General features: G+C 44.9%; 2 protein-coding genes across 2 annotated transcripts; one reads left to right on the top strand and one right to left on the bottom strand.

The window, feature by feature from the left end:
* The first annotated feature begins 50 nt into the window (after positions 1–50).
* Positions 51–19409, top strand: DAO (D-amino acid oxidase). The gene is made up of 11 exons (XM_044244100.1): positions 51–282; positions 4994–5196; positions 8830–8944; positions 10167–10243; positions 10682–10747; positions 12223–12277; positions 13536–13640; positions 14538–14620; positions 16089–16206; positions 16853–16951; positions 18153–19409. The coding sequence occupies exons 2-11, from the start codon at positions 5003–5005 to the stop codon at positions 18282–18284; spliced, it is 1044 nt and encodes a 347-aa protein (XP_044100035.1). The 5' UTR covers positions 51–282; positions 4994–5002; the 3' UTR covers positions 18285–19409.
* A 4078-nt stretch (positions 19410–23487) lies between these two features.
* Positions 23488–97305, bottom strand: LOC122903330 (SV2 related protein). Its single transcript, XM_044244099.1, has 16 exons — positions 97113–97305; positions 74835–74995; positions 71330–71415; positions 69719–69817; positions 65880–65951; positions 57015–57139; positions 44959–45022; positions 42952–43077; positions 42506–42634; positions 40758–40831; positions 37696–37772; positions 34347–34454; positions 31220–31331; positions 30251–30332; positions 26495–26584; positions 23488–25145 (listed from the first exon to the last, which is right to left on the bottom strand). Exons 1-16 carry the CDS (start codon positions 97145–97147, stop codon positions 24939–24941), a joined length of 1647 nt encoding a protein of 548 aa, XP_044100034.1. The 5' UTR covers positions 97148–97305; the 3' UTR covers positions 23488–24938.
* Positions 97306–101755: the final 4450 nt, after the last annotated feature.

Below are 101755 nucleotides of genomic sequence, written 5' to 3'. Positions count from 1 at the left end.
GGGCTGTCCCCAGAGGCTTAGGATCAGCCAGAAAAGTCAGGCAACTTTTCAGTGACCAGAAGGAGGGGAGCGGAGGGGAGGTCTCCCAGCCTGTGAGCAGCACAGTGCCAAGCCCCGCCCCTTGCTGTGCCCTGTCCGTAACTCCAGATTTTGACCCTGAGCTCCAGTCCCAGTTTGGGGGCAGAGGGCTGAGGACAGGACGCCCCAGAATCAGGAGGCTCCCCTCAGGAGATAAGATCCTGCGTCTACAGCAGCTGTCTCTTCAGAAGTCTGGAAATCCAGGTGAGTGGGGGTGGCGGTGCCCGGGACTCAAAGTCCTCCCAGCGCCAAGGAGAAGGCTCCATGTCAGAGCCCAAGGCAGGCGACAGCTCTGTGGCTAGGCAGGTGCCTTCACCTCTCCAGATCTCCTTCTCCTCTGGAAGACAGGGATCATAATCACCTCTTATAGGGCTAGTCTGAATATCAAAAGAGGTGATGAACAGAAAGAGCTTAGCACAGAACTGGGCATGTAGCAAGTACTCAGTAAATGGTCATTATTATTTGGGGACAGGGGGCTGGTAGCCTGTTTGTCAAGCATTTATTGAATCTGTTCCTTTTAAAGGTAAATTGTGAAAATATCAGCGGCAGAAGAAGTAGCCTTATCGGACAACCTGATTTAGTTCAGTCAAATACCTCGCCTGATTTTTTTGTAACAAGTCTCTCTTTCTCTCTCTCTCTCTCTTTTTTTTTCTTTTTTTTGCTACACGCAAATAGCAATCAAAGGCACAAGCTGCCCTAAATTCTTTTTGAGGTACAAGGGAGGTTATAAGCAAACAAACACGAGACTAAAATGCAAGCAGAAAGCGTCAGGTGCCCACTTACCGCCTTACCGCCTGTTGGTTAATAGTTACCTAGCACGGTGTGGAAAGCCCAGAGCAGGGTCCAGGTCCCAGTGCTGTCCCACACTGGCTGTGTGACTTTGGCAGTGACTTCCTCTCCCCGAATCTCAGCCCCACGTCTGTAAAACCTCCCAGAGCAGTTGAGAGGAGGAAGCAAGAGGACCATCTGTACTGAGCCTACATGTGCATGGCGAGGGGCAGACGCCCAAAATTCCCCTCCCGCCCCACGCTGACAGAGACATTATAATGACACACACACATGCAGAAAAATGTGAGAACCTCGGCATCTTCCTGAACGTACCCTCTCCCCATCCCGAGCCTGCTTGGTTGAAGTAAGGGCATAAGACACGGGAAAAGCCACACTAACAGGAACGCCAGCAACAGCGAGAAATGGCTGACCTAGCAGTCGAGACGTGTGCATGCCAGTCCCCAAGTTTATGATCCACATGCATGAATGATTTTAACTGGAGGCTGGGTCTGTCCGATCCTACAGCTCGGCTTCTGCTTCGTGGAAGAACGTCACGCGTTTACATTGTGCTTTAAAGCACACGCACAATTTGCTCTAATCAGCATCAGATTAGATTCACGCAGTTGAAGATGATTGGCTTTAGGAAACACATCCCTCCTTCTCGAGTCTGTGCCTATCAGCAACACGCTAAGAATTCACATGCACGTTGTATGGTATGGGTTCTTTCAATGCAGGACCCTGAAATACTGTCTCTTTATGTTCACCTGCTTAGCTCTCGAATGTTTTATCAAATAGTGTGATTTGTCAGCTTCTCTTGGTGTTGTTTATGGACACAGGCTCTGCTGCTCATGGGTGTCTGAGCCTCACTTGCTTCATCTGGAAAATGGGCATAATGATAATCCCGAGGGCTGTCAGAGGATGAAAGCAGATAAAAGCACATAAAGTTCTTAGTGCAGTGACTGGAACATACTAACTAGCAGGCTTATTGCCGTCTCTGTATGGCCCGTTCTTTTCCCAATTCAACCTACAGAGACTTTTTCATCCCAAGACCACACAAACCCTTTTATCACAAATACAACATTGGTTGAGTCCCTCCGCTTTTCCGGACCTCAGTTTCCCCGTCTGCATGACAATGTCTAACTCATCTTTAGAACTTTACACGCTGGAGAAACTGAGTCCCACACTGTGACTTGTCCCTGTTCGTATTGGCCATTTGGTTCCAGATGTTGTTCTGGGCGTCCCCCAAGCTCTTCTCTTCGGCATGTGCTCCTGCTCCTAACCAGAGGCTTTGACACACCTGACCAGCCTGGTTATTGAAAGACAGGCAGTGTGCCTGCTTTGCTTCCGTCCGAGGCCTCTTTCTCCCTGCCCAGAAACCTCTGGAGGGTTTTCATGCTTTCTTCATCCCTCACAACCTCCCCTATAGAAGCAGCTTCTTTTTCTCCATCCTTTGCTGGTTTTCTAGGTGGCATGAGAATGGAAAAAACAAGAACAACAAAAACTCGGGCCCTGGAAAAGGCAGAGTGGGGTTCACACCCCACTTTTCCTCCAACCCTTGTTATGACCTCAAATAACTTAGCTTCCTCTCTCTGCCCTTGACTCCCTCCCTGTGAACTGGGATGGTGAAAATCAACTGTGGTAATTTATGAACTTCCCAGCACTTAACCAGTATTTTCTCTTTTGAGCCTCATAAAAACTTGAATCATTCATTCATTCATTCATCCCTGCTATAGGCAGGGCACTATTCTGGGCCCTGGAGATAGGGCAGTAGATTAAAAAACCCTGCCCAGGGGCGCCTGGGTGGCTCAGTGGGTTAAGCCGCTGCCTTCGGCTCAGGTCATGATCTCAGGGTCCTGGGATCGAGTCCCGCATCGGACTCTCTGCTCAGCAGGGAGCCTGCTTCCCTCTCTCTCTCTCTGCCTGCCTCTCCATCTACTTGTGATTTCTCTCTGTCAAATAAATAAATAAAATCTTAAAAAAAAAAAAAAAACCAACAACAAAAAAAACCCCTGCCCAGGGTCCAGTTGGTTAAGTGTCTGACTCTTGGTTTCAGCTCAGGCCATGACCTCATGGGTTGTGAGATCGAGCCCCATGTCAGGCCCTGGGCTCAGCAGGGTGTCTGCTTGAGCTTCTCTCCCTCTGTACTCTCCCCGCCCCCACGAACTTGTGCACTCACTCTCTCTCTCTCAAATAAATAAATAAACCTTAAAAAAGGAATGCCCTGTCCTCCTGGAGCTGATACTCTGGTAGGGAGACAATGGACAGGAAGCTTTGTTAACCCTTAAAAGTCCTCAGTGAGGATGACCAACTCAGCCCTGTTTGCCCTAGGACTCCCCTGGTTTTCTCTCTCAGAGTTCACGTCCTGGGAACATCCTCAGTCCTGAGAAATGGAGGAAATTGGTCATCCTCGCTCAGTTGAGTTAAGTGACTTGCCCAGGGACACACAGCTGGTGTGGACAGATGCCAGGCTATGAATCTTCGTATGTCTGACCCCCATCCTGGGCTGTTACTACCGCCTCCGGGATTCATTCAGCGTATTTGGAAATTACAGGAAAGCCCTCTATTCTTGCCTTCTTATTGTTAATGCACAAAAGTGGTCAACTCTCCGGAGTTTCATAGAGAGAGTCAGAAGACCCAGAGAGGGGAAGTAACTTGGTCAAGGCCACACAGAGAGTCAGAAGTGAAGCCGCATTTGATTCTCCCTTCTTCCTCTTCTCCTTCCCTCGGTGTTCTTTCCCTTGTTATCTTCAAGATGCCGTGGGACCTAAGGAGTTCACTACATACTGAGGGCCTACTCTGTGCCAAGGGCCACACCAGAAACTTCCACCAGGCTAGTGGATTCATTTTTAGGGTGATCCTGTGAGGTCAAGGTCATTCTTAGTTTACAGAAGAGGATATTGAATCTCTTAAGTCAAAGTAGTGGGGAGGAGGGATGGGAAGAGCCTAGGGGTCCTTGAGAGGGTCTGCCCCTGCAACCAAGCCTCGCAGCAGGAAGGACAATGAGCAATGCCTTTCCGTTTCCTGGTTTTATCTCCAACTTGGCTGCTGAAACCCCAACGGAGTCCAGTTCTTGTGGGCTGGAGCCGTTTTCCCCTTTTATAAAACTAGGCCATATTGAGAATGTCCTGCCGTTCAGGGCCACCGGGTTGCCAGGAGGCTCGGTCTGTGGGAAGAGGGCTGTGAGTATAGAGGAGGGAAAGTTGAATTTGGCCCTTCCGGGCATAAAAAGTCCTCTTGTTCTGCCTCAGCAGGAGCCCACAGGGTATTTCCCTGCTGTGCAGGGCCCAAGCAGCTTCAAGGTCAAAAGCTGCTAGGCCTTTTCAACATCTGAGGACCAAACCAGCCCAGCCACCGAGGCATTCCCTGAGTGGGTGTGCTGGAAGATCTGAATTCTATAAGTCAGACCTGCATCCACTCGCTCCCAGCTTGGCACATAGTAGGTGTGCCCTATGTGGACATTGAGTTTTCTTGAATTGAAATGAAATCCCAGCAGCATCACTTACTGGCTGTGTGATCTCAAGTAACTTACCTCACCTCTCTGAGCCTCTTTTTTTTCATCTGAACAATGGGGCCACTAACACAAGCCCCAGCCTCCTAAGGACGTGGGAAGAAGCACTCAGCACTGGGGTTGCACGCAGTAGGTGCTCCACAAATGTCAGTAAACATCTTCTTTCGCACTTGACGCTATGTTGAGATTTTCACACTGGCCATCTAGTTAAAAGTCCCATCTCTTCTCCAAGGCACGAGTCCTTTTCCCCACCGTTTCCCGGAAGGTGAAGGCTCATGAGCATCCTGCCCAAAGTCAATGGCCAGTAGGTGGCAGAGTTGAGGCAGCGTTGAAGCTGAAGCTCAAGGTCCTCGCCGCTACCTCCCAGTTAGCGGCTGGCCAGAAAACTCTCCGGTCCCAGTTACGTTCCTGGCTTGGGGCAAGGTCTTTGGGCAAGGCTCCCCAACCACAGCTGCTTCACTTACCCACTGTGTGACCTTGGGCAAGTTGCTTTGCCTCTCTGTGATTCCATTTTTCTGTTTCTGAGGGTCAGTAGGAGGATCAGGTGTAGAAACGCTTGGCGGTGTCTGGCACTTTCTAAGCTTTCAGGGGACAGCGGCGACGGTGGTGATGGCACACTGCAACCTTTCCTCCCTGTAGGCTGGCACGATGCGCGTGGTGGTGATTGGAGCAGGTGTCGTTGGGCTCTCCACTGCCCTGTGCATCCACGAGCGTTACCATTCGGTCCTGCCATTGCTGGATGTGAAGGTCTATGCGGACCGCTTCACCCCGTTCACCAACAGCGACGTGGCTGCTGGCCTCTGTCAGGCCTACCTCTCGGACCCCAGCAACCCACAGGAAGTGTGAGTGAGGGTCCCAGAAAGCGGCCCGGGGAAGTGGAGGGGCTGAATTCGAAGAGGGGACGCTCCCTCTCAGGGTTCCCATCAGCAAGAACAAGCTCCTTGTTGGGAATGCAAATTGGTGCAGCCACTTTGGAAAACAGTGTGGACATTCCTTGAGAAATTAAAAATAGAGCTTCCCCGGCGCCTGGGTGGCTCAGTGGATTAAGCCGCTGCCTTCGGCTCAGGTCATGATCTCAGGGTCCTGGGATCGAGTCCCACATCGGGCTCTCTGCTCAGCAGGGGGCCTGCTTCCCTCTCTCTCTCTCTGCCTGCCTCTCTGTTACTGTGATCTCTCTCTGTCAAATAAATAAATAAAATCTTGGGGCGCCTGGGTGGCTCAGTGGGTTAAGCCGCTGCCTTCGGCTCAGGTCATGATCTCAGGGTCCTGGGATCGAGTCCCGCATCGGGCTCTCTGCTCAGCAGGGAGCCTGCTTCCTTCTCTCTCTCTGCCTGCCTCTCCATCTACTTGTGATTTCTCTCTGTCAAATAAATAAATAAAATCTTTAAAAAAAAATCTTTAAAAAAAAAATAGAGCTTCCCTATGACCCTGACATTGCACTACTGGGTATTTGCCCCAAAGATACAGATGTAGTGGAAAGAAGGGCCATCTGTACCCCAATGGCATAGCAGCAATAGCAGCCACAGTCGCCGAACTGTGGAAAGAACCAAGATGCCCTTCAACGGACGAATGAATAAGGAAGATGTGGTCCATATATACTATGGAGTATTATGCCTCCATCAGAAAGGATGAATACCCAACTTTTGTGTCAACATGGACCGGACTGGAGGAGATTCTGCTGTGTGAAATAAGTCAAGCAGAGAGAGTCAATTATCATATGATTTTGCTTATTTGCAGAGCATAAGTAATAACACAGAGGACATTGGGTGAAGGAGAAGAGAAGTGATTTGATACTTCGGAGGGGGTGATGAACCAAGAAAGACAGGGGACTCTGAGAAATAAACCGAGAGTTTTGGAAGGGAGGTGGGTGGGAGGTTGGGAGGGCCTGGTGGTGGGTATTAAGGAGGGCACGGGTTGCATGGAGCACTCGGTGTGGTGCATAAACAATGAATCTTGTAACACTGAAAAAATAACATAAAAAAAAAGAAAGAGTGCCTTGTCAAGGCTTAGAAGAAAATACTACTAAATAGTAAGCCCTGGGACGCCTGGGTGGCGCAGTTGGTTGGACCACTGCCTTCAGCTCAGGGCGTGATCCTGGAGTCCCGGGATCGAGTCCCACATCAGGCTCCCAGCTCCATGGGGAGTCTGCTTCGCTCTCTGACCTTCTCCTCGCTCGTGCTCTCTCTCACTGTCTCTCTCTCTCAAATAAATAAAATAAAATCTTTAAAAAAAAAATAGTAAGCCCTACTATGTGCTAGATGAATGGAGGCTTTCCTCCATGCCTCCCATAAACTGGGTGGCTGTGGATGCCATGTGCATGGATGGGTCAGGAATATTGGGATATTGTTTCCTAGTTTATTTATTTAAAGGTTATTTTCATCTGATTTCCCCAGGGGCTAATAGGAAACAGAGCCCTTTGGGGGCACATGGGTGGCTCAGTCATTTAGGCGGCTGTCTTCATCTCAGGGTCCTGGGATCGAGCCTGACATGGGGCTCTCTGCTCAGTGGGGAGTCTGCTTCTCCCCCTGCTACTGCCCCTCCTTGTTCTCTCTCTCTCTCGTTTCTCTCGCTCAAAAAAAAAAAATCTAAAAAAAAAAAAAAGAAAAAAAGGAGACAGAGCCCTTCGAATCCCAGCAATAATTACAAAGAAGGACAAAATGCACTAAAGTCCTTGATACTGGGTACAGTAGGGGGCAATTTTGCCCTTGGAGACGTATTTTTTTCCATATATGAATTCGTAAAAAGATCTTTCGGTTTATTTGAACTCATTCCAATTGCCATTTCTAACAGTCTCTCGGCTGTATTTAACAGCATAGAAATGTATCTCCCCTGAATTTGCCCATTGCGACAATCATTTTTTTTTTAAGATTTTTTTATTTCTTTATTTAACAGAGAGAGAGATCACAAATAGGCAGAGAGGCAGGCAAAGGGGGAGGGGGAAGCAGGCTCCCTGCTGAGCAGAGAGCCCGATGCAGGGCTAGATCCCAGGACCCTGAGATCATGACCTGAGCTGGAGGCAGAGGCTTAACCCACTAAGCCACCCAGACACCAGCGACAATCATTTTTATTTAACAATTTTTAAATGTGTTTATTTTAGCTCCAGTTAGGTAACATACAGTGTTACATTAGTTTCAGGTATGCACTACACGGATTGAATGCCTGGTGCTTGCCACAAGTGTTTTCCTTCATCCCTATCACCTATTTCCCTGCACCCCCCCCCACCTCCTCTCTGGGAACCATCACTTTGTTCTCTACAGTTGAGAGTCTCTCTTTTTCTCTTTTCCCCTTTGCTCAGTTGTTTTGTTTCTTTAATTCCACATAGGAGTGAGATCATAGGGCATTTGTCTTTCCCTTATTTCGCTTAGCATTGTCCTCTCTAGCTCTGTCCTTGTCGTTGCACATGGCAAGATTTCATTCTTTTTTTATGGCTGAGCAGTAGTCCATTGTATATATAGACCACATCTTTATCCATTCATCAATTGACGGATGCTTGGGCTGCTTCCGTATCTTGGCTATTGCCAATAATGCTGCTATGAACCGGATGCATGTACCCATTCGAATTAGTGTTTTTGTATTCTTTGGGTAAATACCCAGTAGTCTGATTGCCGGATCATAGGGTAATGCTAGTTTTAACTTTCTGAGGATCCTCCAGGTGGATGTTTGGGTAGGTGGATGACCAGGTGTAGCAAAGGTTATTTTGTCTGTTTAGAAACTGCAAACTGCTGGCTGCTTCAGGAAAGAATCCCCAAGTGTGTAAAGACTCAAACAGAAGTTACATTCTCCCATAAATTCTAGAACTGATGTTCCTGACCAGTGGGTGGCAATTCAGGGGCCCGTGTTCCTTGCATCTCACAGCTCTGCTTGTCCTCCTCTGTGGCTTCTCATGTGGCCACAGTACTGTGTCATCATGCCTTCTGATGTCACTAGGCTTTGGTTTTGGAAGGAGTACAGCATGAAGATGACGTGTGCAGTCTTAGGGTCCACTGGGCGGAGTGCAGTCATGTGACCACACCAGGCTGCATGGGAGCCGAGGAGACATAGCCAGGTTCTGTGCCCAGGAAGAGGAGGAGGAAAGTATTCGGGAGCAGCAAGCTAAGGTCTCCTGCTGGCATTTATATGGAGGGGGGAGTGCTTGGAGTGAGCCTGAATTATGGGACAGATCTCAAAGCGAGCCGAAGCCATCATTTAAACTTGCAGCTACATGATCTCAAGGCTGAAGTGAGCTCCAAATGGTTGTGCTGGATTATCCCTTGCTTCCTACCTTCTCTTTTCTATCAATGGGGAAAACTACTAGAAAGTCTGGGGATAGGGAAGACCCATAAGCATTTGAGATATTGCAGAAGGAAATGTGGTGGGTTTCTGAATTTTGACCTATCCCCACCAGCCTGGTCACAATCCCAATGCAAGCCAACCCTAAGAGATTTCTCATCCAGCTCGGGGTATTAGGTGACCGAGAATCTGCGGGATCCTTCCAGGCATTGGAACCGGCAGACCTTCGACTATCTCCTGAGCCACATCCATTCTCCCAACGCTGCAAACATGGGCCTGGCCCTAATCTCAGGCTACAACCTCTTCCGTGAAGCTTTTCCGGTGAGTGAGGCGTCCTTGATCACAGACCAGAGCTGGGAGCCCAACTCTAGGGAGTACTTTGAGCCTTGTAGATGACAACCTCTTACATTCAAATCAGGTTTCCTTTAAATTCTATTTCTGTTTTAAAATTATTTTTGGTTCTGATTTTGTCCTTAAATTGACAGAGACCAAAGAATTTTCTGATGAACCAGGGGAACTAGCCTTTGGTAGAGGCAAATCCAGACACGTTCTGTACTGGTGGTGATTTCATGCTGAAGTCACAAGGTTGCCTGGGCCCCTGGAGATGCCAGGACTTTCCACCAAGAGAGACTAAAACACTCATCATGACACAGGAGCCTTACTTTGTACCAGGCCCTATGCTAACTACTTTACAACTAGTGACTTGTTTAATTCTCATAATTAACCAAAAGTGCTATCATTAGCCTCTTTGTGCGATGAGGAGATAGAAGCTCAGAGAAATGGAGTAACTTCCTCAAGTCACAAATCTCTTACGTGATAGACCTGGGATTTGAACCCAGGTTGTCTGGGACCCCATGGTGCCCAATGCGCTAAGAAGGACACAGCCTTGGGGGATGTTCTCACGTTGCTTCAAGGAGATGGTTTTGGCTGGGCGTCCAGAAACCCAGGCCAGCTCTCTAAGGCTGAGTCAATGTTTAGCACTGGGCGACGGGCATCACCCATATTATCTGTTCTCTTCCATGGGACCAAGAGTGATTATTAACTCCATGATACAGACAAGAAAATGGAAGTCTAAGAGAATTCAAGGTGGTCTGTGGGGAGGCCCAAAACCCCACCAGGTTGTCTGATTCTATGCTCTGCTGCCTCCCACCCTCACCCTTGGTATAACCCTCACTGTCCGTGGTTTCTGTCCTGTTTCTGACTCTTACCCTATCACTTGCCCTCAGCCTTATTCTCACCTTACCCTTCCTTCATATAGCATCATGGTTAAGGCCATGGACTCTGAAGCCAGACTGTGTTGGTTCAGCTCCATTGTTTATTAGCAGTGTGACTTTAGACAAGTTGCTTAATCTCTTTAAGTCTCAGCTGGCCCATCTGTGAAAATGTAGATAAGAATAGTATGTATTTCAATGAATTGTTGGGGATATTAAATGGATAGGTATAAGTAACATACTTGGAAAGGCACCTTACACATGGTACACATTGGACTATTTTCAATTCACTTCCACTCATCACTGTTCCTCCCTCTCTCTTCTCTTGGCAGGATCCTTCCTGGAAGGACACAGTTCTGGGATTTCGGAAGCTGACTGGCAGAGAGTTAGACATGTTCCCTGATTATAGGTGAGGTTGTTGTCAGGGGCAAAGGGGCTGTGGTCCCATGATTCAGACAGATCTACAGAGAGGCTGACATCCCAAGGTCACACAACCAAGCAACCAAAATGGGATTCCAACCCAGTCTGTGTGACTCCAAACACCTCTGTTCTTTCTCTTGCAGCCTGATGTCTCTTTGGCCCTCCCCTCACCCCACCCCATACCTGAATCCCCTCTAAGAATGCACATCCAGTCTCCATGTGCACACCCCAATGTCAGAGATGGGTTTTCTGATAAAAAAATTTTTCTTTGCGCTGAAAACCAGTCCTCATTTGAACTTCACTCAGTGGTCCTGGCTCTACACTTGGGGGTCCCCCAAAGTGAGACTCCTCCCACCTCCATTTGAAAGTCTGAATATCATTCTGATTCTGATTCTTTATCGCCTCTCTTGCCTGGTTTTGACTTTAGCTATGGCTGGTTCAACACAAGCTTGATTGTGGAGGGGAGGAGGTATCTACCATGGCTGACTGAAAGGTGAGAATTTCAACTTTGGTTTAAGGAAAGCACCTCCCAAGGACCAGGGTGTCTACAGACAAATGTTCATGGGATTTGTTTTTGTTTTTGTATTTACAAACCCCAAATGTTAAAGGAGAGCTCAGTCTTGGTGGGAGCTATCATTGGCTATGATCACCTCTGTGTACTAAACCATGGTTTCCATATCTGATGGGGCATCAGAACCACCTGGGAAGCTCTTGACCTGTGATATTTATTATTGACCTCACCAAAATCCATAGTGTTTGTGCAATTGTTTTAAATGGACTCTCTTAAGTTTTCCAGACATATTTACATCATTTGCAAAACATAAGTTATCTTTTATTTTTATACCTCGTTTTTTTTTTCTTGTCTAACTGCTGTAGCCACTACCTCCAGAACAATGTTAACTAATACAGGGAATAGTCATTGTCTCTGTCTTGTTCATGATGTTAATAGAAATACTGCAGTGTTCTAAATTAGCAAACACTAGCTTGAGAGACATATTTATATTTATATTAGTATTAAGGAAGATTCTATATATTTCCTATGTTTTACTATTTTATTAAGATTTAAAAAAATCTAGAGTGGATTGCAGTTTTTGTCAAATGACCTGAGGAGAGTTTTAGAAATGCAGATTTCAGGACCCCATTTTATATCTACTGAATCAGATCCTCTGGGGTGGGACTTAGAAAATTGTGTTTTAAGAAGTTCCCTTAGTGATTCTAATTATCAGCCAGGTTTGGGAATCATTGCACTAAATCATAGTCATTTTTCCTAACATTAGGATACTTGTGACTCCTATCCAGCCTCTAACTAAACTAAAAACCCCACTTTTTCTATCTTTAGGAAATAGTCCTGGAGTTATGCTTCACCTTTCATAGGATTTATTTCCTGTTCTTTTCATGTTTCTTTACATCTCTAAAAATGACAGTTATTTTTCCTCTGGGACATTTTGATACTGATAAGAGTACTGATACTGATACTCAGTACTGATACTGATACTCAGGGATGGATGTCCCCAGCCCACCTTCCTCCTCATGCCTTGCTTCTGACAAAGGGGTTTTTAGCATTGGTCCAGCTCTGCCCCTCCGCCACCCTGCATCTCATTCTCTTTGATGGTACAAAGCAATGTGGTGGTAGTAAGAAGAGTTTTGAACTAAGAAGTCTGGGTCTAAGTCCCAATCCCATCATTAACTCACTGTATGACCTTCACCAAAGCTCTTCTCCCATCTCCACCTGCTTGACAAGGGGCTTGGACCATCTCAGGTTTCTCAAGGGACATTTCATGGACCACTAGTCTATCAAGGTGCTTATGAATTGATCTGATCTGACTACACAGCCACTTTCTCAAGGAGCATCCTGTGGGACTAACATCCACAAAAGGTTCTTTGAGGGAACACCCACCATGCCATCTTCTTGGAGAGATGGGACAAAGAACTGAATACTGGGCTTTTTGATGTGTCTGATCCCCCCAGGTTAACTGAGAGGGGAGTGAAATTCTTCCACCGGAAGGTAGAGTCTTTTGAGGAGGTGAGTTGAAGGGCTGGAAGGGGCTGGATGTGGGAGAAAGGTGAAGAGGGGAGGCCTCTGCTTCCTGTTGCTGGGTTGGGAGCCCGCCCCCTGATCAGACTCCCAGGGTCCCCTCGAGGCCTGTTCTTGTCTCTAGACCTTTCTTCAACCGCACAGGGACTCAAGCATTCTGTCTTGATGGTGGCTAGAACAAAAGGATGGTAAGATAGTGGTGGACATTAGGGGTTAATCTACCTCTGAGCCTCCATGGGTTTTAGTGCCAGAGAGCTAGCTGCCTCTTACCAGTATCAGCTGCACTCCACTCTTGAGTTCCAGATACTTGGTTGCCTCCTACATAAATCAGAGTTAATGTTTCTGCAAAGTCAAGGCTCTTAGCTGACTTGGTTCCAGAGTGACACCATCATCAATAACAATGATAGTAGCAGCTATCACCATCAGGCACTGGCTCAACACCAGGAGCTTTGTTGCAAGTCTTCACTCAATCCTAGCACCTAGAATGTGCTTGGAATGTGAAGGTGTTGGTAAATACAGTTACTAGCATTATGTATGAGTACCTACTCCAGGTTGAGTCCTAATGGGCACTTGGGATACATGGTTAACTCAGACACAGCCCCTTATTCCCAAGAAGCTCACGGTCCATTGTAGCAACTACTGTCTCTTGAACGACAACAGTGCCTTGCAATGTGTATGTCCCATGACTGCCCTGTGAGGGGAGTCCCTGGCACTGGTCCGGGGGGGTTAGGTGCTCATGATGCTATACCCTTGAACTGTCAAGTATCCCACACCTGCACAGAGCCTGGGGTTCCCACATGCCTTCTGAAAATGCCTCAGCAGAGAAGAAGGCAAGAGAATGAAATAAAAAGGAGTCAGAAGGAGGAAGAGAACTATCTCTGCATCTGACTTCTTCTGGGAAGTCCCAAGAAGCTTTCCCCCACTCCACAGTCCTCCTTGCTGAACACTTTCACATCCAGGGTCACACTGGATCCTCACACAACCTAAGAACAGATATTACCAGCCCTACTTAATAGGGAAGGCAGATAAGCCTTGAGGAAGTGATGGGACATTTCTGAGGTCACATAGCAGGTAAGTGGGTGGAGTGGAGATCTGGAGTCTGTTCCTTGTATTCCTCATTGAGTCTCCTCCCTGTTGTTCTATAGGGGGCAGAAAGCTGCAGGGTGAAGGGTGGAGGGAAGGAGGATGCTGGGGATTCAAGGGCCCTCCCCCCTCCCATGCCACCTGCTCTGTTCATTGCTGTCAGGTAGCAAGAGATGGTGCTGATGTGATTGTCAACTGTACCGGGGTGTGTGCTGGGGCATTGCAGCCAGACCCTCTACTGAAGCCAGGCCGGGGACAAATTATTAAGGTGAGTGTGAAGGTGAGGGATGGAACCTACTGATTTTCTTGACAGAGAGATTGTAGCTGCCTGTTTATTTCCTTTGTGAAAATAGAGGATGTGTTGGGGATATCTGTTAGAGGAGCCTCACAGATTTCGGGCAATTGACATATTAAAGAAATAAGAAGGACCAACATAACCCCGCCAAACATTCTCTTTTGGGTTTTTTTTTTCATAATATAGCAAAGCATGCATGTATGTGTTTGTATCTATGTAGGAGTTGCATATTCCTGTATTACAATAAAAAAGAGCAAACAATTTTGGAGTGTTTATTAAGTACCAGGTACAGGTATGAGCACTTTATTGTGTTATTAATTTCATCCTTACTGGAACCCTTTGAGATGAGATCTATCGTATAGCCATTGCTATTTTACCGATGGGAAAACTGAAGTACAGAGGAATTAAGTAACATGCACACGTTCTCATGGTAGTGGGTTGTGGAATTGTGATTGATACCCTGGCAACCTGGTTTAAGAGCTTGTGTCTTATAAACATCATCCCACATTTACCTTCACTGTGTATGTGTGCCTATGTGTGAAGGATTCCCATTTGTGGACATGTGTGTATATGTGTGCCTGTATGAGTGTTGGTGTGTTCCTGATGTGGGCTGATGTGTATGCATATTGTTCATCTGTGCTGGGCTTTTCTGTGGTCATGTAAGTGAGAATGTGTGATATTTCAGGGACCAGGGATGGCTCTTCCTGCAAGGGCAAGCAGTCAGTGCAGACTTGGAGCACAGGGGTCAGTGGAGTGCTGAGGAATGGGTTTTGCCACACTTGTCAGAACATCTAGGCAGACAGGGGAGCAGGGCAGGGAAGCCCAGTGATCCAACTCCTCTAATGAGGCTTGTCTGCCCTCAATCAATAGGTGGATGCCCCTTGGATGAAGCACTTTATTCTCACCCATGACCCAGAGAAAGGCATCTACCAGTCCCCATACATCATCCCAGGGTAAGAATTTGACATCTTAAGGCAGAAGAAGGGACACCTTCATGGCCTCTCCATGCTGCCCACCCCAGCCCCTTTGCTTAGTCCCTGCAGGTTTTTTCTTTCAATGTTTTCTAAGTGAGGATGAGCCATTAAATCCCTGGAAAGGCAGGACTCAGCCTTAACTGGACTCCATCTTGAAGATGCTTTTGGACAACAGGAGTGGTGATCCTGGAGACAAGGGTAGTGGGTGTGAGGGCAATGACATTGGAAGATGTGAACAGAAATAACAGGAATGTGGTGGAAATAGGGATCTGGGTGATTGGTGGTGATGGTATTAATGGGAGAGGTGATGATGTTAGTGAAGATGATGGCCATGTTGATGGGATGACAATGTCATTGAGATAGTGGTGATAGTGGAGATAGTACTGTCATTGTTGGGAAAGTTCACAGGGGATTGGGACAAGGATGGTAGAGTGCTAACATTAATGGGGTGGCGTGGTGTTGATGAGGATGTCAATGATGATGGCAGGATTGGGAGTGTAGACAGTATCTGGTGCTGACTGAGAAGATGCCATCAATGATGATGTATAGTGGAAATGACAAACACAAAGGCAATGTTAATTCATGTTGACTGGGACATTAATGTTAAGTGGGGCTGTGCTATCTTCATGAAAACGTTAGTGGTGTGGCAGAGATGACATTATCAATGGCAACATGAATGCTGATGGTGGAAATGGTGAATAGGGTTGATGGTGATGACATATTCATGGTAGCAAAGAAGGCAATTGTGAAGATGATGTTGTTGACATAGATGACATTTTTTCCAGTTTCATTGAGATATAATTGACAAATGGTGAACATTTACAACGTATGTGACAATTTGATATATGTATATATTGCAATATGATTATCATAATAAGATTAGCTAAGACATCTATCATGTCACATAATGATGATTTCCCTGTGTGTAGTGAGAAAATTTAACATCCACTCTCTTGGGGCACTTGGGTGGCTCAGTGGGTTAAAGCCTAACCTTCTGCTCAGGTCATGGTCCCAGGGTCCTGGAATCGAGCCCCGCATCAGGTTCTCTGCTCAGCGGGGATCCTGATTTCCTCCCAACCTCTGCCTGCCTCTCTGCCTACTTGTGATCTCTGTCAAGTAAATAATAAAATCTTAAAAAAAAAAAAGGTTAACTCTCTTAGCAATTTTCAAGTATGTAATACAGTATTGTTAACTATAGTCACAATGCTGTGCATTGGAAGAGATGATGAGGTTGACAGTGACATTAATGATGACAGTGGAGATGGTGGTGGGTGCTGATGACAGTGGCAATTACAATGGTGTTGATGGTGGTGTTAGCAAGGATGACAATGCAGATGATCATGGGGATTTAGGTAGAGATGGCTGGAAGGGTGAACTTAGCAATGACCCCCATTCACCTCAAAGGCTACATGTCCCTTCGTCATTGACCCTCGTCACTTTTACCTAGGATGCAGGCAGTGACCCTCGGAGGAATCTTCCAGCTGGGGAATTGGAGTGAGGTAAACAACATCCAGGACCACAAAACCATCTGGGAAGGTTGCTGCAGACTGGAGCCCACACTGAAGGTAAGGTGGGGAGGGGTATCAGTACCTTAGACCAGGGTCTTGACAGCTTGATCATGAGGCCCTTGGGGATGGGAAGACACTGCCCCCAGGATAACTGGGCAGATTTATTCCAGCAAGGGTCTGTGAAATTCACTAGAATTTGATAATGCACAAGGAAGTCCTACTGTGAGCTGGTGACCCCTATCGATTCTTGACTAAGAGTTGCTATCTTTCGAGGTGACATCCCTAAAAACACTTTTAGTCTGTCTGCACAAGGAGAAGATACATTTGTCCTAGAAATCTCAGTGTTTGCTGTTTGTGTGTTTTGAAATCTCAGTTTTTTCCTTTGCCTGTTGGTGATAATGACCCTGGTGGTGTTGATGGTGATGAATGTGCTCATTCATGCAGGACTGTTGACATCATGGTGGTGGCTAGTAGTGGTGGTTGATGGAGATGGGGTCATTGACAGAACCGGTAGTGGTGTGGTAAGAGTGACAATAATTATGTTGGTGGCTGATAAAGGTGGTAATGGTAGTGATGGTTAACGAAAGTGATGGTGTTCTTGTTGGTGATGATAATGAGACTCCAAAGCTAACTCTATCACCCAAAAATGGCAGCAGAAAAAAAAAAAACCCAGAGATGAATTCTTAACACCTTTTTTTTCCAGGATGCCAAAATTGTTGCTGAATTTACTGGCCTCCGGCCAGTACGCCCCCAAATTCGGCTAGAAAGAGAACGGCTTCACTTTGGGTCTTTTAACACAGAGGTATGTTCTCCTGACAAGGAAAGCAAAGTCCTTTCCTACCCCTGATAGGCTCTGGCATTTCCAGTCTTGCCTGACATCCAGCTTCACATAGCCTATTGGCAGACCAGGACAATGCTGGCTAACCTCCCCTCCTCTGTAAAGAAACTGAGGTTCAGTGATGGTAAGGGACTTATTCAAGGTTACAGAGAGGACAGTGCACCTCGGTTTGTCAAAGCCTGTGGTCCAACGACCTCACTGAATCTTTCCTCCAGCTCTTTGGGGCAGGGACTCTTCCCCATGCTTCAGGTGAGGATAATGGGGATCTAAGACCCGAAATCATTTGGCTAAATCAGACAACTGGTGAAGGGCATGGCTGGGAGGTGGTTTGAACTTGACTCCAGAGCCATTTTGCAGATGTCCATTTTGTGGCTGCTCTATCAGCTCTCTGGGGTTCTTCTTTCATGCTCCTTCTGGGATAAGAAGGGGGCTTATTGAGATGGCAGAGGATGCCCTGGCTTAAGGAACTGACCTGACCAGGTGGTAGCTGGGGTCGCCACAGGAATGCCATCCTCCTTGTGTAGGTCCTCCTTCCTCCGTTATGCCGGGGATGTGGAGAGTGTGTGTGTGTGTGTGTGTGTGTGTGTGTGTGTGTGTATGTGATATGTGTATATGGGATGTGTATGTGCTTGTATGCCTGTGTACACACATATAGAGCAAAGGGTTACATATGGAGTCAGACTCCCTGCTGATGGTTTTAGCTTTAAAAAAGGCCCCAGGGGTCTTGCCTCTGTCCCTGGGACAAATTAGCATGTTAGGCAGAGTACCCCCTGTAGGATGTCCTGGCTTTTCTTTCCTCCCGAGGTGGGTAGAAGAGTCTATCTATTAACACAAGAGGTTTGGCATTTCGGAGCAGGATGGAAACAAGAAAGGTGATTTAGAGAACTTCAAACAATTTGATTGGGGGAGGGAATCCCTGACCTCAAGTTCTAGATGACTGTACTTTTCCCATGCTGAGTGTATAAAGCAGGTCCATCTTCTAAGCAAAAGAGAGCCTAAGGTGTAGATCTCTAGCTCCCCAAACAGTCCCCTTACTGGAGTTCTTGGGGCCCCACCATCCTGCCAGGGAACTCAAAGTCCCTCTGGTGCCCTCTGGCTTTCCCCAGAACTCTTCAGAGAGCTCTTCCAGGGCCCTCCTGGCTACCTTCTCTCTTGCCTTTCCCAGGTCATCCACAACTATGGTCATGGAGGCTACGGGCTCACCATCCACTGGGGCTGTGCCATGGAGGCCACCAAGCTCTTTGGGAAGATCCTAGAAGAAAGGAAGTTGCTCAGGATGCCACCACCACACCTCTGAAAACACTGCCGCCCCAAGGACTCCCCATGCCCCTCAGCCAACCAATCAATGTTGCCCCCCTCCCCAGCTGTCACTTACCCTCCAATTCTACCCTTGTTCCTTTCTGCAAGAAACAGAAGATGAGATGGAGGCAAGTTGGGCCCTACTTGGGACTTACTCTGATCACTGGGGTCTCTACCCACTCTGGGATGCATAGAATAAAGAACAGCTGGGGGCTGTTACATTCTAAGTCCTCAGAAGAAAGGAAAGCTCAGAAAATCAAAGGGGCCAGCAGAAAATTGAGGACAGTTGAGATTAGGTAACTTGAGGACAAATTACATTAACATATTAAAAAGGTTCTGAAAAGTCCTGCAACAAAGACATCTAACTGATGTTCTTTCATCCGGACCTAAACTTATTTAGCTATGGAACCCTTTTTGCCCAGAGCACTGATGCCACAGAGTGCACTTGAGGGAAGCCTTTGATAGATCTCATTGTAGGAAGTCATATGCAGAGCTGGAGTGCAGGGAGGCAGAAGAGGGAAGGCATTGAACTAACAACATGATACCCGTTCAACATCCGGGATTCCCAACAGCATCAGCGGCCTGCTGAATGGTCCTATGGTAACCCCTAAGGAGGGGCCGCCAGAGGTTTCATCACACAAGGAACTGAACTCACCAAGCATAATCCTTGTTTGGGGGCAGATTTAATGTCTCTCTTCTGTTCTGACTGGTACCCTCTGAGATGATAAACAGACTTCCGAATGTTTCTGAAAGCCTTAAGTGAACCTAGAGGGCACCTTAGCTACTTTATCTCTAATTATCTGTATCAGGCTCTGGGGTGGAATTTGCATCTGTCTGGGTTTTTGAGAAAGACCAGAACCTGGAGGAAGCCTTCATGCACTTGGGACCTGTGGCACCCTATGTGCTGTGACGAGGTCTTGATTGGCCCTCATCATGCCGTCTACAACCATGCCATCACTATCTACTCCTTCCCACGTTGTGCCATCTGGTGGGGTCTCCATAAAGCATCTGCCATGATTTTGACTGACGCTGAGCTAAGTAGAGTGAGGGAACCAAGATCTGTTAGAGTTCCCATCCTAATCATGAATAATCATTAAGAATAAATTATTAATTATTATCATTATTATATCTAAAATATATTGCCTTCTCACTGGGCATTGGTACTCAACTCTTGCACACATTACTCGTGTAATGTGCAGTCACACACACACCCGCCCACAAAGTAGCTCCCATTTCCATTTCACTGGTGAACAAGGTACAGAGAGGCAGTTCTGGCCAATGACTAGGAAGGAGTAGGAAGGAGATCGAGAGCCAGGCGTTGGGTGGTTCAAGTGCCCCACTTCCAACCAGTGCACAACACCGAATCCCAGGCTGGGACGTGAAGATCCAGCTATGGAGGAAGCTGCTGAGTATTCCCTTGACTCCTTTAGAAGGAACTAGCTCCCTCCCCCTCAGAGCGTCATTGGGTCAAGTCTAGGGTTTTGCCCAAGATTTGTTGGGGGCATCTCCCAGTACCCGGAGTGGAACACAGCATTCAGTATTGGGCCAAAGTGATGACTTTTTAGATGACAATCTAAAATTCCCAAGGGAGAAAAACCCCTACTGGTCAAGGCTAGGTGGTCAAGCAGGAACCCCATGGAACTTAGAAGACAGTGAACTGACAAAAAAAATACAGGGGCCCGGAAGTCCACCCTACACCCTTCCTGTTTTCTTTGTAAATGGTAAGAACCTCTTTGCAATGTGGTTTCCACTCCATTCTGCCTGAAATTCAGAGCAGAAGGAGCATGGGGAACATTCCCCAACCCACGTGACGCTGGAGGAGGTTTAGCAAGGCTTGATTTCTCCACCTTCCCTTCACCTGCCATTCCTGCTCTCTTCCTGAAGGTGATCTATGACCATATTTTTCGATAAATTCTTGGCAGCTTGATGAATTTACGGAATATTATCATTCCTTGTGGGATCGCCTCAAGCGCTTTTGTCAAGAATCAATTGACCATAACTATATGGGTGTATTTTTTGGAATTTCAATTCTATTCCATTGATCTAAGTCTATCCTTGCGCTAGTACCACACTATCTTGATTACTGTAGCTTTGTAAAAAGTCTTACAATTAGGAAGTGTGAGTCTTCCATGTTTATTCCTCTTTCTCAAATGGGCTTTTTTTTTTTTTTAACTCTTCTGCATCCTTTGTAGTTCCATATGAATTCTAGATCAATTTGGGGGGGTGCGTATTGATGAAAACCTCAACAATAGTAAGTCTTCTGATCCATGAACATGGACTATTTCTCCATTTATTCAAATCTTCAATTCCTTTAAGTGATGTTCCACAGTTTGTAAAAGGTTTGCCATCCTTTTGTTAAACTTATCCTTAAGAATTTTACTCTTTCGGACAGTATTGTGAGTGGAATTTCTTTCTGGTGAATTTAGAAAGTGTTCTGTTCTCTGGCATGGTGGGGGGAGGGGGATTTGAAATGGTTCATCATTGAGTATCTTGATTAATCCTGAGTATGTGACATATCTTTATGTTTAAATGTCACGGAAGCAGAATACGGCATTGTACCACCAATGACTAAAGTCTGATCGAAACCACTGAATCTTTGAAGAGTGAGAAAGGGCTTTCAGATTGGTGCTCTGTACGCCTCCCACAACTCTCTGTATACTTCCGTTAGGGCTCACATTGTCCTGTATCACAGTGATCGGTTTATGCCTGTTCTCCCCACTGCACCATGAGTGCATGAAGATAAGGACACGTCTTCTTCTTTTCCTGGATCCTCAGGATTGAGTAGCATGCCTGATACACATGTGGTAGATGCTCCATGCACACTGACCACATGCCATGACCACATGCCCTGATCCATGATGAAGTTATAATAAACAGACACAAGAGTTGACATACATGTTGCTGTGGATTCCAGAAAGGGCTGGCCAAAGCCACTTCTTGAATCCACCCCTTCCCTGACTCAACTTCGTTGGATCAAGACTGGAACCAACATTCATCTGGTCCCATCAGCTGCCTCTCTTGCGAATTTGGAAGTGGTGCCCTGAACAACTGAGTCAGATATGTTTGCAGATCTGAGTCAGGGTGACGGGAAACATACACATGATTAAGCATGTACAGCAGCCATGAGGAGGCAGAAAGAAGCCAGTCTGTAGAGGAGGGTGGAACCAGGCCACAGCTCCAGAAAGGGGGCTGCCTTGGGCTCTGGTGGTTCCCTTATTCTGGTTTCATTTGTGAAGCTAGGCTGCACTTTATTTCTGAGATTTTTCTAACCTCTCAGAGGTGCAAACTGGCAACCTATCAGTGAAACCTAGCAGGTGAATTGTATGGGCTCACACATCACATAACTGTTTTTGATCCAACATACTAAAATTGAGAGAGTTCATATAAAAAGCCAGGTTCCAGTCTTGGAAATTGGGTGATCCCACCATGCAACAAAATCAGGTAGAGGTGAGCAATAGATGTCCCCTTTGGAGGGGATCTGTGCTTCTCACTCTGCCACAATACTTCCCTCTCCCTGTTGTTCCTTACACCTGTTCCACTCACTTATGTTCCCTGGCTGTCCCCTGGAGGAAATTCACTATTGATCCCAGCCTTATAATAAAGCTGTACTTCTTCATTTGAATGAACATGAGTCCAATTTTGATTCCTTGCAATTAAAGCAGCCTTGATGAGAGCTCTGTAGCAAGGCTCCTCTCGACCATGCCCCATCACCATCCTTCTATCTTCATGCTAACAGAATCCCAATTTCGTGGTCAAGAAGTTGTGGATATCCCTTGATCCTGTGGGAAGGAGGTCCTTCCTTCTCCAGCTCTGGGGGAAGACTCATGCTTTTAGACTCAGATCTTTTAGCAAGAAAACTTTTTGTGACTGTTCTTTTCCCTTTCTGCCTCCTTTGAAAAAATCAGATACCTGGTACCCTGGCAGCCATCTGGGAGTCATGAGGTTTCATGCATAGGGTCAAATGGCCAACAGGCAGAGGAGGGCGGAGAAGAAAAACAAAAAGAAGCTGGGTTCTTGATGACTTTCTTGAGCTGCTGAACCTTCCTTAGAACGGCCTGACCCAGTGCATGTTGTTAAATGAGAAATTAATATTCAAATGGGTAAACTATTATTATTGACTGCTTTTATTGTCATTTGCATCTCCCTGTTATCCCAAACTAATTTACTAGTAGCAACCAAGGGAGACTCTTGATCTCACCCTTCAAGGCTCTCTGTTACTTAACATTTGCCCCACATAATGAATATCCATATTCATTTCAAAGTCTGTACCCAAGGTACTCTAATATCATTGCCAACACATCTCACTTCTGTGTTGTAAGAATACTTGCAATAAGGGAAAGAAATAAACCACATAGTCTTAGCTACATGACCATCTTTTATGTTTTCTGAAATCTTTCCTAACACAGAGAGAAACCGCTGATATTTCCATTAATGGAAACAGAAGCTTTTGGAAAGTTCGAAATTAGATACGAATGTCTTCAGCTAAAGACCTTGTGTAATTCAGAGCTTGGACAGTTTTGGTGGCAGCTCTTGTATCATTCAATAATACTAATTTTTTTCTAAGGGTAGGCAATCTAGAGGGCAAAGAGATTTAAACTTTCATTTTCTCAAGAAGAGAAAGCCCTCAACTGCAAGCCTCTTTACCCTGGGGCCCGGAAAACATTCCTTCCCACCAAGCATTTCTGTTCCACTCCAGCCCCCAGCTCTGCCAGGTTATTTGAGGGGGATGGGAGTGGACATACTCATCCGGTGTTGTCTGACTAGCTAGAAGGGGAAAGAAGGAAGGAAGGAAGGCAAGCTAAGTTTCTATTACCCAGAAGAGCTCAACAGGCCAGAAAGAATTAGAGCCATAGCAACCATGGCTCAAGGAAATGGGGGTGTTGGGGAGAGGTAGATCTGCTAAGCTGCTTCCTCTCTGGCTGCCTGGGCTGAGGGGGCTATAGTCTATATTTTGGGAATGTGGGATTGTTTGCTACTGACCCAGGACCTGAACCTGCAAGAGTTATCCACCCATGCCATTGGAAGAAAGTATCTCTAACAGGCTCAAGGTCACAACATTGACAGCCAATGGTGCGTCTTGTCCACCTTATTGGAAAGAGTATCATATTAAGGCATTGAGATTACCTTGAACAGATAAAGTTGGCAAGTTGAACCATCACTAAGACATTGTGACACACAGACAAACTTCAAACTTTACAATGTCCATCACCAACATGTTTTAATAAGAGATGAACGTACACATTTGACTTCCTCAAAATGTTGACTTCAAGCAGGCGTCTCCACTCAGAAGGTCAGTCTTCTCTGGCCATTGATGGGATCCAGCAGCTTCCACCCTCCTGTTCTAGGTTCCCTGCCTTCAGGATGGGGAAAGGGCTCATGGAAACCAGATCCTGGAGGTGCATATTGTCTACTGAGACAATGGCATTAGCCCTTCCTCCTGAGGCCAACTCAAAACCCAACTAACTGCCCTCTCTTCCTTTGCAAATGTACACATGTCACATATGTGGGCCCTCCCGGTCCTCCCCACTGATGGCAGAGAACTATTACTAGACCCCTGGGAGCTGCCTCTATGCAAAGACCAAGCCGGTCCTTGACAGCAGGGGGAATCAAGAAACCAAGGGGTGGGCAAGGATTCCTGGTTCCCTGACCTTGCTGGGAGGGGTGGTTGGTGTAGAATCTTATCCATTTCTCTGCCCGAGTAGCCAGTTACCCACCCCCAAAATCCACAGCACTGAAACCTGAGTTAACTATTTTCTTCCTCCAAGAGTCACCGACCAGCCTGACCAATGAGGGGGTCAGAAAAGAAGCCCCTGGCATTGGCCTTCGTTGTTTCCAAACGGGAGGCCCCGGCTTTGGCTTTGGACTTTATCCTCACCTCCTCTGGCCTCAGTCCCCAATTCCTGGGGGAGGCGGAGGACGACAGCTCTCTGAGGTGGTCATCTGGTAGAAGCCCAGCCGTCCCCACAGACCTGTAGATCCGCTGGATCCAGAGAGAGCAACTCCAGAGGGGACCAGGAGGGGACACGTGGCTCAAGTTCAAACACATGTCCATATGTCAGAGTCTCCGCTAATCAGGCCCTGGGGAGGCAGACCAAGGGACCCCTTCAGAGACAGCATCTCTCAGACCCAGGAAGAAGCTGTTCAGGCCACAGCCAGGTCACCTGCAATTTCAAAGAAGAAGACTCCGGGGCTGGGGATGAAGAAGAAACCTCCTGAACAGATCCCGTTGGCAGGTGTTGAGTCCCTCGAGGCGGGTCTCTACCGGGCCCTGGGCCTGGACTGTATCTACAGAGATGTGTGGGGGGTTGTTCACCAAGGGTGTGACTGGCTGACTCTGGGCGGCATCTGGTTGGCGACCGGTGAAACCGGCCACTCCTAATGTGGCAGTTTTCCCCATGCAGGTCCACAGGTTATTAACAAACCTCCCCCCACACCTCCAGAGAACCCCCCGGAGCAAATGCCTCCCCAGCCCCAGGGGGATCTCGGTGAATATGAGCAAACGGAGTCAAGACACAAAACCCTGTAGGTCCAGGTTGTCCTTTGGGGTGAGTTCTTGACGTGGGCTGTGAGGGTCAGTGCCCCAGCTGGGCTCCACCAGCTCAGCTCCCTGCGTTCTATGGCCTCAAAGACCAACTCAGCCCCGCATCGGTCACTACTCCTGAGAGCCAGAGTTCGACCTGGTGACGCCTGTGCCAAGCGTCCCTCGGCCGACCATCTCCTGGCCCCACTCCCGGTGGCTGGACTCCTGCAGTCCGCGGCCTTTGGTCTCGATGGGCAAGAAGCAGGAGGCCAGGGCGGCCAGGAGGCAGCAGCCGCTGTACACCGCCAGGGTCAGGTACACGGAAGATTCCAGCATGACCTGGGGGAGGGAGACATGGGCCCATGAGAGGGGATATTCAGGAAGTATGGATAATGCCAGGACGTCTTATAAGCCCTCTGTGGGATTACCCCATTCAGTTCAGTCCCCACTAAGAGACTAAGAGCAAGGGAATTGTCCCCATTTTTCAGACAGAAAAACTGAGCCTCAGAGAGGGCCAAGCAGAATACTCCACTCACACAGACGTGAAGGATGGGCCTGGGGTTTGAGCTCACACCCCATCAGGTCTATATTCCTTCAACTACACTCTCTCAGAGCAGTACCTCTGTTTACTTTCTAGCTTAACAGCAGAGCCAAACCCTGTTTTCTCACCTGCCAAATGGGTAGGGCAGTATCTACCTCCTGAGGATAGGATACCCGAGAGGACTTGGCACCATGCAGGCATGTAGCCGGCCCTCCGCAGCGGGTAATACTGTCTCACAACGGCCACACATAGCGGCCCAAAACAGAGACACTTGGCTAAAGCTTCTGGTGGAATTCTGTTTATGTGAAATATCCAGAACAGGTAAATTCATGCAAACGGAATGCACAGGGGGCACCCACCTGGCTTGGTCAGTATGGCACGGGACTCTGGATCTCAGGATTGTGAGTTCGAGCCCCACGTTGGGTGTAGAGCTTATTTTTTTTTTTTTTTAAACTCACATTGGTGGGCTGGGGGAGAGGAGACACGGGGAGTGGCTGCCTCACAGACATGGAGTTTTATTTGATGGGAATGTTTGTAAACTAGACTATGAAATGTGCTAAATGCCACTGGATTGTTCACTTTAACATGGTTAATTTTACATTCTGTGACTTTTACTTTGGTAAAAAAAAAATAAAAATGATAAAGACAGGAAAAAAAATGAATTGGCTATCAAAAAAGAAAAATGACTTCAAAATAAGATCCCTGGAAGTAGAGAGAAATGTTCCAAGACCAACCAGGGGCTACAGAATTCTGCAAATACACCCAATCATGCAACTCAGAAACCAGGGCCTGAGACATGTTTCCCACCAAATCATGTTGTTTTCAACAGTTTGTTTTCATCTTACTTGTTCTTATCCAATTAGTTTTTGGCCAAATCATATGGCTCCCCCAGGATTTTCTGGGGACTCGGTTCTAAGTCCCAGCTTCTCTGCTTCCCAGCGGTGTGACCTTGGACGAGTCTCTTTACCTTTTTGAGCCTATTTTTTCATTTGCAAGCGATATGACTCCTTTCATAGGATGGTTGTTAGGTAAGAGAAGGTGGTGCACACCACCATGGGCTCCGCAGAAGGCTCCGCGTAGAGGAGCTGCTTGCCATGCTTTGACTTTTGTCATGCCCCCCACCCCGGTATTTGAGGGTGACACCCACCTGAGCAATGAATGGAGTAATAAGAGCACCCACTCTTGCCATGCCGCTGCAGGTGCCCAGGCCCAGCGCTCGAGTCGCGGTGGGATAGACCTGAAACACAGGCATCCGTGTGCGGTTGAGAAAATGTAGGATCCTCCCTCCTCTCTAGCTCAGGAGTGATGGGACTGCCCCCCGTGGGCAGGCCTGAAGTTAGCGTGAACCACAAAGGTGTTGGTAACCACTTCAAGGGGTGGGAGATCAGGGGAGTCTCATCTCAAGAGGGATAGGAAGTTCAACTGAGGAAGAAGGCAAGAGACCAAGCTGTGGATGGGAACCAGTGAGGGGGTCCTCCTTGCCCTGGGAGGTTCCCCCAAAGCTCCACCAGGAATTGGTGCACATTCAGAATCCAGACCCTACCCCACCTGCCTCTTTTCATTCATTCACCCTGAAGGGTTATGAGCTGCATTTCATAAAGACAGAGGTAGAAATGTTTACACAGTGTCTCAGTTTGTCACCAAGGGGCCCCCGTGCCTAGCTCTCCCTTGGGCAAAGTGAGATGTCACTGCACATCTTCCAGGCCAAGGGAACTAAAAAGTAGGCACGTCTTCTCCACTTCCTTTCCCCGTCTGCTGGCTTGAAGGAGGACTCAAGACCTCCAAGGCCCTGTGGCAAGATTTCTCAACCTTAGCACTATGGACATTTGGGGATGGGTCCTTTTTCATGGTGGGGGCTATCCTGTGCATTGTAGGATATTTGGCAACACCCCTGACCTCTACCCACTAGATGCCTGTAGCACCTTCTGCACTCTCTCCGGAGTTGTGACAACCCAAAATACCCGCAGGCATTGTAAATGTCCCTTGGGGGAGGGGCAAAATCGCCCTTGATTAACAATTACTGGATGAGGAATTGGCAAGATGCAAAGAGCTTGGATCCCTGAATCACACTGTGGAAGTGAAAGCACACCCATATCGGCCTGTTTCATTAGTGAGAAACTTCTGCTGTGTCAGTACATTGCACTTGGGGAATCTTTTGTTACAGCAGCTAGCACACCTCTAACCGTGCTCAGTGTGGAAGCTCAGGAAGAATGAATATACAGGGAAAAGCAAAGCTCGTGCAGGATCCCAACACTCAGAACTAACCATTGTCACATTTCTCTGTATATCCTTCTAGATTTTTCTATGACATTGATATTCATTCATTTATTTATTCATTTATTCATTTATTCTTCATTTATTCATTCATTTATTTATTCACTCAACAAATACTTTTGAGTGCATACCATATGATATTTTAATTCACCCAATGATATAGCAATATAGAAATATATTCTCCTTATCAGAAATTAAGACACCTGAACTCCCTTTGACCCAGAACCTGCCCAGGTTTTCCTATATTCTTCAGAGGTCCCAACTATTATGAAGTTTGGATGGTATCCATCCAGATGCATTAAACATATCTGTATACAAAATATAGCATTATTTTCAAAATATGAATGGTGTCATAGCATACTCACAGTCCAACTTGCTTTATCCTTTCAGCATTATGTCTTAAAATCCTATGGATAGCAGTATATAGACATTTACCTCATTTTCTTTCACTGCTGCAATTGTATTCCATGATGGATATTCCAAAGTTTACAATTTAATACAGATTGATAGATGTTGGATTAAATGAGGGACACAGGCACTGACCAGCAAAAGCAAGTCAGGGGAGGGGGAGATCTGAGAGGCCTCCTTGGAGGAGGCAGGGTTGGTGATAGGCCTGAGGTGGGGTGGCGGGAGCAGGGTTTAGGATGATGACTCAGAGTGAGGGCTCTGGAGTGTTGTGGGAATGAGGGATAATCTAGACACCCTCCTTCCCCTGGCACAGCATCTGTTACATAATATTCTCCTCCTTCTTTTGCTCCTCTCTAAAATAAATAGGTATAAAAAAATTAACCCATAATCCCTGACTGTGGAAAATTAGAACTGCTCAGGCTCTGCTGTGTGGAGTGTAAATTTGTGCCACATTTTAGGGGGTTAGCTTTCAATTCCACTCAATGTTTATAGGCTTTAAACTCAGTAACTCCACCTTGACATTTATTCTAAGGGAAGCACACACATGCACATGACTATATAAAGCTGTTCACCTTGGTATTGTTTGTGATAGTGAAAAGTTGTAAAAAATCCAAATACCTGTTAGTATGAGAATTGTTATAAAATTATGATTTGCCCACACTATACTATATAGTATAGTAAAATGTATAATATATATGCATATATGTACCATATAGTATAATATAGTATACAATATAAAGTATATATACTGTTTAGTGAAGTATGTATACATAATATATATACCCATAGTATATACCATGGGTATATACTATGTGTAACATATATACATATATACATATATATAGTGAAGTATATAAACATAGTATATATAAAATATAGCATAATAAAATAGAGTATATAATATACACTTATATACTATATAGGAGTAAAGGGATAGCATATAATATATATAATAATATATATAGTATATAGCATATAATAATATACTATATAGTATATAGTGTACTATATAGTATGTAGTATACATTAGTATATTATATGTAGGATATACAATATATAGTATATACTGTTTACTTCATAGCATAGTAGAGCAAGGGTTGGAAACAACAAAGTAGATCCACGTGTCTTGTGCTCACTGTCTTCAATCTTCTCCAAAATTCCCTACCTCATTCCCTGCCCTGGGCCTGGCCTATGTGGACCATTAAGGGCTCCTGGCCCTCTGGCTTCTGGTTGGGAAGATGGGTGACAGCTGTGTCCCCAGCCACCTCCACCCCCATTGCAAGCTCTGGGGCACTGCTTTATTGTTTTTTTGTTTCCCTAAGTCTTGTCCCACACCATTGTAATTAGTTTCTTTATTAAGAAATAGTTGTTAGCAGCAATGGCCACAGTCGCCAAACTATGGAAAGAACCAAGATGCCCTTCAACGCATGAATGGATAAGGAAGATGTGGTCCATATACACTATGGAGTATTATGCCTCCATCAGAAAGGATGAATACCCAACTTTTGTAGCAACATGGACGGGACTGGAAGAGATTATGCTGAGTGAAATAAGTCAAGCAGAGAGAGTCAATTATCATAGGGTTTTACTTATTTGTGGAGCATAACAAATAGCATGGAGGACAAGGGACGTTAGAGAGGAGTAGGGAATTTGGGTAAATTGGAAGGGGAGGTGAACCATGAGAGACTATGGACTCTGAAAAACAGTCTGAGGGGTTTGAAGTGGCGGGGTACCAGGTGGTGGGTATTATAGAGGGCACGGCTTGCATGGAGCACTGGGTGTGGTGAAAAAATAATGAATAATGTTTTTCTGAAAATAAATAAATTGGAAAAAAAAAAAAGAAATAGTTGTTCACTTCCCCAGTTCGGTACCTGCACTAACATAAATCAGTGTGTGCCTAGAAAACACTGAACTATTCAGAAAGGTGGTGTCTAGGAAGGGGGACCATGGGGCCCTTTAATTTTTAGTTTTATGCAGTTCAATACCATTTGGAACTTTTACATTGGACATCAGCTTTTATAAGAAGCAAAAAAATGAAAAAAACCAAACCAAAACAAAACAAAACAAAACACAATTGGAAGATAGCCTGCAGGAATGAAGAGCTTCACAGTCACTACTCAGGCTCCTGGACAAATCCCATTCTGAGGAGCCCAGGCTGGGTGTTTCTGGAGGCAGAGCTCACTCCTTCCCCTTCCCAGCTGTTCCCAGGCACCCCTCTTACCTCAGGTGTGTAAACATAGGCTGCCTGGAAGCCTCCAGAAATAAACGCTCTTGCAATGAAGAGTAACAGAGTGAGCATGTTTCTAGGGAGAGAAATAAAAAAAGAAGATGAGCACTTTTTTTTTTTTTTTCCCAGTCAGCTTGTTTCAGCAAAGTCCTATTTGCCCAGGCAGAATTTAGAACCTAGAAATTGGCACAGCCCACCCCCACCCAACACATCCACACAGACACACAATCCTGGTGCCTTCTTGAAAGTCCTGCCTTTATAAGTTTATTGTTCTCCAAAGTTCCGGGCTAAGAGCTGCAAACATCTGTGGTGCCCAGGTTGGTTGCAAGGTCAGAGAGAAGTGATACAAATCATTGAAAACCCAGACGGGACCTGATAGAGTCAGGAGCCAGCTGAGCCAGGGACAGTAAACTTCTATGCAGTATTTTTAGGATAATCCTGGTCCCCGACCTCCTGTTCCATGGTTCCCCAAAATGCCTAAGAACACCAACACGTCAGGGTCTAAGCTTCCTCTCCAGACCTTCCACACAGTCCTCATCAGCTTTGGTCTGGAACCTCTCTGAGGTCAAGAGAGACACAAGCCCCTTCCATATTTTGAGGTCCTTGATAGATGGGAAAATAGAGAAATGCCAGAAAAGGGATTATACAACAGGACCTTGAAGTATTTCCCTTGAACAAAGGAATGCTTTTAAACCATACAAAAACAGTTGTACCCATGATCTCACTGGAAGACAATATCAAAAGTCTAAACGTGACGGTGTTGGAGCAAAACCTCCCAGCCCTACCCCCTTCAGAGGCCCCAAATTGAGTCTGATCTTGTGGTCAAGTGAGGGGCTGGGGCAGGGGGTGATCTCTCAGATCACCGACAGGAGTGCAGCTCCACAGCTTACAGGCCCAAGGAGCCACTGACCGTGACCTGAGACGTGAGCCTGCTGGTCGGAGAGAGCCGGTCTCTTGACCCACCTTCCAACACAGATGAACAGCAGGAGGCTGCAGAGGGAGAAGATGACGAAGCACAGGGCCATGGTCTTCTTGCGGCCCAGGCGATCGATGATCCACAGAGTCACAAGGACACCTGGGAGAGAGCAGGGACACTATAGCAGGCAGCTTCCAATATGGTGCCCAGCACCTCCCACCTCCTGGTATTCACACCCCATAGAATTCCCTGCCCCTGGGGCACCTGGCTGGTTCAGTGTTGGTGAAGCCTCTGCCTTCGGCTCAGGTCATGATCTCAGGGTCCTGGGATCAAGCCCTGCATCAGGCTGCTCAGCAGGGAGCCTGCTTCCCCCCTTCTCTCTGCCTACTTGTGATCTCTCTCTGTAAAATAAATAAATAAAATCCTAAAAAAAAAAAAAAAAGAATTCCCTGCCCCTGAGAGCAGGCTGGACCTAGGGAGTCTCTTCTAAAGACTAGAATACAGAAAAACACTAGAGGTCACTTCTGAGATGAAGTTATAAAAGAATGTGGCTTCTGTTTTCCTAGCATTCTCTCTCCCCCTGACTCTTCTTAAGCAGTGGCCTATAAGTGGCTTCTGGCCAACAGCCAGTGAGGAACTGAGGTCCTCAGGCCAACAGCCCTTGGAGGCATTGAATCTTGCCAGCAAGCACGTGAGCGAGCATGGAAACAGACCCTGCTCCCGCTGAACTTCCAGATGTGACTACAAATGTTGGGTCAACACCGCCATTATCATCTTGTTGGTTATGCCAAAGCAAAGGACCCAGGTAGGCCATGCCCAGCTTCCTGACCCACAGAAACTGTGAGTAATAAATATGTTATTTGAAGCCACTAAAATATGGGATAATTTGTTGCATAGCAACAGATAACGAAACAGGTGTCAAGGGATGTAGGGTTCATTGGATCCAGGCACCGGACACCAGGGATGGGAATCAGACCTGTCTCTGACTTGTCCTGTGGTCTTGGGTTTGTCCCTTGCCTTTTCAGAGCCTTAGTTACTTCACTGGTAAAATGGGGCTCAACAAAATAAGACTCCCTACTTCAGTAGAGACAGTATAGTATGGTGGTTTTTATTAATAATAATTAACTCTGGGCTCAACACTTTTGCATCTATTATCTTGCTTAATCATCAAAAGCAACCCCCTAAAATAAATGCTGTTAATTTCCCACACTTCTTCAGTCAAAAAATTAAGTGGAACTAATTTTTAAATTAAATTAAACTTTTTAATAAATTAAAAAGGAACTATTCTAGGAGCCTCGGGATGTGTCAGGGAACAGACACAACAAACCATAAATGTAATAAATAAGAATATCTGAGTTTCAGAAAGACAACATCATGGAAATTGTTGGAAAATCATGGTGAGTGCCCAAAGTCATGGAAATGGTTATTGGCAATGTGGTGTCTAATTCCATGTCCCTAGTCTTACCCACTGAGCCATATAGGGGAAGGGTTTTAAGAAAAAGATAGACAGGATCATACAGGAATGCAGACTCTGGGCTCTGGGGTGGGACCCCAACTCTTAGCTCTGCCAGGTGAAGGACACTGAGTGTTTTAGCTGAGCTCTCCCAGAAGCAGACCCTGGGACAAGGGTCCAAGTACAAGTGTTTACTTGAGAGGTAACCCAAAGAAGCACCAGTGGGAAGGTGGGAGAGCAAGATAGGGAAGGGAAGGCAAGAGAGCCTGTCAAGACAGTTACCACTGTGGGCAGTTACTCTCAGATTCCACTGGGGAGTTCTGGGACCCAGTGTGGAAAATGCATCTTAGCATTCTCCTGCCTAAGGAGTGAGGAAGCTGGGGTATTTGTACACCACTAACTCCTGCATTTATTGTTCAAAGGCAGCTCCCAGGTTTTAACTCCTTGGCACTCTCAACTCCCTGGGGTGCTTTTAGATTCCGAGGTTTTCCATTCCTCTTGAGTTAGCCCTCAGGCACAAAGATACAGAGACTGGCACCTGAAAGTTTAGGAACAGTTTTTGCTACCCCTTTCTATGCCTTAGTTTTTTTTAGTTGTAAAATGGGGGATAATCATGTACTTCACAGGATGAAATGAGATATATCTATAAAACACTGAGCATAGAATCAAACATACACTCATTGTATAGAGAATAGAACCAAATATACACTCATTTGTTGAGTAAGCACTCAATAAATTCTAAATACTACCATTGTTGTAATAATTACTCGGTTTCTTAAAGGAAAAAGATATATCACCTTCACTCTATGTGCAACTTTGGATTTTTTTATGCCCCACTGATCCTTCCAGTGTGAGTGCTGATGGGGGACAATTCTCCATGGGTCTCTTGTATTTCTTGCATGCAGAAGCAATTTGTTCCAGGAAGCCTTTGTTCCAGGCTGTCCTTTCATTTGGATAGTCAATAACCTTGGAAGAGAGAGATACTGTCTCCTTCCAGAGCAAAGGGTAGGTCTGTTTACTGCTCAATATAATAAAGATGATGTCTCTCTCTGGACAAAAACTGGGCAGATTTCTGGGAACCCACTACAGAAGATTTGATTTCCCCAAGCCTGGGATTCCTCAGGGAAGCAAAGTGAAAAAGGGATTGAAAAATATGTTGGGAAGGCAAGGAAAACTGGAATACAGGGTCAAAAATATAGGGAGTAGTAGATCAATCAGATACCTGGAAGGGAACACTCAGGTAATTCCTCAGGGAGCGACCATCATCCATTATTAGCATTTGCATGCATTTGGGTGAGCTAGTTCTTGTCATAGGACAAGAGTTAGAGCCCAACAGCTGTCCCCACTACTTCATTGCATGTGCAGCATCCACCTGGACCCTTTGTCATCATCCCTGTGAGATTTGGGAGCAAGGGGAGCTGACACTAATATACTATTCCTGTTGCTTGCTGTGCCATGCATAGTAGTCTTTGTTTCTGACCCAGGAGTCTTGTGTCTTCTGCCAATGAATGTGACAATGGATGGCTTAATTTGCTAGCCTTCAAGTAGAGGAGGCTTCACAGTTCTTGTCAACTTGTAGCTAAGGGTTGAAAAAAAAAGAATCTCCAGCTCCCCTGGAAAGGGGATTTGCTTCCAGACAGCACCAGCTGGAACCACCACAGGACCAGCTGCCACATTCATAGGCTTGGCTGCCCCGGCCCCACCTTGCACAGGTTCCTCACCTGGGAACTCAGAGAGGGTCGTCCACAGCAGGTCCATGTAATCCTCCTCACTCAGGTACTCACAGGCCAGGCTGCATTTTGCTTCCACTGCCTTCTTCTGGCTGGAGACTGGGAGGTGGGAGATGGGAGAAAGAAGAGCCATGTATAGAACCTTGAATCATACCCTCCTTCCCTGGGTATGTTTCAGCAGGGATACTGTGGAAAGATCTCAGGCTCTGGAGTCAGACAGATTCAGGTCCGAACCCCAACCAGCAGAGCTCAGCTTTAATCTCTCTGAGTCTCAGTTTCTTCATAAACCTGGAGCTAATAAAACCACTGGGTAAAGTAGTTGGGAGCCTGAACTCAGCCTGCGCATATGAATGTACTTAGCCCAGAGCTGGCACATACCAGGTGTTTTTGTGGCAGACAGACTCTAGGTGGCAGACAAACTCCAGGGAGGCCTCTATGATCCCCACCTATATTATCTGGCCATTCCTTGATCCCACCTTCCATCTCTCTCCTTTGCTCTGCTCTCTCCATCTCTCTCCCTTGACCAACTACACTGGTCTTCTTGCTGTTCCTTCAGCACCCCTGCCTCAGGACCTTTGCACTGGCTGCTGCCTCTTCCTGGATTGCTCGTTATATATCCCTATGATTAATCTCACATTGTTCATGTCTTTCCTTTAAATCTCACTTCATGGAAGCCATTCTGACCACTCCATTTAAAAATTCAACTTAATCACTGCCCCTTATTCTGCCTCACATGCCTGACCTCCCTTATCCTGCTTCACTATCTTTTTTCCCCATACATATGTTAAGAAATAGCATGAAAGACTTTGAAATGGGCAAAATGCTTTGTCTGGTGCACCCTTACAAGTTGTATCAACTTTCATTATCTGTGAGCTATGCACATTATAGAATATTGACATTAATGCAAATGATTCTTATCCATCAAAATGAAAATTGCATTCTAACCAGTTTTGCCTCTCATTGTAAAGGCTTTTCAGGATTTCTGATTGCCTACATACATGTATTCTTTTGTATTCTCCTTTGAACTAGTTGAAACCTCTTCCAGGCATTAGGAGACAATTCTCCATGAGTTGCTCACATTTCTGCATGTTTTATAAGCAAAGACACTAAAGGTCTTTGTTCTGAACTATCTTTTCAAGGATCTTAGTTCAAACAACAACTTTGACAGGAAGTGTCTACCTTTGGAGCAAGGGGCAGGTCTGCTTATAGCCTTCGATGACATAGTGTCTCCCCACAGGGCAAGAACAGGCTTGACCTGCTTTAAAACTTTACCATCCAGTAGAAGAGAGCGAGGTGCCCTAAGGTCTGAGATGCTCTCTTATAATATAATTCAGCTTCTGCAGCTGTGGTCTCCCCTCTTCATATCACCCTCTGGGAACAGGAGCTCCTTGCTGGTGTAAGGAAGTACTGATACTTCAGCCACTGCTATTATTATGAGTAACAAAGTCCTTTGTCTCTGACCCAGGAGTGTTGTGTCTTTTGCAGGCATCTGTGGAAGCTATGGAAGACTAAATCGATAGCTTATAAAGAGATAAATCCTTGGACTTTTCACAGTCCTTAACTGGTTCATTCAGTAATTGAGGAGTTAAATAAAATAAAATCTTTGACATCTGTTCATTGCATATTTGAAGGAGAGGCAGGAGTTTACCTTTTCTTAATTTTTTTCTTTGATGTACCTATCACCTTCCAACACACTATGTTATTTACTTACTTATTATGTTACTTTCCCTCTTTTTCTGTCTCCCCACCAAAACATGAGCTTACACAGTAGGGACTGTGTCCTCTGTGTTCACTGATATAGCCCAACACCTAGACCAGTACTTGGCATATAGAAAATATCAAATGAATGACTTGTCCAAGGTCTCATAACTACTTGGTGCTAGAACCGAGGCTCTGATTTTCAACTATGAGCTCATTCATTTTCTCACTCAGGTATAAGAGAGAGCTTTAAACATGAGTTGGTAAACTATCACCTGCAGATTTGACATCTGGTCTCCTGCCCGTTTCTTCCTGGCCTGCATGCTAAGAGTGGGTTTTACATTTTAAAATGATTTTTCAAAATCAAGGAGGAGGAGAGCCTGGGTGGCTGCCTTCAGCTCAGGTCAAGATCCCAGGGTCCTGGGATCGAGCCCCGCTTTGGGCTCCCTGCTCAGCAGATAGCCTGCTTCTCCATCTCCCGCTCTCCCTGCTTGTCTGCTTGTGTTCCCTCTCTCGCTGTGTCTTTCTGTCAAATAAATTTAAAAAACTAAAAAAAAAAAACCACAAAGGAATAGCGCTTCATGACACAGAAATGATATGCAGTCCAGATTTATATTCACAAAAAAGGTTTTGTCAGAACACCAGCAATGTTTGTTCACTAACCTGTTATCCACGGCTACTTTCTTGCTCCAACGGCAGAGGGGTATAGCTCCCAAAGCCTAAAATATTAACTATCTGGCCCTTTATAGAAAAAGTTTGCCAATCCCTGTTTTGTAACATTCCCCTGGATCCTCTGCTTTGCTTCAGTGGGTCCCCTGATAGGGGAATGCAATTTATACTCTCTCAATACCAAACCCCAAATCTGCAGCTGAGTCACTAGCTCATTAAATCTTTATACCAATAAACCGAACTATTAACTAAGATTACAGAGGCTTATGAAAAAGATAACTGGGAAAATCCCGAACACAAGCAGGAACTTGATCCCTTTATCCTCCACCCCAGGTTCAATGCTAAGAACCTGTTCTTGTAGATAGAATGGTTTGAAAGCCCAGACATCTGCACAGAGACTTTGCTTTCTGTTTTGTTCCTTTTGTCCAGTGGTTCCCAACTCTGGCTGTACAAGATTCAGGTCATGATTCTGGATTCCTGGGATCCAGCCCCGCATGGGGTTTCCTGCTCAGCAGGGAGTCTGCTTCTTCCTCTCTTTCTGCCCCCCTCCTCCCTTGCTCATGTGCTCCCTCACATGCATGCTTATGCTCTCAAATAAATAAAATCTTTAAAAAATAAAAAAGTAAAACTCCTCCAGGTTATCTTGTTGTGTGGCTAGGGTTGAGATCCAACATGGTTCTCAGACTTCATATGCATGTGAGAACAGTTGCTTAGGGTCATGACCATCAAACACAGTGTTGTACTTCACCATGTCCTTTAGGTGACATAAGATATGACTCTGCTGCAATGTCACTTCAGGATTATTTGGTTTTCCACAGAGTTTCTTGGGGACCACAGTCCAGGTCTTCTATGCTCAGATTTGGCAGGGTAAAGTCATGGGCATCTGTGCATGGCCAAGCTCAGGAGCGGTGGAATCTGGGGTGGGCATGCGTATCTGACTGTGTAGAGGGGAGGAGGGTGGTCTGATACTCACTGCTGCAGACATCTCCTGCCTGAAAGAGCTCAGTGGTGAGCAGAACTAATCCATAGTAAGAAAATGCATTGGAAAACCTGCCAGGAAGGAAGCAAGAAGATATCAAGAAATGATGGGAGACATGCAAGTCCCCTCTCCCCAACCCCTCAGGAGGGACTTGCTTCTATAGCAGTGAGGACCAGTCTTTGGGCATGGGCGACAGTGGACCTTTGGGGGCTTTCTTAGGGCCCTTGAGAAGGAAAATGGCAGGTACAAAGCATAGCAATGTGATGAAGGGACATGATCTTGTGTCCTTTGAAAGACTAAGAACTGTATTCTGTCACAGAAAACACCCAAGGCTGTTTATTCAACTGGCAATAGGGAAAACACAACTTTGGGGTACCAATATTTGGAAGAACACAGTCATGAATGACATCGATCAGGACTTCTGGGCCAATTTGGTCAACATGAAGAGAGAAGAAGAGGGGAAAGCTTTGATAATATCAAGAAGTGGGCTCCAGCTCTCCCCTTGAACTCCTGAGAGCTGAATCAACTCACCAAGCATTTACTAAACACCTGCTGTGTGGCCCGTATAAGTGCAGATTCTGCAGACTTCCCTAATATTTCAGATCAGAATGAAACAGTTGATTAATTCCCGATTGTCCCAGGAACTAGAACACTCAACTGTGTAGGACCAGAACATTCTTACCCTGTAGTACAGTTATGTGGGAACTGTCATAACCAGATAGCAGTGATTAATTTCCTTGCATTGCAATATGGGCTAGCAAGTTTAGCAATTTCTATAGTGTGCAAAAATTAGTCTCCAATTAACCACTTCAGTATTTGGGTAGTGTTGGCCCAACTGAATCACCTGCCTGCAAAGACAGACACCCTCAACTCTCATCCCCACTCCCTTTTAAAAAAACCCTACAGACTCTACGCTTGTGTTGGGCACACAGTAGGTGTTTAATAAATGCCTGGTTCAGTTCGTAGGAATGCAGGGACAGAGCTAAAGCCCAGTTCTATATATTATCAAAGCTTTCCCTTCCACTTCCCTGCAACTGACCACTTTTCAGGACAATCCCCTGCTATTTAGCCCCTCTACTCAAAGGTGCATGGGAAAAAGTGAGCACTGGTTAAACCAGAATGCAGAGTGTTAGCCAGGCCCCTTCTGCACACTGTTCATGCTGTGTACATGATTTGGCAGAGAAAGGTTCAAAGAATAGCTGAGATTTAACTAGTTGTGGATTTTCAGGGGATTACTCAGTACAAATCCCTCCCTTCCATCGTGCCCACATCCACACATCGCCAATGGCTGTTATTTAAGGAAGACGGACCAGGATCAGGACTGAAAGTTCTAAGGATGCCTGTGTTGACCAAATCAATGGTTCCCCAAATATGGCAGGCTCCATGCCGCTGCTGGTACCCAAGGCAATATGGCAATATTAAATCTCAGTTGTGACAAAAATCCCATTTTACGTTTCCTTTCAATCACAGTCAACCCTGGGACAGCATGGGTTTGAACCACACAGGCCACTTATAAAGGGATTTTTTCCAACAAATACAGTACACCACTGCAAGTGCATTTTCTCTTCCAGGTGATTTTAATAAAAATATTTTCTTTTTCTCTAGCCTCCTTTAAGATATAATATATAATACCTACAGCATACAAAATATGTGTTCGTTGACTGTTTATATTGCCAGCAAGGCTTCTGGTCAATAGGAGGCTATTAGTTCAGTTTTGGGGGAGTCAAAAGATTTTTGACTACTCAGGGGTCTGTGCCTTTAACCCCCTTTCTGCACTGTTCAAGGTCAACTGTATTTTGACGGTTTCCTCTCACTTACTTGCTAATGAATGTGTCCTTGACACCTACGTTCTCTCTGCGTCTCTCTATTAAATACAGCAGCTCAGTGCCTTGGCAGATCATCAATCTATAATTCTAATCTCAGGCTGATTTCATGGGTGATCAGAGTTCTTTGGGAGGTAATCAGCTCACTTTAGGGGACAGGTTGAAACAGTGCCCCCTACTTCTCTGCCATCTTGTCTCCTCCCTCGGCAGATCATCAATCTAGCTACGTTTTACTGTATAGCTCTTAAAAATATATGGCCTGCAGTTAAGGTTTTTTCCCTTTAAAGCAGACATACAAAATTGCCTCTTGATAGACATTTATCTGAACCCTTGTGCACTAATGGTGGGAATGCAGAGTGGTACAGCCGCTCTGGAAAACAGTATGGAGGGTCCTCAAAAACTTAAAAATACAACTACCCTATGATCCAGTAAGTGCATTACTGGATATTTACCCAAAGGGTACAAAAATACTAATTCAAAAGGACATATGTGCCCCTATGTTTATTACAGCATTATTTATAATAGCCAAATTATGGAAGCAGCCCATGTCCATTGACAGATGAATGGAAAAGAAGATGTGATACACACACACACATTTATATACACACATAGATATACAACGGAATATTATTCTTCCATAAAAAGAATGAAATCTTGCCATTTGTAATGACATGGATGGAGCTAAGTGAAATAAGTCAGTCAGAGAAAGACAAATACCGTATGATTTCACTCATACGTGGAATTTAAGGAACAAAACAAAGGAAAAGAAAAAGGGACAAACCAAAAAACAGGCCGTTAACTATTAGAGCAAATTGATGGTTGCCAGAGGAGAGCTGGGTGGGGGGGATGGATTAAACAGGTGATGGGGATTAAGGATACACTGATCATGATGAGCACCGAGTACTGGATAAACTTGCTGAATCACTGTATTGTATACCTGAAACTAACGTAACATTGTATGTGATCTATATTGGGAATAAAATTAATAACACTAAAAAATAAGACATTTATCTGAGTCGGAAGTGAGTACAATTAAAGAAAAAGACTAAGAAAATAGTAGTACCGGTTATACCTGGGTAAGGCAGAGATCAGGAAAGTGATGTTCAAACCACTGAATTTTGTAAATGTTGCCTAAGTTCAAAGAGTTCTCTGTGCATTGCATAAAAACAGAACCCAAAACAGGGCCCGGGTGAAGGGGATCAAAGTGTCAAGAGGTCAAGAAGCAGCTCTTACCATATAAACCACAGCAACAAGGTTGTCCATCTGAAATGGGGCGTGAAAAGGTCCCTCATTCTGCCTCGGTCTTCCTGTTTCAAGACAAGGACATGCTGTTTGCTCTCGTCTCCTCCAGCAGCGCTGACCATGGCCTGGGACTGGCGAACACCCACGGCTGGGAGGGAGGCTGCTGGTGGGCTGCACGCTCAGGATCCGAGAACCCAGCACTCAATCCCATAGCACAAAGTCCCCCAGCCCGGTGAGGCCCTCTAGCCAGGACCCAGCAACGTCTGCAGGCCTGATTCCCCAAGGATGGAGACATCCTGCAACCCCCAACCCCAGCCTGAAATCCTGGAGCCAGGAAGCAGACTCCCTGCCCTGAGAACTCTCAGGTAGTCCCGTGGACCTGGGGAGCAGACACAGTCTGTCCAAGCTGTGTCTAACCATTTCATGCCCTGCCTAAGCCAGCTCTAGGTTAAGATCGCAAACACGCATGTGCTGAAAATCAATTCACCAGAAGCCAATGTGCCGAAAGATTGATTAGTTGAATGACCCACTTGCCAATTTCATATAATTTGCTAATTTATCAAATTTTTGCTCTATAATTTTTTTTAAGATTTTATTTATTTATTTGAGAGACAGAGAGAGAGCCTGAACGGGGGGGGGGAGGCAATGGGAGAGAGGAAGAGTGTGAGGTAGGCTCCCCACTGAGTTGAGCTGAAGGCAGACACTTAACAGACTGAGCTATGCTACAATATTCTTTTTAAGAGTATGTTCTGGGGGATGCCTCATAGAGCCTGGGTGGCTTATTGGTTAAGCATCTGCCTTTGACTCCAGTCATAATCCCAGGGTTCCGGGATTGAGTCCCACTTCGGGTTTCCTGCTCAGCGGGGAACCTTCTTCTCCCTCTGCCTGCTGCTCCCCCTGCTCTCTCTCTCTCTGACAAATAAATAAATAAAATCTTTTAAAAAAGTATATTCTTTTTTTTAAGTGTATTCTATGACTGTGATTATATTCTCCTTAGATATATTTAACAAATATATTTTTCTTAGTTTGAGAAATGCTTGCTTATTTAAACATATAAAAACATGGGACGCCTGGGTGGCTCAGTTGGTTAAGCAGCTGCCTTCGGCTCAGGTCATGATCCCAGCGTCCTGGGATCGAGTCCCACATCGGGCTCCTTGCTCCGCAGGGAGCCTGCTTCTCCCTCTGACTCTGCCTGCCACTCTGTCTGCCTGTGCTTGCTCTCGCTCGCTCCCTCTCTGACAAATAAATAAATAAAATATTTAAAAAAAAATAAACATATAAAAACAGATTATGGACTATAGGTGGTTTAGTCTACCTGTGAATATTGCTTTCATGAATAAAAATGTATTTTTTAGTATATTCTTGAATGAAAAGATAACACTCTTCAAATAGTAATTGAATATATTTGAGAATGTTTGTTTTTGTTGAATATATTTTAAAATAGGCTCATTAATATATTTATAAAGAGAACATATTGAGGAAATAAATATATTGATATATATTAGGAAAAATATATTCCTATTTACTACATATATTCAAAAAGAAGGATCCCTGAAACATGTTTTTGGTAAAAAGATATATTGCCAAGTAAATTCAGGAAAATTGGCTTTTGGAGAATTGGTCTGCTTTCTGCTTCTGCTCTTTTTGTGTGTCTCAAGATTTACCCCACTCCACCCACATACACACTCCCATGCAGGTGCACGAACACACACGCTACAGACAGTGGGCCAGGCACGGACCTGTCTGGAGATGATCAGTTTCCCCAGGGGCATGGGGGCTCCATTTTCAGTTGCTATCCTCTTTAAGGTGGCGATGGCCTTTTCCTGATTCCCGGACAACACATCGTACCTTGCACTCTCTGGCAGCCACTGTGGGGACAGGAGTGACAGGTTAGGGTGGCACAGAACACTGGGTCCCAGCCACATACTCTCATCTAGGTGTGGAGTCTTTAAGGGTGGGGTCTCTGGACCCAGAGGAATGGAACGGGATAGGTTCTTGTAGTTATGATTGCTGCTGTTGCTATAATTATTATTAACTGGTGTTGCTGTCAAAGTCCCCCCCCCCAAGAAAAATCTTAAAAATACTCCTTACGGGATGGTGTGTCCTCCACCCCCTCCCCACTGAAATATAGTGAACAGCAGGAGGCTGAGAGGGCAAAGGTTGAGATGTCTTAAAGGATACCTACAAAACACAAGACAGCAAAGAGGAGCAGCGGGACAGCCGAGAGGATGAGTAGCCAGCGCCAGCCCAGGCTGGGCATCACAAACACAGCCAGGATGACCTCGAACACTGTTCCGATGGCCCAGAAGACCTGGGATGGGAAAATGGGATCAGTGATGGGAGCAGCATGGTCAACACATGAGCAATGTCAGCGACATGATAGACGACACTCTCAATATGGGTAAGAGGTCCTTGGGGTCTGCAAAGTTGGAATGACCACCACTTTTCCTGTGGTCCATATGATTGGCCAGGGCCACTATGTTGTCCATCTCCTGAGGGTGCCATGCATACGGTCTAATATTGGCGTGGTACCCACTGGAGTGTACAGTGTGGCAGCTCCGGTTAAGGAGACCAATACCACCTTGTGTGAGGTTGATATGGTGATAGACACATTGGTTTTTATCTACTGACATCCACCTCTCTTGCCCACTAGGGCCCTAGTATCCTTGTCACAATTGCTTCTTCCCTGCAGAGCTGAGTATCTTCTGTGCCTCTCCCAGTCACTCCCCATCTTTCCCTACCTTGCTCTTTGTGTGCACTGCTGCCATAGGTTCTCTGTCTTCTGGCTTCCCATTGGGCACAGCCAATGGGGAGCCCTACAGGAGAGGGGGGGGAGAAAGGTATGAGAGGTGGGACTCTGGCTCCCTCTCTGCAGGATGCTCATGGGCTTGCTGCATCTCTCAGCAGAAGGGCACAGCTCCTGTCCAACAGCCCTTGATATATAACTCTCTCTCTGGACTGCTAACTACTTCCTGCCTTTGCCTGGCAACCGGAACTTCCAGCCTGGGGCTACTTAGAAGTAGTCCCTTTACCAAACCCTCTTCAGATTACTCTAATTTGAGTATGCTGGTTCCTGCTGGGACCCTACAACCATTGACCATTGACAAACCTGGTCCTTCAACTTTCCCATCAGTTCTGGGAGTCTGTAAGAACCTTCCTAAATCCCCTTTTGCTTAAATTAACCACGGTCTATTTCTGTTGCTTACAACCAGGGATGATGGCTAAGATGTCTAACAAACTGATACAGTACCAACCAACCAGAATGGATACCAGACACTGGTCATACACACCCTGCTCCCAAACACACACACACACACACACACACACACACACACCATGACTGTGCCAGGAGTTAACTCTTTAGTTGCTAGATCATGGGAAGTTCTAGGGGGTCCTCTGAGAGGACAGGGTGTGTCAGGTGATGAGGGGTAATCAGTGACCAGGCTCTGCTGGCGCAGATAAAATCTCAATATTTAAACAGTTGGTTCATCCATACCAGTGTGGACCAGCTGACTACCATCCTTACTGGTCAAGGATAGATGCAATCAGAGTGGTAAATTGGGCTGTGGGGTTAATGTAATGAATATTGTCAGTGTGGTCGTGGTGACTAGAGAGTGGCATCATAGTCATCACTGTGGACATTGGTGTCCGGAAAGGACAAGTAAACACTACTGCTACTGCTACTGCATGGTGTCATGGGGGCAGTTACATACTCGCCCCGAGAGATTCCAAGATCATGATTAGAAAATGGGTCATAAGACCCTGGCAGAAAGAGGGCTTGAGAGGGACTAGGTAGACCAAGGGTCTTTTAAGGCAGCTACAGAGGTGACCACTCACATAAGACGCAGGTGAGTCCAGATACACATAGGGGTGGAGGGGGATGCTATGGACAAGAAGCAGGAGTTTTGGTCCTCTAGTCTCTGTTGTTTGGCTGCAACTCTCAGATAAAAGCCATGTCCTGTCCAAGAATGACATACCACCTGCCTGTCACCAGTTTAAGAGACTGGATTGTTTTGGTCAGTTGAAGAATTTATCCATATAGCAAATAAACGCCGCAAACCCAAAACAACAACAAAGTTTAAATTAACAAACCCGACAAAATCCCATTTCCTTATCCTGAGGCTCAGGATGTCTGAGGATCTCTTGCTCAGAGACTGAGCTCTCTTGGGGGAACCCAGACCACCTTCCTTACCTCAATCAGCAAAATGCACTTAGCTCTGGCCTTCATGGGAAGGAACTCAGCATACAGTGTCACCCTGGGAAAGCAGAGAGATAGGAAAGGAGTTAAGGTCAGGACTGAGACCTGACCTGCCACAGCTTTCTGACTTCCTTTTCTTTTTTTAAAGATTTCATTTATTTATTTATTTGAGAGAGAGTGAGAATATGTGAGTGCGTAGGGGGAGAGAGACAAGCAGACTCCACACTGAGCATGAAGCCTGGACATGGGGCTCAATTTTACAACTTTGAGATCATGACTGGAACTGAAATCAGGAGTCTAACACTTAACCAACTGAGACACACAGGCACCCCACTTTCTGAATTTATAGGTCAGGATTCTTCTGAGGATGGTCTGTAGACCACCTAACTTCAGAATTTCCTGGGACAATGGCTGAGTGCTTAGATCCCCAGACCCTATCCCAGACCTCTGTCTGTCTCTCTTTCAATCTATCTATCTACCTATTCATTCATTTAATCATTATGGACCTGTGGATTCCTGTTTCATTCAGTGGGTTGTAAGCCACTACTGCCATTATTCTTTCAATGCTCAGACTGTCCCAGTCTGGCCATTGGAAGATCTTTCAATCCTGTCCCTGTTTCTTTTTTATATGCCTCCATCGTTCTTTACATTCTGGCACACCAATATGTCCAGGCTCATGGTGTACTTTTCTTGCCCCAACAATGAAGTCAGCCATTTGTCTAAGAGGTCCTGGTTCCTTGCGGTATTTGGTATTTAGAAACCAAGATCTGAGCACTCAGTGTGTTCATTACTACTGGTCTGCCATTGCTTCTAGGCCTTCTCCGAGGACACAGCTAAGAGATCTAGCTATCTATCAGTCTTGTTCTGTCCCTTTCTTTCTTTCTCTCCACATGCACACCATACATCTATGTCTGTTTCTATTTCTATCTGGGTATATGCATTTAAAAAAACATTGAGTTCACACTGATACTTTCAATTCTAGTACAACCAGAAAGTTAGGGCCCTTTCTTTCTAACTAATCTCTATACTCAATGTGGGCTTAAACATACAACCCTAAGATCAAGAGTTGCATGCTCCACTGATTGAGCCAGTCAGGCACTCCAAGTTTAGGGTTCTTTCTGCCTGCCCCAGTTTCCATGATCGTAATTCCCTTCTCCAACATTGAGACACCCAGGCTTCATTATTCTCTGTATATTTCTTATTTGTCTAATCCATTTATTAGCTTGCTGAATGTAACCAATGCCCTAACTACCTAACTATACTGGCTGCCTCTTCCATCTACTACATTCATGCCCCCTCCCCTATCTTTCACTTCCTCAGCCACTGGCCATGCCAGAAAGTGAAGGAAACCTCTAAACTTCTTCTCCATGCTGCCTCCCATTTTGCTAGGAAGAGGGTTTCTTTTTTCCCACATCTCCCACCTACGTCAAGCATCTGAGCAACTAGATGGCTTCATGTTACTCTCCTGGCTCCTCAAAAGGGAGACGGGGTAGAGAGAGGTTCATTTCCATTGACCATTTTGAGGCAGATGTTGCTGATGACCTATCTAGATCTCCTGGGATCATTCTACTAGTTCAGTCTGCCTGACTCCCAGCTGCTGCTACTAATGGCTCATACCCACAACCTTCTCCTAGCATTGCTTTTGAACAATTGGAGCTACCTCACCAGAAAGATGTCTTTCCCTCCATAATATCTGACATTTGAAAAGTTGGTCTTAGTAATACCACTGAGATTTAGGAAGCATTCTATCTCCATTAGAAGTCCTTCTCAGGGTTATGATAAAAGATATCTCTGCCCAAAGAAGGAAGACTTCTTAGGAGCCCCAGTGAAAAGCCCAGGACTTTAGTAGTTTAGATATATTCTATTTAGAGAAAAACATGAACAGAAAGTCGATATCACCTAGTTTAATTCATGGGATAAGTATTTTAACATATTCTCTCTTCCTATCTGGATGTTTTGTCTTTATCTTTCCCCCTTTCTTTTTCTCAATCTCTCTCTGTAGCTGAGCTCATACTCAAGAATTTTGAACCCTACTTTTTGATTTATAAATAGCATTTCCATGCCATTTAAAATCCTCTTACACACATATTTTTTTTCACACATATATTCTATCCTATGAATGAACCATACTTTTCTTAATAATAGCTACTTTTTATTGAGGGCCTACTATATGCCAAGCATTCTTTGAGATGTTTTACATGAATTATCTCACTCAAACATTTCTTTTTTTTAAAAAATATTTGATTTATTTATTTGACAGACAGAGATCACAAGTAGTCAGAGAGGTAAACAGGCAGAGAGGGGGAAGCAGGCGTCCCACTGAGGAGAGAGCCCTATGCGGGGCTCGATCCCAGGACCCTGAGATCAAGAACTAGAGCCGAAGGCAGAGGCTTAACCCACTGAGCCACCCAGGTTCCCCTCACTCAAACATTTCAAATCAAGGGGAGTAGATACTTATTTATAATCCTCTGTGTGTGTGTACATGTGTGTGTGTGTTTGATTCTCATTTTCTTCTCTAGATCTATCTATGTCAGATAAATTGTTAGTTGACCAGGAACCTTCAGCTAGTAAGTTAGTATTAGAAGAGCCAAAATTCTAACCCATATGGGTCTATATTTTGTAGACCACCAACCACTTCCCTATTTGGATGGTTTCACAATTATAAATAGATATTTTAATCTATTATATTATAAATAGATATTTATTTATAAATAAACAAACATCTTTAGGCTAAAGACGTTTTTGCTTCATGTGGTTTCCTGTTAAGCAGAATTTATATCAAAGAACATGCCCAGTTTTAAGGCTTTTGATATATAATACCATAGTTGTTCCCAAAAAAACTTGTTCTAGTTCATATGCCTACAAGTAGCTCTCACAACAAAAACCATTAGGAATGTCACTAACTCGGCTCTGAGAAGAGGCATCAAGATTATAGTGGTTACAGAGATTACAGCAATTACCATGGAGGACTTCTTTGACATTGTTATGCTATTCTCCAAATGGTGTGCTTATAGTATTTAAAAAATCAATAATAATAATAATAAAATGAGAAGCATGTTTACCTTTCCTCCACCAAATTAAACTACTAGCCATGCAAAAACATGCAGCAGCATATTCTAAGGACAAAGTTATGCCTGTCCTTAGACAGCAAGGATTTCTTTTTATAATGAAGCTATAACATGCAGTCTTCTTTTCTTTTTTCTTTTTTAGTTACAGAAGTAGTACCTGAATACATTTGCACTGTAAAACAATTAAGCAGTATACAAGTATACAGAGTATCTGATAATTCTTCCTCTCTTCCATTGCCCCTACTTCCATTCCACTCCCCCAAAGCCATAACAACCAGGAGTTTGCTTTGCAAACTTCCAGGCCTTTCTCTATATAAATAAATAAATTTAAGCAGCATATCTTTCCTTTTTATTCCCTTCCCTTTCCTTTTCTCTTCTTCCTTTCATCTTTCCCTCCTGTCCTCCCTCTCTCCCTCCCTCCCACCTTTCCCTCCTGCCTCCCTCCCCTCTTTCCTTCCTCCTTCCTTCCCTCTTCCTTCCTTCCTCCCTAGTCCCTCCCTCCCTCCCTCCCTCCCTTCCTTCCTTTCCTCCTTCCTAACACATGCAGCACACTGTTCATTTTCTATCCATACAAGTGCTCCAATTCTTGCCACTTCCACGCATGCCTGTCCAGTTTCCAATTGTCAGTACCTGCAACTCTTCCCTGAATGCATTCTCTGGTTATTAAAGGTCACTCTGCCATCCTCTGTGGCAGACCAGGGAATGCCAAGGAATTTAAACTTCCCAGGAGCAGCTCTCAACAAATGACATTTCCAGGACAATCTGGAGATGCGAACTACAGGGTCTCCCAGATTAAACTACTTGCACTGGTATCTCTGTGTCAGGATCTGCTTTCAGTAAGGCGTTGGGAGATCTTTCCATATTAATATATGCAGACCAGCGGTATTATTTTAAAACTCCCGCCACCCGGTTGACTAATACTTAGATTGTTTTCAATTTCTTATTTTTGCCACCTCTGCCACAAGAAACCTTTCCTTGTTGTTGTTGTTGTGCCCCCTACTTGGCCATTATTTATAGCAGTTCGTTATGAAAACGAGCTGTTTGATCTTCATCCAAAGTATGGTGATGATGACAACCACACTGAAGAATAAAAGAATGAGCACTGAAAGTAACAATGCCAGGAAGCCGTTGATACTGGCGTCAATAAATTCCCTCTGAAGATAATCACATTTACAGCACTTGGCAATTAGAGATTTGCCATCTGGATCACATGCTTGGAAAGAAGTGACCTGCGATCTCCATTTGGCATTTCTGCTTGGTCTGGAGGGGAAAGAGCAGTGCCAAGGGCGGGTCTGTGAGCAAGATCTACCTAGACGTCAATCAGGAGAATCTTCGGAGAAGGTTTCTAGGTGGAACAGGTGGGCAGCTACCTGGAGTCTTAGTCTTGAAGCGTGGCTAGCACACAGGCAGGGTGCCAGTTAAGGTGGGGTTCCAGCTCATCACTTAGCCAGGGGGCATTTTTGCTGAAATACTCAGTACCCTCTATCAGGAACAATAAACAAAATGCCTTGGTGCCACCGTGTCTCTTTACACGTATTTTGTGTATATTTTGCAACTAGAGGCAATGATCATTTTTTGATGCTTATCTGCATTTTCTACATTTTCTTTCTTTTTTATAAAAGTATTTTATTTATTTATCTGACACATGGAGAGAGAGAGATCACAAGTAGGCAGAGAGACAGGGAGACAGACAGACAGAGAGAGAGGAGGAAGCAGGCTCCCTGCTGAGCAGAGAGCCCAATGAGGGGCTCGATCCCAGGACCCAGATCATGACCTGAGCTGAAGGCAGAGTTTCACCCACTGAGCCACCCAGGCACCCCTCTATATTTTCTAAAACAAAAATGTATTACTTATAATGATAAAAATTAAGTTACTTCTAATTTTTTTGCTCGAGTTAAAGTCTCTTCCCTCTTGACGCTCCTTCATAGACAGAAAAAGTAATTACTTGGCATCCTAAACACACTCCTCTTTCCTATCTTAATTAAAGGGAATGGAAACCACTCAGAACCTCCAGTTTTACATCCCCAAAATCATCTTCCAATCAGTACCAGGGACCCAGTGGACATTACCGATTTACCAGGACTTTCTGACTACATAAGCTCAGAGTCTTTTCATGACATCTGTTCAAATGTAAGAGCTTTGGCATTAGATGGGTGTGGATTTGAATCTGGTTTCTCCACGTGGTAGGTGGTTTGCACCAGATGCCCCACTATTTTCCCTCCCTGTGTCTTGCTTCCTTGCAGGTCACTCCATACAAAGTCTATGTCTGTATCCCTTGAATCTGGGCCTTGCAACTTGCCCTTGTTCAACAGAATGTTGCAGACATGATATCGTGCCCATTCCAAGCTTGGGTCTCAATATGTTCTTGGCTTTTACTTGCTCACTTGGACCCTCTGCCCAGGTGACCAGGTTCCCGGGCTAGCCAGCTGGAGTTTGAAAGGCTTATGGAGCATAGATGAGTCAGCTGTGGCCATGCTAGCCCAGCTAGCCCCCATCCAATTTGCCAGTTGACTGGAGACACACAAGCAAGCCCTGCTGAGCCCAGAATAACCAAACTGCCCAACTGCAGAACCAGGAGTTCAATAAATTGTTGTTAAGCCATAAATGTCGGGATGGTTTATTACAAAGCAAGAGGTAATTCCATGCTCCATTTTATAACCATCTGGCCTTAAGCAAGCCATTTAATGATCGTTGAGCCTCAGTTTTCTCTGCTGTAAACTGGGGATGATAGGGTTGTCAGTGAACAAGATGAGGTAGTAGGAAGAGAGCACTTAGCATAGTGCCTGCCACTTGGTAAGCACTCAATGGACATGATCATCATCACTATTAATGTTACAGTGGTTATCACCAAGGACCAATATTCCCACTTCAGGGAAAGAAATAAAGGAAAGAAGAAAAAGAGGAATGGGACATCTGACTGGCTCAGTCAGTAGAGTACATGACTCCTGATCTCGGGGTTGTGAGTTCAAGCCCCATATTGGGTGTAGAGATGACTTAAAGGAAAATCTTTTAAAAAATTACAAAAAGAGGGATAGAAGGAAGCACATAGAAAAGCACAGATCAGGGCTGAGGGATGGGCTCTTTATTAATAATATAGTTTATAGGCAAGATGATGTGCATTAACTAAACTTATTGAGCTGATCATTTTGCAAGATAGGTAAGTCATTATGTTCTATACCTTGAATTCTGGATGTCAGTTACACATGGATAAAACTGAAATAAAGACAGTTTTTAATTTAATTTTAACAATTTTCAATTTTAAGTAATATAATTTGTATTTATACTAAAAATTCATTATAAGAACTTCTTGCTTGTTTCACTTTCAAAAATTACACAGCAAAGTCTTACTCATTTGGTTTTTTGAGGTGGTGCAAAGCCTAAATGAATGGATACTCTTGGTTGCATTTAATTACATAAAAATATCTTCAACTAAAAAAAAATCTTCAATTCAATGTTTCCAAATAATGAACTTAAGGGAGCCATTTTTATAACTAGTTAAGAACATTGCATAATTAAACCATGATTATTTTTACATAAATGGCTGGAGTGGAAGTTCTGGGAAGCCAATGGCTCTCTTGGGTGGCTAAATATTTCTTCTGTAATTTTGTTTGTTTTTACTTGCTCTCTTCAGGGACAAAAGAGCTATAGAGTGGAGTATTCAAGAGAAAATGTTTGTAGGGTCAAATGATGTTTGAAACTCAGCTCTGCCCTTTGTTAGCTGTGCAGACTTGGGCACATGACATAATCTTCAAAACCCCAGTTTTCTTATCTGTAAAATGGGGGTGATAAAACCTGTGCTTTGAGGTTTGGAGAGTTTTAAAATGGTCATGTGGACAATAGTTATATAAATAAGAAGAAGGGCTGGGCCAGGGTTAAGTAAAGGAACAGCTAAGTGGGGAGGCATGGTGTTTGGGAGGTGGGGGTAGGGAGCAGGCAGGCAAGCTGAGGACCCTCATGACAGATGAGTAAGGGGCAAAGGCCCTCCCAGCTGCTCTGTGTTCTTAATTTTATTCCCCTGGTGTCCTGTCCTTTCTCCCCGATGATCTCTCCCGTTTGCAGGTTTAGAAGGTGGGTATTCTCTCTTCTGGTTACTCTGCCTTTGGAATCCTATCTGCCTACAATCTTCCAGAGGCTCCTCAAAATTTCTGGTTGGCCGATGGTGCCATTTTCTTGTTTCCCATCACTGTCATAGATCTATTCTAATTCTTAGACCTTTGATGACATTTTCAGACAATGTGGAGAAGAAGAAGTGGAAAGTAGCTCTTCTCATTCCCCCCATTTCAGACAAGAATCGCTGGACATTCTGGATTTGTAGTTCCTTTCTCTTCCCTCTTGTGGGAGGAAAATCCAGGTAGCTCTTTGGAGGCTGGTTCTGCTGTCATTTCCCTGGGAAAGGAATTTAATGGGTACTTCTGTGAGTGCCTTCCTTCCAGCCCCTAGAGGAAAACTGTTCTCTAGTCAATGAGTGGCTCATGAATGGGACTCATTCCTGTGTCCGCAGGAATTCCTGGAGTTGGTCCAGACGTGGAGAACATTGGCCCCAAGCTCCTGCCAGCCCAGATTTATGGGCTTGGCTTAATGGCTTCTGTCTCAAGCCCCAGTGGTTTTTAAGCCCATCCTAGGTCCAGGAGTGTATGTCAGATGTCTACTCCATAGAGCCCTGGAGGGATCGATAATGAATAGGGAAGGAAGGACTGGGGAGAACTGAGAGCTACTCAGTGCCCTTCCAGCCTCTAAATGGCAGAAAGAGTCTGGGGATTTGTTGTGTTCACTCCATGTGGTTACATCTCCCATTCCCATTTACTCTTTCCATAATTACCCACGGAGTCCAACATCCATCACACTGACACCTGAGTTTCATGGCCTTTGGCAGACCCGACACTTGCTAACGTTCCCTGAGCACTCTGCCAGGCACTGTCGCGGACACTTCACATATGTTGCCATGTAATATCCTAAGTGACCCCATGACGTAGGTATGCTATTATCTCCATTTTAGAGATGAAGAAACTGAGGCACAGAAAGGTTTAGGGACTCGCCGAAGGGCATACAGCTGTTACGTGACAGAGTCAGGATTTGAATCTGGTAGTCATGACCAAGTCATATTACTTCAGTGTTAGCCTTACCCTTCTGGATGCCCTTTCCTGGTCTTCCCCATGACACTCAACATGACACTCAACAGGCTCAAGAAGCCAGCCAGTGAACTCTTAACCCTCGAGAGGCAATTGGGCCAGATTCTCATGCACCAAAGCCCATCTTCCACCAGCAGAGGCCAACGCAGACCCCCCAGGATGGAGCCATCCCATGTCACGTGGTGGCGAATTATTTATACTGAACATCCTTCCATTGTGGAAGGAACAGTGACTCATCGTGAAGGAACTGGCACATATCCTGGGTATCGGTTTGCCTTTCCTGCCCCTGGGGCTTCACCCAGCACCACTATCTGAGGGCTTTTCGGTGTTTGACTCACTGACACAGAATTCCACATTTCAGTGCTTAGGACCAAGGGAGCTGATACATAACAAAGGAGATGCAGCAGTGGGTACAGGACCATGGAATCCACTGGTCCTATCATATCTTATGGTACCTTGCAGCTGCTGGCCAGACAGGGCAATGGAACAGACTCTTGGAGGTGGCACTGAGGCATCAGCTTGGAGATGATGCTCTGTGAAGATGGGATACTGTCTTCCAGGACATAACACACCCTTAAATCAATGCCTATCATGTTGTGCAATGTAGAAGGAATACATCATTCAGAAGTCAAAGGGTTGAAGGAGGAATTTGTACTTCTACCACCTGTGAGCTTAGAGGTCCTGGTTCCCAGAGAGGGCATGCTTCCCTCAGGGCATGCTTCCCTTGCAAGAATCCTATTAGATGGGGCGCTTGGGTGGCTCAGTGGGTTAAAGCCTCTGCCTTCAGCTGAAGTCATGATCCCAGGTTCCTGGGATTGAGTCCCACATCAGGCTCTCTGCTCAGCAGGGAGTCTGCTTCCTCCTCTCTCTCTCTGCCCGTCTCTCTGCCTACTTGTGATCTCTGTCAGTCAAATAAATAAATAAAATCTAAAAAAAAAAAAAAAGAATCCCATTAGACTTTAGGCAGTTTCCCACTTAGTAACTTTGGGTTCCTCTCAAGAAAGAGAGTCAGCATTCGGTCTGAAGAGTTGACCTTGAGAATCAGGAAGCGGTGGGGCTGCTATCATCTAATGGGACACCCAGGTGATGCAATGGACATCTCTCGGCAACCCCCTGCCCAATTCTGGTGTTAAAATGGACAAGCAGCAGCTACAGCCTGGGAAGGACACAGTGACTCAGGCATGGGGTCTGGATCATCCCACCAGGTAAACCATGTCGACTGCAGAAGTGCTGGCCAGAGGTGATGGGAACATAGAATGAGTAGCAAGGGTGGGAGATACTGGGCCTCAGGGGTAGCCTGGAGGCCAGCAGCAATAACAGGGACTTGAGTTTATTCCACTAGCCACCCTCTTTTAAATCTTTTTAGGGAAAAGATCAAGGGGAATCTTGGAGAAACTGTTCCCAGATGGGATGGGTTTATTATATGAAGAAAGGGGATCCAAGAGGTGCAGAGGGTAGACTGTGGAGGGTCCTGTGATATACCACCTGGACTCACCCTTCAGGACTGAAGCACACAGTCCCTCCAGAATGACCAGGAATGTTACCTGCTAAGAGCTCAGAATTGGGTTCCTGGCGTTGACCCAAAGCAGCTGCCTTACCCAAGGTCATGCTCGCTCCTTAAGGGCAGCCCATGTCCAATGGGGTTGATTTGAAGGTACAAAAGTCCATCCCCCATGGCTCATTTTGGAACAACTCTAAAAAGCCATCCTAGCTCTGGAACTCCTACAGAATCAGCTGTGCTCAATACCTTCCTCTGCCCATTCCAGCTTTACTCACTCCCTTGCCAGTGCTGATCTCCACACTCATCTCCAACCCACATTCTGTTTTGCAAGGTCCCCACCTATAACAGGGACCATGTCTGTCTTGCTCACTGCTTGCTATATCCTCAGCATCTAGTACTAGGCCAGTGCCATAGTAGGCACTCAAGAAATATTGGCTGAATAAGTGAACAAACTAGTCCTTATGGGAAATTTCTCTAAATTATTGCAAAAGGAAGTATTATTCCTTACCTTCAACCCATCCTATCCACCATTGCCGGATGACTACTTCTAAAGTACTTCCCTTGCTCAAGAACTCTCAGTGGCTCCCCAGTGCCTGTGGGCAATCCCTTGGGCCTGATATTCAAGACTTCTAGGAAGCTTGCCCTGGTCTACCTATCCAACCTCAGCTTTCAGTTCTCACATATCTCACCCCAACAAACTAACCAGAATGGACCCTTAGTCTTCCTTGGACTCAGCTATGGATACCTCTTTTCATTCAGATCACTTCCTATGAAATATCCTACATCATTCCCAATCTGCCTTTGACTCTTTCCCAGTCCTTAATAGAAAGGCAGTACAATGCAATGGTTAGAGCCTAGGCTCTGGAGTTAGAGGGTCTGAGTTCAGATTCTGACTCTGCCTCTTCCTGGCTGTGTCACCTGGGCCAAGTCACTTTACCTTTCTGTGCTTCAGTTTCTGTATCTGTGAAATGGGATGAACAATAGAATTTACCTAGGAAATTTGGGGGGATTAAAGGAAATAGTCTGGTAAACTGTTTAGAAAAGTACCAACTTCAACTAAATGTTGGCCATCATCCTCTGGGTTGGGGTCAATGCACCTTTTCTACAAGGGGCTGGATAGTAAATATTGTCTCTGTTGAGACTATTCAACTCTGTTTCTGTACATGATAATGAGCATAGTTCACATGATAATGAAGGACGTGGTTATGTTTCAAGGGCGCCTGGGTGGCTCAGCGGGTTGAGCCGCTGCCTTCGGCTCAGGTCATGATCTCAGGGTCCTGGGATCGAGTCCCGCTTCGGGCTCTCTGCTCAGCAGGGAGCCTGCTTCCTCCTCTCTCTCTCTGCCTGCCTCTCTGCCTGCTTGTGATCTCTCTCTGTCAAATAAATAAATAAAATCTTTAAAAAAAAAAAACTTTATAAAATGACTCAGCAGGTTGGATACAGCCCACATGACAATGTCTGCCAGTCTCCCAGGACAGGGTAACATCTTCCTGCAACAGTGACTTCTCTCAGTACCTTAAGAACAGCACCAACAAACTAACACTCAGTTTGCATATGGTTTGGCCCACCCCACCTTGAGCTTAGGTTAAAGGGGGGGAAGGCGCCTTGTGCCCCTCATGATGGTTAAGAGCGTGGATGCTGTAGGCAGACAGACTCGGGTTCTTAGTTCCACTACGCACCCCACTGCGTCTTGCCTTCAACTGTAAAATGGAGATGGCAATCACTTGATAAACACGTACCTCCCAGAGCTGCTGCGATGCGTCCCAGAGAAATGCCTAGTCAATGCTAAATCTATCATTTTTATGATTATTTCACATTTATGACCTTCCAGCTATTACGATGCATTTTTTTTTAAGATTTTGTGTGTGTGTGTTTTTTTAAAGATTTATGTAGTTATTTGAGGGGGGATGGAGAGAGAGAGCAGGAGCAGAAGGAACAGAATGAGAAAGAATCCCAAACAGAATCTATACCAAACGTGGAGCCCAATACAGGGCTTGATTCCAGGCCCCTGAGATCACAACCCTAGCCAAAACCAAGAGTCAGATGCCTAACAGACTGAGCCACCCAGGTGCCTCTTAGGATCTTATGTTTAAGTAATCTCTACACCCAACATGGGGCTCAAACTTACAACGCGGAGATGGAGAGTCCCATGTTCCACTGACTGAGCCAGCCACACGCCCCTACTGTGTGGCTTTTGCATCGTCAATCATTACAATACTGATAATGGTACTCCTCTCTGGCTACCTCCTTGACCCCAGAAGCCCTAGTGCACCATCTCTGCATCTGGCCCAAGGTCATGAACATAGCTGACTGGCTGTCTTGCTGGATGGCCAGAGCTGGGTGTTTACTTACGACTGGGGGACCCCGCCGATCCCGAAGCCCACCAGGCCTCGGAGCACCAGGATCCAGCTGTACACAGGCGCAAAAGCACTGAGGATGCCGTAGTACAGAGTCCAGAGCACACTGATCTTCAGCCCCTGCAGAGGAGGAAGACACCGAGTCACAGGGCTTCTCAGCACCTCCAGACCACATGGCCCTAAACCTGTTGAAAGCCATCAATGGGGTCATGCTCAACAGCGGTCCACACTGCCAAGGGAATACCAGGGATTCTCTATGTGATGGTATCAACCCCTGGGGCTGGTGGTGTGGGAGAATTATGGGACAATCTTGGTCATCCCCAATGACCAGCATTTAGTACCTAGGGCCCTGAGATGTTAGTTGCCCGACAGGGCACGAGACTCAACAAAGACATGTCTTGCAGCCTGTACCATCTCAAATGGAATGCTCTACTTGACTCTCATGCAGGTGAAAACCAGGATTATCTGCACCTTGACCTTCACTCTGTTTTATATAGAAATAAGATTTGGGGGGAAGGACATAGTTTGAATATACACTTAATTTTGCAGGGGTACAACTTGTAGGTAAATCAAAGGAAGTCTGTTGTGGTTTTATCTGGAACGTCACAAAATTTTTCATGATTCCAGAAATCCATACTGTGAAATTCAACACTACATGTGGTATTTGAGTCACGGAGTATCTGTACACAGTCACTGGGTTTCCATGTGTTATCTACGAACAGACTGAACTAATCCTATTTCAAAATGTCAAATATAAAGAAAAAAAATCAATAAAATTCAATTAAATACAAGCTTATTTATAATCAGGGACAAACATTAACCTCTTCCTTTGATTATCTAGGCAATTGTGCATGCATATTTGCATATTGAAAATAACCCTTATTTAATTAATTGACTCCTTCAAAAAAATCATCCATCATATCATACTTGGGGCATGCTACCTGATTTATTTTATTATTATTATTTTTTTATACCTGGATTCTTTTGGAGATTATGTGAGTGGCTACTTCAGTTTAGTTTTGAAATTACTCCTGGATAATTAAGGGGCATTATTAAGAGTTTTCATTACAATATCTAAGTAAAAGGAACATTGCATTTGATGGGTTGAGAACCACTGGGGACACAATGCTGTAAGACAAAACACACATATTCCTGCAGTGTTCGTTTAGAGACTGAGAAAAAATTAAGGATGAATGCAATTTAAAATGTAAATTTTGTATCAAAGCCAAGACCAAACATATTATGGAGTAGAGACAAACTTTCATGGATTTTAGACCAGCAACATGGTGTCTGGGCAGATCTCCTTCTGCAGTAATTCTCCCAGATCCAACCTTGAGTTCACTCTCTTGTCCCCCTGGGGACAATTCAGAAGGAAAGTGTGAAGCACCCTGATTTTAGCTTTAAAATTAAAATGAACTGGGGCACCTGGCTGGCTCAGTTGGAAGAGCATGCAACTCTTCATCTCAGGGTTATGAGTTCAAGCCCCATGCTGGGTGTAGAGATTACTTAAGAAAGCTTTTAAAAAAATTAAAATGAATTAAAAGGGACTAGAGAGGAAATATGGAGGTCCCCAGTCTTCTGGAAAGTGTTTTTTAAGTGGGAGAGGGAATATTTTAAATAACTTGCATTAGCTTGCAAGAAAGTGATTTCTTTTTTATTTCAATCATTATTCTAATTATCTCCAAGAAAGTATCCATGTGGAGCTAGTCTGTCTTTAACACCTTTTTAAACACCCACTGATCTCTCTTTTTAACAAACAGGGCAGGGGAGCAACCGTGACCAACTAGAATTAGTAACATTGTCTTATTTTCATTGTATTTATTTTTACAGATATTTTCTAATTAGGGCAATTGCTACTGATTTCCTATTTAAGGCTCTATAAAGTTTCCTTTTTCAAAAACAAGAATTTAAGGTCTCTCTCTCTCTTTTTTTTTTTAAAGATTCAATTTATTTATTTCAGAGAGAGAGCTGGGGGAGTGGGGGAAGGGGCAGAGGGAGAGGAAGAGAGAGGATCTCAAGCAGACTCCACTTGTCAGTCGTGGGGCTTGATCTCAGGACTCTGAGATCATGACCTGAGCTGAAATCAAGAGTTGGCCACTCAACCAACTGAGCCCCCACAGGTGCTCTGTTGTTGTTGTTGTTGTTGTTGTTTTTTTAATGAAATGGGTATAAAGATAGATATTAATTATATAACAAAACAGGTAGGATAGGAATTATTAAAGGCTAGGGAGCTCTGGATCTATTGCAACAATAATAAAGCAACATTTCTGCAACCCTAAAACACATAACTATGAAATTAGTAACTTGCCACACATATACTTACTTCTCTTCTTTTGGCTTAAGCTAACTTAGAGGGGTTTGCTTCCTTGGAACCCAAGGAGCCTTGAACCAGAAATCGGATATAATCGGGGTGGCACCTGGGGGGCTCGGTCAGTTAAGCGTCTGCCTTTGGCTCCCATCATGATCCTGGCGTCCCAGTATGGAGTCCCAGGTCAGGCTCTCTGCTCAGTGAGGAGTCTCCTTCTCCCCTGCTCCTTCTCTCTCTCACTCATTCTTTCTCTCAAAGAAATAAACACAGTCTTAAAAAAAAAGACATCATTAGCAGTAGAGAAAATGAAGAGAGGAAAAACAGAGCAGGAGAGGAGAGGCTAGAGAAGAGGGCCCCAGACCGGTGCCTGAGAGCTAAGCCTCCCTCCAGGGACTGCCTGGGAGCTGCAATATCCCATTGGGGTTCTCACACCAGGCAGCAAAGACCTGCTTGTCGCCTGTTCTATAGGGTCACTGCAGGCTGCAGCTGGCTCGGCATTTGTCTGCTGATGCTGGGGCTTTCCAGTTGGCCAGGAAATGTGGACTCAGCAACCATTGGTGAGTATCATCATGGCTACTGCAAAGGCATGGGTACTACAGCAAGCCCCATCCAAGCACTGCTTGGGACTCTGCAGGAATGTCTCCTGGGCTTTTGAGCTTTTCATTAACCACACTTGTCATTCTGCCTAACATCAGTCCTACCTTTCAGACTGTTGGTCCCTTCTCCCTCCTACGTTCTCTTCCTTTCTCCTTTTTCTTCCTTCCATATTCATTTACTGAGCATTCCCTGTATGCCAGGCTCTAGACATTGTACACTCATTAAAAATTGCTCACTCCATTATTCACTTAATAGTAAACATATATCAAGTCCCTGCTGTATGTCAGACACTGGAAATAATATTATGTATTATTCATTCAATATGCATGTATCAGACACCTGCTTAAACAAATGATATGCATCACTCATTCAATCATTTGTTCAATATGCATGTGTTGAGCACCTGTCATATGCCTGGCAGTCAAGATGCTATTATTCATTCATTCATCCCTTGGCCATGCATACATTGAGTGCCTGCTGTTTGCTAAACACTGCACTTTGTCTTGGACTATAGCAGGGAAGATGACAGCCATCATCTCTGACTTCAGGGACCTTTCATTCCTGTTTTATAAATCACTGCCCCATCATTATACTGGGTCCTCACAGCCTCCTGTGGAAAGAAGCTTCTATTTCCACTCCTACTTCACAAATCAGCACAGTGAGGGTCAAAATAGTTGAGTGATTTGTCCAGGATCAGCAGAGTCAAACTGGAAGTCAGAACTTCCAACCCTGCACGCCGTACTCTGAATGAGCCACTCCCTTCCTCCTGGGGCTTTGATGGCTCCAGTTGCCTCTGACAGAGAACATACATGACCGTGTCGTGCAGCAAGGACAGGTGGGTACAGGTGACTTCAAGAGAACTCGGCCTGCCTTGTCAGTCTCTACTTAGCTCTAGCCAAAAGTTGCCATCACAGAATGTGGACCCCGGGTTGCCAGGTAGCCGAATTAAAAAAAAAAAAAAAGCCACAAATGTTTATTTTTAAGCAAAATACATTTTTTTTTTTTTGCAAAATACATTTCTGAAGCAGAGGCAGCTGATTCAAAATCCTGTACAACATAGCATGGGTTAAATAAAACACATCTGTAGACCATGTTCAGTTCATGGCTCACTGGTTCACAACCTGTAGCCTGGAAGGACTTCAAGCTTCTGCTCCAAGAAGCTGAGGGTCTTGCCACCACTTGGGCGCCAGGTATGCAGCCTCCAAAAGGAGCTGATGATGTCATCATCATAAGCACTGCTCAGTTCTGGAAGGCTGAAGACTCATGCCTGGTGTCCTCCAGGCATGCCCAGGGCAAGGAAAACAGTCATGAGACAAGGAGGTCTGGGGATCTTCAAAATATTGAGAGGAAAGGCTGTTGCCTGCCAGCCACCTCCTTTTCCCTCGCAAAAGATAACAGGGACCTATAGACTTTGGATTAGCTAGTGACCTGATCATATTCTGAAATGTTTCTTCTTTGAGTCGCAGCCAATAATAGTTACCATTGATCACGGACTAACCACGCATCAGTAAATACTGTTCTAAGCACATTACCTCCATTTTTCATATAACCCTCCCTGCAACACTCTGAACTATTATTGCTCTCATCAACCCAATTTTACAGGTGGAGAAACTGAGGCTCAGAGCAGTGAAACAACTTGCTTAAGTTTCCCTCACTCGACAGAGGGGATGGAGAATTTTCATCCCAGCAAGGCCACACACCCACAGCTGCCCTTCCTTTGTGAGGTTGCCATAAGCCTTCAGGGTGCAGAAACTTCTGTAGGAATCAAAGTGGCCCACAGCGTTCTAACCTCTTAGGTGAATCCCTTGCAAAGTCATGCAGCGGACACCCTCCCAGAAGCCTCCCAGCTGGGCGGAGGCAGATCAAGGAGCTAAGAGGAGATTCTTGGCACTTGCTAAAGCTCGCCAGCTGCCCAGCTCACCCCCTGTTTCTGGAGGAGTTCTATAGAAGCCGTATAATTAGAACCTGATCCATCCTCCCTGCGGTTGGGCCAGAATTCCATGCAAGGAGGAGGGGGCCCTGCAGTCTGGGGGCGCTTTCTCCTCTCTCCCGTCGGGAGAGATCCCTCTAGAGGCATCCTCTCAGCCTTCCTCTGTTGGGAATGGATGAATGTCGGAACTGCTCAGCTGAGTTCGGGGGGGACATTCAGTTACGTCTCTCAACAGCCATGGGTGCACACCTGCATTTCAACGTTGGCATTTCCAATTATTGTCATGAGCTTGGTAAATGATAGAAACAATAATGGGCATTTATGAATCACTTCCTCTGGGCCAAGAGCTTTCTGTGCCAAGGCCCATTGACTCCAGAACACCCCTGTGGAAGGGAGAATATTATTATCCTGCTAACAGATGAGGGAACTGAGGGACAGGGAGGTCGAGTAATTTGTTCAGGGTCATGCAGCCTGTCTGTGGAGGAACCTTAACAGTCTGACCCCAGAGCTCCTGCTTTCACAGGGATGGCATGTTAATATTTGTCCAGATGAGCACCAGGAGGTAAATAGGAAATCAGGGTGGAGTGGTCCCAGGTGACACAATCAGATGCTACAGAATGAACTCTCCACTATAGTGCAAATTGGCATCACCTGTGCCTTCACTCTGCAGCCTGGTTTCTCAACCCTGGTGCCCTTCACAGTTTGGACAGTCCTGTGGACTTTCTGGAAATTGAGCAGAATCTGACTCACTAGATGCCAGGAGCACGCCTCCCCTCCATTGTGACAACCAAAAAAACATCTCCAGACATTGCTGAGTGTCCCCTTGGAGGAATGGGGAGACAAAAATCTGCCCACTCCCTCCTCCGGGGAGAACTACAGTTCTGGAAGTTGCCAAAATGTGTTCAGAACTCAGAAGATTCAGTAAATGGCGTTACTGAAAACTCGTCTAGGAATCTTTTTAAAATCTGAGCTATAGTTTTCTCCTCTTCATCATAAAACGAAGACATCTACATTCTATAGGGCTCCCTCCTGGGAACAGGGTCGGCATGACTGACCTTAGTGGCAGAATGAGCACACTCTTCTGAGGGATGTCAGAATCATAAGCTAGCGACCTTTTGGGGCTTCTCAGCAAACAGAAAACACTCAGCAGTAAAGTCCCTTGCTGGTCTGGAGAGGATGAGAGAGCAGCAGAAAGTGGCAACAAGGAGGTCTGATTTTCATCTATTGAGCTCAGCCACTCGAGAGGTATTTATGGAGTGTCTGCTATAAGGCACGTCCTCTGCCAGGAGCCCAGGGCCACTTCAGGGAGCAAAACAGGCACAGCCACCTTCCCTGTGGGGTTTACAGCACTCACCTGGCCACCCTCCTGCCCCTGGCAGACATCACTGATCGATCACGGCACCATCCCACTGAGCCTTCCCACTCCTTCAATCCATGTGTCTGGCATCCCCTATGGAATGATTAGAACAGACACAACGGAGGACAAACCCATTTGCCCTTTAGTTTCAGGAACTCGATAAATGGTAGCTGTTACTATCACTATTACTAATCCAATCTCCCCCGACATAACTGAGGCCCCAAGAGGGGAGAGTGACTTGCTTTACTCACCCAGTGGCAGACCCAGGCTCCAAAGGCAGGTGTTTTCACTGAATCCCCCCTGTATTCCTCACGGCTTCATGATTCGGCAATGGGGTAAGAGGATTTGGGGCACAGTAAAGTTCCTTGTTACGGACTCCTGCATATTTTGTGTGTGCAGATGGATGTTTGCCTCAAGAACAAGTAAATAAAAATTGTTTTTAGCTAGAGACGGAGGGACAAGTCGTCCACCCCGTGCCCAGTCTGAACAGGAAGAGACCACGTGAAGACTTCAGAAGAGCTTTCTCCTTCGATTATTTTAAAACTGCGAAGGCTAATGTTAGTTCCAGCCTCAGCCACATATTTATAGTTTTCAATGCTCAAGCCACCCAAGAATTGCTCTGCTTCATTTTAAGAGGTGTTTCCCCTCTCTCCCTCCCTTCCTTCCTTCCTTCCTCCCTTCTTTCCTTCTTTCCTTCCTTTCTGTCTTCTTCCTTTCCTGCTATCCTCCCTCCCTCTATCCTTCCCTCCCTCCCTCCCCCCAGCCTTTGCTCTGCTCTATCTTCCAACCAGAAAGTGGCTGAAGCAATGACTTACACCCTCCAGAAAAAGGAAGGGGGTGGGAAGAGGTGTATGGGCAGAGTTTAGAGAACTACGGCCTGAAAACCAGAGTCATCCAGGTTCTAGTCTCCTTGGGAGGCCTGGAGAGGTCTTCCCAACGGACCTCCCCAGCCTCTAAAACCAACCGAGAGCCCCTGTGCTACAATGGCTGTAGCTGGTTTCCCAGCCTGGTCACCTCTGATCCTTGCCCCAGGTACTTCTTGGTGGTTTTATAAGACAATGCCGCCCAGGTGCCTGCTGGCCATGTGTTTCCTGTCCAGCCACAGTGGGAGGGGCTGCAGCAGGACTGCACTGTTCAACTATCCATCCATCCATCCATCCATCCATCCATTGAACCAACATACATTGGCTGAGCATCTATGGATTCAAGCCAGTAGCATCATGGTTAAGGCAAGAGTTTGGACTTAGAAGGAGTGAGACCTGGCTCTGTGACATAAAAACCGTGTGACTTGGGCAAGGTGCCCACACCCCGTGCCTCAGTTTCCCCTTCTGTAGAACCAGATTGACAACAGTACCGTGGTTTGGGTGAGCTAATGCATGTATCATGCTTGGTACAGGGCCTGCCATACAAGGCACTGTGTTATTATCAGTCCATGGCATGCTGGTTACAGTGGGTCCCACCTGTTACCCCTCAGCATCCATACCTCCTTTCTTCCTTCCTAACAAAATTCCAAGTTTGTTTAGATCTCTACACTAGACTAAGTCAGTTCTCAAAGTATGGCCCCAGACCAACAGCATCAGCATTCCCTGGGAACCTGTCAGAAATGCTATCATCACAATGCCAGCTCACATGTGTCCTGTGTCTACGCTGTGCCTCGCATTGTGCAAAGCTGTTCACACCTAGGCTCTCAATGAACCCTCCACTGTAGACTCTCTTGTTTTTTTCTTTATACAGAAGAGGAAACTGACGCTCAGAGAGGTCCATTCACTTGTCCGAGGTCACACAGCCAGAGGTGGCAGGGTCACAACTGTACCCAGACCCACCTGATTCCAGAGCCCCAGCATGTAAACAGCTACACCATCCTGCCTCAGAGAAACTGCAGACAGAGGAGGGGAGTCCAGAAAAGAGAACGATAAAGCAGTCAGGGCATGTGATCACTCAGTATTGCACAATTAGTCCTGAGCAGGGTACTTAAACAAGTGGAGCTTGCCTAGATCTCCAGAGATCTTTTCTCCCATAAGGCCCAAGTTTATAGTTTGGAGGACTGTAGCTTCACCTGCTGAAGCATTCAAAGAACCCAGGGGCAGCCTAGCAAAGCAAGAGCAGCATAAAATACAAAGGGGACCACAAAGTGACAAAGAACACAGTAAGAGCTCAATGTGATGCCAGACCTGTAAGTTCCCTCCTTCTTCCTTCTTTACGAATCCATTTCATGTCATCTCTGAAGCTGGGCTTCCCCCAAAGCAGACCCTCACACAAGAATTCTAGTACAAACAGTTTATTTAGGTGGTGATCCCAGGAGGGCTGGGGAAGGCAGACAGGTTCCCACAGTGGGCCCTGAAGCTCAATGCTGCTGGGATTGAGAAATGATTCATTTAGGGCAAGAAAGTTGACATCTTTACCTACCAGCTCCTGACTGCCCCCAGTCTCGTGTAAGGGAATGGTGAGTGCCAAGGGGACCAGGAAGGGCCGATAGAATCTTCTGCATTCTGAAACATACATGCTTGGGCCTCACTAGGCACGTGTGATTTCAAGAGTCCACAGCCTCAGAGCAATGTCTTCTCATTGCATTTCGACAGAGCTAATCGGGGCTCCCAAATGCTAAGCAGCACCATTTTGCTGCATGAAGAGAACCCAGAGGACATGTACTTAGGTGAGGTCACCTTACCGTTTTCCTGCCGTACTGGTCTGAGATGTTTCCCCAGAGCGTGGAGCTGGACATCATGCCGACAAAGACTACCTGCGGATGGAAAGACAGGGTGTGTTAGACAGTGACACGGAGCATCTCAGAAAAAAGGAACAATGATGTGAAACTGTGCTATCACAGCCCAGGAACACCACAGAGCTGACACTGGCTGGGATCCCGTGAAGGTCAAATGCTATTCTGTGTGCTTCCTGTTACTGGTTAAGCCTCAGGATGATCCTGTAGGGGTGGGTGATATCATTTTGCCCATTTTGACAAGGAAATGGCGACTCACAGAGGGGACGTCCCCTGGCCAGGGTCACGCAGGTGTAAACAGTAAAACCTGGGCTGGAATCAGGCAGGATAACCATAGAACTAGACTCTTACCAATTTCTCACCATACCAAAGAAAGGTCTTGCCCTGTTGCTAAGACAAGATCAAAGTCAGAGTTTGGAGGGTGCGAGAAACATAAGACAGAAAGGTTGGGATGAGAACCGTAAGTCATTTCTAAGAGGAAATACTCACGGTGTGCCCGGCAATTCACTGTTACCTTCTTAATTATAGAACAGAGTCAATGAGGTTTGAATTGTCATACCCATTTTATAGATGGGGAGCCTGAGGCTCAAAGGGTTAAGAAATCTGCTCAGTACCCCAGGGGGGCGGGGAAAGAGCCAGGTCTGAAACCCAGGAAGGCTGAGTGGAGCTTTCATCCCTGTGTCCTCTTCTTGTCCTCTCCAAGTGCAGGACAGTGCGCTAAATGCTTTGTACTCACATCCTACCTAATGTTCACGGTGGCCCTATGGGTAAGTGCCATTATCATCCCCATTTTGCAGATAAGGCAACTGAGGCCCAAAGAGGTGAAGGCACTGCCTGGTGCTGTCTCCCCAAACCACAGGCATGTCGTGGGGCAGCTGGATGCAAATGGGGGTGACGCAGAGGCAGGTGCTCCAACCCGACATGGCTAATTTTAAAGGAATTAATTTCCAAGTCCTCAACTTCCATATAAACTCTTTCCTGAGGACAAGCTAAAGGTCTTGCCTATTTCCTGCCCTCTTCCTTTCTCAATCACCCCCTCCTGCTTCTCAGTGCCTCCACCTCCCAGGGCAATGCTTCGAGGTTAAACCTTCTAGGACACCTCCAAAGGGACACCAATGACAAGTTACAAATCATTGTGCGAGTCATCATGCTTCCAATTCCTCTTTAGTATTTTTAACTGAATTGAAAGAGAGCTTAATCAAGCTGTCAGCAAATTAGATCCCTAAAAATAATCTTTCATAAGCAGTTGCTGTGTGCTCTTCAGCATATAACTTGGAAGTTAGTGAAAAAAATAATAAGTGGCACTAGTTTTTTGAGCTATTACAAAACTCCTTCAGTTCCTCCTCATTTTTTACATGAAACGAAATAAAAATGAAAAATAGGAAGGAATTGATGCTAAGCCCCATCTCACTTTAATAGAAAGTCCTCATCCAAGAATATGGGATGGAATTGGATGCTGCACGCCACTCATTACAAGGTAGATTCCTGATAAAAATTCACTTGTGTTTAACTGTTATCTATCAAAAGTAATTCTTTCTCATTTTGATCTATTGCATATTACTAAAAACTATCATGATAACTCAGTGCAAGAGAAAAATGTCAACACTGGAGAGCCTTATGAGCTCAGAAAATTAAAAGCAATAATTTAAAATTTATGTATTCTGTCCCGGAAAATTCTGACAGGTGATAAAGGGCGTGTTTTCGAATAGAGTAAAACATTGCTATGATGAAACAAAGAGATATGTAATGGAAATGCCAGTCCAAGAAGAAAACAAGACAAGGCAAAATTTCCAAATACTTCTGAAGACCTTATTCATGTTATTTTAAAATGGGACAGTTGGTATCAGATAAAGATTTCAATTCCATTTGGTACATTTAAAAAAGTGACATGAAAGTTTACTCAATTTTTAAAATATGTCAATATGCCAGAAATCTTTGAATCTGCAATGTACAATTTAAAAGCATTTAACATTGGGGCACCCAGGTGGCTCAGTCAGAGGAGTGTGTGACTCTTGATCTCGGGATTGTGAGTTTGAGCCCCACTTTGGGTGTTGAGAGGACTTAAATAAATAAAAGTTAAAGAAAATAAAAAAATAAGAAGAAGTAATGTCAAAAAAGTTATAAAAATAAAATAAAGACCGTTAATGTCAATTTGAATTCTATGAGAGTCCTGGCACATGCATAGTTTTCATAAAATTCTTTTCTAGATAACCTAGAACAAAAATGTTTGAAGGCTGGTGTCTTTGGGTGCAGTTTTGTCTTAATCATGTACTAAGGGATATCCCTGCATTCCCCGTAAGCACGCAGTCCCATTTTCCCTCCCTGGAGGGAGAGATCTAAGCATAGCAGAACACTAGTTTATTCCACAGTCATTACGGTAATTGTGCACCGTATTTCCTATGACAATAGTGTTGGTCTCTCTTATCCTCTGTATGTACCTTATACAGGTAAAGCAACTCCTGCCGTGCTCTAACTTTTCCATAGAAGCTTGGCCATGAAACTTCATAACTTTACCCAGCCCGTGAGTCTAAATTTTATGCCATAAGGAAGTAGTCCAGGGCAGTGGCTGGGAATGGGGACTCTGAGTCTTACAGACCTGGATTTCAATTCTGCCTCTGCCTCTTATGGGCTGTGTGAGCTTGGGCAAGGGTTGAGAAGGCTAAAAAGATTTATATGCCAAACCCTTAGCACAGAGTCTGGAACATAGTAAGTGCTCAGTAAATGGTTTGTTTGTTACAAACAAAATGGTTCTCAGAGCCAAGAAAGGTTCCACATTGCAAAAACACAGCCCTGTGGGTATGCTTTGGGGGTATCAGTGAGAATCAGGAACACAGAGAGAAGTATCAAGCACACAACCCTACCACATGCTAGGCACTGTATACTTTCATTGCTCATTTGCAGAGAAACAGGCGTCATCACACCCATTTTGCAGGAGAGGAAATAGTGCCATAAAGCACCTTGCTCAAGGTCACACACACATCCAGGTGACTAAACCACAAAAGGCAGCAGTATGTGCTTATAAAACTCCTCCCATGGGGCTGCACAGTTTTACTGATAATAGCAGGCCTGGTTGCTGAAGGCCATTTTAGAACAGTTACAGCATTCTGGGAGGAGCTCCTGACTAGCAATTACTGTACTCTGCCAGCAGCTAGGCTGTGTGACCTTCGTGAGTGACTTAACCTCTCTGTGCCTCATTTTCCTCATTTAATAATAGTACCTACTTCCTAGGGTTGTAAGGATTAAAGAGCACAAGATATATTATGCAGATTGCATGCAATATATGTAAAGCCCTTTGCACAGAAAGAGCTCAAGAAATATTAGCTTTTGTACCATTATTATTACCCTCTTCTCCAGTCTGGCCATTCCTCACCCTTTTAGAGGGTTGCCGCTGGACTCCCCTAACAAATATTGAGGGTTCTCCGTCACTCTCCATCGAGTCTTCATTCAGGGAGCAGCGCTCCCCACCACTTATTCAACATCTACTATGGGTCAGGAATGGAGTGGTTTCAATCCTCAGATCATGCTCGTGCTGGTGTCTCCATTTTGCTGTCAGGTGAGGTTATGAGATTTATGAGCAGGTGCATTCCAACTTCCCAGCAACTGTGCAGAAGGTCTGGGACCCCAGGTTGTGGGGCCCCATGGGGGGGTTGCATGATTTCCAACCAGGGCTTCATTCTTTCCTGCTGAGCCCTTGGCAGCAGAAAAAGAGGGAGACACCCCCACAGAACGCCCCGGGGGGAGGTCCTGACTGTGTGCGCACGCCAGAAGAGAGCTGCAGGGCTGCCTACCGAGGTCAGCAACGCCACCTGCCAACTGGGGAGTCTCCACTCACAGTGCAGCTGTGGGGCAAGGATGCTGAGGATCATCATTTCCATGGCATCGGCCATCTGCAGGGAGAAAGCAAACGTTGTAAGGCCAGAGTCTGCCCAGGGCTGGGGCAGGCTGTGACCAAGTCCACAATCTCTGAGAGGGCATACAGAAACCCCTCTTCTACTGGCTGCTGAGTGCCCTGCTGCACATCGAAACACTGAAAGTTTCGAACAGTATGAGTACCATGCGGGAACAGACAAATAGGCAATTAATGTTCTGTGTGTGTTTCTGCATTTCAAACCATAGGGGCAGGGATGCCTGGGTGGCTCAGTGAGTTAAGCATCTGCCTTCAGCTCAGGTCATGATCCCAAGGGTCCTGGGATGGAACCCTGAGTTGGGCTCCTTGCTCAGCAAGGAGACTTCCCCCAGTTCAGGATCACACACACACACACACACACACACACACACACACACACACACTCTCTCTCTCTCTCTCTCTCAAATAAATAAATAAAATAAATAATCTTAAAAATATATATATAGCAATAGGGGCATTCCCCAAATGAAGTGGGGGAGACATTCTATTTCTAAAATCTGAGAAAAACTTTTTGTAGAGGTAGAGAGAAAATGATCTTTTCTCTTTAACTCAATGGAAGACAGGTTTATCTTTGGTTTATAAACCTCAGGCAGAACTGTCAGTGTATTTAATAAGTACAACCTTTTACTATACTAACACATACCAGGAAGTCCCAGTAATTATATATCATGGTATCTTTATGAGATGAGACAGAAATGAGAGACCAAAAGCAGACCCGCACGGCTGTGGGAATGTGATGGATAATGCTGGTGGCTTTTTAAATTAAGGGGGTGCTTGGGACGCCTGGGTGGCTCAGTCGGTTGGACGACTGCTTTCGGCTCAGGTCATGATCCTGGAGTCCTGGGATCGAGTCCCGCATTGGGCTCCCAGCTCCATGGGGAGTCTTCTTCCCCCTCTGACCTTCTCCTCTCTCATGTTCTCTCTCACTTCCTCTCTCTCAAATAAATAAATAAAATCTTTAAAAAATTAAAAAAATTAGGGGGTTGTTCAGTGACGTGGGGAAACTGGAGATCCATTTGAAAAAAAGTGGGTCAGCTGGTCACTATCTTACAGCTTTCATAAAAGTCAGTTTCAGTTGTATTAAAGGTCTAGCTGTGTTCCTTGCTAGAGGTAGATTAGGGGGTTTTAACAAGACATCATGAACCTCTTGAGGCAGGAGGCACATTTTTATTGGTGCATGTTTATCAAGGGGGAGCTCCAAAGATGACATCATCATCCTATGGCAGCCCTGAGTCCCAAATGGTTGAGAACCCCTTAATTTAGCCAGAAGCTTCAAATCCACCTTGAGGGCAATCGCCAATTACCCACAAACTCCCACCAAGGGCAGATCTTCATGGTCGCCAAGGATCATTCAACATAAACTTTTGTTGATTCAAGCAAAGCCTCCATGTGGAGGGAACTATGTCCTTCCTTGTGGCCCCCAGAAGCCAGTCAAGCAGCACGAGGTTTCCCGGGGACCGAATATGAGGTCACCGTTCCTGGGAATACTTGCCCAAGCCAAGCCGGTGAGAACAGACAGCTTCCATTGAAATTTTCCAAACCCAATGGCTTCCACCGCATCTTCCACCATGAAAGTATCTGGAAAAGAGAGAGGGAGAGCAGAGGAAGGAATGAGGGCATCCCGCAGCTATCTGCATGTGAAGGGGCCTGGGGCGGGGCAGTCTACAGCCAAGCTCAGTAAAGGCAGCACACGCTACTTCTAGAAATGTCATCCTAAAGAAACATTCCCGCAAATGCGAAGAGATGCCTTGCTTACAAAGTCCACGGCAACATTGTTTATAAAAGGGAAAACAGGAAAACCCAGACTGTCTGTCAACAGGGGTTGGTTAGATAAATTATTATATGTCTCATCATCATATATACACATGTATATATGCACATTACGAAATATGAACTGCCTGTTAAAAGGAATGTGCAGATATAGGAAGATGTACCCAACATATTGTTAATTATTTTTTAAAAACGAAGCAATCTGTGCAGCCTGTATGGTATGACTCTCTTCTCAGAAATGTACACGCCTACATGTACATGTATGCATATGGATGTATGTATGTGCTGATGCATGGAATGTATACCAAACTTCACCTTACGGTTTCATTTTTGTTGTCTTTGGAGAGAGGAAGGGAGAGCTCCTGTGAGATTTCAACTCTCTTCAACAATGTATTGCTTCCTTAGTTGGGAAAGAAAGAGACTTTTAAAAAGCTAAATGCCCCTGCACTCAGATGGAAAGCTATCCACGTTATATTGTGAAGTCGAAAGGTAACTGGGGAGAGGTAGGCGTCATTTGTGAGGTAACTGGGGAGAGGTAGGCGTCCTTCGTGAGGTCTTCGTGAGGGGCACCTGGGTGGCTCAGTGGGTTAAAGCCTCTGCCTTCGGCTCAGGTCATGATCCCAGGGTCCTGGGATCGAGCTCCGCATCAGGCTCTCTGCTCAGCAAGGAGCCTGTTTCCTCCTCTCTCTCTCTCTCTCTCTCTGCCTGCTTCTCTGCCTACTGGTGATCTCTGTCTGTCAAATAAATGGGTAAAATCTTAAAAAAAAAAAACCTTGAATCTAAACATTAAAAAAAAAAAAGAACGGTCTTCGTGATAAAATGAGATGTGTGTGCATGTGCGCCATGCAGGGGAAGTAAGATTGAATGTCCACAAACTGTTAACAGAGTCATCTTTGAGGCTGGCACTCACTTTCCCACTGGGTAACTTTCTCTCATGTTGCAATGCTTTCCAAAGGAACATTTGTTATTTGTGTGTTCAGAAAAAGTAGGATATAATTAATACACGAAGTGTTTTGGGAAAATATGGAAAGACCGAACACAATCTAGTAGGCGGGATGGTGTCCGGCAACAGCGCTGCTGGAAAAAAACTGGTGAAGTCTAAATGAATTCTGGGGGTTAGTCAACAGCATGGTACCAGTATTCTTTCCCCCATTTCGACAAACGCTTGGTGGCCGGGTGAGGGGTACCAGCAGGGAAAGCTGCATGGAGGGTGTGCGGGAGCTATGTCTGAACCTTTCTGAGATCTACAAGGGTTTCCAAAAAAACTTAATTACAAAATAAAAATACTAAAAGGGCACGCTGGATGGCCCTTCTGTGAGCTGCTTCTGAGGCTCTCATCAGCCCCTGCTGGGAACTGTCATCTTTGCAGAATTTCAATCATGGGCCTCTCACATCAATCATCATTTTCTCCCGAAGTGTGAGTTGGTGTTTATCATATCAGCAGGGGCTGGTTTCCTCCAGCAAAAAAATGCTGAGGAGAAAGCAGAGTGAGTCCTGGAGAATCATCAGTAATAAGAAGGGGAATACGTAAACTAATGGTGTGTGTCTGATTGCTGACCGTGGGCCAGGCACTGCACAAAGACCTTGATGTACCCTGTCCCATTTAGTCCCTGTCTCAGCTATTACTTCAGGACCAGTCCCAGCTCTGGGTTGCAGAGGAGGACATGGACTTGCCCAGCATCACCCAGAGGCCACACTGTGGCTCTAGGACCTAAGTCCAGATAAGCCTGAGAGTAAAGCTGCTGTACCCACCCACTGTCTGCCCTCTCCCTGGCCACTGCCTCCTTAGAACTCCCTCCCACCCCAACCAGGCTTTGGGTTGAAGACATTAATCCTTTCTCATGGTGGGAATCTGGAACCTTTTGGAAAGGCATGGAAAGTTTCTATCCACCAGCAGCATGTGTGAGGGCAGACCAGGTCCGACGGCCCCACCTCCGGTCTCTTGTTTGACTAGTTCTACTCGGAGTAACCCAAGGTCATGGGTTAGCATACGCGCTCGGAGGCCAGATGGCCTAGATAGAGACTCAGCTTCACTCATTTTTAGCTGTGTATCCCTGGGCAAGATGCTGAGTCTTTCTGTGCTTTAGTTTGCTTTTCTGCAAAATGGGGAAGATGAGCGTACTAATTCCAACTGGAACTGGTGTGAAGATTAAATGGGTCCTATGTGTAAAGTGATTCACACAGTGCCTGGCCCAGAGTAAATCCTCAGCCAATGTCAGCTGTTTCTGTCACCATGGTCATCATCACCATTATCATTACACTATCATCACCACCACCAGAGTCATCATCAGCCTTGCTGTCATCAGCATCATCACCACTACCATCATCATCCTCACTATCATCCTCCTCCTCCTCCTCATCATCACCACCACCACCACCACCACCATCAGTGGCATCATCAACATTATCATCGTCATCACCATCATCACCACCACCACCACCATCACCACCATCCTCATCATCATCACTGTCATCACACCACCACTACAACCATCAGCACCATCAGCACCACCATCACCATCACCACCACCATCATCACCATCACCACCATCCTCATCATCATCACCATCATCACCACCACCACTACCACCACCATCAGCACCATCACCATCAACATTATCATCATCATCACTGTCATCACCACCACCACTACCACCAGCACCACCATCAGCACCATCACCACCAACATTATCATCATCACTGTCATCACACCACCACTACCACCATCATCGCCATCACCATCACCATCACCACCACCATCATCACCATCACCACCATCCTCATCATCACCATCATCACCACCACCACTACCACCACCATCAGCACCATCACCGTCAACATTATCATCATCATCACTGTCAACGCACCACCACTACCACCATCATTACCATCATCATCACCGCCATCACCATCACCACCATCATCACCATCACCAACATTATCAACATTATCACCATCATCACCATCACCACCATCACCATCATTGTTGCTGTGATCCTCAGCTGTGTGTTATGCAATGAAGCTGACTGGTGGGGATTGTGATGTAAACTTATCTGCTGGAGGAAGCTATGTAGGGTCAGCCCATACTTCCAGCATCAGCCCTCTGGGCCCTCCTACCTGTCCCTTCCCTAGATGCCTCTGAGAGCACGATCTGGGGTGGTGACCCTGGCACCTCAGAGCCCCTGACAGTGGTCCAGGTTGATGTCCCAATTGCAGAGCCCTCTCACCGTCGGTGGGATTGGCAAACTCCTTGGGCACAGCTGCCCCATCGTCCAGCTCGACAGCCTCTAGGCCCACACGGACCCCTTCAATCTGGACCTCATGCTCTCCTGAAGCCGCGTCATCCTCTGACCTTGCACTCTCGCCTGTGCGACGGAATTTCACCACCCTAGAGGACAGAGAAAATCTGGTCATGATAACTAGAACTTCCCTTTGATGGCCCTGCTGCACAGCTCTTGGGCCCAAGACAGGTGAAAGGCTTTTCTCATGGTCCAGAGAATAGAGTGGACATGGGGCAAGAGGTGTTGGCATTTCTATTGAGTTGGACTGGTGGGGGGTGTCACAGCTTCAAGAGTTACATATCAGGGCTGCCATATACGTTTGCATAGGTTGGGTACTGCACAACTCCAGGGGGACCCTACTTACATGTTAGGCAATATGAAAGAGGACACAATTGTTCTAGATGTAAACACTGTTAGGAATCACATTTTCAGAATTTAGATTTATCTCTCTGTATGGAACAAAGGTAAAAATTCGGTCACCTAGGGGTTACATTATACCCACAAAAAATTGTCCACACAATTGTTGTTTTTTTTTTTAACTTAAAGTGGATACTCATATTTTTAAATTGGGAAAACTAATGTAAAAAGCCAGATTCCTCATGTCTCTTTAAAAAGTAGAGTATCTGGAACACCAGGCTGGCTCAGTTGGTAGAGCATGTGACTCTTGATCTGAAGGTTGTGAGTTCAAGCCCCACATTGTGTGGAGATTACTTTAAAAAAAAAAAAAAAGAGTAGAGTATCTTGTCATCTGGGGCCTACATTCCTATAAGGGAGCCATGTGGCTAGATCTGTCCTCCCTATAGACAGGATGTACCATGGTTGATCAGTCTCTTCCTATCCAAATTATCTCTAGCCCTGAGGGTCTCTTGCCACTTAGCCTGATGTGTGCTCCTTGTTCCTCTTACTTGGCACTTAGCCATTTGTCTGACCTTGTAGGCTTTTGAGTTTGAGACCCACAGACTCCACTTTGCAACACATTACTTCAAATTATGCTGTTTCTTGTTACTCTGGACAAACCTTGCTTTCTCTGAGCAGCAATCTCTTCATCTAGGGCTCAACAGTGAAAGTACCTGTGTCCTTCCAACTCCCTCACTCCCAAACACAGAACCCCTGCTGCCTGCCAGCTCTGTGCTGGGTTTTGGGGCTAAAGCAGAGACAAGATAGACCTGTTCCTCCCATCACAGGAGAGAGTGATATTTTTTAAAAATACATTTTATTTATTTACTTGAGAGAGAGTAAGTGCTAGAGACAGAGAAAGAGAGCACACACAGAAGGAGAGGGAGAAGCAGGCTCCCCACTGAGCCAGGAGCCCCATGCCGGGCTTGATCCCAGGACCCTGAGATCACGACCTGAGCCAAAGGCAGACACTTAACTGACTGAGCCACTAAGCACCTCCAGAGAGTGATATCAAATGAGTAATGCCCATTCCTATCAAGGCTTTGACAAAAGAAATCTGGGAGGTCACAGGCATGAATGGCTAGGAGGCAAATTTGGGCAATGTTTTAACAAGGTGAGAGGATGGGAGGGGCAAGATGGCTGAGGAGTAGGTGACCTGGGTATTGTTGGGTCCCAGGAGTTCAGCTAGAGAGTTATCGAAACATTCTGAGCACCTATAAACTCAACAGGAGCTGGAAGAGAAGAAGAGCAGCAATTCTAGGAGCAGAAAAGCAACTGCTTTCTGGAAGGTAGGACGTGTGGAGAAGTGAGGTGATACACGGGAAGATAGACAGCGGCGGGAGGGGCCAGCTCCCGGCAAGCAGCGGAGCAGCTGACCACAAAACTGGAACTTCTAGAAGTCTTCTCCCCTGAGGAACGTCATTCCAGAGGCTAAGGGTAGTGGGGGGGATGGAGGGGTGGGAGTTGGGGGAGTGGAGCCTTTGCGGGTACAATGTGGTATCAGGATTTGTGGGGTCACAGAAAGACCAGGGGTGCCTGAGTGTGGCAGAGCCCCCAGGTATCGGAGCAGGGTAGCTGGCTGTAGAGACGGAGCTGAAGAGGAACTCTCAGATCGGGGTTAACTTAAACCATGACCCAAGGCACAGTCGGGCGGCTTCTCTTTGAGCAGTGACCCCGCAAAAGGCAGATCTGGGGAGACTCACCTTCCTTCTCTGGGAGGAGTGGTGTGGGAGCGCATGGGAGGAATCTGCTGGGTTTGGAGACTCTAAACAGGACCGTGGGCAATAGAAAAGCTCAGTCACAGGCCAGGTGAGCTCAGAGTGTGGCCAGAAACCAGGGAGATGGGAAGCATTGATGGCTTTTCTTTGAGAGTGCACTGAGAAGTGGCACCCTGAGCTCTCCGCTACTCCAGGCCTGATATTGGGAGGCCACCATCTTCATTCCCGTCCTCCAAAGCCAAATGAAAAGCATTCAGGGAACAAAAGCTCCCAAGGGAGTGAACTCGAGCACATTGCTTAGCCTGGACCCTAGCAAGGGTGGTACAATTCCGACGGCGGACAAAGACATTTGAGAATTCCTGCAACAGACCCTTCCCCCAGAAGATCAGCAAGAACATCCAGCCAAGACCAAGTTCACGGATCAAGGAGAACCGCAGAACTCCAGAGTTAGGGGAAAGCAACATACAGAATTCATGGCTTTTCCTCCCATGATCATTTAGTCTTTCAAAGTTAAGTTTTTTAAATTTATTTTTTTTCTTGGGGCACCTGGGTGGGCTCAGTGGGTTAAAACCTCTGCCTTCAGCTCAGGTCATGATCCCAGGGTTTTAAGATGGAGCCCCTCATTGGGCTCTCTGCTCAGCAGGGAGCTTGCATTCCGCGCCCCACCCCCGCCTGCCTCTGTGCCTACTTGTGATTTCTGTCTGTCAAATAAACAAAAAAACTTTAAAAAATTAAAAAAAATTTTTTCTTATTCTATTTTAAAATTTTTTCCTCTTTCCTATTTTAACCTTTTTAAAAATAAAGTATTTTATCTTATTGATACCTTAAAAAATTTTTTTAAATTTTCATTGTTATAGTTATATTCTATCTCTTCATTATATTTAACCTTGTTTTTTGTATACATGTAGGTTTTTCTTTCTTTAAAATTTTGGGATACAGTTTCTTCTAACATTTCAAAATATACCCTAACTCTAGTGCATGGCTGTGTTCTAGTCTCCAGCCTGATCACAATTTTTCCTCTTCTTTTTTTCTTTTTTCAACCAACTTCTTATCTAATCAATTTTTTTAGAATCTTTTAAAATCTTCATCTTTACAGTCATATTCCATCCCTTCATCATGTTTACTCTTATCTACCTATCTATCTATATGTAGAAGTTTTTCTTTTTTTAAAATTTTGGGAGGCAGTTTCTTCTAACAGACCAGAATACACCCAGAATCAAGTGTGTAGCTAGGTTCTATTCACCAGTCTAATATATATACATATGTATATATGTGTATATTTCTTTCTTTCCTTCCTTCCTTCCTTCCTGCCTTCCTTCCTTCTCTTTTCTTCTCTCCCTGGTTTCAGAGCTCTTCCAATTTGTTTAGTGTATATTTTTCTGGGGTCATTGCTACCCTTTTAGTATTTTGTTCTCTCATTCATCTATTCTTAGCTGGATAAAATGACACAGTGGAAAAACTCACCTCAAAAAAAGAAAAAAGAAAAAAGAACAAGAGGCAGTACCAATGGCTAGGGACCTAATCAATACGGACATTGGTAATATGTCAGAACCATATTTCAGAATGACGATTATCAAGGTGCTAGCTGGGCTCAAAAAAAGCATGGAAGATACTAGAGAATCCTTTTCTGGAGAAATAAAATCCCTTTCTGGAGAAATAAAAGAACTAAAATCTAACCAAGTTGAAATTAAAAAACCTATTAATAAGGTGCAATAAAAAATGGAGGCTCCTACTGCTAGGATAAATGAGGCAGAAGAAAGAATTAGTGATATAGAAGACCAAATGATGGAAAATAAAGAAGCTGAGAATAAGACAGACAACTACTGGACCATGAGGGGAGAATTTGAGAGATAAGTGATACCATAAGATGAAACAATATTAGAATAATTGGGATCCCAGAAGAAGAAAGAGAGAGAGGAGCAGAAGACAGCAAAAAAAGGCAAAAATGAACTATTGGGACTTAATCAAGATCAAAAACTTTTGCACAGCAAAGCAAACAGTCAACAAAACCAAAGACAACCAACAGAATGGGAGAAGATATTTGCAGATGACATAGTATCCAAAATCTATAAAGAACTTATCAAACTCAACACCCAAAGAACAAATAATCCAATCAAGAAATGGGCAGAAGACATGAACACACATTTCTGCAAAGAAGACATCCAAATGGCCAATAGACACGTGAAAAAGTGCTCCACATCACTCAGCATCAGGGATATACAGACCAAAACCACAGTGAGATACCACCTCACACCAGTCAGAATGGCCAAAATTAACAAGTCAGGCAATGACAGATGTTGGTGAGGGTGCAGGAAAAGGGGAACCCTCCTGCACTGTTGGTGGAAATGCAAGCTGATGCAGTCATTCTCAAAAACAGTATGGAGGGTCCTCAAAAACTTGAAAATAGAGCTACCCTATGACCCAGCAATCACACTACTGGATATTTACCCTAAAGATACAAATGTACTGACCCGAAGGGACACATGGACCCAAATGTTTATAGTGGCAATGTCCACAATAGCCAAACTATGGTGGAAAGAACCTAGATGTCCATCAACAGATGAATGGGTAAAGAAGATGTTATATATATATATATATATATATATATATGAATACTATGCAGCCATCAAAAAAACTGAAATATTGCCATTTGCAATGATGTGGGTGGAACTAAAGGGTATTATACCAAGCGAAAAAAGTTGGTCAGAGAAAGCCAACTATCATATGATATCTCCAATAATGAGGGATTTGAGAGGCAGGGCGGGCAATAATTGGGGGAAGGGAGGGAAAAAAATGAAACAGGATGGGACTGGGGAGGGAGACAAACCATAAGAGACTTTTAATCTGAGGAAACAAACTGAGGGCTGCTGGGAGGAGGAGGTGAGGGATAGAGTGGTTGGATGATGGACACTGGGGAGGGCATGTGCTATGGTGAGTGCTGTGAAATTGTGTAAGACTGATGATTCACAGACCTGTATTCCTGAAGCAAATAATACATTATATGTTAATAAAAAAACAATGTAAAAGAGGAGAAATGTCTAAGTAAAACATAGTGCTATTATTATTTTTTTATTTTTTAAATTAATTTATTTTTTTAGTTGTGTTATGTTAGTCACCATACAATACGTCATTAGTTTTTGATGTAGTGTTCCAAGATTCATAGTTTACATATAACACCCAGTGCTCCATGCAATACGTGTCCTTAATACCCATCACCAGGCTCACCCAGCCCCCCACCCCCATCCCCTCTAAAATCCTCAGTTTGTTTCTTGGAGTCCGAGAAACAAGCCTCCCATGGTTTGTCTCCCCGTCCGACGTCCCCCCACTTCACTTTTCCTTTCCTTCTCCTAATATCCTTCATGTTATTCCTTAATTCCACAAGTAAGTGAAACCATATGGTAATTGACTTTCTCTGCTTGACTTATTTCACTCAGCATAATCTCCTTCAGTCCCACCCATGTTGATGCAAAAGTTGGGTATTCATCCTTTCTGATGGCTGAGTAATATTCCACTATATATATGGACCACATTTTCTTTATCCATTTATCTGTTGAAGTATTATTATTATTATTATTATTACTATTATTATTATTAGTTAACTTGCATTCTTCCATGTATTTCACCAAAGAATAACTGGGGTTCTGACATAGAAAGAGTAAACCAAATCGCAGAAGCATAGGAAACATAGCCTGCTGGTGCACTTGGAGAGGAGAAAAACAGAAGAAATCACAGCAATTTTGTAAATACCTGTACCCCCACTCACTAACAAGCCTGGGTCTGGAAAACTAGAGCCATCAAGCTCACCTTGGGCTAGAACCATAGCACGGAGCACAGAGCCCAGAGTTTGTAGGTGGTGGGGTCCCACTGAAGCCTAGAGCTAACACTCCATCCCCTCGAGCATCAGCAACACGGTCCAGCAGCATCGAGCTCATGTTCCAGCTCTGTGCTAGCTGCTGTTTTCCATGCACTTGATCTGCTGAGGTTGGGATTATGACCACCCCTTTCCAGACAAGAAAACCGAGGCCCTAGACGTCTCATGACTCACCCCCCAGTCACGCAGCTCAAGGGACATGGAATCAGGGTTCCACCTGATGCCTGTCAGATCAAACCCTTATATTCCCAGCCAACGTCAGGATACTCCTCCTCCAAACCCTTCTGTCACTCCCTACCTACTCTAATTTTTATTCCATAAAAATATCTTATTTTGTCAATCAGAGAAATACAATTATCATATGATCTCACCAATTTGAGGAATTCGAGAAACAAGACAGAAGATCATAGGGGAAGGGAGGGAAAAATGAAACAAGATGAAAACAGAGAGGGAGACAAACCATAAGAGACTCTTTTTAAAAAAAAAAATTTATTTATTTATTTATTTATTTTCAGCATAACAGTATTTATTGTTTTTGCACCACAATCATAAGAAACTCTTAATCTCAGGAAGCAAACTGAGGGTTTCTGGAGGGGAGGGAGGTGGGAAGGATGGGGTGGCTGGGTTATGGACATTGGGGAGGGTATGTGCTATGGTGAGTGTTGTGTATTGTGTAAGACAGATGATTCACAAACTGGTACCCCTGAAACAAATACTGCATTATGCGTTAATTTTTGAAAAATGGCAAAAAATGGGGAAAAAAGAGAAAGAAATATTTTATTTTGAGATATTTAAGGCATTGTCCCTAACTGAAACCCTACCCACCCAGCACTAACTCCCCATTCCCCTCTCCCTCCAGGCCCTGCTAATCACCATTCGACTTTCTGTTTATGAATTTACCTATTCTAGGTTCCTCAATGTAAGTGGAATCATACAGTACTGGTGCTTTTGTGACTGGTTTCTTTCACTTAGAATAATGTCCTCAAGGCTCATTCATGTTGTAGCAAGCGTCAGAATGCCCTTCCCTTTTTAAGATTAAATAATATTCCATTGTATGGATATGCCATAATTTTTAAACCATTTATGCACTGGTGGACACCTGGAATGCTTCTGCCTTTTGGCTGTTGTGAATAATGTTATGAGTGTGGGTGTGCGGGTATCTATTGAGTCCCTGCTTCCACTTCTTCTGATTCTATACCCAGAGTTGGAATTGCTAGATAATTCTGTGTTTAATTTTTTGAGGAGCCTGCATATTCTTTTCCTAGGCAGCTGCACCAGTTTACATTTCCATCACCAGTGAAGGAAGGTCCCAATGCTTCTACATCCTTGCCGATATTACTTTGTTTCATTTTTTGGATAAAATCCACTCTAATGAGGGGGGTGGGGTTATGGACATTGGGGAGGGTATGTGCTATGGTGAGTGCTGTGAAGTGTGTAAACCTGGTGATTCACAGACCTGTACCCCTGGGGATAAAAAATATATGTTTATTTAAAAAACTTTAAAAATTATTTTAAAAAAAGGATCTCATTGTGGTATTGGTTTGAATGTCCCTAAAACTGAGCATCTTTTCATGTTTATTGGCCATTTGTATATCTTCTTTGAACAAAATGTCTGTTCAAGTCTTATATCCATTTTTAAATCAGGATGTTTGGGGATTTCCGTTGTTGGTTTATTCTGGATATTAATCCCTTATCTGAGAATTGACTTGCAAATATTTTCTCCCATTCTGCCGGTGGCCTTTCAACCCTGTTGACTGTGTCCTTTGATGCACACAAGTTTTTTATTGTGATGTAGTCCAGACAACTCCAATACCATGAGTCTTTTTCCTTGTATTTTCTTCTAAGAGCTTTTCATAGGGTTAGGTCTTTCTATTTTGAGTTGACTTTTGTATATGGTATAAGATGAGGGTCCAACTTCATTATTTTGCAGGTGGATATTCCAGATTTCCCAGCACCAGTTGTTGAAAAGACTGTCCTTCACCCCCATCGAATGGTCTTGGCATGCTTGTCAAAAATCACTTGGCAGCATATGTGAGCATTTATTTCTGAGCTCTTCATTCTCTCCTTTGGTCTCTGTCTTTCTTGTGGCCACTGTAGTCAGTTGTAGACAGGTTTGAAGTCACAAAGTGTGAGGCCTCTAGTTTTCTTCTTTTTTCTCAAGACTTCTTTGGCTATTCTGGGTCCCTTGAGATTCCAAATGAATTTTAGGATAAAGTCTTCCCTTTTGGCAAAAATGGGTTGGGGATTCTTGTGCAATGATTCGTTAAGGAAGTACTTCCCTTGGGAAGTGAGGGTGGCTGGGCCAGGCGGGGACAAGGTCAGGGGCAAACTAAATAGGGAGATGGTTTCTGGGGGAATCTGATCCGATGTGGAGCTCTGGAATGTGAGTTATGTCACTGAGAAGGCCCTACCCAGAGGTCTGGGGTCTGGGCTCCCATGGGTCAGGCCTTGGTATGTCTGCCTGGGGGTGGAGGGCATAACCTCCCAGGTTGTCCCCAGGTAAGGCAGCTCCTCTGGGCTAAGGACAATTTTCTAAAGCCAATGGCAGTTGTGAGCTATCAGCAGCCAACCCTGGAGGCCCCTGGGAGATGCACCAGCCCAGTAAAGGGGATCTGGGACAGACACCAATGGCATCTGCTACAAACCAGCCCCTCCAGAGTGATTATGCAGACAAATCTTAAGCAGCATACAAACATTGATTTCCCCTTCCTCAAAGTCCTAAGTTAATAGCTCTCAAGCCATACATCAATTTTAATTGAGCACTTGTTATATGCACAGAGCTATGCTATAAGACTTTCATGTTCTCTCCTGTTACCCAGACAAGTCACCTATGAACTAGATATTGTTATTTGTCCTCATTTTATAGATGAGGAAACAAGTGCTTAGAGAGGTTAAGGCACTCATCCAAGGTCACACAGCTTGAAGGGACTGGGGACCAACCTGGTTGGCTTTCCTATTAGAGCCCTGGTCCTAATCACTGGGCATCACTTTCTCTCCCCAGAATTCACCTGTGTCTGGGGAATGAATGTGAGGCCTGAACTGAGCTGGCCGGGGTAGGAGACTTTGCCAGACAGTGGGAAATGGTGTGTTCTGGAGCAGGAATCAAAAGGCACAGCTTCATCCCAGCCTGGCTGACAGCTCTGCAGGTCATCACATTGGTGCGGGGGTTTTGATCTGAATGCAGCCTTAGAACCCCCACAAGGCTGGTCACAGCACCGGTGTCTGGGCCCCACTCCCAGAAGGTCTGATTCTGAAGGTCCTAGCCAGGAACTGAGATTTTGCATTTCTGACACATTCCCAGGTGGTGCCACTCTTGCTCATCTGGGGACTGATTTAGGGCATCAGACGAACCATTCTGCTGTCGTCCTGCCCCATGTTGATCATGAAGCTGTTGGCAGAGGTGGGTGCCAGCAGCTCATCTACCTCATTTGACAGACCCAGAACCCCTGTGATAGAGACCCAGACAAATGTCCCGGCCATCTGGAGCTGGGTCTCCCTGAGACCCTGGCGGCAGGTGTCACCTCGGAGCAAAGGCCAGGAGACAGATGAAATCTGCTTAGAAGCTGGGGTCTCGGGCTTCGCTTAAGCAGCACTTGCCAACGAGAACACGGTTTTATTCTGAGTATGTATTTATCTGAGGCAGCTTTAGGGGGCCTGCTGATGGAGATCATGGGCGTGTTCTCAAGCCAGTGGTATGCCTATAAATGGAATCTCAGTGAAAACCCCCCAAACCATGAAGATGTGTAACATAGGACAATATCCAGTGTGTATATGTGACCAATTTCAACCTGCCAATGGTTAAATAATGGGCTCCAAAAATTCCAAACATTTAACAATCAATCAATATGCTCTTAGAGCTGGTATGAATGGTCTGGAGCACACCACTGTATGGGAGTCCTCTAGCCACTGACACCTGCTACAGCACAGAGGGGCCTTGATATTGAGTGAAAGAAGCCAGACACAAAAGGTTGCATGTTGTAGGATTCCATTTAGGTGAAGTTTCCAGAACAGGCAAATGCACAGAGACAAGACAGGAAGCAGAGTTGTGGTTGCCAGGGCCTGGGGCGGGGGGGATGGTAAGGCTAGCTGGGGGTGGGAGGGTTTCCTTTAGGAGTGATGAAAATTCTCTGGAACCAGAGAGAGGTGATGGTCACACACCCTTGTGAATGTACGCCCCTGTTCACTGCAGCGTTACTCATGATAGCCCCAAAGATGGGAGCAATCCAGGGGGTTACCAGTAGCTGAATGGAAAGATAATCAAAATGTGGTCCATCCACACGAGGGGACACTCTTCAGTCTTAGACAGGAAGGAAGTACCGGTGTGAGCTACAACAGGGACGAACCTTGAAAACGTCATGCTAAGTGAAATACGCCAGTCACAGAATGACAAATACTGTATGATTCCACGTTTGACATGCTCGGAGTTGTCAGTTTCATAGGCACAAAATAGAACAGCGGTGGCCAGGGGCTGGGGAAGGAGGAACAGGGGATTAGGGTTTAATGGGGCCAGGGCTTCAGTGTGAGAAGATGAAACGGTCCTGGAGAAGGATAGTGTTGCTGGTTCACAACTGTGAACGTATTTCATGCAACAGAATTGCATGCTTGCAAATGATTAGGATGATAAATTTATTTTAGGTGTATTTCACCATCCAAAAAAAAAAAGAAACTCCACCTTTAATACTGCCACCGATGTTACTGGAACCCTCTGTTTCATTTATTCAACAAATACATATTGAGCTCCTGCCTCACACAGCAAGTCCAAGGTACTGCTGGGATTTCTAAGGTGAGCCAAGCAGACTTAGGCTCCTTCCTGTGGTGCTCATAGTCTGCTGGAAAGTGGAAGGGGGGGTGTCAGACATTTATTTATTTATTTATTTATTTGACAGAGAGAGAGACAGAGAGAGAGATTCCAAGTAGGCAGAGAGGCAGGCGGGGGGGGGGGGGAAGCAGGCTCCCTGCTGAGCAGAGAGCCCGATGCGGGGCTCAATCCCAGGACCCTGAGATCATGACCTGAGCCGAAGGCAGAGGCTTAACCCACTGAGATACCCAGGTGACCCAGAGGGGCAGACATTTTAAAAGGCGTGCATGCACGCACACGCACACGCACACACACACACACACACACACACGTGTGTGTGTGTAACATAGCTATCTTGCACATTATGAGAAATGCTACAAATAACAAATGTCATGAAAGGCTAGCTGGGGGTGGGAGGGTGACATGTCCACTCCGCTGCCCACTGAATAAAGGGTGGTATTCAATGAGAAGGAATTGCAAATAAGTGGGACTCTCCAACCTCAAGAACCAACCCCCCAATCAGAAACATGAACAGCCCCCAAGGTATTCATGGGAGATGGGAATACAGGGGAGTATCAGAGGACGGAGGGAAAGGGACATTTATGTGCATTATCCTCTCACTTTCAGGGATGAAGGGAAGGTCGATGGATCACCCTCGACTCTGAGGGGAACCTCACGGAAGGAAATGACTCTGCAGCCTGATAATTTTCCCTAAATTCTGTTTGCATCACATCCTCTCCTCAAGGACTGTCTGGAGCTCCACACCTCTTCCCCGTGACAGAACAGTGACCACTGCGACTCTGCAGAAGGTACTCTGTGAGAGCTTTCAAAATGTTAAGTCCTCTGTGCTCTCACTCAGAATTGCGCAGCTGGCAATTCATTGCAGGGACAGACATGAGTACGCAATGACTTACCATTTGAACAATGGCTGATAGGCATTGTTAGCTGGCTGTGTGCCAAGTGCCATGTTTGTGCTCTGCATTGATTACCTTATATCAACTTTGCTGTTGCTAACCCCATTTTACAGATGAGGACAGTCATGCCCAGAGTGGCCCAAGGTCACACAGGACGTGTCTAACCCAGACGCTGGCAAAGCCACCTGCCTGCTGAGTACCCATGCCCAGCCATTTTGCTATAGTCCCTTCTGGTGCTGTTTGCAGCCAAACCAGAAACAATCATCAGAAGAGGAATGAGTATATAGATTATGACACATCCACATAGGAAAATGTGGGGGAAAAAATTTTGTCTGTTGATCCATGTCACAGTATCACAACAGCCCAAGTGTCCATCGATAGATGAATGGATAAAGTACGGTGTATACATACAATGGAATATTAAGCAGCCTTGAAAAAAGAGGAGAGTCTCACACATGCCACAACGTGATGAATTTTGAAGATATTCTGCTTAATGAAATAAGCAGAATGAAAGCAGGTCTTTTCTGACCTGAAAAGACAAACACTGTGTGAGTCCACCTATGTGAGGGGGAATAAAATAGTCAAATTCACAGGGATAGAGAGAAGAAGGGCAAGTTGTCATGGGCTCGGGCAAGGGAGAGTTGGTGTTTAATGGGGACAGAGATTCAGCTGGGGAAGACGAAGTTTTGGGGACGGATTGTGGTGCTGGTTGCACAAGAACGTGGACAGTGTGAATGTACTTAGAGAAAATTTATCATTTTGACAATTATGCTTAGAATTGTCGAAATGGCAATTTTTTTCTTATGTATATTTTACCACGATAAACACAGACACAGGCACACGCATGCATGCACACACATGCACACACACAGACACACACGATCTGATCTGTAAGAGCCAACAGGAAAAGATTGTTGGGCTTATTATTTTATTTTTTTAGAGAGAGAGAGAGTGCAAGCGGGGACGTGAAGAGGGGCCGAGGAAGAAGAAGAGAATTTTAAGCAGGTTTCACACTCAGTACAGAGCCTGATGTGGGGATTGATCTCATGACCCTGAGATCTTGACCAGAGCTGAAATCAAGAGTCGACACTTAACTGACTGAGCCACCCAGGTGTCCTGGGATTTATTATTAAATATGCTAGAATATGGTCCCATGATCTAAGTCCTTTGTTACTAAGATTTAAGTGTGGTCTTGAATCAGGGGCCCCAGCATCCCCCAGAGGCCTGTTAGAAATTCAGAGTCCCAGGTCTTGACCCCGACCTTTGGAGACAGCATCTGCATTTTAACGCGGTCCCTAGACAATCTCTGTGCATGTTCAAGTCTGAGAAGCGCAGCTGCTGATACTTATGTTTCCACAGTCCTGGGCATTCTGGAAGGATTCTTAAGAAACCAAAGACTAGTTGCTTCTGGGGAGGAGAAGGACTGCATTGGGAATGGGGACTTTTTGCATGGGAAGGAAATTTTTTTTTTTGCTTTTCATTTTGGACCTTTCTGCCATGTTTGCGATTTTTAACCTGCGCATCTATTCCTTTAGTAACCCATATAAATAACAATAACAACTATTTACAGAGCTCTTGTTGATCATGTGGCATCTGCTAAGCATGTGGGGATGCTTTCATCTGTGGAATGGGAATGACAGTGGGATTGCAAGACTGCTATGAAGGTTAAAGGGAAGACGGTGGGCGTTGAACTTCCCTTGACCTGGCCCAACTCAAGTCACCTTCCTGCCTGAACTGGGAGTATACAGACCTTTGTGCACTGTGACTCCGAGAAGGCAGCTTACCTCCCTGCAGTTGTAAACCAGGATCTGTTCATATTCCTACTCTGGTATATCACTAGAAGCCAGGGCACCTGTATTTAGGAAAACTTTTTTTGAGACAGAGGTGCAGGGACGCCTGGGTGGCTCAGTGGGTTAAAGCCTCTGCCTTTGGCTCAGGTCATGATCCCGGATATCTGGGATCAGGCCCCGCATTGGGCTCTCTGCTCGCTGGGGGGCCTGCTTCCTCCTCTCTCTGCCTGCCTCTCTGCCTACTTGTGATCTTTCTCTGTAAAAAAAAAAAAGAAGAAGAAGAAGAAGACAGAGGTACAAAGAGGCCTTTGACACTAACTTATACTCGGAAATTGGCCAGACTACATTTTGATTCGGTCGGGTTCCTGAAAGTATCTATCAACCACCAGAGCCAAGGTTTCCCAAAGCGGGGGATGGGGAATGTGATACAAAAGATAAAAATCGAAGGGACATCCGTTAAGTGTATGAGGGCTCTGAAACAAGTTGGCTCACAATTTCTTGGCATTTGTTGTGTATATACAGCATGTAATTTACCAAAATAGCAGAGAACATTTATTTCACATAATTTTGCTATTTAAAGAAGGGAAGAGCTTGAGGAGATGGCTGTCAACTTAAAGGTCTTATTTGTACCATCATGTAATTCTCTCCAGTACCTTAAATTAGGGTCTGAGGCTTGGTTAGGGTATTTTAGATACGGAAGCTTCTTCTCTTTTCATCTGAGCTTCTGGACTTTGATCCTCTGAGTTGATGAATCTACCAGACAGAAAAGGAAGCTTACTCCTAACTGATTTTCACAGGGTGGTGTTTAGTGTCCTATCATGAAGGGAGGTGGTCTGCCCCAGAGGAGAAAAACGGGGACTGATCGGGGTTTGGATCCCTTCTCGTGCCCCTCCATTGCTGTGTGACCCTGGGTGGGTTACTTTACTTCTCTGAGTCCTCATTTCGTCCCTGATTGGATGGAGATGATAATGTCCACCTCACAGGTTTGCCATGGAGACAAAAGGAGTTGATATTGACAGATTGTGTCGAGAGCATGGCATAATCGTTCAGTATTTCAGTGTTTACCGAGTGAGTGCTAACTATGTGCTGACTGCTGGGATAGATACCAAAGGAAATAAAAATAATAGATGTGGTCCCTTCCCTCTTGGGGCCAGTGCTCTAGTTGGGCAGATGGTAAATGAAGAAATTATAATAGATTTGCGCACACTTTGATTTTGAGAAGGAAAAAAAGGGGTGCCAAGATAAAGAACAATTGGAGGAAGGAGGAGTCAGCATAGACCTTCCTACAGAGGCTGAGATAAAGATGGCAAGGCAAGGAGGGTGGTGCACAGATGGTGGGGAGACAGTTGGGAAAATGGTCGGTGCAAAGGCTCAGAGGCAGGACCAAGGTGTGGAGGTCAGAGAGACAGACCGTATCATGCAGAGCTCTGGACACCACAGTGAGGATTTTCCATATTCTCCTGAGACCAGGGAGACACCACTGAAAGTTTTCAAGTAGGCGAGAGAGGACGGAAGATGATCAGAGTTGAGTTTGAGAAGATCACTCATCAGACACATGTGTCCACAAGAGGAGGAACTAGATTGTAGAGAGTGTTTTAAAATGCAGGTTTTAGACGCACCCGAATGAGTCATTAAGTGTCTGCCTTCTGCTCGGGTCATGATCCCAAAGTCCTGGGATCAAGCTCTGCCTCAGGATTCCTGCTTGGCAGGAAGCCTGCTTCTCCCTCTCCTACTCCACCTGCATGTGCTCCCTCTCTCTCTGTGTCTCTCTCTGTTAAATAAATAAATAAAATCTTTAAAAAAATAAAATAAAATGCAGGTTTTATTATTATTTGGGTATAGCGAGGCCAAAAGATCAGGAGATGACTGCCAGGGGGAAAACTATACCCTGTAATACTCCTAGATCACAAGTGCAATAGCCTGTCACACCTCAGGCACCCTATGGGGAAGCACCTGAGTTGGTAAAAAGGCAGAGGAAGTGGAAGGGGAAAGGCAGGTAAGAACCCTTATCCTGGTTTCCACAGGAAGAAAGAGGCGAGGCAGGGTAACCAGGCTGGGGACCTGGCCAGTTTGAATAATGTCAGTGGGTTCTGGGGCACAGGGGCTGTCTGGTTCTTGGCCCTGGGGTGTTGAGAACAGGTGGAGAGTGGCTCTGGATTGGTTACTTTGTGCACGGACACTGGCAGGTCAATCATTACAGTTAACTCGGGGAGGGTCAATCCCTTCAGGGTCAGCAAAGCCCCAAGATGTCAAAACACTAGAGGATAGGAAATAAAAGGCATGCTTAACATAGAAGGATGGCAAGAAAGGAAGCAGGGAGACTAGAAAGGAGGCTCTGTGGTCAGCTGTGTGAGAGGGGACAGTGGCTTGGTAGAGGGACTAGAGTGAGGGAAGGATGGAAGGAGCTGAAGCTTTTGTCATTTGTCCTCCCTCCCCACTGGCCCCCATTAGTGGCAGGAGACACCTTTCCTGGGAGATCCTTCTGCAGGGCATGACAAGTGCCCACTTATCTGGGGAGCACAGTCGGCAACGCTGATGACCAGCACCCCTCTGTTTTGTCCCAGGAGCTCAGCTGTGTCACACAGGGGCTTCTTTGGAATCTGAGGCCTATTGACAAATGGGATTAGAGGCTATGGACCCAAAGCAGTGGAAATTGCCAAGGTCCCTTAAAATAGGACTCGCTTTTTGTTTCCTTCAAGACAAGACGTGGGCACTCCCTGATCTGTGTGATTTGGGAAGTACCTTTTCAGGGGCTGGACCTCTGTCTTCAAGTACTTGAGGTCTGGGCAAGTGAAGAATGGTGTTTGTTCAACTTGGACCCCGAGACCAGAGCTTGAGCTCTGGATTTGGGGAGATAAGGTGTGAGGGTTTGGATACAGTGACATTTAAGGTCCCTTCCATTCCTGAATGTCTAGAAGGCCATCATTAAAGGGGATTTTAATTTTCTGTGGATTTTATTTGTTTGTACTTTCCTACCACCCCCATCGACCTGAATAGCATCGATCTTGTTCCCTGGGTAGTGGACCACTGGTTTATATTCTGGACAAAAGGTAACAATCACAAATAAATAATAGTTAACATTTATTAAGCCCTTACTATGTGCTGCTAGCTGCACTAAGCACTTGAACCTGAGGCCTGGAGAAGAAAAGATTACCTTCCAATTTAGCAGAAAAGGCAGGATTTGAATCCAGGTCTGCCTGAGTAGAGAGTCCTCTACACTTGATCATTCTATGCCATGGCTTCAGTGGAGAGGGGGATGGGGGACAGAGGTCTTTGTGACAACTTTCTGGGAAGTTTGTAACTTATTCATTTAGTAAGCATGCCATGAGGACCTTGTGTGTGTGAGACCAAACTCTTGTCCTCATGGATCTTACAATCTTTTACCAAAGGTAAACTGAGGATGGAGGGAGGTGCACAAATTGCTGGTGGAACACATACTAGGGTCCTGACATGACTAAGGTCAGAGAAATGAGGTTGAAAGAGAGACCCAAGGATGCCCTAGAAATAGAGAGACTGAATAATTCATTGCCTCTGCTAAAATACTTTAGAGTTGGGACGCTTGGGTGGCGCAGTTGGTTGGACGACTGCCTCTGGCTCAGGGCGTGATCCTGGAGTCCCGGGATCGAGTCCCACATCAGGATCCCAGCTCCATGGGGAGTCTGCTTCGCTCTCTGACCTTCTCCTCGCTCATTCTCTCTCTCACTGTCTCTCTCTCTCAAATAAATAAAATAAAAAATAAAATACTTTAGAGTTGTGTTTCCCAATGGGGCGTGATTTTTGTCTCCTAGGGAACATTGGCAATGTCAGGAGACATTTTTGATTGTCACAACTTGGAGGGACGGCTGTGATATCTAGTGGGTAAAGCATCCAGGGACGGTGCTAGACATCCCATAAAACACAGCACAGCCCCCACCGCTAAGTATTATCTGGTCTACAATGTGAAGAGTGTCAAAGTCGAGAAACCGGGTACTACAAGGTAAAAGAGATGTAATTAATAATTACAGCAGGAAAATTTCCCTGAAGCAGGATGGTACCAGGCACACCCATCTAGACAGCTTAGAATCATAAAGTTAAAAATGCCCTTAAAGTTGGCCCAGGCACCCCTTAGATCTCAGGAAAGCAAATACATTGCCGACGATCACACAGTGACTTGCATACAGATCTGCATAATTCTTTTAGACAGCCAGAGAGGAGTTTGACTGGGGCGGTAAAGCTACTCTCTGGGCCAGCAGACCCTTGGACGATCCTCCCTGAAACCTAAAATCACCCAAGCAATAGCTTCTTTGCAAGGGAGCTTCTTTATTTGGACTCCAGATTGATTGTTCCCCTTAAGTCAATAAAACACATATCCCCTAGAGGTGAGGCTGGGTGACATGTGTTGGAAATGATGGGGTGTGAGCAGCTTTGAGCTTGAAGTTTTAAGAGGTTCTGGTGGGTTGACCTTGAGGATCTGGACCTAAGCTATTGAAATAACTCTTTTTTTCTTTCCTTTTCTTTTTTGTCTGTGAAGTGGGTGATACTGAAACCCCTTTCTCCTCCTTGGCCAGGAATCTCCCCCTTTGGGGAACATTTTCTTAGTGTTTGGAGAAGGAGGCCATGGCTTCTAGGTAATGTTGGAGGTTAAGGGGAAACTAAGCTAGTGTGGAGGTACTGTGCTAAGAACTTCCCAATGATGACTATCTTGATCTTCACAACAGACCTGTCATGCAGAGACTGCCATAATCTTGACTTTAAGGAGGAACACCCAGCCTTCAGGAGGTGAAGTAACTAGCCCAAGGCCACCCAGATGTTTGAACCCAGGTCTGCCTGCCTCGGAGCCCACACTTTTATCCCTACTGTTGATTAAGCCCAGGAGAAGTCAGTAGGAGATTCACTGAGACAATGGGCTTAAGTTTAATCTTGAAGACAAAGTTTGTAAGAAAGGAAGGAGAGAGAAAATTGGGCAAACAGAGGATAAAGTTCCAGCTAGGTCATCCTCTGCAGCCTCCCTTAAGTCCCTCGTTTTGTATGCTCCCTCCACTGGCCTGATTTTGAGACGCAACACTTTTTTCCTACTTCAGTGCTTTTATCTACACAGTTCCCTTTGTCCATAATACTTCTCATCCCATCTCTTTCCTTGGATGACTCCTACACATCTCTGGGGGCTCAACAACAATGTCACTTCCTCAAGGAAACCTTCACTGATCCTCCCCTCCTTCCCCACCTAGTACTAGTCTCACCGTACCCTGCACTTGTCCTTTGCAGCCTTAAAACAACCTTCATAATTATTGGGCAATGATATGTGTTTGATGTCTGCCTCTCCCAGCACCAGTTCAGCGCTGTCCGATATAATGTTCTGCCGTTATGGAAATGTTTTAGGCCTGCGTGGTCCAATATGGTAGCCAGTAACCACATGTGGCTATTGAGCACCCGAAATGTAGTTAGTGCAATTGAGAAAGATGATTTTTTTAAATTTCACATTTTTAAATATAAATTACATTTTATGTTGTTTATTATACTATAAAAATGATTTCATATCCAAATTATATAATTCAAGTTTAAATTTAAATAACCAGGGGCGCCTGGGTGGCTCAGTGGGTTAAAGCCTCTGCCTTCGGCTCAGGTCATGATCTCAGGGTCCTGGGATCGAGCCCCGCATTGAGCTCTCTGCTCAGCAGGGAGCTTGCTTCCTCCTCTCTCTCTCTGCCTGCATGTCTGCCCTCTTGTGATCTCTGACTGTCAAATAAATAAATAAAATCTTTAAAAAAAATAAATTTAAATAACCACATGAAGTTAGTGACGACCATATTGGACATTGCAGCTCCAGACTGTGACTACCTTGAGGGCAAGGACCGTGTCTATATTATTCAGTTGCAGAATCCCTTGTACTATGTGCCCAAATGAATATAATGAATGAATCAATCAACCAATTAACCAATGCAGTCTGCAAAAGTTGCTTTCAAGAAATCATCCTAGGGGCACCTGGGTGGCTCAGTGGGTTAAACCTCTGCCTTCAGCTCAGGTCATGATCTCAGGGTCCTGGGATGAGCCTGCCTCCCTCTCTCTCTGCCTGCCTCTCTGCCTACTTGTGATCTCCATCTGTCAAATAAATAAATAAAATCTTAAAAAAAAAAAAAAGAAATCATCCTAGAAAGGAAAGACCCAGAGAAGTCTGCCTTGTACAAGGTCACACAAAAGGCAGAACTAGGCACAAAATCTTAGCCTCCAGAGTCTCCTGTACATGGTACTGTGCCTGAAAGGACAACAGGTAAAAGACAGAGGTTGTTTGGGGCTTAAAATGAACCATCCTTGAGTTGTGTGAAGGAGCTTCCAAGTGCAAGGAGGGACTGTTTTCTTAGGCACCTTCAACTCCTTTTCCCCTCCCCAAACCCTGTAAACTACTTAGTGGCTTATAATCTATTAACACTTGGCTTCCCATAGGACTGAGGCTGTTCCGAAGTCCACCCTTGCCAACCCTCTCCAAGGCATTCTGATTTTTTTTTTTTAAAAACCATATTGCTCTCAGGAAATCTGTTGCGTGCAGTCTGTGCACAGTATACAGAGGGTGTGGTTTAAAAAAACATCTAAGTCGTGATTTGTAACCCACTCAGATTCACGTGGCTGTTCCTTTTACTTCACTCCCTTTTTATAAATAGACGTCAACACGTTTCAGGGCTAATTTTGACTTCATTCAAATTGCAGATTACAGTTTTGAAGACTCCAACATAGGGAGTCTATATCTATTTTTCTAAATGATTTTTAAAGATTTTTATAAATGATTTTTAAAGATAATAATAGTATTAGTTAATATATGTCAAATGCTTTATGTTTACCAGGCATTCAGCATACCTTTTCTCACTTGGTCATTACAATAACTCTGTGAATCAAGGACGATTGTGAGCCCCATTTTATGGCGAGGGAAACTCAATCTCAGAAAGGTTAAATCACTTGCTCAAAGTCAAGTAACCAGAAAGTGGCAAAGCCAGGATCTGAACTCAAGTCTGTCTTACTCAAGAGCTAATGCTCTTAGCCAATACACAGTTTGGCCTCGCTAATAGATATTACATGTATTTATGTGTTAAAGTATCAATAAGAATAACCAAGAAACTTAACCGTGGTTTGGGAAGAGAGAGACTAGTTTTTATTCTTGTACTTCTTTTTGAAATTTATTTACTCTATGCAGAGATTATATTAGTACATTATATTATATACATTAGTATAAAAACTAAATGATTTTTTAAATTTAAGTTAATAAAACCATCATCATTTTTACTTTTTTTTTAATTAAGGAAGGACTTGTCACAATAGTGTCATGTCTATAGCTGAATAGATTAAATATACATGGGCTCTGAGTAATCTGCAAAGTTCACATGCTCTGACATTATTTGAAAATTCATCTCAGTAGCTGCAGTTCCAATATGTATTGTATTCTTCTTCTGAGTATGAGATTTCATATTTCAGTGTCTGAATTATTTTTTTTATTTTGAGATAATGGGCTGGTTTTTTTAACATGATATTATTTTCATTGAAAGTGGTATGTTTTCCTCGAGAGATTTACACTCAGATATGTGTATTTTTATGTATTCATACATCGACCTCTGGATATTATAACTGAGCATCTTTTGCATTTGTGAAATAATGCTGATTACATAAGATATGCTATTTGTGGATCAATTAATAAAAACTTGAGAGTAAAATCTAATTAAAATTTTAAAATGAAAATTAATTTTTACACCAATTGAGAAGTAAACATTTACAATACCCTTCAGTATTCAGAGCCTCAGAGAGCTGTATCAATCACACTAAAAGTCACTTGGGAGAATTTCTCCGTGGCTTAGAGAGGGGGAAAAAATTTAAGTCAAGAAAATACACACACTAACAATGATGTATCTTTTACAACAACTCCAAACAGTGTTTACTTTTACCATCCAAATGGCTAGTGCGTCTGAAAATTAAAACAAAAATCCGCATTAATGCCCCATCTGATAGTCTTGGGATTTGCTTAACAAATCACCACTGGCTTGTAGTAGGAGAAATCCATAAACCCCTCCACAAGGCCCCTGTCCTTTCCATTGCTTGGTTGTATTTCTCCAAGATTCTCAGAGCAAATCTGATATCCCCTAAAAATTCCCATCCTCTAGCTTTGTATTCCTGATGTTCTCAAGGATAGCCATAGACAGAGTCTCACTCTAGCTAGCTCTTACAAAAACCTTTCATTCAGAAGAAGGCAAGAGGTTTCAGCCCTCTCATTCACACACTTCATAAACAAGACTTTGTCCAAGCCTCCCCTCTAGGAAGGCATTCCAGCTTTTTAGAAACCACTTTGCAACAGCAGTACCATTCCCTTCCATAAGACCTTGCAGAAAAATTGGGAATTTCACGGCATAGGAGAAAAGGCTGGGAAAAACCGATGTCATTGCATGGACTCATCAATTCAGTCCACATTTCAAAACAGCAGCTAATGCTTTCTTAAAACACAGACCTCAAAAATCCCTTTAGGACTGAGAGCAATTACAAGGGAAAACACAATACCCCTAGCTCCCCATAAGATTCTGACGGATCTGAAAAATAGAACTGAGTCAGAGATACAGAGGCTGGACTGCTGGAATAGGAAAATGGCTTGTCTCCTCGGGGCCTAATTCTTTCCTCTCCAACAGTTCCTTGTACATTCAAGAAACCATGCAGAGATGCCCCCCTCCAGGTTTTCATTTTTTAAAGGAAAGCCTGCCTTCCTCTCCCTCGCCCCCATGATACTCACGGCAGCTGCCTTAGCTGGAATAAGTCCTCCTCCATGTCCGCGCTGAGCCAGGACGAGCCCTTTTCATGGCCCTTACATGGTGTTTGTGGATGACGGGCGGTCGGGGTTTCAGCACCGGGGTGCTGGATAGCTCCCGCGCCGCTTCCTCCCTCGGCGGCAGCTGTTCGGGGGAGGGAGCCGCCAGGGACCAGCCCACGAGACAAAGCCGCCGCCGCCAGGAGAGTGGGCGGAGAGGAGGAGGCGGAGGGCAGAGCGAGCGGCGCGGGGAGAGGGGGCGGGGAAGAACCCTTCTGGTTAGAGGAATTTACAGGCTTTCTGTGATTGGCGATGTTTTACTGGGTGCCTATAGGGCACAACAGTCTGTGAAATGGCTGTCGAGGTACCAATGAGCACTCTTTGGTTGACAACGCCTCTCTAAATGTTTATTTGTGGGGATTCATTAATGTCGTTACCGGTGTAATATTCTTGAAACCCAGGCTGATATAGCAAATGAAGGGTATGAAAAATTCAAAGATGTGGGCATGCATTAAAACACCGTTTATTGAGCACCTACTGTGCCAGGCACTGTAATAGGCACCAGGCATATGCAAGACAAGTTAGACATGTCATTGTCATCATGGAGCTGTCTAGCGAAATGAATCAAGAAAAAAAAGATGTAAGTTAAGTATGAGAAAGCCAAAGGCCACTCATTCATTCATTCATTCATTCATTCCACAAACAAGCATTATTGAATGGTTTCTATAGCCACACTGGGGAATCAAAGATTAATAAAACCAAATCCCCACCTTCAAAATCCTCCCTATCTGTTTTTCCCATCCTCCTCCAGCTAGAATGTCTGCCGTCTTAGAACTGAAGCTCGGTAAAGGCTTGCTGATGTACCCCAAGGGCCTAGAACAATAAAGCTTTATTTATGGACACTGAAATTGGAATTTAATATTCCCCACTAAATGCAACCCCAGGGCTTTGCATTGTGTACACTCAATACATGCTTGTTAAACTGAAAGCAAACTGATCTTTCACTCCAGGTGAGTAGGGGTTCAGTATCTATTTTAAGCTATGAGAGGAAGGATAATGATTTCTATTAGAGCTGACAGGTTGGAGGTCTAACGGTAGTGTGTCCAATTCATCCTGGTTTGCCGAGGAACTTGAGTCTTTGCTCTGAAAGTTCCAAGTCCTGGAAGCCCTGAGTTCCAGGCAAGCCTGACAGTTGGTTATTCGACAGTCATAAGCCAGATCCACAGAGAGATGTGTTTTAAGTAGCCTGAAGGGTCAACAAGAATACTTTTAAGTGTAAAGATTCAAAACTATACTCTTAGAAGAAACCATAGGAATAGATCCTCATGACCTTAAATTAGGCAGTGGTTTCTTAGACACGACATCAAAAACACAAGTAACAACAGAAAAAATTAGTTACATTGGGCTGGATCAAAGTTAAAATCTTCTCTGTCTCAAAGGACGTTGTCAAGAAAGTGAAAAGACAACCCATGGCATGGGAAAAATATTTGCAAATTATGTACCTGATAAGAGACTTACTTCAAATAATTTAAAGCACTCTTACAACTAAATAATAAAAAGACAGTGTAATTTAAAAATGGAAAAATAGGGGAGCCTGGGTGGCTCAGTTATTTAAGCAACTGCCTTCGGCTCAGGTCATGATCCCAGGGTCCTGGGATCCAGCCCCACATAGGGCTCCCGGCTCAGTGGGGAACGTGCTTCTCCCTCTCCCTCTCTCCTGCTTGTGTTCCCTCTCTCGCTCTGTCTCTCTCTCTCTCTGCCAAATAAATAAATAAAATCTTTAAAAAAATAAAAAATAAAAATGGAAAAATAATATGAATGGATATTTCTGCAAAGAAGATGTGTGACCAGATGTGGCACCTGGATGGCTCAGTTGGTTAAGCATCTGACTCTTGATTTCGTCTCAGGTCCTGATCTCAGGGTTGTGAGATCCAGCCCCATGTAGGGCTCTGCGCTCAGCAGGAAGTGTGTTTGAGATTCTCTCCCTCTCCCTCTGCCCCTCCCCACCCACTGGTACACATGCTCTGTCTCAAATAAATCAATACTTATTTTAAAAAAATGTGTGACTAGCCAACAAGCACTTGAAAAAAATTGCTTAACATCATTAGCCATTAGGGAGATGCAAATCAAAATGACAACAAGATACCACTTCATACCAACTGGAATGGCTAGAATTAAAAAAACATACAATAACTAGTGTTGTGAGGATATAGATGGGACATTCCCCTCGTTCACAGCTGCTGGGAATATAAAACGGTGCACCAGCTATAGAAAACAGTTGGATAGTTTCTCAAAAATTTAAACACAGAGTTACCTCATGACCCTGTAATACCACTTGTATTGCAGGTAAATACCCAAAAGAAATGAAAACACAGTGTGCACAAAGCTTGTACAGAAATGTTTATAACATCATTATTCATAACATCAAAAAGTGGAAACACCCAAAAGTTCATCAGGTGGTCATCAAATTTTACACTTAAAAGGAGTGAATTGGGAACGTCTGGGTGGCTCAGTCAGCTAAACGTCCAATTCTTGTTTTTGGCTCAGGTCATGATCCCAGATCTATGAGACTGATCTCCAGGTGAGGCTCTGCGCTCAGCACTGAGTCTGCTTGAGATTCTCCCTCCCTTTCCCTCTGCTCCTCTCTCTGCTCATGCTCTCTCTCTGTCTGTCCCCCACCCTCTCTCTCTCAAATAAATAAATAAATAAAATCTTTTTTAAAAACCCAAAACAAACAAAAAGAGTGAATCGTGTGGTGTGTAATTAAACTTTAATAGAGCCGTTTTTTAAAAATGACTTTCAATAAATTTTAATAATAAATAATAAGATTGACTTCAAGTTTTGTCAACATCTAAACAGAGATTTCACATAACAGGATCACCAGCTTTTTGGTAGAGAGGGAAGCAGTGTTCTTCAACCGGGTCTGCCTTTCTGTCTGGCCACTAGGAAGTGATGCTTCCAAGCAGCCTGCTGGGCTTTATCAAGGCTTCACACATTTAGCTTCCCTCACTGCTCTTTGGAGACTTGAGGCGCTCACTGCTGAAAACTGGGGGAACAGTACTTAGTATGTAATAGGTATTTTAAAAATCCTAAAGAATTTATGTTTTCTCTTCTTTCTTAGAAATATGGTTACACTTTTCTAAAGCAGTGGTTTCCGCCTTTGAGTGTGAGTGAGCATCCCCAGAGGGCTTGTTGCATGCATATAGTTGTGCACCACCCCCGGAGTTTCTGATTCAGCAGGTCTGGGGTGAGGCCTGAGAGCTTCCATTTCTAACGGGTTCTCAAATGATACTGATTCTGTTGGTCTGGGGACCACACTGACAAGCCCTGTTCTAAAGTTATATCTGAATGAGATTATCAGCCAAGAAAAATATGACCCATGTTTGTTTATACCTCTGGTCTTTGAGACATCCTTGGGTAGATATGAATATTATAAAGGCAGTTACTTTCAGCTAACCACATTATCCATCTGCCCGGGAAATGGGAACATGCCAAAAGCCAGATGGGTTTTATTTCACATCAGAGTGATGCATCATGATCTCTCCTCTCAGATTCTTAAAACAAAACCTATAGGGGCTGGAATAAAGACTGACAAGCCGTCCCGTAGCCTGAAATACTGAATATACAATTATGGGCTATGAACAAGTGATTCTCCTATCAACTGTGTTCTGAATCCTGTTGTTTATTATTGAGATTTTTTTCTTTAAAACTGAAATTGGATTTTAAAAAAACACAAAAGGGGCAAATAAGGCTTTGATGGTAGATCCCTGCTCTGCTGGCCATTGCTGGTAGGATGGCATTTCCACCTGGAGTCATTCCCAGGTCCCTGGCATTGTGCTGGGAGCTGTTAATTACTTACGGACTTTACCCAGGAGCCAGTAGAAAGGGGATGCTTGGCCAGGAGGGTAAGCCCTTGTTAAAAAATGTAAAGTGTACAACCTCAAAGAGTCCCTTGCTCATATGTCTTATTCTTCAATGAAATACAAGATGTGTTCTCATCTACAATGAGAGAGGACTGGAGAGGGCAAAGAGAACTATTTTCCCCTTCAATTCTGTCCTCTTTTTCTTCCTGTATTTTGGGGCAGCTGGCTCAAAAGATAAACTCTAAAGTTCTCCTAATAAAACCATGATCTCTTAGACATTGTATTTTCAGAAGGACATAAAATAAGGAAGAGATAAATGTGAATCAGAGGCCAGAACGCCTATCCAGACCTAGGGAAGAGGTTATTAAGCAGAAGAAGTTCAAGATATCCGAGTTAACACTGAAGAAGCGATGGTCTTTTCTTTGCACTCTTGTGACTTGTACTTTCAATTTATTTACTTCAAAGTGTTTCTTAATTTCCCTTCTCAGTTCCTTGTTTACCTGTTTATTATTTAGAAATGTGTTGTCTAATTTCTATGTATTTATTAGTTTCCCAAATTTCCTTCCATTACTGATTTCTAATTTCATTGAATTGTGGTTGGAGAGCATACTTTGTACGGTTGCAGTTTTAAAATCCACTGAGACTTGTTTTATAGTCTATCTTGGAGAATGCTCCATGTAAATTTGAGAAGAAAGTGTATTCTGCTATTGTGGGAAATGTTCTGTAGATGTCTGTTAGAGCTACTTGGTTTATCATGTTGCTCAA

The sequence above is a fragment of the Neovison vison genome, chromosome 3, assembly GCF_020171115.1.
Source record: "Neovison vison isolate M4711 chromosome 3, ASM_NN_V1, whole genome shotgun sequence".
In the NCBI taxonomy this organism is placed as follows: domain Eukaryota; kingdom Metazoa; phylum Chordata; class Mammalia; order Carnivora; family Mustelidae; genus Neogale; species Neogale vison.
The sequence above is the reverse complement of the archived record's forward strand: the minus strand, read 5'-3'. Positions and strand labels throughout refer to the sequence as shown.

Bases quoted from the DNA above. Each gene is read 5' to 3' on its own strand.
- DAO (XM_044244100.1), top strand. From the start codon at position 5,003: ATGCGCGTGGTGGTGATTGGAGCAGGTGTCGTTGGGCTCTCCACTGCC. The intron at 10,748-12,222 runs GTGAGAATTTCA...TGATCCCCCCAG, and splicing joins CTACCATGGCTGACTGAAAG to GTTAACTGAGAGGGGAGTGA. The intron at 14,621-16,088 runs GTAAGAATTTGA...ACTTTTACCTAG, and splicing joins TCCCCATACATCATCCCAGG to GATGCAGGCAGTGACCCTCG.
- LOC122903330 (XM_044244099.1), bottom strand. From the start codon at position 97,147: ATGGAGGAGGACTTATTCCAGCTAAGGCAGCTGCC. The intron at 69,818-71,329 runs GCAAGTATTCCC...TTCTCCCTGCAG, and splicing joins TTCTCACCGGCTTGGCTTGG to ATGGCCGATGCCATGGAAAT. The intron at 34,455-37,695 runs GTGAGTATCAGA...CCCACCTCCCAG, and splicing joins GGCAGGAGATGTCTGCAGCA to TCTCCAGCCAGAAGAAGGCA.